Source organism: Rhinolophus sinicus, linkage group LG10 (genome assembly GCF_036562045.2).
Source record: "Rhinolophus sinicus isolate RSC01 linkage group LG10, ASM3656204v1, whole genome shotgun sequence".
Classification (NCBI taxonomy): Eukaryota; Metazoa; Chordata; class Mammalia; order Chiroptera; family Rhinolophidae; genus Rhinolophus; species Rhinolophus sinicus.
The window spans coordinates 17,714,763-17,827,024 of NC_133759.1; the positions used below are offsets into that span (position 1 = coordinate 17,714,763).

A 112,262-nucleotide genomic window follows, 5' to 3' on the forward strand; every position below is an offset into this window, starting at 1 on the left:
GGCTGAGGAACTAGAGACCAGGAGTGAGAAGACCTCCATGTCAGCCCAGGCTATTCTCATGTCTCACTGTGTAACCTTGGGCACAGTTGTCCTCAGTAGATAAATGGGGCTGTGGACACCTGCTTCATCGAAGGCAAAGATGTTTTGAGGATTAACTGACATCATGCGTGAAAGCAATTTGTTAAGAATAAAATTGTAGGTGGAATGATAGGAAATTGCCACCTTTTAGGTCAAAGAATTAAGCATTGGCAATTTCATACAGTTCAGCCCAATACTGTATCATTAAATGGTTGGAGTTGTTAAGGGCCACTGGTCATTGACATGCTCCAGGAACCAATCAGCTAGCTCTGTGTTTTCCCAGGCACCCAGCTCACTAACCACCTAGTAACTGTCATGGATTAAGCACTTTTCTGACAATCTATTTTCAAGCACCATCAATGGATCCACAGATTCAGCTTTTCACCTGCAGGTCCCCCCTCCAGAGCCCTCACTCACCCAGATCTGCCCTCCCACATCTCCTCCGCAGGCTTGCCTTGTGACAGCACTGCTTTCACTGCCAAGCTCAGGCTTGCCCTCTATAGGTTTACCTCAGCTTCTTTGTCTTCTAACTTGCTAATCCTTCAAGGTCTTCTGGGAGTCTCCATGAAGGTCCCGGTGTCTTCCCCATGGCAACACGTGTATTGAACACATACTATGTTCCCCGTGCTGTGCTGAGCTGCAGAGGGAAGACGGAGATGAAAACCTACCATTTCAATTCTCCCTAAGATCACAAACCAGATGGAAGACCGATGGCAATAAATGACCTGACAGCGCAGCAGATGGGGCAAGGGCTGCAGTGATTCTTTAAAAATATCCCACCTGTTTTCTTTTAAAATCAACTTTATCAAGGTGTAACATAAAATAAAATATACCAACTTTAAGTCAACAGTTTGTGAATTGTGACAAATGTATACGCACAGGCAACCCCTACCACAATCAAGATGTAGACGATTTCTAGCCAATCCCTTTTAGCCAATCCCCTCTGCCTCTAACCTCAGGAAACCACTGCTCAGCTTCCTGTCACTATACTCGTAGACTTGTTTTACCTTTTCTTGAATTTCATATAAATAGAATCCATGTATTTTTTTGTCTGGCTTGTTTCATTCAGTATAATATTTTGGTGATGCATCCACATTATTGCATGTATCCATAGTTCACGCCTTTTTATTTTCAGGATTCCATTGTACAGATACACCTCAATTTGTTTATTAACCATTTGATAGTCATTTGGGTTGTTTCCAGTTTTGGTCAATTATGAATACAGCTGCTATGCCTATTCTTGTAGAAGTCTTTTTGTGGACATATTTCTCTTGGGTAAATATCTAGGAATGGAATGACTAGGTCATATTATAAATCTATGTTTAACTTTATGAAATATGAATTTGTTTATGTAAATTGTAACATTTGATAGTCCCACCAGCAATGTATGAGAATTCCAGATGCTCCAAAACCTGGTCAACACTTGGTATTGCAGTCTTTTCAATTTTAGCCATTCTAGAGGTAGAGGGTGTGACATAGCATCTCACTGTAGTTTTAATTTGAAAAAGGAAAATAAAAAACACAAGTCCTACCTTTGATTTATTTCTAAGCCCTTGTTCCTGTTAGGAGTTTAGGCCTAATCCACAGTCTTATAGGATCAGTGTTCTTTGGCACTTACGTAATGGTCACCCTACTTCCAGAGAGGGAAACCACTTCTCAAGAGTGACTATTTGTCTTTGAGACATAACAAGATGGAGTTCTCACTCTAAGTTAAAACGGTGGAGGCCACGTTTTCATGTTTCCTCCTTTACACTCAGCTTTCCTATGACAACGACGAAAGTCAGGTCATGAAAACTGCTCTGAGAACCCATCCTTCCCACTGTTTCTCTTCCTAGGCTCTTCCCATGCTATCACCATCCTTAACCAATAGCCTGGGGAAGGCCTGAGTCACTCTCTCAAGTGGACTCTCAAGTTTTCCCTTTCTACCCTTTTATTGCTAAGGATCCCTGGTGCTAAGGTTGACTGACATCTACCTAGGGCCTCCTGTGGTGACTTACTATGAGAAAGTGAATCAGAACCAAGATTTTATGCCTTTGCTGGAAAGCCATTTGCCAGGAAGTTCTGTGTATTGGTTAGGATGCATACTGTTGCCAGGAACAGAAATTAGTTTAAGCAAAGTGGGTATAATTGCTCCTGTCATTGTAAAGTCCAGAGGTGGCCAGCATTCAGGGCTGAAATGATTCAGGGTCTCAATGATGGAGCCACCACGAAGTTTCTTTTCATCTTGCTGCTTTTCCTTCCAGTCACCTTCATCCCACGACTGGCTCCCTCTTGTGGTCACAATATATTTGCCAACAACTGTCTGCGTATTTCCTCAGAACTCCAGAGCAAGCCTCCGGTCACTTACCCATCCCTGAACCAATCAGTGTGGCGGGGGTGGCACTAACGTAGACAGAACCACTGGCGCCATTCCTAGAGTCACAGTGGAGTTATTAGGTTAGTGCAAAAGTAATTGAGGTTTTCGCAATTTTTTTTTTAAGACCTTTCAAACTTCAATTACTTTTGCACCAACCTAATAGCTTCCTCCAAGTAACTGGGGCGTAAGTGGCTGGTGTGGATACTGACTAAAAAACGAGGGTAGTTGAACAAGAGGAGGGAGCAGAGATGTGGGGGAGGCAGGGACAAGGTCTGCTACATTCTGGATTTGGTTATTCTGAATATTCTAGAAAAGAAATCTGCCATTGACATGGAAGTTTTCTCAAAACATGCCTTCCTAACTCCTAACAATATGTACTCTAATCTTCCCTGTGGTCCTAAATCCTCAACACTGGAGCAGTTATCTCACCTTCCTTCACAGCTGTTCGCTTATGGTTCACATTTGGCAGAACATTTACCAGAACTTGGATGTGACAAGTTAACAAATACTTCTTAGGTGGTCACCTTTCAGTATGTGTGCACACCTAGCCTTATATGCCTGGATTATTTTTTCTGTGAAAAACCGTATTTTCGACCAAAATAATAATTGTCTCGGGGACAGAAACAAGGATTTTAAATGGATTTTCTACCCAGGACGAGCATGTTTAATTGTGCTTTACACAGAGATATTTTATGTATTTAAAATCTTTAGTGTGCTAATACCCTTAAGGGATTTTCCTATGAAGGGAGTAATTTAAAAAAGTACAAAAATAATTGATATTGAACATTCTTGTCTCTGGCTTCCCTTGTACTTTTGAAATATTGGCCAAATATTTATCTTTTGGGGCTATGAGTTGGAAATAATGAGGGAGAGAGATGAATTGCCTGGAGCATTTCATTGATTTGCCACGAGTGGGTAAATACATCAGATTAAAAACCCTACCCAGTTCCCTCACAGAAGAGCTTCAGCATAGCGTGTACTGTCCCTGTAGTAATAGTTTTTAAACCTCAGAAACGTATTCTTCTTGTTAGGTTGGCCGTGTTGCATGGGGCTTTGTTTTTGTTTTTTGCTTCTTTCTTAAGAGAAAAATGAACGAAACCCAGTTTAGAACTTCTAGCTTCATCTGAACAACAGAGACTCACTTTGTTGTCTAAAAACCCACGCTTAAAAATTATATGAACAAAGCCTCCCAGTATTCAAAAGAGGAAATAATAATTTCCTTTCAGTTAAAAATAAATGCTGTTTTGGGGGGAACTCTCAGGGCAACACAAAGGGTCATGTTCCTGAAAAACCACAAAGACAAGAGAGCAAGTGGCTGCTGTGTGGACAGACAAGTCACTGTTCTCTTGAAATAGGTACATTTGGTGCTATCAGGTCAAGAAAGACCTACGGTTGTAGTCTATTTGGAAGATATTTCAAAATGGTTTATGGAACTTCTCACCCCAGAAGTTACTTCTTTTTAATGCAGCCCTGATTATAGAAATCACACATGTGCACACGCGCGCACACACACACACACAGAGAGAGAGAGAGAGAGAGAGAGAGAGAGAGAGAGAGAGAGAGAGACATAAAAGCAGGCTTCTTTCTTTATGACTGTTTCCAGATACAGATCTCTGCAGGTTACATTTTTCTGCCTTTTATGGAGCCTTGATTGCAAATATAAAGTGCTTAACCCCACGGAGTACATGGAGATGAATGTACCTCTGTGAGTATGAGAGGAGTGATGGACAGAGAGACAGAGCACACAGACTGACTAGTTATGTCAGCTTTTCTTGCAGGATGAGCGAGGCAGAGGCCGTCCCGGTGATGAGTGGGAATCCAGCTGCCCCAATCATTTGCAGGTCTGTGTTGTGAAAGCTCAACCTTCACGGCCTGCTAAATGTTGGACATAGAGTGGCCTCCTGTGCCCCCAACACCCACCCACTCCCACACATCTGTACTCTACACCACCTCTCATGCTTGGTACCCCTCCCCCCCACCATTACCTCTTTGGACCCACAACCCAAGAACATTCTTTACTGTTTCTTTCAAAGATCTGGGGTGGGTGTTTAATTAGACACTGAAGAAATACCACCTCTCCTATATAGGGGTAAATAGAGCTTGGATAAGGAATTAGAATCAGATAACTAGGAAGACCCACACAAACAAAAAAACAAAACAAAGAAACAACACTTAACCAGAAGAGCAGAGGCCACAGGTCATGTCCTCTGAGTGCCTGGCTGAAACTCTTCACTCTCATCAACTATACCAACGTTTCTGTGGTTTTTTTTTGTTTTTCAAAGGAAGCTCATGTTGAAAAATCACCCAAGAAACACAACTGCTGCAGCAAGAACCGTCCTGTCTAAAAACACTTCCTCTAAGCGCACATCTGCCTTGCTGAGTGAGGTTCTTCCCACCATCTGATTATATCTAATAACGATGTTACAAAATATTAGGGCTAGAGATTTGAGAATTTGGGAGGGGTATTTTCCACAAAATATGGTACACATGTCACTGGTCAGCAAGATGATTTTAAGGTACATGCAAGCATTTATCCTTTTAATGGTTACGCACTGATTTTAGTCTGTATTAAAAAAAATACCACCAGCACATCAGTCCCTGGATGTAAAAGCACCATTTAGGGCGAGTTCATTTCCAAGCTCCAAGGCCCATGTCTCATTAGATGCTCTCCGGGCCAAGTGGTTAGTATGTGAGAATCATGAACAGAGACTTGGGGAGATGCGTCTCTCCTACCGCCCTGGCCTGGTGGCCGTGGACAGGTTTCTTCTGGGAATATTGGACCTGGGCAGCCCCGTGAGAATGAAGACTTCCCCACAGCATCCAGCCTTGGCCTTCAGCCAAGGGTCTCCTTTCTCAAATCAGATTCTACATTACCCAGGATTTTGAAACATTTAATCAAAAAAAAAAAGTGGCATTTCAAATGTTAGATTTACAAACTTGACATTCTTAATATTAGCAATTTATCTATTTATACATTATCTAAGAAAATAAAGTCTATGAAGACATCAACCAGATCTTTAAGAGCTCATTATAAGCTACAGCACTTTGCAAATAAGTCTCCAGTTAAATTGTAACAAACCAGTGGGTGCAAAATTTAACTAAGTATATAAAAACATTAGTTAAATACAATTCTCTGGAAATATACATTATACCAACAGCTGTTTTTACAGTGAAATTCTTCCTTTTGTTCCCTTCTTAATTCTCAAAATGGCAAATCACTGGACAGTCCTGGATCTCCAAGCTATGAAACTGAAATATGTGTTTCCAGCGTAGCAGATGGTGACCAGGAAGGCAAAGAACTGGAGAAAACAAAGCATAATAGAAAGAGCGTTTAGGGCACATTCTAATTAGCAAAAGTTATCATTTTGCCTCCATTGAATCATGCACTCACAGTGTCCCGTGACTCCAAGCTTTCTCATCTAAAACTGCTTTACTGGTTCAATTACCTTCCTTCTGAAATGATTTCTGGCTATGCTGCTTTTGGAATATATCTGGAAAACCTGTAGTTTTGCTCAAATAACCCCAGGGTGCTCACTTTGGGGTGAATATGATGGTGTGCATCTGAGAAAAGCACATGTATTTCTAATTTAGTACAGTAGTCGCCCCTCCTTAACTGCAGGGGATACCTTCCAAGGTCCCCAGGGGATGTCTGAACCCGTGGATAGTACGAACCCTATATATAACCCGTGGATAGTACGAACCATATATATATATATATATATATATATACACACACACACACACACACACACACACACACACATATATAGATACATACATATGTATATGGTTCGTAATATACATATACTATGTTTTTTCCTACATATACATACCTATGATAAAGTTTAGATACCTGTGATAAAGTTTATACATACCTATGATAAAGTTTAGTCTCTGTCTATAAATTAGACACAGAAAAAGCTTAACAATAATAATAATAAAATAGAACAATTGTAACATTATATGGTAATGAAAGTTCTGTGAATGCAGGCCCCCTCTCTCTGATAAGCTATCTGATAACCAAGAAGGGTACTGAGTGACTAATGGGTAGGAGCCTATACAGCGTGGAGATGCGGGGCAATGGGGTGACAGAGTCCTGGGCAGGACGGAGTGGGACGGTGCAAGATTTCATCACGATACTCAGAGGGGTGTGCCATTTAAAACTTGTGAATTGTTTATTTCTGGAATTTTCCATTTAACATTTTTGGACATGGGTTGACCGCAGGTAGCTGCAACTGCAGAAAGCAAAACCATGGGTAATGGGGGAACTACTGTATAGGCAATTTTAGACCAGGGCTGAACCTCAGATGGCCGCAGGATCGGTTAACAGAGATGAGATGAGTGGGCAGCAGGAAGCGATGAGCCCATCTGGGGTGTGTGAATGGGACGTGGGAGAATGTAGGCCCCTCTTATGGGCCAACCACCACCCAGTTCCAGCTATTCTTGCTATGTGTTAACTTGAGCTCAGTGCTGCCAAAGCTTGTGAGTTTTAATCTCATGTGCACCCATGCACGCTACCTTTACATAGAGATTTTTGAAATACAAGTAAAGAATATAACAAATACCCATGTATCATCAGTCAGCTGTAACATTATCATTTTGATATTCCTGTCTAACTGTTCCCCTCTCCACACACTTCTTTTGCAGATGGAATATTTTAAGGCCAATATCAGAGAAACTTTTACAATGAGTTTCTTTTTAATTAAAAAAGCAATACATGCTTATGGTTTAAAAATGCAAACACTACAGAAGCACATAAATTAAAAAGTAGAATCCTCTCATTCCACACTCATTCTTCAGTTGCAGTCCTGGAAGGAACCTCTGTTGGTGTGTATATTTTCTAAGCATTCTCAATGCATAAACAAACATTTCTACTTAAAAAAGCAAAACCAAAGAGAATCATAGTGTGCTCATTTTCTGCAACTGTCTCCCCACTCAAAGTGTGGGAGGTAATTATTCTTAGAATGCCTCAAATATTTTCCTCTCTCAAATACTGATTTGGTTCCAGCCATCTGGCTTTCACTCAAGCAGAGTCCTTCAGCCTCTGCACTTCAGGTCATCAGGAGGCCTCTCCATTTATGATGCTTTCAAACCAGTAAGCTAATTGCCAACGTGTCACTACTACCGGTGATGCTATTTCCTGCAGAGACTCTGTCCTCCTGCAGAGACTCTGTCCTCCTCCTGATCCCCAGAGGGCCTCAGGGAGGGAGGAGGTCATGGGTGTGTGTGTGTGTGTAAGGCTCACTCACCGATGAGGCAGCCCAGCTGTTGAAGTTGTGGCCATCCCTCTCCGGGGAGACGGAAGATGCATCCACAATAGCGGCCGAGAGGTATAAGACGAAGGCACTGCCATTAAAGCACAGACCCTGGGGGAGACAGAGAGGTGGCATGTTCAGGGAGTGCAGGAAGGTCTGGGCCCCTCCAAACTTCAGAAGTAGCCAGAACTGCACCCCAGGCATGGTAAGGAGCCCATCTGGACACTTGGAAGACAGGGGACGAGGGCTGTGAGAAGGCAGCTCATCAGTGTCTTGGGGAGGGGAGGGTTTTACACCAGCTCATACTCAGACACCCAGACATCTTTCTTTCTCTCCCCAAGTCACCCAGGCTGCACACTGCCCCTTCGTCCCCTTCTCTCCCTCATTTTGCTCTTGATCCTTGTTTCATCCAGATTTCAGCCATGGTGACATATTGGCTAAGGACGGAAGACTGCAGAAGGGGCCACCAGTGAGATCTGCCTGCCTTAGCCCATGCAGCAGACGCAGCCCTTTAGCAGCCAACCCTGACGTAGAGCTGAGAGAGCTTCTCCCAAAGCTGCCCAGCCGATTTTCTAATCCCTCACTCGAGGCAGGGAGGGGCATTTCAGTGACCTCCCCAAACCCCTGCAGGTTCTTAAAAATCAAAGGATCTTGTATGTATTAATAGAGCCCTCTGGGAACTAATCTCACCCGTGGCTTCACCTTATTTTTTCCTATTCTTAGAGAAAGGAGATATGTAAATTCAAGTAGGTATCTGGTTTTCAGTATTATTTAAACTCTAGGAAACCATACTTGATGTGCAAAGCTTAGTCCTAGCTGAACAAGGGTGAGGGGTGGGGTGGGGCAGACTCAATGCTTCATGCAGGTAGGAAGAATGGTGACTCTCACAGAGCAGCCCCTATGGTGTGACATCTATCCCTCAGTAATTCAGAGACACAGGCAGGTAGGGAGAAGGGGAGGAAGCACTATCTTTTTCTTCTCAGGGAAAGAAAGACACATAGAATTTTCCAGGTTCAGGCTCCAGCATTCTGAGATGGCTTGTGTATCCCTGTTACCACCTCTACACTTTGCTCATATTGTTCCTGAGTTATGGCAATTCGCTTTTAAGAGAAGGGTCAGTCCCAGGGTTCAGACCACACATGATGCTCATTTGCCATTAGAAACGTGTCCCCAGAAAGCCTTGGTTTTTCTGGATGACTCAGTATGCTTGTGGGGTTTTTGTTTGTTTTTGTTTTGGGGTCCAGAAACACATTGGTGCATATTTTAAAAATTTATGTTTGTTTGTTTTTAATTGCACATTTTTTTTTTTTTTTTTTTTAAATGCAGGAACAGTTCAATGGAGTTATACCTCTGAGGAGTGGAAGACTTTAGTTTTCATTTTGTACCCTTTAACAGGTGGGGGTTAAATTTATTTTTCTTTAGTGAACTAGCCATGTATTTTACTTTTGAAACATTAAAATGCTTAAAAAAACACACCAAAAACTTATGCGTGTTCATGGCAGCTAAACAAAATCCAGTTCAAACAGAACACTCTGGAGTACAAAGTCAGTATGTCCTTTTCTGTCTCAACCCCGTCCTCTGGGGCACAGGCAAACACTCACTTTTACACAAGTGGAGCCATATAGTTATGAGTGGGGGTTTTTCTCCACTTAGAAAGATACTAAGGGCATCTCATGTCAGTGCAAACAGACCGACCTTGCTTTTGTCGTGGCACTAACCCCTCACAGTCTAACTTTCCCCTAGTGACAGGCATTTTGATGTCCTTAGTGTTTCCAGGATTATAAATACTACTGTAATGAACATCTTTGAACATGTGTTTTGGGGCACCAGGCATGTTCAGTTTCCCTTACAAGGGATCAAGATGAATGAGAGAACGTGCAAAGAGAGCCCAGCCTGGGCAGAATGCCCTGGCACAAGTCCTGGGTCTTGCCCACCTAGCTGTGCAGGTGAAGGGGCCAGAGAGGAAATGGGGAGAAGACTTGCTGAATATATGATTTGTGAACTCCCTGAATAATGGCCCTGTTCCTTATTAAGTGTGGCCCGATCCATGTTTCTAAGGAAACGAGAAACTCCTATTTCCCCTGGAAAGTAGAGGGGCAAAGGGTGGTAGAGAGATAAGTAGGAGGTAGAGGCATCCTCTCTCCATATACCACCCCACTGGGGGCCCTGCGGGCTTATCTCATCCAGTCGGTTGAAGGTCTGAACAGAACAAAACGGTTCCTGGGACCCAGAGGAAACGGCTCCTGTCTGACTGCTTTGAGCTGGGACATCAATCTTTTTTTCTGCCTTTGAACTTGAAAGGAAATATTGGGTCTTCTTGGGTCTTGAGCCTTCCAGCTTTTGGACTAGAATTTACTTATATAATCAGCTCTCCTTTTCAGGCCTTTGGACTCAGACTGGAGCTACACACCATTGGCTCTCCTGGGTCTCCAGCTTGCTGGCTGTGGATCTTGGGACTTGTCAGCTTCCAGAGTCACATGCCCCAATTCCTTATAAGAAATCTCTTTATGTATATCCTATTGCTTTTTCTCCTCTGGCAAACCCTGACTAATACAGAATGTGGTACCAAGAGTGGGGTAGACATACTTTGGAATCAGGAGTGGAGTGCTGCTGTGATCAATACCGAAAACAATGGAATGGCTTTGGGATCAGATACAGAGTAGAGGTATATGAAACAAATATGGACACTAATGGCAATTCTGGGGAGGGGTCAGACGGAAATGAGGCATATATTATTGGAAACTGGAGAAAAGGTGATCCCTGTTATAAACCGACAAAGAGCTTGGTTAAGCTGTGTCCTAGTGTGCTGTGGAAGGTAGAACTTGCAAGCTGTGACGCTGGGTATTTAGCAGAGGAGATTTTAAAGCAAAGTGTTGAAAAGCGGCTTGGTTCCCTCCTCCTGACTGCTTATCGTAAAATGCAAAATTGACCGGAGGAGGACTAAATTCCATCCTACCTCGTGGGCAATGGACAAGAAGAATGCCCCCGGCTTTCTTACCACCGTTGTCCAGGGGACCTGGGGAATCCTGGTGTAGGTCATTGTTATGTAGACGATGAGGAAGAAGACGGTGAGCACCCAGTAAAACACAGCTACAAACATGACCCAGCCAAAGGCAGGGACCCGGAAGTACTCAGTTCCAGCGATAAGCGTCCATACCAGCAGTCCCAGAACCTGTAAAATGAGAGAGGCAGTGGAAAAGGGAGGAGAAAGGAGAAAGGAAAGCAAAAGAAGGAAGTGAGGACAGAAAAAAAAAATCATTAAGAGAGTGTCAATCACAAGTTTCATCCATATATACACATATACATAATTTACAAATATAATAGGGGCTGCAAACTCATAAATGAACATAGTAGGCTGGGCATAAACCAAGGCTAACAAGAAAAGCTACGTCTGGTTTTAAGTGGCAGTCACTGCTCAGCTCCAGTCCACTGGGGGCTGGTTTTGCTTTTTTTCCAGGAGAACACAGAAACTCAAGCTTCTACAATGACAATCTTGATTTTCTAAATATTAGCACTACCCAGAGTTGTAAAATATCACGAGAGGCAAAACAACACACATCTGTGGCTAGAATTTGCTACTGCAGGGCCACTTGAGGTGGTCCCTGGACTGATCTGCTCTCAGGGGATGAACCTCTGAGGACTCCCCACCTGCTACGGCTGCCCTCGTCACCGGTGGCCGATAAACCTGTGGCCTGAGACAGCTTTCAGTAAGGAGGATGAGCAAGGGCTTAGTCCTTACGACACTCAGCATTTTAACACCTCGTAAGCTGCACATTTATCCAGCAACAGTCATCAACTCTGTCACTGCTGACGAGCAAGACCACAGCCAAAGCCAAATCAATGTCACTGCTGACTAAAGGAAGACTTCATCAAGGGAAAAGAAACTGATGTAAACCATAGGCATGATGAGTCCTGAAGAAAGGAAAGCCAGAGCAAAGTGTGCACCTCACATTCCAGACCTTTCTAGGACAAGGTGGACTTTATTCCTAAGCCAGGAAAAAGTTAGCATCTAAACCATATTCCCAGGAGACAGTATCCGGTGTCTGGGACAGGCTCTGGCTGCCAGTTCCAGCTTGCTGTGTGACTCCGAAGGCAAATTATTTCTTTTCTGTTTTAGCTTTCTTCACAGTATATGGAACAAAATACTACAGTAGTTTACATCACAAAGCTAGGAAGGTAGCTCGCACTCATTTGTTTAGCAACTGAGAGTACCTAAAATATGCCAGGCTTCCTGCTACCCAGGCCCTGAGAACAGAGAGGAGCACAAATTGAACAGACTCTGCTTGTACACAACTTAAAATCTGGAGGGGGGGGGCATATTTGAATAAGTTCAATAATGAAAAAAATGCTATAAAGGAAAATAAAGGATGTGATCAGGATCTATAACAGGGAGACATAACCTTGGTGGCAAGCATGGGAAGTGTCAGGGAAAGCCATGCTGAAGCATAACCCGAAGACAGAATAAGAGCTAGCGAGACCGGCGGGAAGACGACATTCAAGACAAAGGCCTGGAGGGAGGAAGAGCTTTTAGAACCCATAAGAAGGTGTAGTAAGTTAGGACATGAATGCAAAATATTAGAGAGGTTGGGGAGGGTCAGAACGTGGGCCCAGGATGCCGCAGGTTTCTGTACTTTATCCTAAGGGCAGTGGGAAGGTTTTGAGCAAGACGATGATAAGGTCGGGTGAGTTTTCGTAAGACCACACTGGCTTCTCGGCAAGAATGGACATGTGGAGAAATGGACACGTGGAGGGGACAGGTTCAGAGACTGTGGGGATCATACAAGAGGGAGAAGATGATACAGAGTTGCCTCTTTGTATCCAGCGTTCTGCCTCTGGGGATTCAACTAACCACAGAGCAAAAACATTTGAAAAGAAAATGTTACATTGTTGCTGATGTGTGTACTATGTAGTTAGGCCCTTGATGGTTGCGTCTGTACTGAACACCTACAGACTGTTTTTCCTTGTCATCATTCCCTAAGCAATACAGTATAACTATTTACATATCATTTACATTGTATTAGATATTATAAGTAATATAGAGATGATTTAAAGTATATAAGAGGATGTGCGTAAGTTATATACAAATACTATGCCATTTTATATAAGGGAATTGAGCACCCACAGATTTGGGTACCTGTGGAGGGTCGTGGTAGCAATCTCCCCCAGATACTAGGGGACAACTGTATTCAAGACCAATACAGTAGCAGTGAATATTGGGGAAGTGAGTGAATTCAAGACAAATTGCAGAAACAGACAGCACTTTAATAGATTAAACTGGATAAAGGAGAATGACTCCCAGATCTCTAGAAATATTTACAAAGTGGATTAGCAGGTCTTTTCCTCAATGGGAACAATGAAACGGGAAAGGGTTTAAGGGACTGATCTGAACAACAGTTCATGAGCTCAGTTTTCAACCTGCCCAGGCTGAGGTAGCCAGAACCTCCAGAGAGGGATTAGAAGTGGACGCCGCGGGGAGAAGCGTTCAAACCCCTCCTTAAGACGACCTTCACCCTTACTGGGAAGATCATTAAGCCCTCAGACAGGTTTCCAAGAGACTTTTTTTTTTTTTAAGATTTTACTGGGGAAGGGGAACAGGACTTTATTGGGGAGCAGTGTGTACTTCCAGGACTTTTCCAAGTCAAGTTGTTGTCCTTTCAATCTTAGTTGTGGAGGGCGCAGCTCAGCTCCAGGTCCAGTTGCCATTGTTAGTTGCAGGGGGCAGCCCACCATCCCTTGTGGGAGTCAAACCAGAAACCTTGTGGTTGAGAGCCCGCGCTGCAATCAACTGAGCCATTTGGCCATCCGGGAGCTGAGTGGCAGCTCATTGACTTCATTCTAGTTGCAGAGGGCACAGCTCGCTGGCCCATGTGGGAATCGAACCAGCAGCTCCATTGCCCAGAGCTCGTGCTCTAACCAACTGAGCCACCCATCTGCCCCTCCAAGGGACATTTTTAAACTGCTCACTGGGAGAAGCCCACCTCTCTGTCACAGTTTGGATGCCTGTGCTGGAGAGCAGGGGGCAGACTCTAAATGTTGCTGTTTCCCTTCTTTAGAATTGAAAGTTGACGTTCTTGTATCTGCTCATGTACGTGAATTCCAAAGAAATGCTTAATGGAGATGTGTTTCTGTGCTTACATCTGCGGCAACAGAGTTTATTGAACGTGAAGATACACAAAATGGACAGAATTCCAGAAAGTGCCAAGCCTCACATGCGTGGGGTTTTGAGGCCCGAATTCACTGTAACTGACAGGCAATCTCTATAGTATGTATATTTAACCTTCCATTGGATCCATAAGACGTAATCTGACATGGTAGGGTCTGAAACAATATCACAGGCTTCTTGATTGAACCTGAAAGGGTCATCATGGCCCTTTGTCAATGATCCACACAGGAAATATAACCACTCATGAAGAGGCACTGCAAATGGGGTTAGGGTGACTCTCCAGGGGTGTGCAATGATTTAAGTGTTTCTAGCACAAGCTCGTGTCCAGCTAAACAGGCTCAGCTAAAAGCTCTTGGCTCCAAATGTGGAAACATTTGTCATTATTAAGGCAAGTGGGGTCCACTGTATAGAGATGCTTTGTCTAAGCATCTGATGTGCCAGCAGTGGCCCCTCTATCACACACCGGGACTATATTGTTCACTGAGCAATCTCTCAAAGAGCAGGAACACACGACCCACAACCTCACCAGCAAACACAGTGTAAAAAAAAAAAATGCCCCTGTCAAGAAAAGAAATGTTCTACCCAAGTGAATTTCCTAGGTAACTGAAATATATCTAGAAACAAACTCTTTGTCTCTCACTGTAACCGATACTGATGAAAATCACTCTACAAAAATGTTATTCATTTCCTGGTGTGTGTGTGTGTGTGTGTGTGTGTGTGTGTGTGTTTAAGACAAACTCTACATCTTTATTTGCTCAGACTACAAAAATACTATTTATTTTTTTTACTGATAAGCATTTTCTTACACTAAAACCTTTTTTGAATGGGAAGGCGAAGACTTACAAAAAATTAGAAAATGACAGATGCAGGTAAAAAGAAACACAGAAGTATATCATGCATATATAAAGTAAGCAAAGAAATGACAGTCCCCATCCTCCAGTTGTAAGTTCTCGAGAGAAACTAGTATAAAAATTTTGTATCTACCCTTCTTAACTTCTTTCCCTGGCATTGCTAACCATCACTTGCACAGCCTTTTCTTTCTCTTTTAAAAATATGGATCCATCTGCCCATCGTTTGCTTCTTTTAGTCAGTGATCATGCAGGACTTCTGTCCACACTATGTACGGATCTATGCCAAGTTTAACAGTTGCCCAGTTTTCCATGATTCATGTTCCTGGTTCCCTATTGAGAGAAATTTCAGTCTCCTTTATGTTGGTACAAAAATGCCCAGGGAACATTCTTATAATATGTATCTCTGCATACCTGAAATTCAGGATACATCCGTGAAATTTCCAGGATATTTTAAACTTTCGAGATTCTGCCCAATTACTCATCCACAACCTTGTACTAATATTTCCTCTCATCAGTGTAATCGTGCTCTTCCCTTCCACCCTCACTAAATTCCCACATTTTAAATGATTAAAAACTTGATTTTAAAAAAGAGATCTCATGTCTTGCCTTTCACTGCTTTATTGAAATACAGCATGGAAAAAAAGGGCACAAATCCTAGCAGCTTGATGAATTTTCCCACATGGAACAAACCTGTGTAACCAGCAGCTGCAGCAAAACAACAACAACAACAAAAAAACAGGACGTGAGCAGCAGCTGGAAGCTCCTTCCCTGCTTCTGGCTACTGTCTCCCTCCTCCAGCGGCAACAGCTCCCCGGAGTTCTCTCACCCTAGATTAGTATTGCGTGATTTTGAACTTCCTATAAATGGGACCTATCGTACGTACTCTTCTGTTTGGTTTCTTTCCCCCCATTCTGTGAGATTCATCCACGACACTGAATGTCGTTCGTTCATCCTCCTAGCGACACAGCAATGCTTCTCACACAGGACTGAGCATCAGAACCCCCTGAAGGGCTTGTGAAAACCACTGATGGGTGGGCCTCAGCCCCTGAGTTTGTGATTCAGAAGGTCTGAGAAGGTGCAGATCTCACACGTTCCCAGGTGATGCCCATCCTGCTGCTCCAGGGGCCACACTTCAAGAACTAGTTACCAGTAAGTCTTCTTCTTGTTTCAGTCTGCACTTGCCTCTCAGTGCTGAGGATGGCAGAGCATCTTTTCAGATGCTTATTAGCCACTCCTAGTTTTTTCCTTATTTACTGATAAGTTTTAAAAAATCACTTTCTTAGTGATTTGTAGAAATCTTTCCATAAGAGGAATGCTAACGAACTACATATATGGCAATATTTTCCCCATCCAACTTTGCTTTTTAACTTCATAGAGTCTTTCATTATATGGAAGTTGAAATTTTTTACATAGTTAGTGGATTGCTCTTAATGGCTTAAGCCTTCTCCTGTTCCAGTCTGCTTACAAAGATCTTCCTCACCACAAGATTAGAAAAATATTCTCCTACTTTTTTAAAAAATAGTCTTGTACATATGTTTAGATCTTCAATCCAACCTGAAAACTGAGTTCTACATGTGAGATGAGAAAAGGCTAATTTTATTTTATTTTTTCTAGAACATGGTCAATTGATCCATTGTCACTTATTGGTGACTTCTCAGATATTGGGTCAGTTCCTGGCATCTTTATTCCACTTGTCTGCGTCGGCTGCTGTGCCAGTGCCCACTGCTACAGCTTCAGCATGTATTTCAGGCTTCTGGGTAAAGATGTCAAATTGAACACATGGATCTAATTTTGTTCCTTCCCAAAAGCCTTCTAAAAGTATCACGAGAATGGGGTGAATAGGAAAGGAGACAAAAGGGATTCATTTTTTTGGAAGTTTGGAATACAAATGGATGAGGGATCACCGACTTAGCCACCGTGAGAAAGCTGAATTCTAACTAAGCTGGTTGACAGGGAAAGGGAAGAAGCAAACCAAGCCGGCTGCAAAGTCTGAAAAGACCCAGGTACTTCTGGGGATTGGAGTGAAGTGGGGTGGCGGGGAGTCTAAAATCAGGAGGATTTGTTGAAAGCTATGTCCTTACCTTCTGCTGACTCCCCCACCTCTGTCATAAGTAAGAAAGTATATTCTCTAGATCAGGATTCTTCAGCCCCAGCCCCGCTGACATTTGGGCCAATAACTCTTTGCTGTCCTGTGCACTGTGCCTCTGCCTACTAGACGCCAGCAGCAAGCCTCCCTGTTTCCCTCTTAATGACAATCAAAAATGTCTCCAGAAATTGCCAAGTGTCTCCTGGGAGGCAAAATCACCTCCAACTCTAAAGAAGGTAAAACAAAATAGAAGGTCTCGGATTGAGGGACACAGACGCAGATTTGAGTATCACACTAAAAACGAGAGGCTTCAATGACTATTCAATATGAAGACTTCCCCCCCTTCCAATCCCTAACCTTTCCCCTCTGCTGGGTGCTTAGAATACTGGCAGCCAGGCTGCCACTAGCACAAGAGAAAGGAAGTACAGATACTCACCTGAGGGATTCAAAGTTGATATTAAAACTCAATAGAACACTTGAAACCTATTTAACTTTACTAACCATTGTCACCACCATAAACTTTAATTAAAAAAAACCCACAACCTCAATGGAAGTGTTACATCATAAAATTGAGAAAACCTTCTAGAAAAGACAGCAAAAAGACAAAAAGATGAAAGAACAGGGGAGCTAAGGTAGGAAAGTTACATGACAGGCTCAGGAGGTCACACACCTGATGAATAAGTTTCAACAGAGACTGGTGTTTCTCTCTCTCCCCACAAACACAACATACACCAAGGAAAAAGGAAGAAGGAAGAAGGCAGCTGTCTGCAATCCTAGGAAAGAAGGCCTCTCCACACACCAACCCTTCCAGTCTCCAGAACTGAGAAATAAATTCCTGTTGTTTAAGCCACCCAGTCTGGAGTATCTTGTTATGGCAGCCCAAGCTAAGACAGATGGTAACAGGAAGTTACTAGTCAGCATGTAAAATTGAACCAGAAGATGGCAGCACACACGTTATTTAGAACTACGAGTACTCATATAAGTAAAGCCAGAGTTGTCTCAAGTGGCTGTCTCTGGGGACAGAGACCTCTGGAATACGGAGGTAGGGGGGTGAGAATCGCTGTTTGCTAGAAGCCTTTTAGTTCTACTTTTGGCCCCACTACTGATCTCAGTTGATATCCTAGAATTTTCTGGCTAAGAGACCTGCAATAATGGTAGTTGTGCTGCTTTCCAATATTTATACCATTTGTTTCTCTTCTTATATAATATTATTGCATGAACTAGAATCTCCACCACCATTTTCCAGAGCACAAGTGACAGGGGACATCCTTATTTTATTCTCCTTTATTGCCCATGTGGATGTTTTACATTTGTATGATGTCTGTTAGGGAGAGTTGATGAATACCCTTTATCGAGCTAAAGGTCCCTATTTGTTAGTGAACTACCAGGTTTCTTTTCCAATTTCTTTCCTGAACAATAGGGTAATGAGCTCAGTCAAGTGCCTTTTCTGTATCTCCCGTTTACAATTAAGTACAGTAACATAACTAAACATAACTACACCTTTTGATGACCCAGGATTATTACAAACATCAAATATTTCAATTACTGCCTGTGCTATAGAACGAGATTGCTTGTCCCTCCTCTGAATGGTAACAGGTATCTGAGTTTTTCTATAAAGAAACTTTTGTAAACCGAACATCATCAATGGTCACGTCTTGAAGCTCTCAGCGCGCTGCTTCCAACAGCCCTCCTCTCTCCTTTGTGTGGACTCACCTACGAACCTCTTCTCTATTCTAGTATCCTACAGACTAAGGAAACAGAGGTCTTAGATTTTTAAAAATCCCACTGAAAGACACAATCAGTTTGTCTGTGAAGACTGTCCTGTGAAGTCAACTCTGTGAAGTCAAGTCTGCAGCCTGTGACAGCTGTTCTGTGACAGCTATTCTGTGACAGCTATTCTGCAGCTCAGAGGAATTACCTGATGGTGGAGAGCAAGGGTCTCATTTATCCAAATATCTACTGAGCATTTAAGAGCCGGGGGTTGAGTGGCACGGTTGGCGGGTCAGGAAAGGCTATATGGCTGTAGCACAGAGGCTGGCTGATGTATTTCTGAGTTGAACCTTGACTGGCATGAGAACCATGGCTGCATCCGTACTGAAGCCTTGAAAACAGACAGGTGACTTCTGACGATGAGCAAGTCTACCCTAGGAGCACTGTACCAGCTGTTGCCAGCTGGCTTTGCCCAGAGCAGCTGCGCTGTTCCAGATGTGAACTCAGCACACCTCTGAAATACCACACTGGGCTTTAAATCATGTACCATATTGATTCCTTGCAAGGAGTGGCACTGGGAATTAGCTATTGTAGATTTACTCTTATGTGCCCTGCAACGAGGGAACCAAACAGTATTAGTAGAAGAGCCTGGCTGCTCTTCTCCTGACGTGTTTAATACAACACACATGGGGTTAACATCCATTCATTTGTTGATTGATTCATTCAAAAACCTCAATGGTGGTGCAATAATGGGGGGGAAACAGATATGGTCTCTACTGCTGGAGAAGGTATATCAGTGGATATTCCATTATAAACTGTGGTAAGTCCTATGGAAGGAAACTACGCTGATACAAGAATGTAGAGCACAAGGACCCAACCAAGTCTGGATTGTCACAGGAAGTTTTAAGATTTAAATAGGTGACTGGGAGGTAGCCAGACAAAATTTGTGTGGTGAAGGGGATACGAAGACTCTGAGACAGACACCCCATCTGGTGACCTGAGTCTTTTATGGTTAAATGGTTAAATGGTATAATGCAAAGCCTACTTGGCCTGCTAGAAAGATTCAGGCTTTGAATTCTTACTAGCTGTGTGACTATAACTTTAATTTATTTAACCAGTATTTATTGAGCACCTATTATGTGCCGAAGCCCCAGATAACAGTAATAACATAATATCTATTACAGAGTAAATAACGTTTCACATGCCTTATCGCATGTAACTCCATAGCTGCCCTCTGAAATGACTTTGATCATGACCATTTTATAGGGAAACTGAGGCCCAGTGTGTTCAATAACAGTCCAAGCTTTTAACTATTGTGCTATACTGTATCATGTCATGCCTCAAAACATTGCACTTTCCTGTTCCTCAGTTTCTTCAGTTCAGGGATTTATATTTCCTAAAATCCACATGATGAGACAAAATGCTCTATAAATGACAATTTCTACTGTAATTAGTAACGGCAGAAATAGAGCGGTTTGGCAGACCACAAACCTGCCCTGAAGGAACAGCCCCGTGCAAAGCTGAACAGGCTGGTGTTAGAGATGGAAAAGCTGGTTCCTGCTGTTTCCTTGCTGTGTGGGGGATGTAGCATTACCTAGAAGGCCACCAACTAGCCCTCCTCCAGGTGCAAGTCTCTGGGCAGAAGCAGGTTCTGGTAAAATTAGTAGAGGCCTTGATGCAAACCCATTCCCAGTTCTGCCAACGAGAGTCCCAGTAGCTGCCCACTGATGTTGGGCCACCATGCAGTGCCCCTGTCAGGGTGGCATGAGGCTGATCATTACAAGGCCTTTTTATCTCTTGGGTTCTCACGTGACACCCTGGTTCATTTTCAATAGAGACAAACAGAAACAGAACAGGGATGGCAGCTAATCCGATTTGCTCTGATGGTTTAAACATCCAAGTCAGAGAGTGTGCTGCTTTTAATACAATGATTTCCAAGAAATCCTGGAACAAAGTTGGTATATCACAGAGGTTGACATAGGAGCCATCTCAGCTCAGCAAACACGCTGTGAGCACCTGCTACATGCCAGACGCAGTGCTGGGTGCTCAGCGTCCCATGGTGAGCAAAGCACGGAAGCCTTGCCCCTGAGGAATTTCCTATCTAGTGTGAGAGACAAACACAATTCAGTTTGTTCTTCTTCACCAGGGGGTTGACACCTATGGCCCAGGGCCATGTGCAGCCCATGCACACAGCCACGCACATTCATTTACAGACGAGGATTACCTAGGGCTGCTTTCATGCTACAACGCCAGAGTACGTGGCCTTTGCCTGCAAAGCCTAAAATATTTACTGTCTGGCCCTTTACAGAAAAAAATTTAGCCAATCCCGTGGACCATCACACATGCTCTCTGCACCAGGAAACACACACGCATCCATATATACACTTATATTTTTGTTTCCTGCACTGTTTCAAATAAACCAGATTACTAATACATCGAGCGAGGGAAGAGGATAGGACAAAAGTGTGTACCCCTTCCCTGCACCATCAAGGGACGACAACATCGTCCAGCTGACTGCTCCCTGTGCCTGCTGAGCATTTTCTTTCTAGAGTCCTGGGGGATCTTCAAGTCAGTCACCTCCACACCTCTTCAGGAGTAGCAGCTCTTCTGTTCGGCAACCACGGTGATCTTCTCCAGTTATCCACTAGAGGGCGGCCAAACACCGCTTATGAAACATTAAGTCTGTTCAATGGAGACAGATCGGACTTTTACCATCTGTCTGAGTGAGTTCCTACACTTAAAAGGACATGCCATAGAGGTGGCAGGACGTGGAAGAATAAACTCGGTTTGGTACCACTCATCCATTAGAACCAGACGTTGCCTGGAAACAGATCTGACAAGAAATGTAGTCGGCTGACTGCGATAAGGATTCATTAACACAGAGACCTGAAAGGGCAAATTCAATCCACAAATTCAGGGCCTTCTCCACGTGCCCATGCCAATTTTTTACTGAAGTGCGTTTAATTCTCTATAAGAGGGACTATGAGGAATACCAACCAGGGCAGCCCAGAGGCTTCAGGCTCTGCTGCTTTCTCAATGAGGAACTCTGCCTCTTCCCAATCTGGGAAATGGGGAGAATGGGCTTAGAAGAGCAGTTCTCAAATGGGGGTGGGGCCAGCATCGGGAGGAGCATATCTAAATCCCCTGGGGGAATTCAATATACTTTGTCTTCTTCCCACTTTCACAGGTGCCGTAAGCTAGGTGTTTCACTCTGGCCCTCCCTGACCGTCCTCAAGTACCACTGTAGGCGCCGTTGGCTGCACTGGAGAGAACAAAGCTTGAGGCTTACGTGATGCTAATACTTTGCGACTTAACCTTGCTCTTGCTTAGGACTTTAGTCTGACATTCTGCCATCAGTTAGACCTGTGCTGAGGCAATACCATAGGACCAATATTCCCAGCAGGCAATGGAATGGAAATGTGCATACTGGGCTGGTTTTAAACTATGTCTACAAATTCTTTGACATGCGTCTTGGATGTAGGCTCCTCTTCAATGTACTGACTTGGTGCTGATGAAGGGAGCGTAGCAGAAATAATGCTATGTGACTTGGGAGGCTAGGTCATAAAAAAGATCCAGGTTCCCCCTTGCTTCTCAATCTCCGATCATGTGCTCTGGGGAAGTTAGAGGTCATGCTGTGAAGACACCCAAGCAGTGTGGTGGGGGAGGCCCACGTGGAGAGGAACTGAGGCCTCCCACCAACTTCCCAGCCAGGGGCGTGACCCCCTTGGGCGTGGATCCTCCAGCCCAAGTCAAGCCTTAAATGGCAGCAGCCCCAGATGACATCTGAGTGTCAGGAAAACTCCTGGGCCAGAACTGCTCGGCCAAGTGGATCTGGAATTCCTGACCCATAGAAACTGTGAGCGATAATAAATATTTACTGCTGTTTCAAGCTAACTTTGGGGGTAATTTGTTTCATAGTAATGGATGATTAATATACCAAGTTCCATCCAATTTGAGCTTGTATACAAAGGGCACTGGGGTAGGTAGAAAGGACAGAAGACCTAGGTTTGTCACGAACTGGCTGTGTGAGTGATGACAGGTAAGCAATGTCCCACCAGGGCCTCCGTTTGTGCCTGCACAAGATGGATACAAAACCATCTAGGTTGCTGCAGGGTCTGAAGGCGTTTTGTGATCTGCAAAGATCTAGGTGAACGGTGGTGACTACTAGTCTCATGTCCTTGCCCCCCCCCCAAGGCATATGATTTAATGCTTAGCGGAGCTGGAATCTTGGCAGTAAGAGTCTTTAGAGTCCTTAGCTAGTGAAAGAAAAGGGGAGTCTGTGCCTGTAATTAGAACCACTGGGCTCAGGGTGCTGCGGAACCATTAGAGCAGCAGTTGGCACACACTGTCTGTACAGAGCCAAATAGAAAATATTTTTGGCTTTGAGGGCCATATGGTCTCTGTCACAACTACTCAATTCTGCCACTGTAGCATGAAAGTGGCCACAGACAGTATGCAAATACACGGGAGTAACTGTGTTCCACTAAAACTGTATTTACAAAAACAGGTGGCAGGCTGGATTTGGCCGGAGGTCTATCATTTGCCAACCTCTGCCCTTGAGCCTTGCTTTTCCAAGTGTGTGGTCCCCAGGGATGCGGGATCGGCACCCCCAGGAGCCTGTTATAAATGCAGACGCTCAGGCCCATTCAGCTCTGCTGAACCAGCCTCCCTGGGGCAAGGGGCCCTCGCACCGTGTTTTCTTTTTTCTTTCTTTCTTTCTTTTTTCACTTTGATTTATTTAAGTGTATTCTTCCAGGACTCATCAGCTCCAAGACAAGTAGTTGTTTCAGTCTAGTTGTGGAGGGCGCAGCTCACAGTGGCCCATGTGGGGATCAAACCAGCAACCCTGTTGTTAAGAGCTCACGCTCTAACCAACTGAGCTAACCGGCAGCCCCCTGCACCGTGCTTTCACAAGGTCCCTGCAGCTCAAGTTTGAGAAGCCCCACCTTCCTTCTCACTGGGAGTCCCGGGAGGCCCCACCCCCACCCCACCCCCTGTACTAGGGACTAAAGAGGTATCTCCGGCGACAATGACCTGATCCAACATCTTCTTAGGCCTCACAAAGAACACACATCATCTCAATATTCTCCATGAGTCAGTAAAAAACATTTGATTCATGGTCCTGGGTCACCAACAAGCAAAGCAGCAGCCAGTTGTAGCCAAATAGCTTAGTCTTCAAGAAAATAGAACAAATGGTGTGGTAGTGACACTCCAAGAATGAAGGGCCTGGATTCAGGGATAGCCCAAGGCTGCCTCTGGATGGAGCCCTTTGTGATCACATACCAACCTGGTTCCCGGCCCTACTTGCTTCTTTCAGCAAATTTATTTGAATACTGGTTTCCTTCCATTTTGGTGAAGGGTGGGGGTGTAAATGGCAAAGAGGGGCAGGAAAAGGCATGTCTTTTAAGGAACAAAAGACAGATGAAAGGCTTCTAGGAAAGAAGCAATAGGAAGGAGGATGAGAAAGGCACGGGAGCAGGCGAGAGTCACTATACAAGTGTCTTCCACTTTCGTGTGGGAGGGAGACACTTGATCCCATAATGACAACACCCGTTTTGCCTCAAAGCACCCCCGTTAGTGTTTGTCTAGGGTATTACTTGTTACGTCACCCTCATCTCACTTAGCCACACACAACAGCCGTATGATGTAGACATCGAACCACAATTTAGATGGGCAAACTGAGGCTCAGAGCAGTGAAAGGCCGTGTCCATAGCCCAATTCTACAAAGCTGGTGCAACCACAGCTCACAGCCACGTTGGAGGACGCCTATCTGCTACAGAACCTCCCAGCACTGCCCACAGGTCCAGCTATGCTTGAGCTCAAAGACCAATCTCACATGCACAAGCCTTGATTTGTGCCGATTCCACTTTATCACAGGTCGCCTGTGGGGACTGCTCACAAGTGGCGTTGCTTCTTTCTACCTGGGACAGCTCCACCTCCATCCTCCTACCTTTAGGTACCAGGAAGGGAGATTCAGACCAAAAGGTTCCGACCGTGGTAAACAGTGTAATATCAAAAGTCACACCGCCGCTCTTTAATGTCAATCTCAAAAGAACTAAAATAAAAATCAAACAAGGAGGATTATGAAATGCTTCCTTTCACCTAAGATGCTAAGTGCTTGCCCCACGGCTGCTGGAAGTGAAAAGCCAAACCCTCATGTGGAGAATCAGTCAACTCGAGGTGGGAGGTTTGCCAGCTCTCTGTCTGGGCTGCTGTTTCTGGAGTCTGTCCTTCCCTGGACATTTAACTGCCTCTGGGTGCAGGAAATAAGACTGCTTCATCTCAGGGTGAGAGTTCTGATCTCACAGCTTGCAGGTTTCCTTGTTTCCATGGCACTGAAAGGGGCCTGGCAGCCACGCTTGCCTCTTAAGAATCTACACTCCTTTGTTGCGTCCGTTCTTAATTCCGTGTTTCCTGGGTTATCAGGTCTTTGTTTCTAACAAAAGGAAATTTGGGAGGAAGGCATAAATCATAACTGTCAACCCAGGAAACACATGGAACAGGCAACCTTCAACACATCTGTTCTAGCCCATTAGCCTTTGTCCCGATGGCATCAGCTGGACCAGGCTCAGTGGGGTCCAGTGGCCACGGTCAGTGAAGTCATGGCTGCAGATATGGAGAAATGCAGCCATCTGTCCCCTAGAAACCAGTTCAGGAATGTCAACCCTTTTATTAAGGTGAGCCTGACGGCTACATTTTCATGCAGACCTCCCCCGAGTAAGCTAGTCTGCTTTTTTCTGTTTTAAGTTAATTTGTTGGGGTGACAATTGTTAGCAGCCAGTCTGCTTCTGATGGGAGATGTACACCTCACTAAAGAGTCCTACCACTTACCAGCTATTGCACCTGACCTCAAAATACCAGAATGGTCCTAGAATTAGTGATGTTGAGCATCTTTTCATATGCTTTCTGGCCATAGGTGTGTCTTCTTTGGAGAAATGCCTACTCAAGTCCTTTGCCCGTTTCTAAACTGGATTTGGGTGGTGGTGTTGAGGTGCGGGAGTTCTTTACAGACAGTCTGGATATTAACCTTTTATCAGATATTTGATTTGCAAATACTTTCTCCCATTCCGTCAGTTAGTCGCCTTTCCATGTTGATCGTTTCCTTTGCTCTGTAAAAGTTTTAAAGTTTCACGTTGTTCCATTTGTCTATTTTGGCTTTTCTTGCCTTTGCTTTGAGTATCATATCCAAGAAATCATCGACAAATCCAATGTCATGAAACTTTTCCTCTATGCTTTCTCCTAGAAGAAAGACCTATAGTGGTCTTACATTGAGTGCTTTAATCCATTTTGAATTAGTTTTTGTATATGGTGTGAGGTAAGGGTTCAACTTCATCCTTTTGCATGTGGATATCCAATTTTCACAACACCATTTATGGAAAAGCCTATCCTTCCCAATCGTGTAGCCTTGGCACCTGTGAAGATCATTTGACCATTTATCTGAGGGTTTATTTCTAGACTCTGTATTCTGTTTCGTTGGTCCTTATAATCAGGTAAGTTGCAGCATTCTGCATTCAGAATGTTACTGGAAACTACCGCTGATAGCCTCCTAACGAAGTCCTTTATCTAAAAATGGCCTATTTTGCCTTTACACTTAACTGATAATCACACTGGTATAGAGCAGGGGTGTCCAAACTTTTTTCAACGTTTTTCACCAAGGGCCATATGCGGTAAAAGACACAAATAGCCGGGCCACTCACTCGAGGTGAAGTACGTATTGCCTCACCTGGTTTATTTAAGTAAACTAAATATATTTTTGGAATTTGCTGCAGGCCAATAAAAAATGGATCGCGGGCCGCAGTTTGGACACCCCTGGTATAGAGTGTGGCTGTATTCCCGTTTTTTTTTTAATAGCTTTGAGCTATAATTCACATACGATAGAATTCACTTAAAGTGTACAATCCAATGGATTTCAGTATATTCCCAGAGTTGCACAACTATCACCACAATCAATTTTAGAACATTTTCATCATCCTAAAAAGAAATCCTGTACCCATACCAGTCACTCCCCATTTCCCCTTAACCATACTCTGTCCCACCCCACCCACCAATCCTAGGCAACCATTAGTTCTCCACAGATTTGCCTATTCTGCATTTTCATGTCAATGGAATCATACAACACATGGTCTTTTGCGACTGGCTCCTTTCACTTAGCGTGTTTTCAAGGTTCATCCATGGAAGCATGTATCAGTATTTCTATTCCTTTTCATTCATGAATAATATTCCATTGTATGGATATTCCATTTATCCATTTATCAGCTCATGGACATGTGGGCTGTTTCCCCTTTTTGGTTATTATGAATAATGCCATGAATATTTGTGTACACGTTGTATGTGGTATTTTCAATTCCCTTGGGTATATGCCGTGGAGTGGAATTACTGGGTCATATGGTAACTCTATTTAACCTTTTGAAGTAATGTAGGACTGTTTTCCAAAGTGGCCGCACCGCTTTACATTCCTACCAGCGATATGTGAGGGTTCTAATTTTTCCACATTGTCTATTTGATTCTAGCCATCTTAGTGGGTGTGAAGTGTATCTCACTGTGGTTTTGATTTGCATTTCTCTAATGGCTACACATACTGAGCCTCTTTTCATGTGCATATTGGCCATTTGTATATCTTTGTTCAGATCCTTTGTCCATTTTTTAAATCGGGTAGTCTTTTTATTATTGAGTTATAAGAGTATGTCTTATTTCCAAACCTAACAATCATCAGTATTTTCCTTCTAATATATTTTAAAAATGCATTGACAGCTACGTTTTTAAATATAGGTAAGATCCCAACATTTTAAGAGTCTTTTTTTCTAAAAGATGCTATCAAGTTGCTATAAGTCAATTATTTTAAAAGCCTTAGACACATGCTATTCACAAGAGGATGCATAAAATCCTGTTTGGGAGAACAACGACCTTCTAATTTAGTTTCCATGTAAACTCAAGTTTTCCTGGATTGCGTTTATTTATAGCACATCTGTGTAAAACTCCGTCTTTTCATTCTTCCAGCAGCTGAATGAGGGTCACTAAGGTTACCGGACACCAGGACAACCAAACACACAAGCCTTGCACAAGGCCACTGCATACAATAAAGATGACACAGCTCTTGCCTTTGAAGAATGCTCAGTATGGCTAGGAAGATCAAACAAACAGAAAATAACACTACAGCACAGCCAACGATAAGGGCCAAGAAAGTGCAATCATTTCGAGAAATGCTGAGTTTCATTCAGGAGGAACAATAAATGACTCTGGATGTGTGTTTGTTGTGGGTTTTTTTTGGCTCAGCAGCTACCAGATGTGCAGTTGGGAGGACTCCCCCACCCAAGTCTTCTGACCAAACCCTCTGAATGTCCTCAATTCCTTGCTGTCAGCATCCCCGGGACACTTGGCAACTGCTGTGCTGGACCTCACTGCCTCCCTCACTGCCTTGGGGACGGCGCCTGTGCCAAGGACCATGAAATTCTCCATGAGGTCTGATCCCACCCAGCACCTAAAACATCTACTTGGAAAAGTAGGACCAACCTCTACCAAGATGCTTTGGGGAAGACAAGAAACCCCTCTGCTGTTTCCATCTCTGGATTTCTCTGTATCCCAGCTACATGGGGAAAAAAAGGCCACCCATGTTGTCACTGTTAGAGTTCTGGCCACTTAAAGCGAGGCGATAGCAACTCAGTCTCAAGTTTAAATTCCTGGGGACATTATGATCGCCCAGCTTGGGTCAGGTACCCACCCCTGGACCACCAAACGATAGCCATGGCTGGGGTAGGGTGGAGAGGAGATATCACATAATTGAAGATGGCCGTTCCCACTGCCACTATATACAGAGAGGACTGACAATCCCTAGAAACACTGTGAGCAAAGAATTCAACAGGTACCTTGTGACCAGGGCAGCATTAAAAGTGGCCTGTCCAGGGAGCTATCTGAGTTATGAATCATGAGGAAGTTAACACTCTCGTGGGGAAAATAAAACTTGGTGTCATCTAGTTTCTTCCTTTAGAAGCAAAATGTAGATAGTTTCATGCCAGCTCTTCACTGACTCCAAATGTTCCTAATAAGTGATAAACACACCACTAAAGAATATTTGAAAAATGACCAAATAATTGCCTTCCTGACTACTCCAAGTAGGGAAAAAACCCAAAACACACCATCTGATTAACAGAGCTAAGGTGCCACGTCAGAATGATCTGCACTGAATTGCGTACTAACGTGGGTTCTTGATCTCTAGCTGCACAGCCCTGGGACCTGTGGTTTTTCCTCTGAAAAACATACCAGGCTCCAGTTCCACAGACCACAAATGAAATCTTTCAGGAATCTCATGGGAAGGGAATTTCATCATGTAGCACTGAAGTTAGCAAACTTTTTCTGTAAAGGGCCAGATAGTAAATATTTCAGGCTTTGCGGGATAGATAGTTGCAATAACTCCTCTCTAAGGTTTAGGCCTGAAAGCAGCCAATAGGTAAACAAATGGGCATGGTTGTGTTGGAACGAGAATTTCTGAAGAAAACAGGCAGCAGGCCAGATGTGGGCTGTAGTTTGCCAACTCCTGATGTAGCAGGTTATAGCCACGATTTCCCTGCATTTCAAGTGGAGTTTGGGATAATATGGTGGGGCCTCACCACCCACGCAGCAGGGCACATTCGTCCACCATAGCCTTTCCCAGGAGAAGTCAGGACCTGCCTCGCCTCCTTCCTCCCCAGGTTCCATGGGGGGACCTGAGGAGTTAGTGCACACACACGTACACTCACGCTGACATGCACTTTCACTAGCTGTGTGCTCTTCCCTCTCCTCCCACTACAATTTTCTATTTTCAGAGTTTTTTAAGTGAACAAGCTGGCATATGACCCCAAGCCTCACGTAGGTCCCCAATGTTGTTTTAATGTGCCAGATGTCCCTGGGAAAAAAATGCTCATATGGCTCATTCATTAGCAGGAAAATACACCTCTGACTTGGGGGTTGTTTTTAAACCCTGTCTTCTTGTTGGGTCATATACATAAAAGGGCCTGTCTTTGGCCGATACCAGTCTGTTTTTTGAAGACCAAAGCAATTTCCGACACAGGAAAACTCCAGAAAAGGAAAGTCACTGACTGTCACCGAAGAAGAAAAAGATGCTTTACGATAAGTTCGGGGTAGGGGTGGAGAAGGAAAGAAGTTATTATCTGCTAAAGACTGACTGTCCTAACCCCAAATGAACCCCTGGAAGTAAAGTAAGCTCACAGGGTTAGAAAAGTTACTATTCTTTTCCAGGTGATTTCTGGGGAGAGAGAAACTAAGTTTGCATAGAGTTTTAAAGGTGAAAAGAAACGCCATCTCCTTCCTCACACATCTTACCCATCACACACCCCCGACCCTGGGGCTGCACTGTACCTGAACTCCAGGAAAAAACAAAAATGCCAATGAAGAGATTCAGGTACATTTTAAGGCACTGTAATTTAATCAAATCACATTTAAAAAAAATAACAGCTTTATTGAGATATAATTTACACACCACAAAATTTACCCACTTAAAGTATACAATTCAATGGATTTATATGTATTCACCGAGTTGTACAACCATCACAATGAATTTTAGATTTTCATCACCCTCAAGTAACATGGTACCCATTAACAGCCGTTCCCCATTGCTCCCAACATCACCACCCTCAGCCCTTAGCAACCACTAATCTCCTCTCTCTACAGAGTTACCTGTTCTGGACGTTTCATATAAATGCACTCATACAATATGCAGCCCTTTGTGTCTGGCTTCCGTTACTTAGCATAATGCTGTCATGTTGTAGCATGTCTTCTTTCTAATGGCTGAATAATATTCCATTGTATGACATACCACATTGTGTTTGTCTGTTCCTCAGCTGATGGACATTTGGGTTATTTCTCCTTTTTGGCTATTAGGCACAAAGCTGCTATGAACCTTCATGTACAAGTTTTTGTGTGGGCCTACATTTCCATTTCTCTTAAATCCAATGCTATTTCAGATGTACAGGGGAAGCTTGCTAAGGATCCGAGGCAGTGGCCCTATTTGGGGTCAGTTTAGATTCATGGGTAACAGAATCATAGGATCGCTAGTTAGAAGGAGCAGAAGTCGTCCCTGGTATTCTCTCTCCCACAAAGCTGTTCGGAGCACCGATTCCCTTATGAGGAAATACACATGGGCCTAACTTTCAAGTTCCATTTTTGCAGGTTACTGATTGTAACCGCCACATGCCTTTTGTACTGAGTATCCTGACATCAGCTGACGAGCCAATATTTTCACCAAGGATGGGTTTTTTTCAAGGGTTGTTTGATAGCCCGCTACGTCCGCCTTCACAGAGGAGCGAGGGTGCACACATATCTGAATATTTTATTACCCTTTATCCTTATTAGCCTCTGACAGTGAGTGGGACATGGAAAAGTAGGAACGTTGATGCTAGTGATAACACTGTTAACTACATGTTCACAGGGTGGAAGTCACTAGACTGTCCAACTCAGAAGGATGAAGTGATCATGTAGGAAGCGCTGAAGTAACTCTCTGAAAAGCATTGGAAAAGCAAAGTGAAGTGATTGCAAGGGTGATAGTATTGTGATTGTGTGTGTGGGTTGGGGGAGGAAAGAAGTGTTTAATTTTTAAAAACTTCTATTTTAAAATACAGAAATTTTATATTCTACATGAAAAAGATAGAACCCTTTAGAGCTACCTACTAAAATTTTTACAGATGAAATGAAATGTCACCTTAGATTTCCTTCAAAATCCTCCTGGAGGAAGAATGGTTAGGAACATAGAAGAAACAATATTGACCATAAAATTAGTAATTACTGAAGCTGGGTGCTGAGCAGATGCAAGTTTATTATGCTGTCTGAAATGTCCCACAATAAAATAAAAATAAAACCACACATTCCTGAGACTTAAACACAGAGAGAAATTCCCAGGGTCTCAGTATTAACAGGGTGACAGATCACGGCAGACACCTTTATCAAAGGAGGACGTCTACGGTTGAAATTCCCTCTGATTATTTTAATTCTTCAAATACGCAGTACCCTGATGTGGTTCAGAAATTGAGAAGTACAAAACGTTAGATGGTGAGAAGTCTCCTATCACCAGGATCCCCGTTTTGGATGTCCCTTGCCACAGCTTTCCTTCTTCACCCCGGTAAACACTACTAGTTTCCTATGTGTTTTTCCAAAATTATATTAATACTTAACTCCCCTGCTCCCCTACTCATTGCTGTCCTGACTTACTGCTTGTGGAGATCTTTTCCAAGAATTTAGCATCCTTATTTCTCATTAAACTACTAATATTCCTGAGTATATATACTGTCTCTGCTAAGTTCCCCAGTGGTGGGACTTTTTGGTTGTTTCTGGTCTCTTGTTATTGTAAACAGTCCTGCAAAGAATCACCTCATACAAATACAATGTTGTATATATTCAGGTTTGCTGTAGGGTAAATTTATACAGAAGTATAACTACTCAGTCAAAAACTACCTGCATTTGTCATTATGATGGCTGTGGTTAAACAGCCCTTCCTAAAGGTTAGACCTTCATTTATTTTTATTTAATTTTCCACCAACAATATGTGAATTTAAAAATAAAACCCAAACAAATTTATGACTATCTCTTATCTCGTTCCCTTCAGCAGTACCATTTTCCCCCCAAAATAAGACCTAGCTGGACAATTAGCTCTAATCTGTCTTTTGGAGCAAAAATGAATATAAGACCCGGTATTATATATTATGTTATTGTATTATATTATATTATGTTATATTATATTATTATATTATATTATAATATTATTATAAAGACACGATCTTCTATTATAGTAAAATAAGACCGGGTCTTATATTCATTTTTGCTCCAAAAGATGCATTAGAGCTGATTGTCTGGCTAGGTCTTATTTTCGGGGAAACATGGTACGTCTTTCATCCAACATTAATGTTTATTTTCCTACTAAATGTAATTTCAAGTAAGATGGATGAAGTCAGACATGAAGAATTTACTTTAGAAAAGTAATCACAATTACTGTTTAATCTGTTTTAAGTATTTACATGAAAAATCATCTAACATTTACTGAGTCACTGCTAAGGGCCAAGCAGCACTCTGAGCCCTTTTTGGGTATCGACACACTTAATCCTGGCATAGCCTTGAGGTCAGTTCTATTACCAGCATCAGTTCAGACGAGGAAAGAAGTCCAGACATGAGTTACTGTCCCAGGTCACACAGCCTGTTAGTGACAGCATTAGTGACAAGCAGATGGCAGTGTACTCCATCCTCTCCCTCTTTTGCTGTTTGTGCACAACCCTCTAGAGGGTTAGAAAATTTACACATTTAGATCCCAAGGCATTTTCCAATATTCAGGGAATACTGTAAGTCTGGCATTCAATTTTCAAACACCGGCATGGCCTGCATTTTTAGAAATCAATGATACACAAAAGCATTTTCCTGTCGTAGGAAAATATCTGCCATACTGGGAAACAAGATTTTCAAATCTAGGCTTACAATTAGTCAACAATTTGATCTGAGTGTCGAGCCCTGAAATATTTATAAATGGAAAATGTTTCACAGTAAAACAAACAAACAAGCAAACAAACAAAAAACACAATAGTTCATCTATTTCATGACTTAGAAAAAAATAATTGAAACTTAGCCCTGAGTAGTTCTCTCATCACGTAATCAAATGGTTCCTAAAAAGTTTACTGAAAAATTTAGCTTTCAAATCAAGTCATTCGCGTCATGTTCCCATTTCACCCGCAAACATCATTGCCCCGGAATACACTTTGAGTCCCAATGGAAATTGCTGCTGTCTTGGAAAAAACAACCCCCAAACTAGCAAGCAGGCACTTTTATATTCAGCTTTCATTTCACAGTCAAGTACAGTAGAGCTCAACAAATGATTCGACGTCTCCGTAAGGACCTACATGGTCAGCCACAAACCTCCTAAGGAAAGTCACATGCTTGTCATGCCTTCTGTCAACCATCTTCTAAGCTGCTCTGAAAAAGCTGTCCATCTGTCAGGGTTCAAGACCCAACGTGTAAACACTGGGCATCTGGAAAAGCCTGAGTTAATCTCAGAGGAATTTTTTGAAAAAGACAATGGCTAAAACTTCATCAAATCTGCGTAACCAATGGATGGACCCGAGCAAGTAAAAAAGTGAAATCAAACCAAATATGGAGTCAAAATTTGGATTTTGGTGAGTTCCTTTTGTAACTTACCAGAGAATGTCTAGTTATCTCAAGGAATGTCAAGAATTTCTCAAAATAGAGTTGATTCATTTAAAAAATAATAATTAAAAAGAAGAGCAAGAGGCATTTGGCTTTCTTAAAAGGAATAAAGTATAGGTTGTCAACTCCAGATAATTTAGGAATTAATTTCTAACACCACGTCACCAAAAAAATATGACACCTGCTCAATAAGTTACATTTAAAAAAAAGTATTTATTTTTCAGTTATAGTTGTCCATAAGTCACATTTTTAAAAGTATGTTCTCAAGACGTACTCCATGAAAACAGGGTTGATGATCATATTAGTCTGGGAAAGGCTAGACTCTAGCCATTTCTTAAAAAGGTAGTATATTAAAGCCTCTGACGTGCTTCACGGTAATGAAATTAACCTTGTCTAACCCAGTCTTTTTCAAACTTACTCAGACATGGAATCCCTTTCACTTTAAACGTAACACCCCAGGGACCCCACTATGGAAGTCCTCTCAGAGCACCTGGCCAGCGATACCTCTGTTCTAGCACTTTCTTCACCTTGCCTTGTGTTTCACGGTCAGTGTCCACAGCTCTTTTCCCCTGAACGATAAAGTTCTGAAAATAGGGATTGTAGTTTAACTACCTTTATTTCCTGAACAGGACTTAGTTTACCTACTGAATGAATGACCCAATGCTCACCGTGGCCCTCAAAAGTCAGGAAGTTTGAACAGAGAAACCAGACAGCTGTGACGGGCATTTTCAGCACTTACTAACTAAAGTGTGAAGCTACATTCACGAGAACACACAATTCAAGATCTGTGTAAAAGGCTGTCAACATCTCTCCATCAGTAAGGCCTCAGGCGGACTCCCCAAGCCCACCCCAGAAAATTCTCCCTCCCTACTGATAATGGACAGAAAACAGATCTGGTAAGAAAACTTCTGTCTAACTCTCCTTACCAGCGCTCTCCTGAGCGGGACCTGACTTCACACCCAGGGGTCCTTGAAGGGTGGGCTCCTGCTGGACTCATTCCAACCTGCCCTCAGCTCTGCAGAGTGACCTGGGTCAGGAGCTTCCACACTCACCCAGCTCACCCCCCTCTCCTCCCCAGACACCCCCACAGCCAGCGTTTGCTCTCACCCCAGTATAACCACAGAACAACAAAGCTCCCCTTTCTCCAGAGGGGTCATTGGCTAACGCAGAACAAAGCACTGATGCTCTACTTTTGTGGGGTGTCCTGCGGCTGCAGCTGTACCAGCCTCCAAAATGGAGAATAAATCCTGTAGAATCTTGCACAGGAACTAGCCTTGGTAGCACCTCTGAGACTGAGTTGTTTTCCGTTTAAAAGGTGATGCTTAGACTATCAGCATCTAAATCTCTTGGTGAGTTTGTGAAAAATGCAGATGGCTGGGCCGCACCCCAGAACTAAGGGTCAGAATCTCTGGGTGGGTGGGTGAGGGGTGCTCAGGAATCTATGTTTAACAGTTTACGTGTGACTGAAGCATAGTACTTTGAGAACCACTGCTGTAAAAGACCAGGTGAAGAGGGAGAAGTGGGCGAGAGAATGACTCATTGTGTTAGAAAGAATAATGGCCCCCAACAAAAGACGCCCACGATCTAATCCCTACAACCAGTGAATGTGACCTTATATGGCAAAAGGGCCTTTGTAGGTGTGATGAGGTTAAGGATCTTGAGATGGGAAGATTATCCTGGATTACTGGATGTGCCCATGGTCCACAAGTATCCTTACAAATGAAAAATTAGAGGCAAAGGAGTCAGAGTCAGGGAGAGATTTAAAAATTTGAAGGTAGCTTTGAAGATGTGGAAAGGAGCTATGAGCCAAGGAATACACCTGGAGAAGGCAAGGAAACAGATTTTCCCCTGGAGCTGCCAGATGGAACACAGTTCTGCCAACGCCTTGACTTTTAGCTCAGTGAGACTGATTTGGGGCTTCTGATCTCTAGAGCTGTAAGAGAATAAATTTGTGTTGTTTTAAGCCACTGAGTTTGTCACAATTCGTTACAGCATCCACTGGAAACTAACACACTCAAAAACAATAAGAAACCTAGGGATAAAAACCCCAGTAGCGCAGTAAGCTTGTAGCCCAGATGTTAAATATATCTCCTTTCTAAGAGGCATTTTAAGTGGAAAAGGCCCGCCAGCAAAAGAATAGAAATGGGGGTGGTCGGTTAGCTCAGTTGGTTAGAGCATGGTGCTCACACCACCAAGGTTACCGGTTCGATCCCCACATGGGTCACTGTGAGCTGCGCCCTCCTTAAAAAAAAAAAAAAAAAAAAAAAAAAGGAATGCCTCTGGCCCCAAAGCCAGAAGGTTGAGGCAGGAACAGCTGTGGAACAGAATGACAGTGGTGGTGATGTGACAGGAATCACTGAGTTCTTACCAGGTGCCAGGCTCTATCCTAAACCCTCCTATGGAGGAAATCATTGCATCTGAACAACTCTATGAGGCAGGTTACCACTTTACAGGTGAGGAAACCACATCCCTGAGAGGGAGAAGAAGGTGTGACGGAGCAGCAACATAGAGGTCACCGTGGGTGAGTTGGGCCGAGGAAGTGTGAGGAGGGGCAGCTTTGGGGTGAGCTTGAATCGAGGGAAGGAAAGCCAGCCAGCTGGAGGGCGGTGGGGGAGGGGAGAATTCTGGGTTAGCTCTGCTGTAGACCGCAAGGGGTGGAGTTCAACATCCACCCCTTGGATGGATGGAGGGGAGACAACTGGACCAGACATGGGGGCAAAGGTAAGCGGACAGCCAAGGTGACAGAGCAGACAGGTCTGCGACTGCTCTGAGGGGCCAAAGGCCCAAACGCCTGGGCTCATCCTAACTGCTCTTTAACCAGGAAGCAAAACTGGGGTGCGGGGGCCTGAGTGTCATGGGGGACAATCTCAGATTTGGATTGAGGAAGCAGATTTCGCAAGCATCATCCTAAGCCAGGTGGCAAACTTCCTTCCACCAGAATTTACCTAGGAATGGACACTGAAGAATGAATATAACTACATTAAAAAAATTAAAACATTTTATGCTTTATCATCCCAATTATGGAAAATGTTTACATATCTGTATAAAGGGGAAGGAACTCAAAATATAGAGTAGCCCAATTACCTTGGGGGAAGGAATTTGGGCTCAACTTTTTTTTCACACCTTCAGGGAAGTATAATTTACATACAACAAATGGCACCCATTTACAGTGTACCGTTTTGTGAGTTTTGCCAAATGTACACATCCGTGTAACTACCACCACAACCAAATACAGAACATTTCCATTACCCCCAAAACTTCCCTTGTGCTCTTTTGCAATCAACACCCCTCCCCTCCTGCCGCCTCCTGGTGACCACTGATCTGTTTGCTGTCCTACAGATTGGTATTTTCTAGAATTTCATATGAATAGAATCATGCAGTTCAGGGGCCAGCATGCCTTTTCTATAAAGGGCCAGCAAATAACTATTTTAGGCTTTGAGGCCACAAGGTCTCTGTCACAACCACTCCCGTGACCCAGGAGCACACAGGCAGCCAGACAGTACACAGACAAACAAGCATGGCTGTGTTCTAGTAAAACTAGTCATGGACCCAAACTTGAATTTCATGTAATTCTCACATACCATGTTTTCCTGAAAATAAGACCTAGCCGGACAATCAGCTCTAATGCGTCTTTTGGAGCAAACATTAATATAAGACCCAGTATTACATTATATTATATTATACTACATTATATTATATTATACTATACTATATTATATCATATTATATTACACCTGGTCTTATATTGTATTAGACCCGGTCTATATTAATTTTTGCTCCAAAAGCCGCAGTAGAGCTGATTGTCCGGCTAGGTCTTATTTTTAGGGAAACACGGTATAGCAAAATAGTATTCTTATTTTGTCCTCAACCATTAAAAAAGTAAAGTCATTCTTAGTTTGTGGGTCATACAGAACAGGCGGTGGGCTGGCTTTGGCCTGTAGAATATGGTTGGCTAACCCCGATACAGTATATCCTGTTTTGCGTCTGGCTTCTCTCATTCAACATCACGTCCGGCATTCATCCGTACTGTTGCGTATTGTCAGTAATTCACAGTACGGTGCGGCATCCCATTGTACGGCCATGCCACCACTGTTCATTCATTCACCTGTGAATAAACAGGCCCAACTGTTTACATTTTCTTTATCATAATCTTATTGTTAAAACATGAAGCATACACGCTAAAAAATGTCCAGTATGAAAAGCAGCAATTATAGTTATACTAGCATACGCGTAGGTATTTACATTTTTTTCAATTGTCTGCATTTGTAAAATCTAAAATGCTTTCCACAATGGCATACTTCTTTATATTTGTAGAACAGAAGACTTGGAAGCCGATCGTAGAAACATAAGCCAGAGTATTTCCTACATAGCATGTTCAGCGGTTCAGAGGCACACCTGGCATCCGGCCCGCCCAAAGCCCGTGCCACAGATGACCCTGGCAGTGACAGGACCGGGTTCCTAGGAGGAAAGGTACTCACAACTGCAGTGCTGCCCCTAACAGTATGACGGATTCCTCGCGCTGCAGGAAAATAACCCTAGAAAAAAGTGGTGAAGTCCAACCATTTTCACGAACTCATTTCTTCCTTTGGCACCCCTTGCAGGCAAGGACAAGGCCTCCTATTATGATGTTATTTACTGGATGGGAGATTTATAAAATGCCTGCAGACAGTGTATGCACAGGTCAGATATATTTTTTTCGTGAAGCAAAACCATGGCTGGACTGTAAATTCAAGCTGCAACCTGACAGTGCCAGGGAAATCCCTTCCCTCTCCCACCACCACGATAGAATTTGGATGGGGTCTTCCCTCCAGCGAAGCCATCTCCCAAACCTCCCCCCACTGATGAGTACAGATGTGGTTTCTTCAAAGCCACATATTAGCCTTGAAATATTTGAGTTATTGAGGGAAAAAATCCCCACAAAATTTAAATAAGTATCCATAATGAAACCATTCCTTTCCATATGTATAACTTACATGGTAAAAATGAAGTGGATGACTATCCTACTCTGTGTTCCCTTCGTCCTATTTTGAAATGTCCTTCACTTGCTTCCTGTTTTGTCTTCTAAAGACTAAGCTAGGAAAATAAAGATTGGCTGTGACAATCTCAAACGATCCTGGAGAAAGCAGGGCCAACCAACAGTCAAGGGTGACTGAACACAGCCATCAGATGCCCAGAAGAGAGAACAAACTCTCTCATCACAAATGCAAAGAGGTCCACCGTAGGTGGGTGCCACCTACAAAGCTCCCATTCCCCGTTGTGACCTGAGAAATTACAAAGCCGAGAGAACACAAACAGGAGTGAACACCTCCTCTGGCCTTCCTGATGGACCAAAGGCTTGCTTAGAACAGCTGCACTACTGAAAACACAGCTGGGCTCTCAGTGGGCTGGACTTTGAGAAAAAACGAGACACCGAGATGCCCGAAGTTTGGAACAACTTTGTGGACCAATGAGTCCAACACAAGGGCAAAAGAAGAAACTGGTTTCTAGCTCAGGCCTGCGGGAGCCCTTCCAGGTTTAAACTCAAATCAGCTGGTCCTGCAGCAAGTACCAGGCGAAGCTGAGGGAGGCCAGGCAATGCTTTGTACTGCTAGACATTTCTGTGAGCCAGTAGTGGGTGAAGGCTGTTTGTCTGGAGATAAGCAACTCGGTACACATGACCAAGACGCAAGTACTCCCCGGGACACCCAATTATCTCTGTTTCTACCTATGAAACATGCAAACCTACTAATCCTCCCAACTCCCCAGTGCCATAACCCCATAGGCGGGGGCTGTCCTGAGATGGTGCCATTCACTTCTAGTCATTGTTGATGAAAGACCTAGGATGACAACTTTCCAGCAGACAGCATATGGAGCAAGGAGAATCTCTCATTGGTGGGGCTGCTGGGACCCCAAAATGTGAAACAGTTTTGATTCCTAAAGGTGATACCACCTTATTTTCATGAAAAGGCTATACTGTGGTATCTAATGGATAATAGAACAAAATTCACTAAACTCCATTGTGTTTATCAACCAATATTAAAATATAATAGCAGGTTACATTTATTTTGAGCACTTGTTGGCAATGTTCTAAGGACTTTAAATGTATTCTCATTTAAGCTTCATCATGATTCTGAGATAGGTACCACGATGAGCCTCATTTTATAGATGGGAAACTGAGGCACAGAGAGGTTAAGTAATACCAAGGCCATGAACAAAGACAGAATCCAGAACGCCTCATGAAGGACACCAGTGCCCTTTCTATGGTTCCACCCAATACACCGAGGCTCTAGAGAAGAACCTGTGGGGTGGAAATGCCTACGTGTGTGCTGCAGAGTCCTCTTGCAAATTTGTTTTCTTTGAAGCATATCTACACATAGATGGGGAGGGAGAGTTTATACATTTGTTTTTCCCTATATAGAAAACTCAATATATGACTCAACAGCTGGATTTTTTTTTTCCTTTACACTATATCACTAACATCCCTAACAACCTGCAGACATGAAGATGCTTCTGTGTTTTCTAATGCGGCTGAGAGCAAGACCATTTACCCTGAAGGTGTCCTGTTATCCGTGTCAGATCAGAGACAAGCAGTGGGGCAGAATCTGAAGGAGCTGTGACTCTTTGTGTTCATTTATATTAAAAGAATACAAAGTCTCTTCCATCCTGAAATAATAATAATAATAATAATAATGCAAGGGAAACATGCTTCTTACCCTATATCCCTCCTTTTTTCCCCTCTTTTCCTTTTGAATCAAGATTCTAAAAAGACGGCGCTAATTCCTTCTTAAAACACTATTGTCCTCTAAGAGCTTTCACCCTCTGAGGCCTCTGCTGTTTTCTTTCCTTTGCCCATTTCCTGACCGCAGTCCTCCAAGCACCTTCTCCGTTCATACTCTGGCCTGTACTGGTGGTCCCCAAAGTGTGGCGCCCAGACAGCAACATCAGCACCACGTGGAAGCTTGTTGGAAATGCAAATTTCCCGGCTCCACTCCAGCCCAACTCAGGGGGCAGGATCAGAAACTCAGGGGGCAGGATTCTGTGATCTGTGATCTAACGATCTTTTTGGTGATTCTGGTGATTGCTTGAGAGCCATTGTCCTACACAAACCCGTGCGTAGCAGTCACCTCCTCTATCTGGAAACTCCCTTCTTCTCACCTTTAACGTCAGCTTCGTTTCAAGCTGTCCACCCACTCATGCAGGTGTGCTCTCTAGACAGCTCTGCCTTGTCACTCCACAGGCTTCTAAACTTGGCGCTGCCCCCAAAGGACTTCTTTTCTCCTCCAGGGTCTGTTCCTCCTCCCATATTCCTCAGCAACTCAAGCCACACCATCTCCCCACCCACCCAAGACAAAAACACTCAGTCATCCTAGAGTCCTGCTTTTCCCTCACCTCCCCACCCAATCGGCTTCCAAGTCAGGACGCTTCTATCTCTTCTCTCCATTTCTATGGCCTTACTATTTCTCAGCTTCCAATAAGGCACCCAAGCACCTAATAATATGTATCTTTCCCTTTGGATCCTTCACACTGCTGTCAAGAGAATGCCTCTAAAACATGAACCTAAACGCAAAATCCCCTCCTGAAACCCAAGGTTGCCCACTGCCCTCAGCACCAAGTCCCAATGTCCCAAAAGCCTCATCACCTGCTGTTCCCTCAGCCATTCCAGGCTGATGTAACCATCTGCCCCATGCTTCTTCCCTCTTCAGTGTCTTTGCCCAGGAAGCTAATATGCATAAGAAGAGATGTCCAAACTCAGTAAGCAATGCAAAACAAATCATGACAGTAAGATATCACTAAACACATCTCAAACCAGTCAACATTTAAAAAGTTGGACAAGGTTAAGAGTTGGCTGTGGGAATTTAGGAAGCCTGAACCCTGCGGTGGGAGCGAGGCAGGCATCTCGGAGATGTCTACACGTAGTCAAACTAAGCATAGGTATATGCTATGCCTCAGCAATCTGATTCCTGGGATTACATCCCCCCAAATTCTCATATAAGTCCCAAAGATGATACACAAGGATGTTTATTTTAGCACAGCATCCAAGGTTGGCAGCAACACGGACAGGTGTCACTAGGAGACTGAGTAGTAAAAGATGACGATGGATGGCTGTACACTCTCATTAACTAATTGCATCAATGGCCCATTAACCTCCTTATAACCACACTCTTTGCCATGTGACTTTTCAGCTCCTCCTTTCAAGAGATAGAGTCTGTTTCCCCACATTCTGAATCTGGATTGGACTTGTGACTTATTTTAGCCAATAGAATATGGTGGGAATGAGTGTGCAAGTTTGAAATCGAGGCCTTGCACATTCTTTTCCCTCTTGGACTCCTGCCCAGCCACCATGTGACCCAGCTCAGGCTAGCCTGTTGGAGGATGACAACAATGTGTCAAGGCCCTCTTAAACTATCCAGCCCCCAAGAGACTACAGATGAATGAATGATACCAGCTGACATGAACAGAGTTAGACACAGATCAGCCAAACCACTCAACCAGTCCCATAGACTCGTGAAAAATGAGTGACTGGTGTTTTAAGTAATTATATTTGAAGCAGTTTATCACAAAGCATAACCAACTGATACATACCCAAAGAATACTTCACAGCAAATAGAAGCAACAGAATAGATGGGCCCATAGCAACATGAACTGATTTTTAACGGCATAGAGTTACCCTGTTTCCCTGAAAATAAGACCTAGCCGGACAATCAACTCTAATGCTTCTTTTGGAGCAAAAATTAATATAAGACTAGGTCTTATTTTACTACAATATAAGACCCAGTCATATAATATAGTATAATATAATATAATATAATATAATATAATATAATATAATATAAATACTGAGTCTTATATTACTTTTTGCTCCAAAAGACGCATTAGAGCTGATTGTCCAGCTAGGTCTGATTTTCAGGGAAACACTGTAACTGGAAAGACACTGAATGAGATAATTTATGCAAATGCAAAATGTTAAGATATCCACAGAAGTCTGTAATACACATTGTATTTTTCAAAATGCAAAATCAAGGATTCACATTTAACTCACAAGTATGGTTGCCAATGGTGTAGAAGGAAAGGCAGGATATACTGGGAAACCATAAGAGACCTTGAACGGGCCAAAGATAAAGCTGTGTGAGCTGGGGAGTGTGTTTTCTCAATCTTCCATGCTTGGTAATGCCTACTCCTATCGTAAGCTCCAGCCCAAATGAGCTTCTCTGTATAGCATGCTGCGCCATCTTCTCTCAAACAGTTAAGGGGGCTTGTAAAATAAGAAAGTCCATTTACCATAGTTTTGGGGGGGTCTATAGGTCTGTTTTCCTAATGAGACGGTGAGCTTTGAGTGCCGGGTCTTATTTTTTTGAAACACCCAGTGCCTCTTACTCTGCAAACAGGTGTCTATGAAAGAACTCTACCATTCCATAAAAACGGGCCTTTCCACCTGGGCAGTACTGACGCGTGGGACCTGGTATTTCTGTGCCGATGGTAATGGTATGTGGGGAGTGAGGAAGGGCTGTCCCGTGCACTGTAAGAGGTTTAGCAGCATCCCTGGCCTGTACTTACTAGATGCCAAGAGCACACTCCCAGTTGTGACGATCAAAAATGTCTCCAGATGTTGCCACACATTCCCCGCAGGTCAGAATCACTCCCTGGTTGACAACTATTGCCATAAAGAACCGGGCTACACAATGCTACAATTCTAAAATGGCACTGTAGAAATATTTACCATGTTTGAAAAAAAACAATGTTTGAGATTACTAAATTCCATTACGCTCTATATAATACTTCTCAAGGAGGATTAGATTGCCAACATTTTTCCTGCTTAGATGGTTCTCACCCACTGGCCCAAAACTAATGTTTTAGTTCACTACCCCATGGGGAAAGATGAAATACAAAATTCACTTGAGTTTTCACATCCATGCAGAAGTATTTCTCCTCATAAGTTGTACTCAAACCTTTCATTTACAAAATCTAAATCCGTCTCTTTAAGTCAACAGTATGTGTTGCTGATTTTTCTCTATTACACCACAGAAGCTGTTTATCTAGCTGGGGCTGCTGAAGCAGACGTTCCTGCTCTGTACTACTAACTGAAACACGAAAAAGCACCGTGTCACCAAGCTAAAAGAATTCTGCTTCATTTGTCCTGTGTGTGCCACCCGGGCAAACATCAGGCATTTTAATAACCTCATCCAGACTTTCAGTAATCATTGTAGGCTACTGGCTCCAGACAAATATTTGCCTTGAAGGCCTCTCTATGGAGAGACAGAGGGGAACTAAGCTTCTTTTGTTCATATAGATTGAGTGTAACAACTGGGAAAATACAGAGCACTCACATCACTCATTCCTTGCATTATACAAATATAGGAATAATAGGGATGGTTCTACACAAATCGACTGGGCACCTTTCCTTTATACGTTTCCTTCCCTCCTATGCCACCTCCAGAAACAAATCAAAATAAAGCTAAGAAGAACATCAGTAGATGCTAAAAATCAGTGTGCGAAAGTCTTTTGGGGAAAAATATATTCACGTGGTCTCAAAGTAGTCCCCCCACCTTTCCTACCCTCCGCATACTTATTACAAGGGAAAGGGCCCCTTTTCAGAAGATCTGGCAGATAGGCTTTTAACCAAATGACCAAACTCAGCAACACCAATATGGGAACCACCCATTATCAGGTCCCCCCCGATGTGATAGGATCAGACTCGTACAGCACCACTTAGGTTGTTTTCTTGCCAGTGTTGTTTAACCCGAACTTCATTGTGAGGAAACAGACACACCGGGTTGTGGAGCATGCCAGGAAACAACTGGCAAAGATTAAAGGTGACTAAAGAGACCTGGCAAACCAAATGCCATTTGTTGATCCTCACTGGATCCTTGAACAAAAGGTGGACGTAAAGGACAGTGAGACATTTGAGGAAATCTGGGTATGGGCTGCATGATTTAGTATTGAATTGAGGCTAAATTCCTTCAGTGTGGTGAAGATATTGCAATTATATAAGAGTATCTTTGTTCTTGGGAGACACATACTGACTTCTTAGGGAGTAACTGTCATGCCTGCAGCTTACTTCATAGTGATCAACAATAAAAAAAAGAAATAAAATTAATACACACATGCCCACACAGGGAGAGAAAACCAACATGGTGAAATGTTAATTGGCAAATTTCAATGAAGCAGTCTATAAAATTTAAGTAAAGGCGTCTGACTAGTTCTTTCAGTTTTCCTATAGGTTGGAAATATTTCGAAATTAACGTGGGGGAAAAAGAATGCTAGGTATAAATACATAACCAAGCCATCATGCTTCAGAAATGCATCAAACAAGAAAAAAGTAGTAAGAACCAAATATTATTTTCTGCCTCAAATCTGAAGATAAGTAACCTGAATTTAAGTGTTTGGAAGCATAAGATTAATTTTTAAAAAAAAAAATCCCTGAATCCATTTCAACATCTTTTGAGTCTGTCACCACATTAAGAATGAGCTGAAATCAGAAGTTTTTATGCACTAGAGCTCTCAAAATTCTAGAAATTTCTCATGGATATGATAATCAGCTTGAAGATTTATGCACACACTAAATGAATTCCAAGCAAAGATTAAAGTAATCTTTGTAACTTCTTAACACAAGTGCTTTCAAGAGCATTTAGAGAAATCTTGCCAGGAAAAGCCTCCACTTCCAGCAAGCAGTGACTCTCAGCAACGTAGAATAAGTAAAGATTTTCTTTAGAAAATCTTGCTTATTTACAACCTAAATTTATTTATTGTTTTGGATTCTGGACTTGAGCAATTTGGACAGTCAGTTTAGAGTTCATGTAATAGTGATCAAGAACCATTTGCTGGAAAAAGGAGAAAGTCGCACAATTGGGCATGTGGTTGTTTGTAAGGGTTGGGGGTTAGAGAGACAAAATTAGTTTAGTAGTTTAATAGGGTCATTTGGGTGTTAAAACCTGAGACCAGGTCCTTCTTTAAAGACAAGTTTCCACACCAAATGCCCGGGTCCCTTTGTTCAACTTGATGAGTCAATCTTTTGGTGTCTGGGGTCTCAAAAGATCCTGAAATTACAGGCAAAACTTGGGTGGGGTGGTGGTGGTGGTGGTGGTGGTGGTGGTGGTGTGTGTGTGTGTGTGTGTGTGTGTGTGTGTGCTTAAGAGAAGAGGGAAGTTAGCTTTCCTGGGTTCTCAACAACCCAGGATCCCCCCCAAAAAGGTTACGGGCCAATGCCTTTTAAGATTTGCCATAATCTTTTCTTTGGGCTTCAAATACCCAGGGAATTTCAAGCACCCTCAAGTGCTCTTTTAAATTCAAAAGAGCCTCTGCTTCCTTATCCTCTATTTCCAGCTCTCTCCCCAATGTTCTGGTCTGTCAGGGTGCCAACTGCCTTTTTGGAGCTCTGTTTCATCTTATCCTCCCTTAGTCAAGGAAGTCTTTCCTCTCCGACTTCCAACTACCTTTGGACAGGGAAGTGACCCTCAGGTAGAGGGAACAGAAAGATCCCGTTGGGAGGCACTTGGCACCAGAAAGCGAACAGCAAACAATGGCAGACAATTCCATTTTGTATTTTCCACCACTATTTGTTCCAGGAAGAGAATTCACTTGAAAGTGTTACCTTTATCTTTTATATATATTATTATACATGATTATTTTATCTTTTACATAAGAAGTTAAACCTGGAAATCGAGACTCTGAACACAGACTATGCTCTTACCACTTATTTAGGAAAAAGAACATTTAGGAGTCAGTGACCACTCCATTCCACCAAAAGGAATTGGAGTCGATTTGTGTTATAAAATTTTTAGTAGCATAAGGAATATTAATGACCGTAGAGTGTAAGCCTTTCCTTTTACATATGCAAAAGCAGAAGCACTGTGATACCCATGTCACATAGTTAGTTGCTCACAGACTCAAAACTAGAGACCTCTTGACACTCAGTCCATTATTCTCTGGGACACTACTTGCCTTCCCCAGATGAATGCCTTCTGAAACAAAATTCTTTTCTTTTCTTCTTCTATTTTGGAAATGTTATCAATTATTAAGAACCACTGAGTGGAAACCACAATCATTTTGGAGAATTGTATGAGATGTCTAGAATCCTGTGCGTTGCCACCACTATGGCTGGCATAGCAATGCCACACCTCCACTGAGTCCAAGGGGACACAAGAGAGGACCCCAACCCAGCTGTGTGTCTCCCTCTCCCCCTCTTCATCCTGTCACTCTCCCTTGACCAGGACAGAAGATAAGATGTAAACCTTTTATTTTTTTATTGCATGATTTATTGAATGGCCCTATCCTTAGTTTTAAAAACAAATGAACAGAAATTCATGTATTGTTTAAAATGTCCCATGTTGCTTTTTGTATAGGTGGCTGTCAAAGTATGATTTTTGAAAAGTTAAACACTTGGCTCTCATATAAATATATAGAAGTACATGCCAAAGATTGGTTTAACTCACTGATGAGGGAATGAGCAGGATGACAAAACTGGCTCAAAGGAAGGTACCAGAACTTCAGTATGTGTGAGGGGGAATCTATGGAGAAATGAATGCTGGAATAGATTGGAAATTTAGATACAAAATGCCAAAAAGCAATACTTCGATGGTCCTTTTCTACCTGGGAGGAACCATTTGTGTCTTAACTGGACAAAAATCATTGGCAACTTATCAATACCAGCCATCTGTTTTCACAGGGCCTGTGAGTGAAGAATGATTTTTGTATTTTTAAATAATTGGAAAAAAAATCAAAAGAATAATATTTCATGACACATGAAAATCATATGAAATTCAAATGTCAGGGCCCATAAATAAAGTTTCATTGGAACTCAGTGACCTGCATTTGTTTACATATTACCTCTGGTTACTTTCACAACACAATGGAGGAGCTGAGTAGTTACCATAGAGACCGTGTGGTCTGCAAAGCCTAAAATATTTACTATCTGGCACTTTAGAGAAAACAAAACAAAACCTGCTGACTTCTGCCCTAGACCATCAGGTGATCTTTGGCGGGCGTGTTAAACAGTGTTCTAGGAGGATACTGCAAGGGCACTCAGTCATCTTCTATTTTTGCCTTATTTCTAAGTTTTGGATAAATTTTTCTTACAAATGCCTTTCCACCAGTGTATTATGCTTTTCCCCTTGAGCCAGTGACTCTTATAGAAAGGAAACCTACCTCCAGTGTCGAGATAGCTGAGCTAGATAGAATCCTGGCATTCCCTTGGCTGAACCAAAGTTCTCCAACATGTTTACAAAACACAGGGAACCTAAGCCAATATTTTCATTGATTCAAACCAATGTTCCCTTTTGACTTCTCCTCTTAAAAAGGAGTGGTAGCAGTAAGAAAAGTTTACAATTGGTGCCTTGACAGTCTCTCACTTCTTGCTGTATGTTTAGGTTCATGGGCTGTTTTCGATGGAAATATGTCAGGACTATTTGAGGTGTGAACCCAAAACGGATTTAAACTAGCAATTTGTTGAGGAGCTGGATGCGAGGAGAGCAAATAAAATATGAAATTAGGATTGTTTTAATTTAATAAGCAGAAGCTGATTTTAAGGAAAAGTCCTAGCTAGTGTATCCCTGGAAACAGACCAAGAGCTCTTGTTCTGAAAAATATTTCTAAGGGAATAAAAGATTTTATTAAAATGCAAAATCCCACATGTCTACAGTATGTCTCATACGTTAGATATTCCAATATTCACAGAAAGTTTTTAGTTAGGAGACTAAAGATTTTGTTGGGATTTGATGAGCAACAAACATTGCTAGTGACCGTGAGGCCTGCTGGGAAACACAAACCAGACCTCTTTACCTGTGTCCTTGACTTTCTCATCATCGGTGACTTTTGAAATGTTGTTCTTATCCAGGACTCCCTCATAAACAAAGAGTCCAAATCCTTAATTAGAACGCAAACTATTTCCCCAAATCCTTCCCACATACAGATCTTATTTTCCTACATGCAGGCCTTTATTTAAACTGCCAAATCCCCCCAAGTCTAAGAATTCTATTTTTCCTTAACTACCACAAGCTGATAATTAAATGTTCCCCCAGATAAGGCTGGTGAACAATAGAAGAAATTGTATCTTTCAACACCACTGTTTTGCACAAGATGCTGTGATGACACGACTCGAATTTCAGACGAAGTGGCTGGAGGGTCCACCCCAGCAGCAAATAGAGAGCTGATACCAGCTATGGCATTCTCTGTGTGCGGCCATCATTCATTCCACACGGTGAGCTTTAGTCACAAATGTTGGTTCAGAGAAGACAACGGCCTAGTTAAAATTTAGGTACAGGTTGTGTCCACTCATGGTGGGGAAATGGTATGATCCCTCTTTGAAAGTAGAGGGCAATTTTCCTAAAAACCATCTTTTTACACTATACATAATAAGGGGATTTATTCTCTCTGTGCAGTGGCTACACCACAAATCTTCCAGGAAGACAACCATCTTTTGGAAGCAAAAACATGGGGAGTAAGTTGGAAAGGTATCCTCTTGATGGTTTATTAAAATAATTAAAACGTGGACATTGTGGTGGGCGCTCCGAGGCCCTCCACTGGCAAGGTCAGCGACACACAAAGGCGCACACACGCCCCTCCTGCCTGTCTCCCTGTGGTTGAATTAGGTACTGCTCTTACCAAGAAAAACCTGGGTAAGAAAGCCAAGGGGACCGACCTTTCGAACCTCCAACCCAATAGAAACATGTGAAGCAACACCGTGCATTATGCAACCCTAAGGATTGTATTCCCCTGGGATACAACGTCTATGGAGACCTCAGAGTTCAGCGATTCTGTAGCCACACACAGTAGGTCATTTAATAAATGCTCCAGAAGAATAAATGATCTCTCCGGGGACATCCAGCCAGTAATGGGGCCAGACACAGAACATGTTGCCTGCCTCAAGGGAAACCAGATTCCTACAAAGGAAAAAGGTTCCAACTGAGCTGGCCGGGATACAGGCAAGTCAGAACATGCATCCACAACCCATTCTATGCTTTGATTATCCATTTGTCCATCCATTTCTGTGTCAGGCAGTCACTGCAGATACACTACGAGATGGGAGATACATCCCCACTCCCGGGGGTCGGGGGGCTAAACAATTAGGGAAATTCAGACAAGTGACTGCAATATAAGGCTGTGGACGTCTGAAGAGAAGGAAGTCCTGATTTTTACTAAAGCACAGAGGAGGGACATATGACCCAGACTGGGGGCTGGGGACATCAAGGATGGCTTCCTTAGGGAAGTGACATCCACCAGAGACCAAAAGGATACTGGCCAGGTAGGGCAGGCAAGGAAACTATTCCAGGCCAATGGAACAGCATGTGCAAAAAAAGCAGAGATGAGAGAGCATGGGGCATTCTAGAACTTGGAGGAACAGTGGAGCTGGGGTGTGCATAGGGTTCAGGGGTAGGCACACTGCTAGGCAGGCCCCAGATGACACAGTGCCCTGCAGGCCACTGAGAGAGTCCGGACCGCGCCCTGAAGGCCATGAGGACCTGTGGAGGGGTTTACGCAGAGGGGAGGTACTAAGATTTGGGTTTGGGTTTCCTCCATCATACTAGACTCCAAGGAATTTCCTTAAAGAGCAGTCATCATTCCTGCCCCCAAGGAACTTACAGTGTAATAAGGAAAAAAATAATTCTTGAAGCAACTAATAAAAATGGTAATACTATAGGATTTCAGAAATGATATGCAATAGATGTATCTATACTTACACTACCATGTCATTCTGTTATGTCATTCACTTCTGTTAACTGTGTCGCTGCAAGTGAATGCAAGCTACAAAAGAAGGGATTTTTATCTCTTTTCACTGCTAAACCCTCGGTTCTCAGATCAATGCCTGGAACAGAACAGGCACTCAAATACTTGTTGAATACATTACCATTCACTTTGCAGACACAGTTTTGGTTTTTAGAGAATATATGCGATACCTTCATTTACATTGTTGAAAATTATTGAAGACATTGTTGGAAATAAACAGATAGATCTGCTCTCAAGGAGCTGATACGTAATAAATGCCAATCTGCTGCTGCGTACTTCATGTAGGGCTTCTTGCTACTCTTGTCTATTGTTTTCTGAAAAAAGCATTGTTCCCCTTTTACAGGTGAGAACACTGAGCTTCAGAGAAATTAAGAAATTTGGCCAAAGACCTGCAGATGGTAAGTGGCAGAGCTGGAACTCAAAACCAGACTTGTCCGACTCTGGACACCCCCATGATCCCTGGGCAACATGACAACAACGTGACAGGTGACAGCGTAGCAGCTGTAGTAAGGCAGGCAGAGGGAATGTGGAGGAGAAGGAAATGACTGGCAAGTGGGGGTATAAAGCAGAATCAGGAGAAGTTTCTCAGAGGAGATGGCATTGGGAGGCCTCAAAGAACGGTGAATATTTAGAAAGTGAGAAAGAAGAGCATTCCTGGGGGAGAGCCTGGAAGAGCAGAGGCCCAGAAACAGACAGCACAGGACACCTGCCACTGAGGGGAAAGCAGGCAAAGCCGCGTTTTATGGAGCTCCTTGCTCAAGATGAATAAGACCATTAAAACACATGTGATGCTGGTCTATTAGGAAACACGAGGCTTTTATCAGCTACAGAGCTGGCAAGGATCCGAAGGTTTCATAACACAGTTGGTGAGGCTGTGGGGAAACAGGCCTCTCAGTCACTGCTGACCGAGTGCCAAAGGGCACGGCCCTCGTGAAGGGGAAATCTGGCAACAGCCACCCAAATGAGACGCATTTACCCTCGATCCAGCCACCCCACTTCTGGGGACCTATCCCACAGATACACCCACACAAGGGAGAAGGACACAGGAATAAGTTTACTCGCCGAGCACAGTTTATTAGCACATGGGAACCAAGCACCGACATGAGGGAACTGGTTGAATCTATTATGGCGTCTCCACAGCATGGAATGCTGTGCAGCTGCCAAAGGGAAGGCAATGTCCGTGTACTGATCCAGACCTCGAGGATATCTATCCGTGATAAAAGTAAAACCCCATTACGCACGCACACACACACACACACACAGTCAGGAAGAGGAACTGTGTTTATAGATTGCTACTTTTAAGTAAAAAAAAGGTGGGAAATAAAGATATACGTTCACATTTGCTTCTATGTGCCTAAAGCAGTGGTTCTTAACCACGGACAATGTTTGTCCCCCCGGGGGTTTTGTCATTGTCTGGAGACATTTTTGATGGTCATGACCGGGTGGAGGGTGCTGCTGGTACCTGGTGTGCAGAGGCCATGGATGCTGGTAAGAGTCCCACAATGCAGGGGGCAGCCCTCACAATCGAAGGATACACAAGAAACCTAACGAAGTTCTGTGTATGAGCTAGCACTAATGGCAGGGGTGGAAGGGTGGGGTAGCAGGCTTTCTGTGCACGGCATTTCATAACTTTGCCTTTTGAACCCTGCAGAAAAAGTTTACATCCTATGTTTAATCACCACGTAATAAAAAATAACAGTAATACAGGTCATAAAACTAACTCCCACTAGCCATACACAGAGTGGTGGCAAAGGTTGCTTCCTCCTCTTAAAAAATAAATTCACACGAGAGAAACTAGGTTTAAAGAGGCAGGGTTTGGGCCCCAGGCCTTACAGGTGACTGGCTTCACTCACCATACCTCAGGCAGGTGCTGTGTACCTCAGCCCTTTAAGTGGCAAAAGTGAAACTCAGGAAATAAGCTTTCCAGATTCATTCCTTTCTCTGGATCCAGCTGTGACCATTCCAGTGAGGCCACCATTTATCCCTGAATTATAGCTTGGTGGAAAGGGATGTGGTCTGAACTGACATCTTACCTGTTTCACTTCCAGCTACCAGTATGTGGCTTTGCATGTCACTTAACTTTTTTGGGTTTTGTTATTTGTAAAACTCTTTTGGAAAATGAGGAAATCAACTCATGGATTGTTTCACGGGGATTAAATGAAATGTTTAAAGTCAACAGTAAACCTTGAACAAATATTCTTCTCTACCCAGGCTCAACTTTGCCACTCATCTCCCATCTAACCTGCAAATCGCCAGTGCAGAAATAAAAATAAAATCTACATAATATCTCGTCCCTACTTGGGCTATTTCAGTATTTCTCAATCTTGAATAGTGAAAATAATTCTTAAAAAATCCTCACTCATGGCTAAGTCATGTAATATCAGTAAAAACAAGAATCAAATATACATCATTTACTTATAGCTCCTCCACATTGAAAAAAATCAAATTTGCAAATTAAATAGAACACAAAACCACAAATCCAATGAAATCAAATCAGTAACATTATTATTAGTTAGCAAGATTTTATGAAACTGAACCACTATTTGCAACTTAAATATGGTACTGACAGCAGTCATGTCAGTTCTTTTGGATTTACTATGCCCATGTCATGTAACATATCTACGTGACAACACAATTCTCCAATCACTGTACGCTAGCTGCAAGCCCCTTACTGGACTGTGACATTACTTGGCTTACACTTGATCTAACCAGATACTTCTATAATCAGTCAATTTGTTCTTTTGTCATTAGTCCATGACACATTACTACAACTCAGCACCTAGATGACTACAAACACAAATACAAGTGTCTGCCCTGAAGTTACCTAGCAGCCTTTGGGAAAATTCAGAATGTCCAGAGTTTGCTTCTAACAGTAAAGTAATATACAAAATAGTTTAATTCCCTGAAAGTACAAACCCTGGCCCCAGTCTAAGGAACACTGCCATATTAGATCAGCTCTAAATTCCATATTCTAGCACCAAAGTCCTAGACTGTTTCACACACAACACATTTTAGAAGCAGCTTAAGTTACACATACGTTACACTTACCCACACAAAGACTTTGTGATTTGGATTGTAATTATTTTGAATGCATTTCTTTGGGAAAGAAATGACATCTTTATAATATTGATACTTCCCATTCATGAACATGGTATAGCTTTCCATTTATTTAGATCTTTATCTTTCAAAGAAGTTTCAAAGTTTGGTTCCATAAAGTTCGTATATATTGTGAGTTTCAGAAATTATACTTGCAAACTATTTATTGCTTGTGTACAGAAAACGAATTGACTTTTGTATTACGATCTTATATCGAACACTCTGTTGAACACTATAATTCTAATCATTTGTCAATTTTCTTTGTGGACAATACCATTGACTTTGATTTCTTTCTTTCCAATCCTTACATTCTTTTTTTTTTCTCTTGTTTTACTATTATGATTAGGGCCTACAATACTATGATGAATATAAATGGTGATAGTGAAGATCCTTATGTTCCTGATTTTAGAAGAGAATGCTTCTAAACTTTCATCATTAAGTATACTTTCATCATTTTTGGTGGTTGGTCCCACATTCTCTATGCAGCCATTTCAGTCAGACTGGCCTTCTTATTAATACACTATTAAAAGCATATTGGTATCATACTGGTATTATTACTTTAGCTAGCATTTTGAGTGTTGTTGTATTGAGCACTGACTATATATTCTCTTTCCTCTCATATAACCAACCCCCCCCCCCAGCCCAAAAGGACCACTCTGTCTTCTCTACTATCCATCCTTAAAGGCCCCTTTTAGATTCCACCTCCTCCAGAAAGACTTCTCTGACACATGGCTCTCTGACGCTCCCTGACTTCCTACTCGTTTGGGGAAATGCCATTAGAGTTTGTCCTAAAAGCCCCAGAATAGACAGCAGATTTCATTCTCAAACTTGAGGACCAATGGCCAATTCTGTTTAGCATACAAAATGTTGGTCATTATAGTGTTGTTTCTTTCCCAACTAATTGTGGTAGGCTATACACAACATGAAATTTACCATCTTAACCATTTTTAAGTATACAGTTCAGTGGCATTAGGTACACTAACATCGTTGCAAAATCACCACCATCCACCTCTGTAACTTTTTGCATTGTGTGAAACTGAAACTCTATGCTCATTAAACAGCAACTCCCATTCCTCTCTCCCCACAGCCCCTGGCAACGACCATTCTATTTTCTGTCTCTATTATTTTGATTACCCTAACTACCTCTTCTAAATGGAATCATACAGTATTTGTTTTTGTGTGACTAGTTTACTTTACTTAGCATAATGTCTTTAAGGTTCATCCATGTTGTAGGCATGTCATAATTTCCTTCCTTTTAAAGCCTCTGTATTATTTCATTGTATGCACATAGCATGTTTCGCTCATCCATTCATCCATCAATGGGCCCTTGGGTTGGTTCCATGTTTTAGCTATTGTGATTGATGCTGCTATGAACACAGGCATATAAACAGGAAATACAAATTTGAGAACTTGCTTTCAATTCTTTTGGATATATGCCTGGAGGTGGAATTGCTAGATTATATGGTAATTCTATTTTTAATTTTTTGAGGAAGTGCCATACTGTTTTCCAAAATGGCCATACTATTTTACTTTCTCACCAACAAATACAGTGGTTTGAGAATTTTTTGAGAAGGTTAATAAGGACATGTTATATTAAAATTCAGATTTATGGCTTCTCTGACAAATTAGAAGATCTGCTATCATTGAACCTTTCTTCCCTCCATGGCAACAATCAGCTGTAGCCAAGTAGCAGTGCCCTCTTTAAATGGAAGTTGCAATCTCTGGTTCACCACAAGCCCAATGCTCTGTGTTGTCTTATAACCAGCCTATTTCGCTCATTTATACTGCCTACCTGGTCCCCGTATGCAGTTGATTTTCTGACTTCTAGCATGAGAGAAATTGCAAGGGACCAAAGATCAGGACTGTGGCTCTGTCACTTGCTGGTATGACCTTAGGTAAGTCACTAATTCTTCGAGCTTTGGTTTCCTCACCAGGAAAATCAGCTAATGGCATGTGCCTCGGCTAATTTACAGTTGCAGAAAATTCAAATGAGATAGTTCATTTGGAAAAAAAGTGCTTTAGAAATGATGGTTATATTATCATCTAGTTACCCTCATGGATGAAAGTCAATTCCTCAACTAAATTTTAAGCTCCTTGAGGGCAAGGATCCATTATTTATAATTCTGTGTTTGCAGAGTCCTGGACACAGAGAAAGTGATGTTGTAAAAAGACCATGGGTTATAGAGTTGGGCTACATGGGTTCAGACACCCGTGCTAGCTATGTGATATCTGGCAAATGACTTCATCTTCTGGAACCATAGCTTTATCATCTGCAATGAAGCATGTCAAGTAAATAGTACGTATCATGTGAGTTAAGATTTCGTAAATAAACTTCTTTTAAAAAGCCATAAACAGATTGCTCCCTTTAGTGCCAAACTTTAAGCACGGAATACTGCTGCTTTGTCAGGGTTGACTGGCATATGAATGTATTTCCAGATTCCAGACTCTCTGCTGATTTCCCTATAATCCTACCAACAGCCTCCACATAATTTTCTTATCTCCTTCACTCACAAAGTCTGAATCAAACTCTCTTCTGCCATCCTTTTTGATTTGGCCATCTCCATAAGGTTGGGGGGAATATGTGAAATAATTTGGATTTTCATTGAAAGGACAATTTTCGGAAATATTTATTCTATCAATCTAATCGACTTTTAAATCTTATCAGCATTTATATATTATATTAAACTTTTATTTCCCAAAATCTAATGTTCTAATTCAACTTTATTCTGAATGGGCAAAATAATTATAATTCCTGTCATACATAAAATAATTCACCTAGCATCATATATAGTGAACAGCTAAAGTTTTTAATGATTTTAAGAGTAAAAGCATCCCAGGCAAGAAAAAGCTAATAAAGGAGTATATCACCACCAAACCAGTATTACAAGAAATATTAAAGGGATTTCAAGAAAAAAAAAAGATAAAAAATATAAATAATAAAATGGCAATAACTACATATATATCGACAATTACTTTAAATGTAAGTGGATAAAATGCTCCAATCAAAAGACATAGGAGGGCTGAATGGATAAGAAAACAAAACCCTTACATATGCTGTCTATAAGAGACTAATTTCAGATTGAAAGACACAGAGACTAAAAGAGATGTAAAAAGATATTTCATGAAAATGGAAATGAAAAAAAAAAGCTGGGGTAGCAATACTCATACCAGACAAAACAGACTTTAAAACAAAGGCTACAAGAGACAAAGAAGGACCCAGTAATTCCACTTCCCGGTATTTAGCCAAAGAAACCCAAAATACTAATTTGAAAAGACATATACATCCTTACGTTCATTGCAGCATTATTTGCAATAGTCAAGATATGAAAGCAAACTAAGTGTCCATCAATAGAGGAACAGATAAAGAAGTGGTATATATATACAATGGAATGTTACTCAGCCATGAAAAAGAATGAAATCTTGCCATCTGCAACAACGTGGATGAACCTAGAGGGTATTATGCTAAGTGAAACAAGTCAGAACAAGACAAATACTATATAATTTCACTTACATGTGTAATCTAAAAAACAAAATAAATGAACAAACAAAACAGAAACAATGAAAGCATGATAAATGCAAGGAGCAGCAGCTGTGGGGGGCAGAACCCCCCTAGCCTGTTTCCCTGGGCACTTGGCTGGCAGTAGGTGCCAGACTGCACAGGATCCCCCCTCACAGGCCTGTCTTAGCCCTCAGGGCTCACTCACCTGCTCCCTCCTGTTTTCTCAGGCTAGCCTTTCCCCCCCACTTCTGTTTAAATCTAAGTGTATATTTGCGTGGGGGTTTACATATACTAACAAAGTTACTTCAAAACCCTCTTTAGAAAGAAATGGGCTATAAATAAAATACCCAGTGACTATTTAAGAATGAGTTTCAGAAAAGATACCAAAGGCACCTCAACAATCTAGAGCACCGTTTTCTGGCCCTAAACGAACAACGTATTCGGGTCTCTGTGTAAATTGCCTTCATTTCTTTATTCCTCCTCAGGGTCTCTCTGATACTTTGGTTCTCAAAGTGGGGTGTGTGTGTACATGTGCGAAATATATGGAAGACGTTTTTGGTGTCATGATAAATCCTGGGAGCCAGACATGGTAAATATCCTGCTGTGGAGGGACAGTCCCACATAATGGTCACCTGCCAGGCCTGAAAAAAGTGCCCTGAGGATAACAGCGCCACAGTGGACTCCCCCAGTACTGCTCCGCATGCTCCAGTGGGAGCACCAGGAAGGAAGCTAACTCCCCTACTGTGTGCAGGTCACTTACATACACCCACTATGTGTGGGAGCCTTGTGTCCACAAGTCTGCAGCTCCTCCAGAGAGGACAGCCTGGCTCCACCGGCAGCAGTTCCCCACCGCGACCAGGAGACTGTCAGCCACACAGGAAGAGCTCAAGAGACTGTGGCTCAGTCGAAAAGAAGAAATTCAAATGGTCTTCCCAATTAGCAAAGCTTTGCTGTGTGACAGGTAGATGTCACAGATAAAACAAAACAGACTGTCCCACGAGGGGAAAAGCGGAAAGAAAACTACCATAACAAGAGAAAGAGCAGGCCCTGCAGGACCAAGTGCTGTCCCAAGGCGTGGGACAAGGCTTTGTTTCTCAGCCTTTTTCCATATTGCTCCCCACCCCCGAGAAACCTTTGCAAACATTGTTTTCCTAATGCTGCCATCCATCCCACTCCTCCCTACATGAAATTCTGTTTTCTTTTAACAAACATTTATTTAGTGCCTATTACGTACAAAGTGCCATTTTAAGTCCTGGGGATATAACAATGAACAAAACAGTCTACTCTCAGAACACAGCTCACATTCTAGTGGGAGTGTCAGACCAAAAAGCAAGCAAAAAAAATGAATACATATGCCATCAGGTGGTCAGATGGCGATAAATGTTATGAAGAAAAATAAGGCAAGCGTAAAGAGGCCAGAGTGGCTGGAGTGTCTGACCCAGGAGAAGAATAGGACGTAGCGTCTTGGATATGGTGCAGAATTTGACTCTTACTCGGAACGAGATGGGAAGTGGCAGATACTGTGTTTTCCTGAAAATAAGACCTACCCCGAAAATAAGCCCCAGTTAAGATCTCAGCCAGACGGACGCATTTAGTACATTATGACGATGTTCCAAAAGAAGATGACATGACTGTATTTGAATAAATGTAGATTGTTGTACATGAAAATAAGACATCCCCTGAAAATATGCCTTAAGGCATCTTTTGGAGCAAATATGAATATAAGACCCGGTCTTCTTTTCGGGGAAACACGGTATGACACATCTTAGCAGGATCTCTCTGGCTGATCTGTTGAGAACAGACCGAGGGATGCGGGAGTGGGACTAGAGGCAGGGAGATCAGTCAAGAGGCAATTGCAAAAATAAGACAAGAGAGGATGTTAGTTTGGCTGAGGATGGCAATACTGGAGGCGGTGTGCATTGATAACATTCTGGGTAAAATTTTGAATTTTTTTCTAATATAACAGAATCACCATTATCACAGCTCAACAAAATTGACAATACTTAGTCAATATTCAAATATTCCTGATTGTCTCGTCATTTTTTTTCACCATTTGCTTATTTGAATCGGTATCCAAATAGGATCCATATATTGTAACTAATTGACATTTATCTCTTAAGTCTCTCTTAATGTACAAGTTTCTCCTCCATTACTTTTTATTCTTTAAAATTTGTTCGTTTTTTTGAGAATTGGGTCATTTGTCTTATAGACACAGCCTGGATTTTGCTGACTGCACTGTCCTGGGTTCTTTTAACATTTCTCTGTCCTGCTTTTCCTGAAACTTGGTACGTAGTGTTGAGTTGCCTGTGAGATGTACAAGAAGGCGTATCAGCATAGACAAATCTGGGATTTGGGGGAGAAGTCCAGGCTGGAGATAGACATTGGGAGTCATAGACATAGAGAGTTTAAATCCATGACTCTGGAGATCCGCGAGAATGAGGGTAGACAGACAAGACAAATGTTCGAAAGCCTGAGCGCTGACACACCCACGTTTAGATGGGAGATGAGGAGGTACTGGGAAAGGAGATGAGGAACACATCCAGCAAGATAAGAGAGAACACGTGTAGGACAGTAGCCCCCAAAGTCAAGCAAAGAAAGTATTCAAAGAAGGAGAGAGCAGTCAGCTGTAGCAGTGCAGCCCACAGGCTCAGTAAGATGAGACTGAAAGTTTACCACTGGGTTGGGCAAAGCGAATACCACTGGGGACCTTGATCAGAGGTGGTTGGGTAGGTTAGTGAGAGTGGGTTCAAGAGTAAACTGGGGGAGAGGAATTAGTCAGGGAATATTATAATAACAAGTCTTTTAACAAGTTTTGTTGCTGCAAAGGGGAACAGAGAAAAAGAGGTGACAACGAAAGGTATATGTGACTTCGTGGGGAAATTACACAGCATATTCTCCTCATGCAATTTTAATACCCCAGATACACTGTACATCTATTTATGGACTTTATACATTTAAAAAAGTCCATACTTTATACATAAAAAAAAGAGGAAGATTTTTTTGCCTCCTCCCCCCGCCCCACCAGTTTCTGCTCCCTTGCAGGTAGCACTGCCTCCATTGAGCATCCATGTGCTAAAGTAACCAAAATATTATGAGAGAAGAATCTAGCTACCTGTTTCTTCCTACTTTCATTAATGTGCAATGAGTTCTTTTTCTGGCCACGGGAAACGTTTTCAGGTATAGCCCCAGGAGGTGTTCCAGGGAAACCAGAGATTATTGCTATATTTCTACACAAAATCCTGCCATGGTGGGGCCACAGGATCCTTCCATGTTCTGACCGCCATCATAAACATCAGGCCTCAGAATCTTTCCCCATTCAGAGACAGGGGATCCAGAATTATTTACTCCAGAAACAGCTGAGTGCAATGAATTAAGAGCCTATTCTTGGGAGTCAGAAAGACCTGGTTTGAACCTACCTCTGCCACTTCCTAGTTGTGAACATACGAGGCCCCCACAACCTCTTTTAGCCTCAATTACTTTATCTGTAAAATTGGATGAGGTAGTTCTGAATGTAGAAGGCACATGGCTTTTGTTTATTTGTTTTTCTACCTGTTTTACCTCTCCTTAGAGACCTACTCTTTCTGCAATGGAGCTGTCATATCTGCCCTGCGCAACTAGTACTTTGACTGTCAAATGAGAGAAAAATAAATTTACCTTGTTTAAAGCCACTAATTTTGGTCTTTGTCACAAGAGTCGAACATGTATCTTGACCAACACTCTTAAATGGAGATGGCAGCTCTTTCTCAGTTCCAAAGGATTATCGTCATGAGGGTTTGTGGGCTCAATGATATGCATTTGTGCAATTTTCCAAGAGAACATGGAAATCTAGATTGTTTTATATATAATATCTGACTTTTACATATTGGCAACTAATTCTGATTTTCAACACTATATAGGCCAACAAAACTGGTCTGGGGGCCAGTCTCATCTGTTCCACAAGCTGCTGTGAAAGAAAAACTTTTCACTAGGACAACTAACATAACTCTAGGTGATAACAGTGACTACATATTTAGAGTCCGGCAAGTTTGAGCAACACAGCGCAATCCCACAAACTCTCATCACCCTTAAATATAACAGCTCTATTCCCCTGGAGACCTGACTGACCAAACCATGTCAGCAGCTGTGACAACCATGGGGTCTCACCTGCTTGCTACCTACTGCACGGGCCTCCCTGGATACCAGTGGTTTTTACCAGGGTGAACACTGTCCCTTTCTTTCTTCCCTTCCTTCTCCTTCATAAGATTAAACAATTTCTCACGAGACAAGGATGGACAAAAGTATCACCCATTTGTGTAAGAAAATCTAAGGTGAAAAAGGCATCCCTCGGTTTCATATGGAGGATCTGGTAGCCTCACCAAACAAGTTCATCCAGACAAACCACTCCTTGGAGAAGGAGTGGGAGGTGGCATAAGATGCACCAGATGCAACATCCAATGCTCATTTCATGGAACCCATGCTCGAGACAGGTTACCAGGAAACAGCCTAAGCGGCATTGGCACTGCAGGGCCCCAGCTTATACTCACTTCTAAAAAGCAAGATCCTGTGTGATGCAACTTCAGCTCAGCCCATCTTTCTCCCCTGGCATGCAGGTGGAAGGTCTCTAGAAAAGTCCACGGTTAGCCACGGGCGATACTCTAATTACCAGCAGAGCAGTAACTCCATCAAGGTGTTGCTCATACAGGTTTAAACCACAAGCTATCCTCACAAGGCGATACAAAGATAAGAGAAATACCATGGCACTCTGTTGCACAAGTAGCACAGTGAACAGAATAGAAGCAATCATGTTATAGGAAAGGAAGCTCCTATTTATCACACCGTCTGCCCTCTAGGAGCTGGTTCTTGGTTCAGCATGGAACCCTCACTGGGGTGAGATCACTCAAGTTTGGAAACAGGAGCCAGAGAGAGTTTCTCTGCACAACAGAGGGTGAAAAATTTGGAGGTGAGGAGGTTGAGTAATCCAAGAGGGGAGGTGACAAGACAAAACAAAACAAGAGGGGGAGGAGAATGGTGTGGGAGGTCTGTTTGCATTCTCCAGGAGCCTCTGCCCCCATCTCTGGTCAATAACTAAAACCAACCCAGCACTCGGGCAAGTAAGCAGGCTTCTTAATGGACATTGAAGATGGAACGACTGTCGCTCAAGCTTTTCAAGTATCTCAAGAGACAGCAAACACGAACACCCATCCCATCTGAGCTACCTTTCCACAGGCAAGTAGCTAAGCCAGCTTGGTATTAACCAGTGACCTAGTTAACTGAGCTTTGGTCTTTCACCTTCAATAAATCAACCTTATCACATAAAGGGAAGTTTAAAAAAATCCAGCATTAGCGTCCCAGGGCAATGCGAACACAAGCTCGTGATGTGAAATGTGAATGAATAGGAAAACAGCTCAAGATTCAGGTCACAGTTAAAGGAATCTTAGACATGATTTCCAAAGTATAAGCTAGTAGAATATTAAATACAGCTATTACAGATCTCCTTAAACATCTCCAATTCTAAGGGAATTCATGGGCCTGTGAATCCAGAAGAAAGCGAAAACCTCAAAGCACAGACTTTTTTTTCACTAAAGTAAACCTAAAGCTAAAGGGAGATTAGCTGAAAAGTCCTCAATATTTCCTCCTCTTGACGGCCCTGTGCAGGATCAGGTAACAGAACTGCTTTCTATCTTTAAAGGATGTTATCTGAGAATGCCCCTTCAATTCTGCTCAAGGTCTAGTGCTTCAAATCAAGTTTTTCTTTTTCTAAAGTGATCTCTGATAACTGCCAATCCTTGATTAGTGTAGATTTCTTGTTGCATCCTTTAAAACCTCAATTTAAAGATTTCTGGGGGCAGCTGGATGGCTCAGTTGGTTAGAGCTTGAGCTCTTAACAAGGTTGCCGGTTCAATTCCCACATGGGATGGTGGGCTGCGCCCTCTGAAACTAAAGATTGAAAACGTTGACTGGACTTGGAGCTGAGCTGCGCCCTGACAATGACTTGGAGCTGATGGGCCCTGGAGAAACACACTGTTCCCCAATATTCCCCAAGAAAATTAAGAAAAACAAAAAAAAGATAATTAACTTACAAATGCAGTTTAAAATGTTGGAGGAAATCAGATTTAAAAAAAAAAATAGATTTCTGTCCTGCCTCAAGTCGTTGCTGGAAACAAGGCAGGTTATCAATCAACAATAAAGACATCTTTCTCCTCTGAATTATTTCCCCCCAGAAAGTGGCACCTCTTATAATTAGATTTTAGAAAGGGTAAGGCAAGATAAGAAGCAAGGTCAGAGCTTTGCATGTTTTCCAAAACAGGCCATTAAACTCAGACCTCTGGAAAACTGACCCACCCCATGGCTTTTTAGACCTTCTTTGAATAAAATCTACACAGGAACATAAATCGATGAAATCTTTCCACTACATACTGGGTGATACGATTCTGGGAGGTTTGCTGGAAACTCAGCCTACAGCCAGTTCCTCCAACCCTACCAAAATTTTTGGAAGCCATATAAGCCTCTTGCTGATTCAACTAGCTAGAGTAGATGTTGTCATCTGGAACTGAACTTTGACCAAGGCAACGGATATCCTGCTTTCCCATAAAAGGGAGGTTCTACTGGGATGGTTACCATGAATCTCATGGGTGGGTATGGAAGAGGGAGAAGCACTCAAATGGGATTTATTTCACCTTGCATTCCACAAGGGTGTGGTTGACCCTTTCTCATACGATTTAGGAACAGTCTACTCTAATCTTGGCATAACTAGAAATGGAAATGAAAGAAGGGATTTCCCAAAACCTGTGAGATAATAAATGTGAAAATTAATTTAGTTTTAAATGAAAATTAATGGTAACATACTCATCTAAGGAAAACTACTGCCATCTTCCTGGGAATAGCTCTAGTCATTAATCTTGGGGGGGGGGGGGGAGAAAGAGAAAAAAACTGTATTTGGACCTGTTAAATTTTAGATTTAAGTCTGTGAGATGAATAAAGGACCAAAGGCCTACAAGAAATAAAAGCCTCTTGAATTTCAGCTCAAATCTGAAAATCTGAGTTTTTTTAAAACTAACCTTCAGTATCTTCCTAAGTATATATTTTTTTGTCTTACATCCTATCATTGATCATTTGTTTAAATAAAAATAGAAAGGTGCAATACCACTATATTCTATTAAGAGATGACAGACACCAGTTCCGGTGCACAATAACTATTCAATACATATGAACCGTTGAGGAGTTTTCTTCTTAGGAACTAAAGTAGTGTAAACCCCTATTCCAAAAATTAATCTATGTGTTATATATTAATCCAATCAAAAGTCAATATAATTTGACAGAGGAGAGGGGACACAAAAGTATATGACTTTAACAAAGTTCTAAAATTCATGGCGGGGTGGTTTACCCTATCAGATATTAAAATGTATCCTAGAACTACAGATGTTAAAACATGGGAGCAAAGACTGGAATAGACTAGAAAGTACAGAGTTGAACCCAAGTAGATACAAGAATTAAGTAAAAAAAGGAAGCAATCCAGATTGGTGAATGAAGAATAAATTTATCAATATATTATGTTGGGACAACTGAGTAGGTATTCGGACACAAAGTTAGACCCCAATTTTATACCCTATACTACAACAAATTTCAATATTAAGGTTAAATATTAAAAAGTATTTAAAAATACAGGTTAAATATTAATGTATAATTAATTATATTTAGTTTTGCTAATGAGGTAGTACTTTCTAAGCATGACACCAAATGTAGGGAAAAATATGACTGATAGATTTGAACATAAAGTTTAGATGTTTAAGTGAAAGTAAGGCATAATAGGCTGGAAGAATATTTGCAACACAGAAAGTCAATATCCCTTATATACATTAAAAATACTGGTAAGTGAATAATGAAACAGCTAAACATCTCTTTCAAGGTAGCTGACTAGACTGTATGTTCACCTCCTCACAAAATCTCACTGAAATGACAAAAGGAAAAACAGAAAAACTAAAAAACAAAACAAAACAAAAAACAAAACTAAAACACTACCCAAAACCCAAAATAAATTAAAAATGCACAGTAGTGCTGAGAATCTAAAAGAGCACCCTGGAGTAGTGAGGGATTCCTGGGCGGCATGTAGGAAGAAACTAATGGGATTTCCAGTCTTCAGGAAAATAGAAGACCTATCAAAAAAGTGAGATTCCAAGCAGACCCTAAGAAAACGCCACAGATTAGAGGTAACAACAGAAGTTAGAGAAGCAATGAGCCAAAGGTAATCTGCTAAGGAATAAATTTAAATCCTTAGAAGCTGTCAAATCATTTTCTCCCCATCCCCTCCAGCAGTTACTTTTGGAAATAGCCCCCAAATAAAGCTTTAAGGCTGCTAGATGGTTCAACGAGGTATGGGAAAGTCCATGCAGCTACAGTACTCGCAAAGTCTCCCCTCTCCAAAACACACACACACACACACACACACACACACACACACACGTATTTCCTTTCCTCTGAAAAAAAACACTAGATGCAGGTCATGTGATTAAAAACTTGCATTCATTGCCAGGGGCTCAGGGATTCTCAGGTAGGTTGAGCAAACACTCTCCAGTCATCTCATCTAGAATTACAAATGAACAATCACGAATCACCAAATGGTTGAGAAAAACAGCCATGAGAAGAAACAGGTTCAACAAACAGAAACAGTCTCCCTGTAAAAAAGGAAAAGCTTAAATATACTTAAAATGATTCAATTAAAAAAGCAATCAGACTACAAAGTAAAAATAATGACAACTTTTAGGGGTTAAAATTATCAAAAATATTCAACAGTACGGCTGAAGAGCAGAACATACTCAACCAAAAACCTGAATTTGGGCTGGAAGTGTTATTTCCCTAGAATTCTGCAAAAGAACAAATAGTAGGAAAGTATGAAAGAAAAGTTAGGAGATATTGAAGACAATTTAATCTCGCCTGGAACTTCTGGGTTGAATAAAGATTTTTTTTTTTTTAAGGAGAAAACAGAAAACAGATATAGGAAATATTAGAAAATTCCCTGCACTGAAGATAGATTTGAATATAGTCATATAAGGCCCAACAAGTGTTCATGAGGATGAATAAAGAATGCCTTTCTAGACACATAGTGATAAAGTATATGATCTCTATAGATCTTTAAAGATACGGAGAAAATTCCAAAAGCTTGTAGAGAGATAAAAAACAAAAACACCACCAAAACCTTTGATTACTTAACAGGAAAGGAGAACCTAATTCCCATAGAGGAGTGGGTTTGAAGCCTAGTGAAAACAAGCCTTTAATATTACAAAGGACTTAAATATTACAAATAAATAAGGACTTAAATATTACAAAGGTTACAGTTTACTACAATCAATGCAAAGGACATATTCTCATCAGGGAACACCAGGGGACATCAGGCTACAGCAATCCTGAGACAGGAGCTTTAGGTCTTCTAGATTACTCCCATGCAGAGATGAGGACATTCTGCCTACTCAGGAAGAGATCCCATCAGGAATCAGAAACTCCAAGTGAGGGCTCAATAATCTTCTTTTACTCTTAATCACATCAACCGGAAACTCCAGTAGAATTACCTGATGTGGTTGCAAAATTGCCTTTCACAACCCTTTTCACTCCAATATAACAACAACATTCCACCTACAATTTTTTTGTCACATTCTCATGGATAATATAACACACAAGGCATCACTCATGCAAGGTCACAGTGAACGTAATGCACAATCCCAAATGTACCAGGCCTGCCTAGGGTCTACCTACCAACTAGTCTCTTATTAAACAACACTGGATGCTAGAAGACAATGAAGCAATATCTTCAAAGAATTAATGAAAATAAATTTTAAAATTCACAATTTTTTTTTATTACTCAAGTATGGTTAAAAGAAAGATGTTTCTAGATGTGCAAGGATTCAAAAAGTTTACTACCTTCAAAACCTTTCTAAAATAATTACTCCAGGAGGTACCTTGAAACTGAAAAATAAAAAAATTAAATGACACACAAAAAATAATAGAATGAAAAAATTTAAATGTGTAATGAAGTCTAAATAGTTGTTTGGTAATATGGGTGGGAAGCTTAGGACAATTGTCAAGAAATGATTCCTAAAAAACTGTCGACGAAATAACATCCAGCCTAAGAGAAAGCTTGTAAGAATTTATTTGAGCCAAGCGGATGACAACTACCGGGAAGCAGTCTCAAGGGATTGAGAAAATGCTCCGGAAAATGGCCGTTTTGCATCTTATTTATACATTAGAATGAAAGGAGGAGGGTTACATGAAATCCATTGGTTGTAGATTATGGGGGTGGAAGGAAGCAAAGCAGGGAAATCTCTGGGATTGGATAAAAAGCAAAATAGAGAGACACACACTTCTTTCCCATTGGTGGATACAAGATAATCAATAGCATTTTACAGCACATAGAGATGGTATTTGGGGAACAAGATAACAATGAGGGATTTTGTAGTTTCCTGCTCTGGTGTGGTGCGTTCTGCCCCCTGGGGGGTCTGGAAAAAGGGATTACTCTGACATTCCAAGGGTATATTATCTTACATGTAAAAAGACAACAGATAGGCTCACTTAAGGTAAAGATTGACCTTTGTCAAGGAAGCTACAGGCCAAAGATGTGACTTCCAGCCATGGCCCACCTTAGTTATAATTTTTTATGTTCACGCCATCCTAGGTGATTATTTTCAGTCTCCTGAGCTTGCCAGGTTTAACATGTGGCTCCTTTTCCGTCCACAAAACCATTTTTCAAAAAAGTAGTCCAGGGATTGTAAAAAGGTACATGCACTCTGGAAAACAGTGCGGCAATTTCTCCAGTGGTTAAACCCACAGTTATTACATGATCCAGCAATTCCACTCCTATGAATGCATCCAAGATAAATGAAAATTTATGTCCACACAAAAAACCTGTACATGAATGTTCTTAGTGACATTACTAACAATAGGTAAAAGGTGGAATCAACCCAAATGTCCATAAACTCATGAGTGGATAGATAAAATGTGGTATAGCCACATTTATTATTATTTTATTGCCAAGTAATTATTTGACAATTAAAAAGTACTGATAAATGCTACAACATGGATGAACCTTGAAAACATTATGCTAAGTAAAAGCAGCTAGTCACAAAAGGCCACATATTGTAGGATCCATTTATATGAAATGTCCCAAATAGGCAAATTTTTGAGAGAATGTAGGTTAGTGGTTGCCAAGGGCTAGAGGGGAGAGGTTGTTAAGAAATTAAGAATGATTGCTAATGGGTATGGAGTTTCTTTTTGGGATGATGAAAATATTCTAAAATTGATATTTTACATAAGAATCATCTGGAAAAACTTAAGACTTCAAGAGCATAAAATTACCTAAATACAGAGATTCAATATTCCTAGGTGATAAAATTCAGTATCATAAGGACATCTCCTCAAATTGCATAAACTTAATGCAATGTCAAAGATGTAAAGGGGTTTAAGGAGCATTGATTCCGAAAGTCACCTATGTTAGTGTAGTATACAAGAATAGCAAATAAAGAAAAATTTGTATGACTTACCCTATTGGATTTTTAAATGCATGATAAAGCTATAATAATTAAAAGGATCTGGAATTAACTCAGGAATAGAACAGAAGAGGGTCAAGAAATAGTTATACATATAAGTGAATATGACATGATTAATGGTGAGATAACTAGATATCCATTTGGGGAAAAAAGTGAAATTATATTCTTAAACACAAAAAAATAATTTATGATGGTAAATATTCTTAACACTAAAAAATTTCTCCTATATTTTCAAATATTTGTATAATCCTGAGGTTTGAAGCCATGCTTTAGCAAAGTAAACCCCAGAAGGCTAACAGTTTAGATTTTATGCAAATTAGAAACTTATTTTGATGAAAAATGTCATGAATGATGCTAATAACAAGTGACAGATGAGAAAATTAATACCTATCATATATGGTAAACATAGGAATCAACAAAAAAATCAAGATATTATTGAATGAAAAAAGTTGCAGAATATATATATAATGCTCCTTCATGTATGTGTATGTCTTATGCTATGTGTGTATTTGCACATGTACAGAAGAAAAGGCTGGGAGAAATGTGAAAGGTTAAGTACATCAGGGAAGGTGGGATGGAGTGAAGGAGGTAGGTTAACAGAGACAGTTTTCACTCTATTTGAAATTTATTTTTAGAATGAACACATTGATTTGCTGTAAGCTTCTTTAATTACATGAATGCATAAATGATTCTCATTAGAAAAACACTTAAACCATATAAAAATAGAAAGAGTTAAAATACAAACATCCCTATTCAAACACATTCCCCAAACCAATATTATTTCCCTCCCGGGAGGTAAACTTCATTAAAGTTTTCTCTCCGTTTATACCTCTAAAATATTTTTTAAAGAAAGAAAGAGCCCCATTTTTTCAAATGGGTAGAGGAAAAAACAGGTAGTTACCAAAATAAGAAATAAATGGCCAATAAGCATACTTAAAATATTCAACTTTAATAATCGCAGAATGACAAATAAAAACAATTTGCTCTTTTTCACATGTCCAGGGCTCCCCTGAATATTAGCTGATGTTCTTTCTTACTAGTGTGTACCTATGCCAAACAGGTTTTTTATGACTTTGAATGTCTCCCACGATAAAATTGGCAAATATTAAAAGAAAGCTTGTGTATTTGTAGAAACAAACCTTGTTACACACTGAAACACCAGTAAAGGGAAGGCAAATTTGTATAAACCTTTCTGTACACGTTGGCACGAGAAGTCTTCAAAACACATATGCCAAAGTGCACGGGCGCACGTACACACACCCATAAGAACTAATAAATGAGGTCAGCAAAGTTTTAGGATACAAGGTCAAAGATACAGAACTCATTAGATTTCTATGATCTAACAATGAACAATCCAAAAGTGAAATTAAGGAAATAATTCCACTTACAATGGCATCAAAAAGAATAAAATACTTAGGAATAAAATTTACAAAAGAAATGTAAGACATGTATGCTGAAAACTATGAAACACTGTTGAATGAAATTAGAGAGAACCTACATAGATCGAAAGCCATCCCATGTTTATAAATTAAAAAACTTAATTTTGTTAAGATGGCAGTGCTTCCCAAATTGATCTACAGATTCAATACAATCCCAGCTGCCATTCTTTTCCAAAAGTTGACAAACTGATACTAAAATTCATATGGACTCAAACTCATAGGGACTTAGAATAGCCAAAATAATTCTGAAAAAAGAGGAACAAATTTGGTGGACTCACACTTCTGATTTCAAAACTTTCTACAAAGTTACAGTAATCAATACAGTTTGGTATTGGCGTAAGGACAGATATACAGGCCAATGGAATAGAACTGGGAACCCAGAAATAAATCCTTATATTTCTGGTTATTTGATTTTCGAAAAGGGTGCCAATACAATTCGATGGAAGAAAAATAGTCTTTTCAACAAATGGTGCTGGGACAATTAGATATCTATATGGAAAAGAATGAATTTAGACCCCTACCTTACACTACATACAAAAATTAACTCAAAATGAATCATAGACCTAAATGTAAGACATAAAACTATACAACTTTTAGAGAAAATATATGAGTAAATATTGTGACCTTGGATTAGGCAAAGTCTTCTTAGATATCAAAAGCACAAGCAAAAAAAGAAAAAAATACATTAAATTGGACTTTATCAAATTAAGAACCTTTGCACTTCAAAGGATACCATTATATAAAATGAAAAGACAACGCACAGAATGGAAGAAAAATATTTACAAATCATCTGTCTGATAAAGGACTTGTATTCAGAATATATAGAGAACGCTTACAACTCAACAATAAAAGAAATTAATGTAACTTTACAATGGCAAAAGATTTGAATAGACATTTCTCCAAAGAAGATACACAAATGACCAACAAGCACATGAAGAATTGCTAATCGTGACAGAAATACAAACCAAACCAAAATGAGATACCCCTTCACACCCTGTAGGATAACCAGGATCAGAAAGACAGACAATAACAAATCTTAGTGAGGATATAGAAAAACTGGAACCCTCATATGGCTGATGAGATTGCAAAGTAGGATAAGCACTTCGGAAACAGGCTAGTAGTGTCTCAAAATATTAAACAAGGAGTTACCATATGACCCAGCCATTCCATTCCTAGGTAAATGTCCAAGAGAATTAAAAACATATGTCCACATCAATTTGTATGTGAAGGTTCACAGCAGCATTACTCATAATAGTCAAAATGTGGAAACAACCCAAATGTCCATCAAATATATCTATATCTATATTGATCGATCGATATAGATATAGACAGATATAGATATATATAGATATATATTGCAATGGAGTATTATTTGCCAGTAAAAGGAAAAGAGTACTGATACACGGTATAGCAAGGATGACCCTTGAAAACATCATGCTAAGTGAAAGAAGACAGAAAGGGTCACATGTGGTAGGATTCTATTTACGTGAAATGTCCAGAATTGATAAGTCGATAGAGACAGAAAGCCAAGTAGTGGTTACCAACTGCCGAGGGAAGGGAAGAATGGGGAGGGGCTGCTAAGGGGTATAGGGTTTCTCTTTGAGGGGACAAAAATGTTCTGAACTTAGATAGCGGGGATAGTTGTATAGCGCTGTGAATATCCTAAAAATCACTGCATTGTACACTTCAAAAAGATCAATTTTATAATATGAATATCTCAATAAAGCTGCTTTAAAAAATGCATATGCCCAAACTCTATCCTAAATGGGGTGAATTTTACTGTATACCTCAATACACCTCAAACTTGACTTTTAAGAATATTCATATACCTTCTATTCAATTCTAAGTACTCATCCTTAGAAAACATTAAAGAACATCCAGAAAGATTTAGTTTCAAGGATGTTTGTTACAACATAGTTAAAGGAAAGAAAGAAACATGAACAGTAGGAGGCTGGATGTTTATGGAATACTATGTGGCTATTAAGAATGTTATAAGAAATTAATCATTGACGAAGAAAGGTAATTTATCAGGTCTCAGCAGGAAACAAGGCACATTCAGACTCGGTGACCTGAGTGGAGTTTAATAAAGGTGTTATTTATAAAACAGGGTGTTGGAAGACCCAAGTGATAGCGCAGTACCTGGCAATAGTAAGCACGTGGGAGTGTACAGTTATCAGAGCCAGAGGAAATAGCTGTGTGGAGAGGGCTGCCAGATAGCCCACCTTCCATGGATGACACATGCACTCTGCTGATGCCCACCAGGGAGGAATCCTGGGGAATGAATACCCAGACCCTGCTCTCCTCTCACCCTATAGCCTCCTGTGGGTGTCACTTTTGAATGAATCCAGTGGGACATCAGAGGGAAGCCCCTGAGACAGTGTATGCATGGGTGACAGAGGGTGGACAGCAGATCTCAGGAACAAAAGGAAGATATCCAGCAGAAATGGCCATAGCAGTGGAAAAAAAAAAAAGGTGTAAGCAAAAAGTAGTTTGCAAGTGACTGCATTTTAAAAAATTACAGACAAAGAACATATAACCACTTGGGACATTCTGGAATGGTTTATTCCAACGGGTAAATGGTGCTTCAGAGTTTCTTAACAACAGTGCTGCTGGCAACTGATGACGCCATTCTTCATTGTTGGGGACTGTCCCATGCACTTCAAGACATTTAGCATCCCTGGCCCCTCCGGCACGAAACACCAGGAGAAACTCCAGGCATTACAACAACGAATTGAAAAAAAAAAAAAATCCTACCCACTCCCAGACATGGAGTTGTAACACGCCTGTTAGCAACCGCTGTGGGGGCTAGAATTACATTCTTTTTCTTACCCGCATTTTTCTAATTTTTCTACAAAGGCTAGATATTGTTTTTGTGAAATGGAAACTATGTTCACCCTTTCTAAAAAAGAACTCAACAAATAGAATATTTAGATTCCAGTTCTCGGTAAACCCTGTTCGTCCTTCCCCAGCTAAGTTTGCTCATGACAGTAAGTAGATGAAAGGTGATCTAGCATTATCACAGGGATGCTGTAATTCATTTCCAAATCACCAATAACAGTTAACAGGAAGGGTGCAGTTAACGCAGCTTTGGATATATCGTTTTTTTATTCTTCAAGTACTCATGCTGGTTATGAGATCATAGCACCCTACAAGTCACAGGTCAAGTACTGGAGTGCTTCTAGCTTGTTATAAAACTTTAAAAGGAAGGAAACGACTACAATTTGGTTTCAACACGATATTACATTGGCAAGGCCGAGAGTGTTTTTAGTAGGTGACCTACTACCGCTCGCCCCGGTGAGAAAGCCAGCACAAAGGATTTTGACAACAAATTTGGGGAAACAATTGTGTTCTGTTCTCTATTATTTCATTTCCCCTAGGTTCAAGCAGGAAGTCAGGTTCTTAGTAAATCTGTCTCAGTATTTTCTTTTTTTCAAGGCAGAAAAGTAACATTCTTCTGGGGGTGGGTCTAACTTAATCTCAGGGCTGGGACAGCAATAGTTTGAAACTTGCCTTTCCCTCCACCCCCAGATAAGAATCAGTGGTACCATATTCCATTACATCCAAGAAAACAACCGTTGTAAGCTGCATCCTGATTCAGATATTAAAATATGAACAAAAAAGTATCTTAGAATCAATAAAACATAGTACATCATTTAAGGTGAACCTTAACATTTTTAATTTTAAGAGTTCTTCTAATTTAAAAGATTTTTTTTTTTTGTTTTTTTTTTGTTTTTTTTAGTTTAATAGGCTCACACTACTGATGACAGTTTAAACCAGTACAACTGTGGGAAAAGATAATTTCTGAATATGTAACAAAACACTTAAATTTGTGCACCCTTTGCCACAATTCTACTTTAAGGCACTTTGCCTTATAAAAATCACTGGACAAATGGGGAAAGAGGGACAAACAAGTAAGATTGCTACAGCACAGGCTAGTAAAACCTAGGAACATGCTAGTTTTAAAATAGAAAACTGAGGAAATCAAAACAGTACTTCTTTGTGACAGAAAACTATAACAAAGCGAGAGATCCCAGACCCTGAAAAAATGCTCATGGTATGGTAAGTGAACACAACAGGTTACAAATCCAAGAAAAAAATTATAAGAAAATACATGCATAGAAAAAGAAAAAGTATAAAAGGAGTTTCAGAAAAAAATTGAGAAAAATGCAAAGACAAAAATAAAAAATTTTAAAATCACCTTGAAAACAGGTAAGTTTCCTGATCGAGAGAACATACCAAGTCCCCAGTATAATGGAAGCAAATGGACTCATATGAAGGCACATCACTGTGATATTACAGAAAAAAGATGATTTGATAGGCTTCCAGAAGAAAAAGGTTCAAGAAATGGAATAAATATGGCATTTGGTATGTTGCTTCCTGATAACTGTCATCAGTTTTGGCTCAAATAAACTCCTAAAAAGAAGTTAAAAATTTAAAAATTAAAAAGAAGAATTGCAACATATATTTTTTAAAAACAGTCAGAATAACTCTAAGACAATAGAGGAATACTTTAAAAATTCGGAAGAAAAACAATTTCTAATCTAACATTCTTTACCCAAACTGTTAATTATGTGTAGTAGTTGAATCAAGACATTTTGAAAGATGCAAATCTCAATTTACACACGCATCCTTTCTTCCTAGACTATTAGAGGCTGTGTGTTCTCCCAGAGGAAGGCAAGACAGGGAGGACACTGGTAAGCAGGGGATCCCACCGAGGAGAGGGAGGCAGAGAATCTCCAGAGTGATGGTGCAGGACCCTGGGCCATCAGAGGTGCCCAAGTGAAAGCAGGCCAGGTAGAAGCAGGTAAGAGGATCCCACAGACGGTGGGTCATGAGGATGACCTTAATAGAATACCTGATGTCTCTCAGTTTTCCTGACAGATTTAGACAATTAAGGTAAAACTAGTGACTAAATATCTGGAGAACTAAAATATGGAAAAAGAGAGAATTCCTAACTCCAGGGAAAACATGAAATTAGGCAGGAAAGGAAAAGAGCTCATAGACTACTCAGTGGCTCAATGTCCTAAGGTCAACACTTGATACTGATCTACTCAAAAATATAGTGGGAGGCAGGAAGGCTATAATGGGGGTGGGGAAGAGGTGGTCCAAGACAGCCCAAGCCTCATCTTTCAGAGTAGGAAGGAAGCTAATGGATAGCACCTACAATTGGGAAAAAAAAAATTATCAAGAAACAGCATTAGCAGCACATTATTTAGAGCTCTAAGAGACTTGAATGTAGGTACTTCTAGGTATGGAGGTGGTGAGGGACTTATATTTCTGCCTATAGGACTCTATAAACATGTGCATACATAGCTCTGTCAAAAATAAAAACTCAGTTATAGGAGTAATAAGGGTAATTTTTCTGACATTTTCCCCCATGTTTTTCAAAAAATTTAAATCTAAAAGGATACATGCCAATATATCAACAGTGGTTATTTCTAGTGATGGGATTGTGGGCCGTTTACATTTTTCCTTCACTTTTCTATTTTCTGAAAAAGCGTGGAACACGGAACATATGGATCATAAATCAGAAAACTAGAGGCCTTTTCCTTTATCCCTGGTTGAAATCTACCGCAGGGTAGAAGCTCCATCTGTGTCATTTCAGCTTCTGTTTGCTGATGGGGCAGGGGAGCCTGGCAACTCCTTCATTCACACTGCAAATATTTGTTGAATTCCTATAAGCCAGGCCCTGCAAGGTGATTCTTATCTCTCAGCTTTTTATGGGGTCTTCTGAAGTCCTCAATACCAGCAGAGGGAACCGGCTGGGGGAGGTGCGAAGCCAACATTTGTCAAACTTCACCTGCACTGGAACTACCTGGGATGAATCCGTAGGTCTGGGGTGGGGTCTGAGACTCCGGAGGAGCAAGTAAGCTACTTCATGTGCACAGGTTTCACTCAAGATTTCTCAGAGTCTTCAGTCACCTTTGCACCATCTCCATTCTCTACCCGGCTATGTGCCTGATTTCCTTTTCACAAATGTTTAAAGGAAAAGCATATGAGATATGGTGGAAGAGGCACCAGTTAAGTCAGTTAGAAGTGATGCCATTAGCAGTTAAGAGCAGGCCTGCAGAGACAGTCAGGCCTGGGTTTGAATCCCAGCTCCACCACCTCCAGCTGTGACTTACTTCTTCTCTCTATCCCTCAGTTTCTTCACATGTAAAGTGGGATAATAATTAAACTCACCTTCACACGGTAGGGTTGTTGTGTGGATTACATGAGGGCACAAAGGCATTGAAAGGGCTTGATGAGCCCCTGGTACATGATGAAGACTCAGTAAAACAGTGGCCACCACTTTCTCAGACATGAAGGACTGGCTGGGGATTCTCTGGAAATCACTTGACCTCTCAGCTTCCCTGTCCTCCTGTGAAGAGGAGAAAGCACCTGCCTGGCTTCCTCCCCAGGCATATTCTGAGCCTAAACCAGGACGTGCCACACCACCAGGCAGGAGTCCATTTGAACCTCAGAGGTGGAGACCCTTAGATTTTATTCGGTACATGTTTCCTGATTCACCAGGAAGATAATTACGAAAAGGAACAAATCCTCTCTTGTCTTTTGATCTTTGGAAAGCTTTGCTTTAGGGAGCAGGCCATTCACGTGGAGATTAGGTAAGGGTGGCACCAGGTGTTCATGACACTCATTAACACAAACGCCATGCCCACCAAGCATCCTGCTCCTAGGATACGCGGCGACCACGGACAGGGCCCCCAGCAAGTTGGGTTTCTCCCCTAACAGACATCCCCAGGTTTCAAGACCTCTTACCCCAGAGATCCCAACGTGTTTGGACCTCATTCAGAGAGGTGCTCTGAGTTTGGCACTTTGGGAAGAAGGGAGAGGCTGAGCAAATAGGGTTCCTTTGAAGCACGTCAGCGGATGTGAGTTGGCTCCGAGCCCAAGAGCACGCGCGGGGGTCCCTCCGCGCCCCCGCCTCCCCGCGCCCTGCCGGGTAGGCACTCACGATCTCCGCCACGATGAGCAGTCCGGGCACGGTGCGGAGGAACTCCCGGTCGTAGGCGAAGCTGCTGCTACTGGTGGAGAAGTTCTCTGCGAAGGAGCTGGTGGTGGTGGTGACGGTCCGCGGGTGGGCGCGCTGCGGCTCCTCCATCGTCGCGCCTCGGCCAGGCTGGCACCTCCTCGGGGACCTCCAGCGCGTCCCGGGGTGGACGCGCGGCCCTGAGCCCCGGGGACCCTGGTGAGGGGGAGGGGAGCGAGGCTGGAGCAGGGAGGGAGGCGCGCACGGGGCGCCTCCCTGGGCCGGACCTGTCGCGGCGCGTGTCCTGTGGTGCACGGCAGCCCCCGCTTTTCCGAGCGCGGGCTCTAGGGCGGCCCTAGGGCCGAAGAGGAGGAGGAGACCGGGAGAGGGGAGGCCGCCGGACGGCCGAGGCAGGCGGGGGAGGCCGGGAGGAGGGGAGGGGGCGTGGAGAGGGGCGGGCGCGAGGCGCGCGGGGGTGGGACGGTCCCGCAGAGGAGCCGCGGACGGGCAGCCTCCTCACCTGTTGCCCGGGACAGATGAGACCGAGGCAGTGCCGATTAGCGCCCAGGGTCGCCGGGCGGGCTGCGCGGAGGAGGGGGTGCGGGGTCCCGGCCGCCTGCTGCCCCCCTGCGGAGCCCCGGCCTCCGTCAGGCTCCGCCTCCCTTGGGCGGGCAGCCGCTGCTGACCTGTCTCCTTCCACCTGACGGCCGCCGCGGCGTGAGGGGCCCTTAGGGATACCAAGGCCTCCAGGAATGAGGTCTCTGAGCTGCGACCGAGGCAGAGGGTGGGGTGGTGAGTCGCTAGCGAGAAAGCGCGGCGGGAACTCCGACCCGACCGGACCTTAGACCCGAGATCGATGCAAGGCCGTCAGGACTTTCCAGGAGACCGCCCGAGCTTCTCCCCCGCCCGCTGTGGCCGCCACCCCAGCCCGGCGTTATTTCCTGCCCCTCCTGTCGGGAACAATGTGAGGAACCAACTTAATCGCTGGGCTTTGAGAGCGAGACGCCTCCAGGAGCACGCAGGGGCTGCATCCCGGGGATCCGTGGAGCCGAGGTGGCGGCTCCTGGCCGGAGATAGGAGTGGGGAGATATTTAGGGTTCCTGGTCGAGATGGATGAGGGTGACCATCCCGTCACCCTCTGAAGGAAATGTTTGGAAAAAAGCTCGAAAGGTACGGGTTGTGCAAAGTGAAGTTTATGACACTCGGGCTGTGTTTTTCTGGGCTGGGGAAGGGGATGAGGGAGCCCATTTTGTGAGACCCCGGTTCCAACACGGAGGCGCTAGCATTTCTCAGCTGTATGACAATCAGCAAGTGGCTCCACCTTTCTGGACCTCAGTTGTACCATCTGTAAAATGCAGGCTTAGAAAGATGGACCTCTCCCCAAAAAGAGCATGTTCTGGGTGGTCCCTCCTGTTTTGTGAGAGGATGGCAAGAAACAAATTTTACTCTGAAACCACCAAAGGGAAAGGAAATAATCCTTGGTCACAAATAGAAGTTTGCTTTGGGGTCATAGGGAAGGCATTCCCTCTGATCCGTTCCAAGACAGGTTAAAAAAAAAGAGGTCAGAACTGACATTTTATCCACACTATTCTATCAGTTGAACTGAGAAGAAAGCAAAATCTACAGTCTGATAAAACAAGGAATTAGTTTTTTTTAAGTCTAGGGCCTAGCAGGGAGTACCTCTGGAGTAGAAGTTAAGGCTTCAAAAGCATTACAAAGATAAAGGTTTGGTGGAAATTGTTCCCCATGAGCATTGGCTAAGCACTTTGGGCGAGTGGGCCAATATAACAAAAATTAAAATACAGCACTTTCCCCTCCAGCAGCGGTTCTCAAAGTGTGGTTCCTGGATCCGTGCCACCAGCCTCACCTGGAAAATTGTCAGAAATGCAACCTCTCAAGCCCCACCTCATACCCACTGCGTCAAAACTCTGAGGACAGAGCCCAGGAAGCTGTGTTTGAACAAGCCTGCCAAGAGATGCTAATACCTACACTTATACTCTGAGAGCTACTGGTTTAGAGAAACCAATAATATAGCTGGGGAAATAAGAGATACACACATGAAATGGTGCCTATGGCATCAGTCATGACATTTAGGGAATACAGAAAGACAGGAAGTCTAGACGACACTATTTCTGTAATACAAAGGACAATTCCTTCTCAAAACACCCTTGCAGCCAGATGGATTTCAATATGTGTGTGTGTGTGTGTGTGTGTGTGTGTGTGTGTGTGTGTGTATATGTATATATTAGGAAGGTAAAATGTACATACATCATATACTAGATAACACCCTTAGTGCGGTCTGGAATGGCACTTTAATCAAATACACTGATTTTCTGCAATGAAAATATAAGAACAATACGTGTGTTTGAGTTATCTGTTGCAAAGTAATAAACACTCCTCAAACATTAGTGGTTTAAAATGACAACTGTCTTACCTGCTCGTGAATCTCTGGGTCAGGAATTTGTGCAGGACTTGGCTGGCAGTCTGCACTGTGTGGTGTTAGTTAGAGTCATTTACTCAGCTGCTTTCAGCTCGTGGCTGGGCAGGCCTAGAAAATTCGACAAGGCTTCACTCACATTCTGGCCCTTCAGTGTACCTCCACCTCTTTCTTTCCATGAAGCTTAGGCTTCCTCATAGCATGGCGGGGCTCAGTGTAGTTGGACTTCTACATGGTACCTGGTTTCCAAGAGGGAACATTCCAAAAGGGGCAAAAGTAGAAGCTGCAGCTCTTGTAAGGCCCAAATTTGAAACCTACACAGCGTCATTCTTGCCACATTCTATGGGTCAAAGCCAGGGACGAGGGCAACCTAGATTCAAACAGGGGAAGGGAAATAGAGACCACCTCTGGATGAGAGGAGCAGAGAAGAATTGTGGCCGTCTTTTTATTCATGAAGTGGGATAAATAAAGACAATAGATAGCTTCACATCAGTTTACATGAGGTTGTTCTACCAAATAAATTGTCTTGCGAACTTGAGAGGAAACTCTTGGTTTTCAGCTTTTTAGATTCCAGAAGTGCAAAGAAGCAGTGGTACACTGGTTGTTGACAAATTGGCTGCACCTTTTCAACTCCTGCCTAAATTCAGGTGCTCATCTTCTGCCTGAAATACTCCTGATTGGTGTTCATTCCTCCAATGACATATTTATCCAATTCACCCTCCATCTTCCTGCAAGAATTATTGTCCTGAAACCCCAGTCTCAAGTCTGGGCTAACATCCCACTGTACATAGTGTAAAAGCCTCTATAAAGTGTTTGAATCTCTTCTCAGCCCTTTTCCCAACCTCTCTAGAATGTTTTCCATTCCAACCCCAAATATATTGTTACATGCTTTTGTAGGTGTGACAACTGTATGTCCATAACCAACTTTTCTCAGTCTAGAAATTCTGCATCCTTCAAGGCCCATTTCAAAAACCACTTTTTTGTGTGTGTGTGATTTCCTTTGGATTTCCATAAACCTTGTTCTTTTCTTTAGAATTAATTAATTTTATGCACCTCTCTTCACTACTTCCTGAGGGACTCTGAATCACCTTTCTTTGTCCCCCCTCTGCCACAGGGGAGTGCTGAGAACCAAATTTTATTAAGTGAAGAAAAATATCAAAGGAAGGAAAGGTGACCCTGCCCTCCTGTAAAAGGCTCCATGCAGAACAGAGCTTTGAGCTGAGACTTGTGGGAAGTATATAATTTGTAAAAATGGAGGAGAAAGTGGACAGGTGAGACGTCATCACAGCTTATAGGAACAGTCCAAGTGACACCAAAAGTGCTGGGATGAGCAGGCCATGTGCAAATAGGTACAGAGGGATCTAAGGAGATCTGTTTGCATGGAATGTGGGTGATACGTGGAGTGTAGACTTAAGGGTTTGTATGGAGTCTGAAATATTACCGCAAGGCCATCTTACCCCATAAGCAAAATTTATGACAAATAGCACTCTCAAGGGTCGGTGGAACTCAGGTTATTCAGTGGGGACCCAGGGCTCATAAATAACAGTGAAATAAGTGGACAACTGGGACTTCCACCTGCTATTTGAGAAAGAGAGCACCAAAGGACATTATCATTTATGAAGCACTTTTCATAGATTTGCCGATCACGTGTTTGCCTTCATTATTATTCTGTTTTAAAATTATGGTTGTTTCAGGTGAGAATCATCAATGGATGTTAGAATTAGTGGGTGAAAGTATGATGAGAAAGGGGATATTTATCTCATCTCAAAGTATTTCCCCAGAAGATACTATGTTATTTTTAAGTCATAAGTAACTTTGCAGTGGAGAAACTTGTGAGCCACCACCAGACATCAAAGTTGGGGTCACTAGATAGCATGTACCTCCTGATATGGTGCATTGAGAAAGATACATCACTTCTATGGTATTCTTACTAAAATGAATAACCTGAATTTAATCATGAGGAAAGAACAGAGAGACCAAAATTAAAGGACATTTTATTAAGTGTTGTTAAAAAGAAACAACAGATCCAACATGGAGTCACTCTTGCTAAGCCTCAGCAAGACTTAATTCCTAGCCTAATTGTTGTTAGAGGCTCTCCCAGGAGTGGAATTTTAAACCAACCAGTCTGGAATTTCCTGGTTCTAGTGAGATAGTCTGCCTGATAAGGCCCCCTGCCTTCCCCTAAGGGAAGGTGACTTTGCCTGAAATAATATGTTTTAACTTTCTTGTCCCACTCTTTTCTGCCTGTAAAAACTTTCCATTTTGTACACCTCCTCTGAGTTCCCTCCTCATTGCTAGATGGGATGTTGCCCAATTCATTAATCGCCTAATGAAGCCAATTAGATCTTCAAATTTACTCAGTTGAATTTTGTTCTTTAACAGAGTCAAGGTCATAAAAGACAAAGACACACTGGGGAACTGTCCCACACTTAAAAGACACTAAGGAGACCTGACAGTTAAATGCAATGTGAAATCCTAGATTGGATCCTGAGTCAGAAAAGGAACGTTAGTGAAATCTGAATGAATTTTGTAGATTAGATAACAACTGCATTGTGCCAATGTTAATACCATGATTTCAATCTCGGTATTGTTATGAAAAATGTTAACATTGGGGGAATCTGGGTGAAAGTTTACAGGAAATCTTTATTTGTAACTTTTTTTTTTTTAAAGATTTTATTGGGGAAGGGGAACAGGACTTTATTGGGGAACAGTGTGTACTTCCAGGACTTTTTTCCAAGTCGAGTTGTTGTCCTTTCAGTCTTAGTGGAGGGTGCAGCTCAGCTCCAGGTCCAGTTGCCATTGCTAGTTGCAGGACTCGAGGAATCGAACTGGCAACCTTGTGGTTGAGAGCTGCTGGCCCATGTGGGAATCGAACTGGCAGCCTTCAGAGTTAGGAGCACGGAGCCCCAACTGCCTGAGCCACCGGGCCGGCCCTATTTGTGACTTTTTTATTACTCTGAAATTATTTCAAAAAGAAAAGTTAAGAAAATAAACGTAATCATGTGTGGTTGATTAAAAATACAGTTCTCTAATTCCAATTGTAGTTCACATTCTCCAAGCACATTTGATTTTATGGTTTATCATCCCAGACTGTCCTGTCTCCCTACTCTTATTATTAATGTGTCTTATTGGGAAAGCGGGAGCTTGGCTGAAAACTACAAATGTTCTTTCCACTCTAGTCTTGAGAGCTACTTGTCAACTTGGTCTGTCTTCATTTTGAAAATCGATGGAGATGGGCCCAAATCCATTCGCCAATGTACCTCTGGGTTTGGGGTTGTTGAGATTCCAGACTCTATCAATTTGACCAGAGGTCTTAAATCCTCTGGGGTTAGGCAGCTTCTTTGTTAAGACAAGTAAGTGAATCAGTCTCGATGTGTTTCAAGAATGGCTTCTTGAGTTGTATTCTTCTGAACCAGACACACTTGGACTTAAATATTAACTTTGTAGAAAGGTCTTCACTCACACAAAAAGGTAGATTCACTCCCGTGTTTTTTTTTGTTGTTGTTTGTTTGTTTTTGAAACATTTGACCTCCTGGGCTGTACTTTTGTTTATCTCCTTTAGTTTGAGACACAGGGACCAGAAACATTTTACAACGTTTGGGAATGCAATTAAATCAGCTCCCAGCATTCCAAGTCAGTTGTGGGGAGTCCATAGGGAGTGTTGGGGTCTTTGATAAACAAGAGCTCTAATGCTCTAAAGGGGCCACCTGGGTTTCTGCTGAACCTGAGTGTTGCCATGTAAGAATTTGCGCCTTGTATTGCTAGAAACCCTGATTTTTAAATATTGGCAACGAATGTCCGTTATTTTAAAACCCTGGATGTGCCACCTTCGTGGGCTGAACAAAACATATCTGAGAACCATCAGTTTGCACTCAGTGATTCAGGCAAAGGGAAAGGCCCTCTTCTCCCTCCCAGCCCCCTCAGTCCCCCAACTTCCACCTTGAAAGCCCTCCTAGTGGCCTGGGAGGACACAGTGTAGGTAGAGAAGGTGTCTAAGAACAGAGTAGCTGGAGGAAATACTGGGGACACTGGCAAGTAAAATGTGAAATAAATGCAATGGTACTGAGGGCAGAAGATGGTTTTCCAAAGCTAAAGCAGGTTAAGGCTGGGAAAATATAGAGGGACATTAAGGATTAGCTTATTTTGAAGTAGGGGTTCTTGGAAGATATAATAATAATAACTAAATACTAATTTATTATTGGCCTACTTTGTATCTAGCACTGTCTTAACTCTAAATAATTTTAAGTGACTATTTGTTTTAAATCTTAGGGGGTCTTGATCTCAATGAGAAAGATGGAACTGCCTCCTCCCCAGAAAGTTCTAAGCTGTGTTCATTGGCTCAGGAAACATTTATTTAATACCTACGATGTGCCATGTGCTACTGCAGTTAGTACACAGCTCAGTAAGATACTGTCCCTTCCCTTAATGAATACTCATATGTCATCAAGAGGGTGGGGGAGAGACCAGTAAATCAGTGATGGGTGGAATCCCTACCAGGCCAGGGATGGGCTCAGGGTCTGCCCACACAGGGGGCGGGCAGCAAGGGTCCCAGGGACAGTTTCCTCTAGGAGAAGACATTCAAACTGTTTTCAAGGGCCATTCAAAGTTAACTAAGCAAAGAAGAAGGGGATAGAGGATGAAATTTCAGGAGGAGGGACACACCCCTCTTAACAGGAACCACTGGACTAGTGTTTGCTGAGATGTGGCTGCAGAGAATTTCAGGCCTCCTCACCTTCCAGCACAGAAAATAAACCCTTGCTGCGCCTTCTCCCTTTGGTTCATAAACATGTGTTAAACCGTGTTTGGCAAAGGAGAAGATGGAGAAATTCCATCTTGAGCATTTAAGAAGCTTGAGGTTATGCCATACCTATTCCTGTCTGAGATACAGAGGTGCCAGGGGTGTGTGTGTGTGTGTGTGTGTGTGTGTGTGTGTGTGTGTGTGTGTGTGTGTATTAGAGGGATAAATAAAGTTAGGGTCAAATACTTGAGGCTTTATTGGTTTTTACTTTTTTCAGCAATTCCTTTTACAAGCCAGTAAAAATTAAATTGATGATACACAATATTTCACAAAACCAAAGGTCAATAGAAGACTGGGAACTGGGGGGAGGTACTCGTTAACTTTCTCCCGTAAGGCCGCTTCGTGGACCCCCATGCCAGGTTGCATAGTGGAAAATAACAGGTTTGTTGAAGGAAGGGCAAGTTTTCCTGCAGCATGGCTTTTAGGGACCCATTTATCACATTCACACAAGGAAACAGACGGCATAACTCATAAGCCAACAGAAAACCCCAGATGGGCTATGTCTGAGGATGAGGCGCCAGCGACATGGCCACTGGTTTCATAGAGGGGATCCACCGAGTTTGGGGAGCCTCCCTGGCAGTTCCACAGAGCGGGGGGAAATGGGAAGGCAGAGCTGTGAAACAATACCTCGTTTGCTAATAGTACCTTGTTGAGGTTCCATGGGCCAAAACCTACAGGCTTTATTCGTAGGACTAAAAAAATTCTGGGCTCTCATAACAACTTTAAACAGAGGTGAATTTGAAGGGCCTGATGCCAAAGCCTTTTATTTGTTAGTGTTAATTAGGCACTCACGTGCGAATTCCTCTGCCCAAGGTACCGGATGAGCAAAGACCTGTCCTTCCAAGGCTGACTACACCCAAAGAAATGCCAAGAATCTTCCAAAATGACTTCAGAAGCACCCACAAAAAATTGGACAGCCGAGATGAAAAGCAGAGTAATTATACCCATAAGGTGTCTCGCCAGAAGACTCTCCGAGAGGAACACAGTAAGCAAGAAATTTAGGGAGTGCTATTTGCTTACCAAGTATTTTGCTTTAGAAAGAATTGCAGGGTTTGTTTATAGATGAATTTGATTGAGGAGAGATGATAGAGCTGAGAAATTTAAAGACGACTAGGATCTTTATCCAAAGAGTTATCACCCAAAAAACCACCAATACAACACCAAATTTGTACAAAAGGATACATCTATGTATGCATTCTTGAAGAATTTCTGGCAGGAAAAAAGAAATTGGTAAGATGTATTACGGGGTTGCTGGAGGAATTCTATCGCGTTTGTAATGCTAAGAATCACCCCCTCGTTTATTTGTTCTTTAATTCCTGTGTTCTGCTCCGCTTTGCTCAAAGATAAGTAACTATTCCTTCAGCCACCTCATGTGTTTGCTTTGGATGTTAGGCCACAGGCTCTGAGCCGGACTGACACAGCCTCTTTTGCACAAACTGAAGTCATATTAGCATCAGGTTTATGATTGGATGACAAACTGCACCCCAGATCCTCGCCTCCCTTGATGTGGTGACTCTGTAACCAGAAAATCCAGTTGGATCTCCTAGCACACTCAGGTGGGGGCTGATGGAGAAGGAGCAGGTGGACTGCCTTAAAGGGATCTGTGCTTTTCAGAGCAGGGGATCCAGGTGTCTTGCCTGTGACAGCCTCGTATGTATCATAAACTCAAGAGAAATATGGCACGGCTGGCAAGGATGGAATTCACCATGGACACCTAGCCTGGCACATGCTGAGCACTCAACAACATCTGGGAAGAGAATGGGGTAAAAAGAAGGGTACTTTCATAAATCCAGAGCATCGGGGGACCTCTACATGGGTCATGTGGACAATTGAGACAGAGCCTGGCACACAGCCTCACACATGATTATTATTTTTATTGTTTTCGTTTCTAGGAATGGATCACATTCACCCCATCACACAAGGAGGACTTTACATAGGATTTTTAAGATCCAAATTCCAGATTGCAATCCTCTTCAGCAGTCTTTTTACTTATTTTAGCAAGTATTACAGGATAGAGACTTGTCTTTGAATGTCCCCTGTCCCCTCCTTCCCTTAGCTGGACACCTAGCCACCTGGTTAAGGATATTTTCCAGCCTCCCTTGCAGTTAGGTGTGGCCATGTGGCTAAACAAATAAAACTAATAATAGCTTTCACTCGTATGTGTCAGGTAACTAAGCTAAGTGCTTTGGATATATTAACACAAATTAATAATATTCACAATCATTTCATGAAGTATTAGGAAACAGAGGTGCAAAGACATTAAGTGACTTGGTAGAAAGTAAATGGTGGAGCTGGGATTTCAAGCCCAAAAGTGGTGCACCAGAATGTGCATTCCAGCTCACATTCAGACAAATGGAATGTGAGTAGGACTTCCAGGTCACAGCCCCCTGCTTTCTCTGTTCCTGCTCCACTTGGGCGGAAATGCTGGTCAGTGGTTCCCCACTACATATGTCCTGAGTTAACAGGGGCGGCCAAACCAAGATGGAATCCTCATCTCCCACCCAAATTCCCAGGCAAAGGGCCCAATGGTGTAGCATAAGCCCCCTGCCTGCCCCCTCATTAAAGCAACAATGACAGGTGCGCTGCAACCATATGGATTTGGGGAGAGGGCCATTCCCATAGATATAGTAGGGGCCAGAGGACTTAGTACAGAGGTCCTCCACTCTTACCGCACATTTTTAGTATCATCTAGGGAACTTAAAAAACTACCAAAGTCCAAGCCCCACCCTCAGAGACCATGATTTAATAGTTTTGGATGGGATGGAGTCCTGGCATCAGTGTTTTGGGGGAAATTCCCCAGGTGATTCTTTGTAGGCCACAGTAATGTGTTTGCAAAGTATCTTAGCAAAGAACCCTTTCAGAAAGGTTTTAAGCAGGAAGTTGGGTGTCTGTCATTCTCTACCCCTTCCCTGTCCAGGGCTGTACCCCTAGGTGTCAGCCTGGAGCTCTCCATGCTGCTTTTTGATGGCAGCAGAGAATGAAATAAATACTGGGCCTCCCGATGCTCACCTCAGTGTCCACAGAGCAGATTGCCACTTTTTCTTGATTTGCTGTCTCAACCTGGGGAGACTTGCCATTTTGCCTAAGATCTCAGGCTTCTGGGCTGCTCAGTTTATGCTTTGCCCCTGCTCTGGGCAGCTAAACTGAAAAGCACTCCAGAGCCTATCAAGTGGGTTCATGTTTTCTTTCGGCCAGATAGCATCAGAGGGAAATAATTGAAAGCTACTGCAGAACAATTGTCCTTTTATACCAGGTGACCTTCACTGGGGGAGGGGAACCCTTTGCTTTATTATCCTCCAAATTAGCCTCACAGGACAGGGGCTGCACTCTCTCTCCCCCCACCCCCACCAATGCCCATCATCATCCCAATCCTGGGCTTTCCATGGTCACCTTTCAATCTCCCCAGCTCCCTCCTTTTTCTTTCCTTTGGGAAAGAGTCAGGTTACCTAAAATGGGTTGAGGCAGATGTTGAAACTCAAAACCAGAAAACTTAAATCTGTGGGAGGTAGGTGGCCTCCAGCAATCAGTGACTGGTAAGATGTGACAGAGACAGGAGACTGAGTGGTCATCTCTCCAAATCTGGCTCAGATGAGCAGCCAATGGGAACCATAAAATATGCCGTGGTTTCTTAGAGTTTCCTGAACCAGTGTTTGAAGTTAAAGGATGAGTTTGTGTGACAGAATGGGTTTGGTGGACATTGAGGTTGCTTCCCCCACATCTGTCATTCCCCTCCGTCATTGTGAGGTGGCCATGGTGGGGGAATAAGTTTGACCCGACCCCTCATCCCCCTGGCTGGGCCCTGATTGGTTCAAGGCAATGGGGATAATCCTACTTCCCTTTGCCATTGTCATGCAGGGTGTCATGCGGGGGTCTCTGGTCCCGCTCCCCACATGAGAACACAGGACATGGTGAGGCCAAACAGGAACACCCATGGAGCCATACATAGGGGAGTCATACCACTGCAGTCTCGCTGGTGGCTGGGCTGGAGACACAGGAAGCAGGAGCCACATGATCCGCAACCCGCTGTCCACTTCTCTGCCAACCAACATCACTTGCTAACTGCAATCCGCAATCCACAATCCGCGCTTGCTAGCTCAGCCTCCATTTGCTGCTAGTGTAGCCACGGCAGTTATATTAGTGGCCAATGGCTTACTGGTTACACCTGACAGCCAACTAGCCACAGCTGATGGCCATCCAATCACAGTTGATGGCCATTTACTACCCAAGCCAGCACCTTTCCACGTGAGGGCGAGAGCCTGGAAACTGCACTCCTGGCTCTGTCCCCACAGCCATCGTGATGGTTTGAAGGGAAGCTGGACTGAGGAGCAGACCTACATGTGGGAGGAAGATTGAGCTGAAAAACAGAGATGGCCCTGAGGATTCAGTGTATACATATCCCAGCTTCCCCATCCCTGCGGTGGGGAAATTCTGAGGCGTGTGTCCCACACCATTTCTCAGAGCTTCCCTGAGGGACTAAGCTTCAGGTACTCAGAGTCCATAACTAACTTAACAATGCTCCCTTGAATGACCTTAGTAGAGTTAGGCATTCACCTGGTGGTCTTCTGTACTGAACGTCCTAAGGACAGGCACCTTTATCCCCGAAGGGATGAGCACAGAACTTCACACACAGCTGGCACTCAATAAGTATTGTTTGAGTCAATACATGAATAAGTGACAACGTCTAGCTAGCGTCTAACTAGAGGTAGGCATTCAGCTCTCTAGGAGTTGAAGGTTAGAGTTCCGGGTTTAAATAACTGTTACTCGAAAGCAGAGGTTCTTAACCTGCGTGGATTCTGGGTAGCTGGGAACCCCCAGAAATTGTCTGCAAAGCTATGCACGCTGGGCATTTAGCTGAAGAGAAGATCTTTGCTGTCATCAGATTTTCAAGAGTCTCACTCAGCTCATTCAACAACATGTGGTATCTATTTTGTGGAAATTACACACCAAATACGGAGCTAGGTGCTGAGAATAAAGCAGTGAACAAAACAGACAAAATGTCTGCCCTTATAGAACTTCCATACCAGAGGAGGAGACAGAAAATAAATCGCAAATGGGGATAAGTGCCACGTAGAAAGATAAAGGAGGAAAGAGGGCAGACGGTGTATGCTGTTTATCTAGGGTAGCCAGGGAAGGCCTCTTAGTAATAGCAGCATCTATCCCAAAGCCTGGAGAGGAGCAAAGGAGCTTGTTCCCGTGGGAAGATCTGGGAGAGAGCCTTCGGCCCCAAGGAGAGGCATCACAGGGCCAGAAAGGATACCTTTGTGGCTGCAGGGAAAGGAGCAGGAAGGAGAGCAGAGTGGGGTGAAGTCAGAGAGGTGTTATAGACAGATCCTGTAGCGTCTTCTAGATTGTGGAGAGGACCTTGGAATTTCTTCTGAGTGAGGGAAGGAAGCCATTGGAAGATTTCAAGCAGAGGAGGGGCACATTCAGAGGTGGGCTTTATAAGGGTCACTTATGATTATAGAGAGCAGACAGCAGAGAGACCAGTGAAGGGATGATGGGAAAAATCCAGATAAGTGATAATGGTGGTTTGATCTTGGATTGTGGATGTATTTTCAAAATAAAGTCAACAGGGTTTGCTGATGGATTGGATGCGGGTGTGAGAGAAAGAAGAATTGACAATGACCCCAAGGTTTTTGGCCTGAGCATCAGGAAGGATGAAACTGCCATTAACTGAGATGGGAAGTCAGTCTGTGGGAAGGCAGTAGAAGGCACGTCAATTACTGCCCCAGAGTGACATCGCAACTAGTGACAATGAACCTCTTACTCCCTCCAGCTGCTTCCTGACCTTCCTGGTACCCAGAAACGTATGAAAAACAAATAAACAAACAAGCAAACAGTTTTCTCCAAGACCTTTCTGAGACTGGAGCCATGGTGGTGACTACTGGAGAGCCTTGGGAAGAGGTATTTATTTTCAAAATTAGTAATTTTGGAACGAGCCTGGCCCAGACAAAAGCATCAGGAAGGCATCCCAGGGCATCTGGAGTATGGTGTGACAGTAGAAGGAGCAAAGATTTCTTGCTCAGAAAGATCTGGTTGTAGCCTCAGTAATTAGCTGGGCAGTGCCAGGTTTCCTAATCTCCTCTGGTTTCCTAATCTGGAAACAATAGTGGTTGCCATAGGATTACATGAAATAAAGACATGTGATCTAGTTACGATTGCTGTGCAAAAAACTACCCCAATATTTAGTGACTTAAAACAACAACCATTTTATTATATCTCACACATTCTGTGGGTCAGGAATTTGGGCAGGACTTGGCTGTTTTTTTGACCCCTGTGGTGTCAGTTGAGGTTGCTCAGCTGGTGGATGGACCAATCTGGAGCATCCAAGATGGTGTCACTCATGTCTGGTGTCTGGGCTGGGGGTGAATTTGTGGTCCACTATGGTGGTGGTTTTAAACCACAGCTGCAAATTCTTTGATACTCCTTTCATCAAGATGTTGGGTCCATGTCCCTTCATCTATGTTCACTCTTGAATGTGGGTAGAAGTGATACTATGTGACTTCTTAAGCTAGGTCATAAAAGGTTATACAGCTTCCGTCTTACTGGTTGGAATACTCTTTTGAAGCCCTGAGCTGACATGTAGAAAGTTTAACTACCTTGAGCCTCCACATTGAGGAAGCCAAAACTACATGAAAAGGCCATGTGTAGGCGCTCTGAGCTACCATCCTAGGTAATCCCAGTCTAGGAGTCACCTCAGCCCAGATGCCAGACAGGCAAGCGAGAACGCTTTCAGATTATTGCAGCCGCCAGCTATCAAGTCTTCCCAGAGAAAAACAAGTCAGCCCTGTGGTGCCCTGTCTGAATTCCTGATTCTTGGAATTCCTGACATGATAATCTGGTGGTGGTTTTATACCACAAAGTTTTGGGATGGTTTGCTACAGAGCAACAGATAACCAGAAAAGCCACTGTTAACTTTTTTACCTTGAGCACATTACGTAAACTGTCAGGTCCCTCGTCTGACAAATGAGGATGATAGTAAATGTACCTACTCTCTAACTGGGTTTCTATGTGTATAGAATAAATTAGGAGACTGTGTCTGGCATGTAGTAAATGCCCAAGAAAGAGTTTCACTATAGTTCTTACTGGCATTCAGGGCTATAACCTTGCAGAGTTTTGTTTTATTTTGTCTTGGAGGAACCTCCACACTGCCTTCCATAGCGGCTGCACCAATCTACTTGCCCACCAGCAATGCATGAGGGCTCCCTTTTCTCTACAGCCTCTCCAACATTTGTTATTTCTTGCCTTTTTGGTAATAACCATTCTAATAGGTGGGATGTGGTAGCTCATTTTGGTTTTGATTTGCATTTTCCTTATGATTAGTAATATTGAGCACCTTTTCATGTAACTGTGAGCGATTTGTTTGTCTTCTTTGAAAAAATGTCTGTTCAGGTCTTTTGGCCATTTTATAATCAGGTTATTTTTAAATTTTGTTTTGTTTCGTCTTTTTACTGTTGAGCTGTATGAGTTCCTTACATATTTTAGAAATTAACCTCTTATCAGATAGATGGTTTGCAAATATTGATGGAGAAGCTTTTTGTGAGGGGTCAGCTGGGGAAGGATCTGCAGGGCTCTTTTCTAAAAGCTGATTTATTACAAAGTACCACTTCACAATGTTAACATTTTTCTTTGATAATATGATGCTAATTTAATAAAGAAGATAAATTATTCCATTAATGATGAAAATTAAGTGGCCACTCAACTTATGTCTACAGGTGTTACCTGCAGAGTTGTTTCATAACCAATACTGTTGTCTTTCAACTGGAGTCTTTTTAAGCAGTTTCAGTTCTAAGACTAATTCCTCTCTCAAAGGCCCAGTTTGTCACCTGCCACAGATGGTACTTATTTGGGCTGCAGGAGACAAGATCTTGTGGTAAATTTGTACCCACCCCACCCCTCTCCCCACCTAGGGCCCAGCTGGCTCACTTTAGCTGCCAGTAGGAAGAACAGTCTACCAACTTCCCTTACTCCCAATTCTCATAACATCCTAGTTAGTAAGATATCTCCATTAGTCAAAGACCCTGCTGGACTGATGGCACACTCAGATTGGGTAATTTGAAAGAGTTTAGGAAGTTGTGAGAAGGGTGGGAAAACACACACGAGGAAGCAGTACCTCTGGGTTCCTACTAGGTGGGGGCTGGAGGAAGGAGGACAGGAGAGGCTGAGATGACAAGGAAAGGCTGTGGTGGTGGTGGTGGTAGTGGTGGCGGTGGTTGTGATGGTGGTGGTGGTGGTGGTGGTGGTGGTGGTGGTGGTGGTAAGTGCTGTCTTACAAAAGCTGATGCAGCTAGCTCTGTCACCTTGCAAGGAGGAAGTTGAAAGGTAAATACCCTGACCTCATCTCCCCAGCACACCCTGTTGTCTCCTGCTGAGGCTCCTAATTGGCTAAAGAGGGCAGCCTGGACCAGAGCAGAATGGGAAAGGGTAGGGAGGAGATCTAGAGGGGCGAATGGCCTTGGGCATTATCCTGATTTAATGGGAACACCGTAAAGGCTCAAAAAAATTAAATAACTTTCCCAAGGACACAAGGAAATGCATGACACTCCCTGAAGCCATGGCCCAGTCATTCTACTTATAAATATGTCTTTGAATCCAAGTTCATTGATATTATCAGAGAAAGAGTTTGTGTTTTCACTCTTTTGGTGGTGGTGGAGGGAGTCGGACATACCCTAAATATATTTGAATCTCTGATTAAATTACATTTATGCCAGGTAGCCTCATTGGGAAAAAGTTTCACTAGGCTGGGCCTGCAATCTGGGTGAAGAGTGGGGGAGGGCGAGGGGAGCCAATGACTAAGGTAACGCTCCCGAGCACTGGAAATCCCCGCCCTTTGAATGGAAAGATGCCCGACATTTTTTTTCTCCTTTTTCCAAGTAGGTTTCAGTGTGACTTCAACTCAGTTCTTCCTTTTCTCTTTTGTTTCAGCTACATCTGGGTTCTGATAAAGACCAAGCTGAGATGCATTTGTCTTCCTTGCTAATAAGCAATAATATTTGTGGTATTGAAGCACTGTATGTAGTAGGCAAAGCAAGAGGTGTGGGCTGATTTGGGTGATAATAATCTTCTTATTTGTTGGGAAACAAGGCAGTGTTGTAAGCGACTTAGGCCTTATATTATTACCCTGAATCTTTATGTTTTTAAGTATCCCCAAGAAGCCCAGCTCTGGGGGACCCACAGGCTAGGGGAAGGGCCTTGTGTATCAAATAGGGGTTACCGTGCCTTTGTCACCTTCACCTATCCTCTGTGGCACGTTGCACTTGTTAAGCCTGAAAACTCTTCTGAAAAGAGAATTCCTTGCATCAGCTGCTGCCCATGATGCATTGTCTCAAAGCTGTGGACGAGGCTATGATTCTTTTGGCAGGAAGGAGGCTTAGAAACCATAGAAACCCAAACCGTCGATTCACAGATACAAGGACAACCCAGATGGGTGGGTGCTCAAAGCTAGGACCTGAACTCAGCATTCTTCCTTACAGCAGCCTGGGTCCAGCATCCAGACAGAGGCAACCCAAATTTGTCAAAATATCATGGAACGTGTGTCCTGGTATCTTTTCACAGGGCACCTATTGCTCAGGTACCTATCACACATGTGCAGATATAATTTCCAATCTGCCTGATGGAGTGGCTGTTTGCACAGCAAATAAGACTTTGCTCCCTCTGAGTACCTCTGTACACTCTGTATGCAGAGTGTGTATAGTCCACCTTGCCCCATGCAGCTGACTTGGGAAAACAAACATATTTGTTGATAGGCACAGCCATTAAAGACATATGCAGAAAATTTATTTTACAGGGTTCTAAGTCCCTCAGGGAAAACTTTTGCTTTTTGGATTGGAAATACCTAAGGAAGTAGGTTTTAAATCGTCCGACATTTTAACCATAACAAAGTATGGTTTCATATTAGTTATCTTGTGCTACTTTTTTTTGCCATTCTGAAAAACAGTATAAAACAATTCCCTATCCTATAGATCTTTGGGGAGAATTACACGCAAAATTAATTTACTCCTTAAGCCAGACAAGCATATATAATTATCTGCTGTAGCTAGGATTGCAGTTTCAAAGAGTGCTGGGAATAGCAATGGGTAAAAAAAGGAAGATTTGGATGGGAGCTTTCAAATAATTACTCCATTAGAGTTGGTTTATTAACTTTTGATATTACATGAATATATTTATGGCATACTTGTTCCAGGAACAAATTATGTTTAACCTCCATGTATCCAAATGCTCATACAACTTTCAAAAATTACACTTGGTAAACTTGCTTTTAAAAAAATGTCTTTCATACAATGGTGGTTTGAATAAAGGTTCTTTACAAGTTAAATAACTTAATTGCACGTAATTTTTCAAAGCATAGCTTTAAAGCACTAGGGGATCTGAAATGGATGGTAGTTTTAATTTCAGTTGTTTTGTTTCACCAGCCAATTCCTCCCTCTTTGTTCCCATAACATGTTGTATAAATTTTCATTAGAATCAGGGACATGTCATGTCTAGATTCATATTAATAGTGTCTCCTCTGATTCTCAAAACTGTCCCACATTGAGGATCAATTACGTGGTCACTCTAATCACAGTGCAGGTCACACTGGGTTCTGGTGTGTGGGGGCGGAGCCCCAGAGAGTAGTTTCCAGGCTCTCGGCCTCACATAGACAGGTGCTGGCTCAGGTAGTAAATGGCCAACTGTGATTGCATGGCCATCAGCTGTGGCTAGTTGGCCGTCAGCTGTAACCAGTGAGCCATTGGCCACTAATATAACTGCTGTGGCTACGAGGAGGAGAGAGGAGAAGAGAAGGAAGAATGGGGCTAGCAAGAAGATGGCGGCTGGGCTGGCAAGTGTGGATGGCGGTTTGCGGACAGTGTGGATCCAGCCTCCAGTGAGAGTATAGTGCCGCCAGAGAGAATAAAGTGGTATGACTCCCCTACCTATGGCTCCATGGGTGTTCCTTTTTGGCCTCACCATATCCTGCGTTCCTGTATGGGGAGCGGGAGCAGAGACCCCGCAGGCCTTCCTGCATGACAAATGGCGCAGCGAGCAGGGTCCCCCGCATGACAGGTGTCTCCTGATGGAGACTGTGTTCCTTGTGGGGAGGAACCCTTTTTTCTTTTTATCCTTATGTCCTCCATGTCTAGACCAGAATCTGACATGTGGTAGGTACTCTGGAAGTGTTTGCTGAAGGCTTAACTGCCAGTCACCAGAGAACTGATATTTCCTATCGAGATATGTCAATTAAGTGCAGCCTTAATGATTTCATTTTATTTACTGAATTGGGCTCGAGCCTATTAACTAATGAACAATTTGGGCATTAGTATGGTAGGAAAAGAAAAAATTGAATGATGGAGTTACAATCCATCTGCATCTGAGTTACAATCTACCCTGCAGTCAAAAATTATTAATATCATTCAATATTTATAGTCTATTACGTGCTGGAAAGATAAAACTATTTATAGTGTTATGACTTGCCTGTAGCTGTAGAATGATATATTTTGATCTTGAAAACATAAAAGTGCTACTTTATAGAATTATAATAACTGATCCGTTATGAAAAGATCTAGAACTTGTGGGGAAAGAGGCATGCGAAGATTCAGATTTAATATCATGTAGTTTACTTTTATTTAGCAGAATAGTAGAAATAGTAGTTTTGATGAATACATTTATTCTTGTGCTGAAATTATTCCCAAAACATAAATCTCAAAACCACCAAGAATGGAATAAGATTTTCTTCTGATAATGAAGAACATGTGGGAACATTTTCATCCGGTGATTTGAGTCTTGTAGCTATTTAAGGAAATGTTTACTGTGAGCACTCCCCACCCCCACCTAATTATAAAAAGAATAAAACTTATTGTATAACATTCCATCAATAAAGAAATGCGAGAAATGAAAGTTACTCTTCTCTATCCCACTCTCCAGTAGTAGCCATCATTTTAGTTTTTAATTTAAGCAAGATATTAAAAAAGAAATCTTTAAGATTTTAAATTAATATGTTTTGTGCACAAAAAAAGAGTGGGAAAAAATAACATCAATGCAAAGGAACGTTTTCCAGTGGGCAACTTCCCTTTACTTATTAATGGTGTATAAGTCACTTTCCAGTCATAATCCTAAGATCTAATGGTTCAAGAGATCATTTCTTTTTTTTCAACTTTTTATTTTGAAATGATTACAGTCTGGTTATGAACTGAATATTTGTGCCCACTCCCAATTCATATGTTGAAGTGCTAATTCCTAATATGGGCATTTGGAGATGGGTTAGGTCATGAGGGTGGGACCCTCATGAATAGGGTTAGCAGCCTTGAAAGAAGAGGCCATAGAGCTAGTTTACTGTCTTTCTGTGAGGATACAACCCACAGGATGGCTGTCACCAGAACCTGACCATGTTGGTAAACTGATCTCAGATTTCAAGCCTCCCGAACTGTGAGAAATAAACTTTTATTGTTTATGAGCCACCCAGCTGATGGTACTGAGTTATAGCAGCCTGAACTGACTAAAACGAGTCTCAGAAGAAATCGCAAAAATAGTACAGAGAGGTCCCAGGTACCCCAATCAAGAACTACCCCTAAAACCCCCTTCCAGTCACCCCTGCCCCTGGGTCCCCACTATTCTGACCTCTATCAACATAGATTAGTTTTATCTGTTTTTGTAGTTTATAAAAATTAAATTGCCCATCTAGTATAATTTTGGAAATAATTTCAATAGAAAACATTTGACCCCCGTTTGCAATAAAACAATGCATTTTACTATCCTACCATACATTTTGCAGAGTATTCTGCCCTAAACTTAGCATAATTGCATTTCCAGGGGCGCGGGAGATGATTTAACGCCATTCAGTTTTCCTGTAATACTCCTGGGAATAACTTAGTTAAATAGACAATTGTGCATGAGAAGGAACATTTTGGTCCATGGAGGTATCCCTCATCTTGGAATTTTACCTCTGAGTGCTGGTACCGAGGGGCAGGAACCTTTAGAGTGCACAGGCTACACAGGGGCTTTGGTTTCCATGTCAAGAGGGCCACGGAAAGGTTATGTCTGCAGGCCAAAGCTGCAATGTCACATAGGGACTGTGTCTGGGCCGGGGGCTGGGGCGGGCCCTATCCTAGGTTCTCACACCCGTACAGCCTACAGGGTTGACTCCAGAAAAGGCAGGAGAGCCTCTTCCTCCTCAGTATCCCTCCAGCACCCTCTACAGGGAAGGCTTGCTTAACATCATACTCAACATACAGGAGAAAGGCTTTAAACATATTCTGTTGTGGATCACAGAGCATATTCAAAGGTGAATTGGGAGCTGAGAGGCAATAAATTGATAATCAGCACAGCTCTGACTGAATCATCAGGTACTATTTGGTGGGTAGAAAGACAGAAGTGGACGGATCTCACTTGTATAAACTCCCATTGAGAGTCTGGATCTATTTTCTGTCCCCTTGAATTTGGGTGAGCTAGACTATCCTGGAAGTGACCCTACATGACTTCCAAGCCTCGGTTATAAAAGACAGTACAGCTTCTAGCTAGTTCTCTTGGGAGGATTGCTCCTAGAATCCAGCCACCATGCTGCCAGGAAGCTCAAGCAGCCATATAGAAAGATCTCATGCACATTTTCTGCCAAAAAAGTCCAGTTGTAGTCACTCCAACCCAGCTTTCAAGTCTTCCCAGTTGAGGCCCCTGACATTGTAGAGCAAGATAATCCATCCACACTGAGTCCTTACCAATCTCCAGATCCATAGAGTCCACGAGCAGAATAAAATGGTTATCGTTTGAAGCTACTAAGTTTGCCGTGGTTTGTTATCCCATAATAGCAACTGGAACACACCGTGTGGGAAACCCTTTCCTGTAACTCCCAGCTGTCCTACAATCTGCGCGCATCCTCCCATCCTTCTTTCCTCTGATCTTGGGCTTTCCATTCTGCGGTTTGCTCTACTAAACTGACTGCTAGTGTCCTGTGCTTCTGTGAGCATGTTCTCCTCTGCATGACCCACACTGACCAAAAAAAAAAAAAAAAAAAAAAAAGCCAAAGATGGACACACCTGAAATTCGTTCTTGGCGGTACTAGGAATGTCCTCTTTAAGACAGGAGAGGAGAGGAGGCCTAGTTAGGCTCAACTTTGTGTTTTGGTCGTGAAGAGTAAAGAAATGAGTCAGGCTGGTGGGCTCTGCTTCTTCCCTGTATGAGTGACAGCCACACAGGGAGTTAGCTCTCCTAAGGAGGCCTCCTGTTCTCCCTCCTCCACTTCTTCCTCTTCTCGTTCTTTTCTCTCTCCTCCTCTTTCTCCTGTTTCTTCTTCTTTTTAAATTAAGTAGTGACCAAGCACCAGGCCCAATAACTAAATGAGGTGGTAATTACTGGTAGTATCCCCTAGTTGGTGCTGTCAGTGTTCTACATCCCCTTCCCTACCCACAAGTTCTCTAGCTGGCACTGGCGTCTCTTTGGTTTCTTTATCTCAGGATGGCCCTCAGACTGCAGGGGCATTGTTGCAAATGCCTAACAGTTTACAAACCTGTGGAAGTGAGCCACAATGACCCTCGGGGGTTTGGCTAGATATCGGTCTATAGTATAATGCTCTTCCCTTCCCTGTCCCACCATCTGCTCCCCCAACAGGTTTGTCCCGGGAACACTTCCTGATCTACATGACTCCTGGCCTCAGAGTCTATTTCTGGGAAATTCAACCTCAGTCATTTCTATTTAACAGTCAAGGAAACTGAGGAGTAAATTGTTGAAGCTCAATTAAAAAAAAGTAATACTGAGATTTAAACCTGACTCCCTTCTGATTCTCAAATCTGCAGACTTACCCATTGTATCCATTACTGCGTCGGGAGACAAGGCCATCAGGTAACATCCAGGTCTCTCCAAGAGAAGGACGGCTCTGGACAAAACACTGCTAGGAAGGGCCAACCACTCTCAGCTGCCAGTCTCTTTATCCACCACCCCAGGGTCTTTTTTTTTTTTACTACATACAAAATATTTTATGATAAAAAGCTCAGTTGCATGGCATTTTAGAAGGAACAGAACATCCCATACAATTTTCCTTTCTTGTTGTTACACAGGAGAGACTAGTAAAGTGTGCCAGTTACGACTAGGATCCCAGGCAATGTCGAATGATAGCTAGACTACAAGGGCAAGCATTGGAGAGAGCGGCAGGAGGAAGCTGTTTTGCCTCTTATGAGCTGGCCTCAGACATCGCATAGTATCACTCTGCTCTTCTTTATCAGTGGAAGCAGTCACAGAGGCCCACCCAGTTTCAAGGAACGGGGACAGTCATAAACCCCACCTCTTGATGGGGAGTGGCCAGGTTCTGGAAAAGCATGTGGGATGAGAAATATGGCCATTTTTTGGAAACACAATCGGCCACACCATGTAATGTCCTCATTCCCTCAGTGGGTTTCTGCCAGGCATGGATGGTGTGTCCAACTGTGACGCTCAGGCTGCCATCTTCAGCTCCATCATCGTAGAGGGATGCCCCTCCACTGCTTTGGCCCAGTTTGGGGACGATCCTTATACCATTTACAGTGGGAAGAGATTGAATAATGTGAATGGCTTGTCTGGTGTCAGGGGCCTACGACTCTACCAGTCACAGTGGCCTAGGGGGTGATATCTGAAATAAGATGTCTGTAAGCGTGGGGTTGGGACAGGGTAGGGGCAAGGCGTAGAGCCAGAAGCGGGGAGGCCTGCTGTCCCCATCTGACAAATCAATAGCTGTCCATCCCAGGCTTGAAGTCCCGAGTTTAAGGCATGCTCTCTTGGAGGAGTTGCTCATAAAAACTGCTCTTCTCTCCCCACCCCCCGCCCCCCATACACACTGGGTGACAAGGAATGTAGCCAAGGCTTGACAAATGGGCTCCCTGGTTGCAGCCCCAAGAGAGGACTTGTAGTACTTTATAGACCCAATTCTGACACTATAACTGCGGGTTTGGGTGGCTGTTATAGAGATTTATGTTTAAAGAAACAAACAAACTCAGCAGGATTAGCAGTAAACGGGATTCATTTCTTTCTGGAAGTTTCTGCTCGGAGAAGGTTTGAAGTTTCAAGTTATATGATCCTTGATGACTGCAAGCAACCCACACATGCTTCTCAGGAAAACTTTGGTTGAATACTTCAGATTTGGAATGCCAACTTTGGCCCTAAAAAACAAGAAGCCACTTACGAGCCTCTAAATAAAATCTAGATTCTTGGGACCCGATATTCAAGACCTTCCATAATCTGGCTCCAGCTAAAAATTACAGCCTCCATTTCCACTAGCAATTTAACCTTGAATGGGTAGAATTTAAAATAATGTTCTAAATACTTTTCAGTGCTTTTATTTTCCACCTTGGCTAAATTTTCTAGGTGGTAGATTATGGACCATTTTTGTTTCCTTCTTCATATTTTTCTGTATTTGAGAAAACCTCATAAAACATTATTTTGGAGGAAACAAAATTATCCCCTCAGTAGAGGGGTCTTCTCAAACCTGTCAAGCACTGCTGGAGTCTTCCGTGGGAGAGGACATACTGCCGTGCAAGGCTGTGCCATCTTCCATCACCAGTTATCACGGTGAGAAGGTTATTACATTAAACCTGAACCTGCCTCTCTCTTACCCAGAAGTGCGGTTCTGGACTCTGGACCAACATGCACAATTCTACTCCTTCCCATGACTTCCCTCTGGATATTTTAAGATCACTATCAAGTTCATCCGACACATTCAGCCCACACTTTCTGCCACCCAGTGAATCATATCCAGGAGCCATTCTGGTTGTCCTCCTCGGGACAGATGTTAATTTTAGATGTTCTCCCGGACAGTGAGGTGTCTGTATTCATTGCAGTATTTCTTCATTCTTTCATCAACTGTGCATTGAGCATATATTGTGGGACAGGCACTGGAACTTAGTAGAGAGGCAGGGGACCCAATCCCTGCCTCATGGAGCTTACAGTGTCTCCAAGGAGATAGGGACATCCACAGAACCAGGGGCTGCTCTGATTTCTCAGGATCACGACTCCTTTCTTTCCTACTTGTACAGCCTAAACTGTATTACATTACTTGGTTTCTGCAACAACTCTTTTTCACACGAACTGGGAAAATGCCAGGCACCTGTTGTCCTGTGCCTGTGCAAGTTTATTTATTTTGTACTTCAATACAGCAGCAGTGTTCATTTGATCTTGTTGGTGACAGCTCAGCATGCTGATCTGTTGAAATCGTTTAAATCTTGATCATGACATCTTTTTGATTTGCCATTGTCCCAGTTTAGAGTCATTTGCTAAGTTGCAAAGAATGACTTTTTAGATTTTTGTTTTTAAATTAATGGTTGATTTTTACAAAATGTGGACAAGCAATAAACAGTACCCCATGACATAGCACATCATTTCAACGATCCTCAATAAAACACTTGAATGAATGAATGAATGAATGTGTACTTTTCTCTGACATTTTTTAAAAAAAGCCTCCTTTTCAAAAGTCTCTTCATTTGCTATTTTCCAAGTCATTTGATCAATTTTTCCAAAGAGTCCTGACACTGCAATGTAGCCAGACTGGTGGTAGCTTCTCAAACATAATTAATGACATAAAATGTGTTGCAAAGAACTATAATAATGTATGTGCATCAACCCAAATATCTGTTGTTTGTAGGATTGCCCAAACTACCACACCTCCACTAATCCCCGCCTCACTACTTTAGAAAGGAAAATTGGGTTATTTGAATGCAATGTCCAATTTTCATTTGTAAGTGTCAAAAAGAATAACATTTAAAAAAATGTCTAAGGTCAACACCGGCATCTGCTAAACCATTTTATTGGTAATTTTAAAGCCCTGGATTACTCAGGAAGATTCTATTTTTATGTTCATTGTTGAGAGCATCAGGTATCAACAGGAAAGCAAATCCTACTGAGAGAGATCAGATAATACCAGACAATGGGTTGTCCAGCCATTGTCACAAAGCTTCTGCTTGAGCTCGCAGAGAGCTAGGGGTCTCCTCCCAGCACTGAAGCCACTTCCGGAGCTTCCAGGTGCTTCACAGAGCAGAGCAAGGAGCCTGGGTAACTATCAGCCTCTGATTTATGTGGGGAGCTAACATGCAGTGAAGTAAGACAGGGAACTGAAAGGGGTTTCTGCTTGTGCAGGCCCTGCCTTGGGGCTGGGCTGTGTGTCCCTGGAATCTCACTGGGTTCTGGAGAGGCAGCTCGCATTATCTATCATCCATTCGAAACCCAAGAACATTCTACCATGACTACAGTACTATTATCTAATCCATATACTTTATTTGGATATCACTACATGACTCACCAATATTCCTTTTTTTCCACTAGGGTCTAATCCCATACTATGCATTGCATTTCGATGTCATATTTTAGAAAGTCTTCTTTAATCTAGAATAGTCTCTGTCTTTCTCGTCTTTTATCACTTAGACGTTTCTCAAGAGTATAGACCACTATTGTGTAGAACGTCCCTCAACTTGGGTTTGTCTGATGTTTCTTGGTTATTGGATTCAGTTTATGTATTTTGGGCAAGAACACCACAGCTGTTGTGTCCTTTTCAGCACATTATATCAGGAGGCACGTAATGTCTGTGATGATGGTTCGTGATGATGTTAACCTTGGTCACTAGGTGAAGTGTCGGCCAGATTTCTCTACCACAAAGTTACAATTTTCCCCTTTGCAATTATAATAATCTTTTAGGGAAATACTTCGAAACTATGTAAATGTCAAATACCATATTTCCCTGAAAATAAGACCGGGTCTTATATTAATTTTTACTCCAAAAGACGCATTAGGGCGTGTTTTCAGGGGATGTCTTAGTTTTTCATGTATAATAATGTACATTTATTCAAATACAGTCATGTCATCTTCTTCTGGAACATCGTCATAACGTTCTACATGCATCGTCTGCCTGATGATCTTAACTGGGGCTTACTTTCAGGGTAGGTCTTATTTTCAGGGAAACATGGTAGGTGTTTTGAGAATGAAAGGGGGTGCTGATACTTAAACTGGGATAACAGAAGTAAGCCAGGACTATTCTGGAAAAACTAGGACTTATGGTCACACTAGTTTTGAAGGACTTTTGTGACTTCCTGCTATAATGGTCACGTTGTTCCCAGCCACAGCTCATGGTCACATTTGTGGTGAGGCCTTTCCTCACTCTCCCCCTATTCTGCCCCCATCTCACCTTGTAGAGATGTCCATCAAAGACTTGTAACACTTACGCGCATCTGTGACTCCTTGTCTCTCTGTCTGAGACTGAGAGCTCCTTGAAGGCAAGGAGCTCATTATTTCATCTTTATCTCCTAGTACCTTACTTACATCTGGTACAGGAGAGGCACTACCTAAAGTCTGCATTCCTACTGGTCTTCCCTGATTCTGGGCTTCCTCAGCTTTTGGAAAGAAGTATAATAACTTTGCTAAGTGGTCTGTAAGGGTCTATTGCAATGAGATTTTATAAGTTAAAGTGCTCGGTGAGTGGTAACTGGGAAAGTGCCAAAGCATTGCCGTTTGGAGCTAAGAAAGGCCCAGATACGCACACCGAGTCTCCTCTCAGACCCGGGAGGAACCACCCAAACTCAGAGCTGAAATCAGCTTGTCTACTCCGTGTTCCTAAGGGTTGTTGCTGTGGCTGCCCTTTCTGTGTTGGTAGCCTGAGGATCTAGCATGGAATCAACAAGAGGTGCTCAAAAAGTCTTTTGAAAGAACACCTGCATAAGTGTGAATCCAGCCCCTTCCCTCTTCTTAGTGCTTAATTCTCCCAAAAGAAATCTAAGAACTGGCACTCCATCTGATACAGTATTGTGTAACCACTCCAAAAACAAAACAAAACAAAACAAAAACCTCATGAAGATACCTATAACAAGTAAAAAGATTGAATTAGTAACAAAGAAAACCACCCACAAAGAAAGTCCACATGCAGATGGCTTCACTGGTAAATTCTACCAAACATTTGAAGAAGAATGAATACCAATTCTTCACAAACTTTTCCAAAAAAGAGACAAGGAGGGAATACTTACCAAGTCATTCTGTGATGCTAGTATTACCCTTATATCAAAACCACACAGAGACAGAAAAAAACTATAGACCAATATTTTTTATGAATATAGATTTTTAAATCTTCAACAAAATCCTAGTGTGCATAATCCAGAAATATATAAAAAGAATTATACACCATGACCATGTGGGGTTTATCCCAGGAATGCAAGATTGGCAACACATGAAAATCAATCAATGTGATACACACCACATTAATAGGATAAAGAGAAGAAGGCCACATGATCATCTCAACAGACACAGAAGAGGCATCTGACAAAATTCGACATCCTTTCATGGTAGAAACACTCAACAAACTAGGACTAGAAGGGAACCTCCTAAACCTGATCAAAATAAATCAACAGCTAACATCATACTTATTGGTGGATGACAGAAGTTTTCCTTTCTAAGATCAGGAACAAGATAAGAGTGAGTGTCTATTCTCACCACTTCTATTTAACATTCAACTAACTGACAAGCCAATTAGGCAAGAAAATGAAATCAAAGGCATCCAGATAGGTAAGAAAGATGTAAACAATAGGTCATCTATTTGCAGATGACATGATCGTAAGGACCCAAAATAGCCAAAACAATCTTGAAAAGAAAGAACTAAGCTGGAAGACTCATACTTCCCAATTTAAAAACGTACTCTAAAACTACAGTAATCAGGAAAGTGTGGTACTGCTCTAAGGGTAGAATATAGATTAATGGAATAGAACTGAGAGTCCAGAAAGAAACGCATACATCTATGGGGAATTTGTTTTTGACAAGGGCGCCAAGACCATTCAATGGGGAAAGAAGCCTATGTAATAAATGGTCCTGGGACAACTGGATAGACACATGCAAATGAATGAAGTTGGCTCCTACCTCATGCCAGATATAAAACTTAACTCAAAATGAATCAAAGACCTAAATATAACAGCTAAAACTGTAAAACTCTTAGAAGAATACAGAGACTTAAATCTTCACGACCTTGGATTAGGCAATGGTTTCTTAGATACAACAGCAAAAATATAAGGAACAAAAGAAAAAGTGGATAAATAGAACTTTATCAAAATTTAAAATTTTGTGCTTCAAGGACACTGTCAAGAAAATGAAAAAAAAAATCCTGTGACTGGCAGAAAATACTTGCAAATCACGTATTTGACAAGGGATTTGTAGAATATATAAGGAAATCTTACCACTCAATAATAAAAAGACGTATAATTCAGTTTAAAAATGAACAAAGATCTGAATATACATTTCTCTCAGAATACATACAAATGGCCAATAAGCACATGAAAAGATGCTTAAATCATTAGTCAGCAGGAAAATGTAAATCAAAACCACACTGAGATATAAACTTCACACCCACTAGGACAGCTATAATCAAAAAGACAGATAGCAGGTGTTGGCAAGGATGCAGAGAACTGGAACCTTTGTGCACCGTTGATGGAAAATGTAAAATGGTATACCTGCTGTGGAAAACAGTATGGGAATTCCTCAAAATATTAAACATAAAGTTACCATATGACCCCGCAGTTCCACTCCTAGGGGCATATCCAAGAGAATTAAAAACACATGTCCACACAGAAACCTGCTCGTGAATATGCATTGCAGCATTATTCATAAGAGCCAAAAAGTGAAAGCAACCCAAATGTATATCATCTGATGAGTGTTAGCCAGACAATGGAATATTATTCAGCCATAAAAAGAAATGAGGTATTGATGCATGCTGCAACATGAATGAACATGCTTAAAAACATGCTAAGTGAAATAAGCCAGATACAAAAGGCCACATATTGTAGGATTACATTTATATGAAATGTCTGGAATAGGCAAATCCATAGAGACAGAAAATAGATATAAGTGGTTGCCAGCAGCTGGGGGCTGGGGAGTGAGGCTGATGGGTGCATAGCGTTTCCACACAGGGTGACCAAACTTCTTGGTTTGCTTGGGACAAAGGGATTTTCCTGGGACATGGTGGCATTTCTGTTCTAAAGCTGGGAGAGCACCAGGCAAACCAGGATGAATTGGTCACCTCATCCCATATCTGTAAATTAATGTGTTGTATTTGGCTGTCTCTAAGGTCTCTTCTAGCTCACAAATTCTTTGATACTTGATTTGTGTAAAAAACAAACAACAACACATGCTCAAAGATAAAAATTTTTTGTTTGTTTGTTTTCTGTCTGGTAATTGATACTTGTCCAACTTCTCAGTTATCCTCAGTGTACCACAGCCAGCAGCAGGGTTCCATGATTGTGGGAGCTGCATGGGTACTATGTAGCTAGAAAAGACCCCTGCTCAGTTTCTAACCCCAAACCAATTATATCAGAACATCTGGGGATGGGACCCAGGTAATGAGCATTTTTTAAAACCTGCCCAGGTGATTCAAATGTGCATCCAGGTGTGAGCACCAGTGGCAGTGAGATCTGACAGCTGCCCAGCTCCTTTACGTCCAGGCTGTACCAGCCTCTCCAGTGATTGGACCAATGGCTGCTGAGAAATATTAGCTGAGCCAATCAGAGTTTCTTTCAGGATTTTGAACTAACATATTTGGGGGGAAGCTTGAGAAAGGAGAGGCCATGGTAGCTCACAGGTGGGTGGTGTGTGTGTGTATGTCAGGGGGAACAGAGGCCTTAGGAAATCGAGGAAGATCAAGGAAAACAGTGAGCAGAAAGGGACCTAAGCAGATCTGCAGTTGGTCACAGACCAGCTACTGCTGGCCCTGCCCTGCTTTCATCCTAGGGTTTTCCTAGCTGGCCTGTTGTGTTTTTATAATACCTCTTTTTCTTAGCAGTAGGGTATATTGTGTTTTCTAAAGATGGCTACAGCAGTAGCTCCATCCCACATGCTCTTCTCAATGTGACCTTGCCACTTCCCCATCAGGAGATGGCATATAATCCCTCTCCTCTTGAATCTGGGCTGACCTTATGCCATAGCCAACAGAATGCAGTGGAAATAACACTATGTGACTTTCAAGGCTCGGTAAGAAAAGCCACACCGCATTCATCTGGTTCTCTTGGGACCTTCACTCAGGGAGACCTGAGCTGCCATGTAAGAAATCTAACTACCATGAGACAACCCTCCGAGTAGGTCATATGTAGGCTCTCCAAATGAAGTCTCACAGCTGACCCAATCATTCCCACCAAGGTGCCATATTGGATACTCCAGACCACTCCATCCACCAGCTGAATACCACTGAATGACCTCAGTCAACACCATGAAAAGCAGAATTGTTCAGCCTGAGCCCTGCCCACAGTCCTGATCTGCTGAATCCATGAGATATAATAGAATGGCTGCTGCTTAGTCAACAAAGTTTGGGGCATTGCCTGTAAGTTGCTGACTACTTAATGCAAACAACTTTGTCCCTGAGTTTTGCAGCTGTCTGAAGACTGGCCATAGCTTTTGCAAAAATGATAATAACCCTGTAAGAAGATTGCTGGTTTTCGGTAATGAACATATAAATTTTAAGTTCAACCACATTGGTAATTTGTTACACAGCAGTAATAACTGGAACAGGTAGTCTAAGAAAATCTCTGTTCCTGTCATCAAAAGAGCCCGAGGAGCACGCCCAATACTGTCTGTCAGGGTTTGTCCACATTCTTAACTCATCCTTGGTTTAGTTTTCACCAAGCCGCCAACCACCAACCTCTCACTGTGTTGTTCTTCTCCATGGCAGTTGCACCATTTTACATTCTCACCAGCAATGCACAAGGGAACCACCACTAGATCCCAGGACACTAGTTTCCTATGGAACATGGTTTGAGAAATGCCAATCTAAATTTTCTAAAGTAGTGGTACTAGAATTGTAGTGAGGATCAGAAACAAATGGAAGGTGTGTTAAAGCACAGATACCAGACCCCACTTCAGAGGTCTGCATGGGAGCCGGGAACCTGCATTGCTAAGAGACTCCGAGTGAAGCTGATGGAGTGAGGACCACACATTGAGTGGTATCCATCTAGACAATGCCCCACACAAATCTCAGCTGCAGGAACCTCTCCTATGGCCTCAGGAAAGGTCGCATATGGCATGTGCCACAACGAATTAGCTGGAGGACAAATCAGCCCAGTGACATCTGCGAAGGTCCCGGGGCCCCTTGGTGGGGTGGAGGAGCATGAGACTTGACTCCTGACTCTGCCCTTCCTCACCAGGTGAGCAGGCAGTGACTGCATCTTAATAGAGGAATAGTAGCAGCCCCTTCTCAGGGAACCTGTGATGCTTAAAGGAAATGTTTGCACAAAAGTACTGCCTAACAAAAAGCATCATACAAGTGTCATTAATGAAAAGATGTCAGTCACAGCAGGAAAATTCCAGATGAGTTTTCTGTCTTCTGCCACTGCTTCGCCTTTATGAAAGCACATTCTGGCAGCTAGTGAAGAGCAAAGAGGCTAAAAATGCAGAAAACTGCAGTGAGAGGAAATTCAAGTTATTTACCTAATTAAAAATAACTAATTGTTAAAAAAAAAGAGATCAACTCTCGATTGAAGTAGTTAATTATGCTGGCTTTGAGATAGTCTTTAAAAGTTACAGTATGTTGATCTTTGGACACACTCGTTCTTCCATTCTACCATGTTATTAATGCTGGTTAAATTGTAATGTCATGAAAAAAAAGAAATTCCTTCACTCAAATACATATGAATTAGAGCTAAAAAATTTAGCTGAGATTGTTCCAATCTTATAAGCTACCACAGTGGGAAAATTTCAAAAGTAATCTTTAAAAAGGACGTTTAATTTTGGTTCATAGAAACATCCACAGAATGAGAAATGAACACACATTCACACGTCCACATGTGGGTGCCTAGTTGTTGCCAGTACATCTTAGCCAATGAACTGCTCTCGCAGTTCAAAAACAAACCTGTAAAAATTCATATACATCCATGATGGGATGACAGTCAAGCAAACATCTTGTTGCCAAGTCCCAGTTTCCATTTGAACCCCAAAGAGTGATTGGAAAGGCAGAACTTTGCTGGACTTGTTGCATGATCCACTTTATATATGCTCAGGATGGCTCTGGAGACAAGACAGCATCTCTTGAACGGGTCTGCCTTCATAGCAGATCTGATATACGGCAGTAAACAATGGAAACCTAATTGGGGGGAAATGTGAAAAGACAGGTTAAGCCATCCGGTTTACCTCAGAGAACAAATTCGTCTTCTCTGCTAACAGATCGCAGATTAGCGTGCACCTTGCGGCCACCTCCTACATTCCTCTATCACTGGGTCTGCAGGGAGCCTCTGCACTGTGGGCCATGAGATCTGGTTACAACCTAAACCATCCTCTGCCTAACTGGAGTGCACTGTCTACAAACAAGTCACTGGCCGTCGTCACACTCCGATTCCTTAGAAAAGGGCCACACAGAGCCTTCCCGGAAAGCTGTTCAGTCAGTCAGTTTTCATAGAAAAAAATGACCAACTCAGCTTAAAACATGTAGAATAAATATTCCTAAATTCAAGTGGTTTAGATAAAAAAGCTATTTGGCCGCTCGATGGAATCACCCAGGGAATCTGGGACCCACTCTGGACGAGTGAAATCTGACTCTCTGAAAAGTGGGCACATAGTTGGCATTGTCTCAAAGGCCTTTCACATGGTTTCAGTCCGGGTGCAGGGTAAGAAATTGTGGTCCAGAGCAGTGCTTTTCAAACTTGAATGGGCATACGAATCAACGCAGAGTTTAATTCAGGCAGGGCTGGGGAGGGCTGCAGAGCCTGCATTTCTAACGAGCTTCGGGGATGCTGATGCTGTTGACCCACGGGCTACACTTAGGATAAAAATGGTCTCTAGGGTCAGCTCTTTCATCATGGGCATTGGAACCAAGGCATCTCATCAGTAAAGTACAGGTCAAAGCCAGTTACAAACTGTTTCATCATTTTGGCCAAAAACATCTTGCTTATCATGTGTGAGTGGAGGGGTAAGCAATCACATCAGATGAGCAGAAATCAGAAAAACCATTTTCAATTTTAGTTACATTTTTAGTAAGCAATTCTTCACCGGATGAATCAGTAAACAAAATGTGCTATATCCCTACAATGAAATATTATTCAGCCATAAAAAGGAATAAAGTTCTGGTGCATACTACAACATGGATAAACCTCGAAAATATGATGCTAAGTAAAAGAAGTCGGTCACACAAGACCACATTGTATATGATTCCATTTACGTGAAATACAGAATAGGCATATTTATAGAGACAGAAAGTAGATTAGTGGTTGCTTAGGAGGGATGGTGGACAGTAATGGATACAGGGATTCTTTTTGAGGTTGTGAAAATGTTCTAAAATTGACTGTGCTAAGGACCATTGAATTGTGCACTTTAAATGGGTATGTTGTACGCTATGTGAACTATATCTCAAGAAAGCTGGAAAAATTAATAGAGGGTCTTTGCAGTGCATAGAAGCAACCAAGCATATTAACAATATATAATATTCTTTATATATTGTATATATAATATACTATCTTTATATATTATATGGATATGTATTATGTATAAAATCTACAATGTATAATACAGAGATTATATAAGGACTTGTAAGAGCAAGTCTATTAAAAAAAAAAAGCAAACAACCCAACATGACAATAGACAGAGGATATGCAAAGACAGTTCATAACAGAGGAAACCGGAAGGGCCAGTATACACATGGAAAGAGGCTAAACATCTTTGGAAATCAGAGAAATAAACATTAAAATATCAAGCAGATACCATGATAGACCCATCAGATTTGCAAAAAACTATAAAAATTAGTATGATGACACTAAGTGATGGCAACTATGGAGAAATGAAAATTCTCATATATTGCTGGTGGGACAGTATTATAGATGGGTTCAAAATCTTTGGAAAGCAATTTAGCAATATTTCAGTAAATGTGAAGTTTGTATGTATATCCTATGACTTGCCAGTATATACATGTGAGGAAGTTCCATCCATGTATGCAGGAGGCATGGATAGGAATATTTTTCCATTATTTTCTATATTAGTAAGAAACTTCAACCATCAATAGGGAAATGGATAACTATTTGGGGTTTATCCATATAATGGAAAATTAAACAGCAGTTAAAAATGAACAAATTTCAGCTACTATAGGTAATAAAAATATTTGAAATATGATTCATATTATCTCCTAGAAATGAGACTAAAGGGAGTCAAGGTTTAGGAGAAAGTCAAGCTGACAAATATATATATATATATATATATATATATATTGCTTGGACTTGCTACACCATCACTTCTGCCATATTGCATTGGCAAAACAAGTTGGAAAGCCAAGCCCGGATCCAAGCGGATGGAAAGTACACTGTATGTAAAGTCTCATGGCGAAGGACATGCATTTGAGGAGGGGTGAAGAATTGGGCCGTGTTGGAAATCTCCACATTGCCATGTTTTTGTGCCATCTCATTAACATTATTGCTTCAAGAACCATCTGGAACAGAGCACCCCCTAGAGGTCAGCTCTGGGCTGGACACTAGGAATACACCAGGTATCAGCAAAACCATTGGGCTTAGGGAGATAGTCTAGTCAGGAAGACAGGACATATTCCCAAAAAGATCAGTAACACTCAACTTGAAGAGAGAATTGACCTTTGTGTTGAAGGAAAGCTAGGGCTTAGTGGCCAGTGGAGAAAATGCCACTGGTAAAGAGAGGTAGCTTAACGAAAAGTTGGTGGTAACTAACTACGCCTCTCTGCCTTTGTAAAATGGGACTAATGCCACCTGCCTTGAAATGAAATGTTGTGGGGAAGTGCCTGACACGTAGCAGCTTCTGAATAAATGTTAACAGAATCTAGAAATTTAGCTCTAACCCTGACCTCCCTCAATATCCCACTCACTCTCCCAGCTCATGTGCCACTGTCCTTTTGTCCCTTACTCACTAAGCCCTCTGCCATCGCAGGGCCTTAGCACATGCTGTTCCCTTACTTGGAACACTTCTTACCACCGATTTCATTCTACTGCCTCCTGATATGTGTGTCAAGGGTCGCTTCCTCAGGAAATGCCTCCCTGGCTTCCCAGGCTAGGTCAGCGCCATAGTTACAAACTCGCTTTGTACCTAATATGCCCTTAGTAAGTATATGTTGAATCAATGGTATTGGGTCCATTACCCTCGTGCAGGGCTGCCCTCGAGTGATTCCTCTGGGCATTACAACAATGGATCTCAAACTGATGCTTAATGGCTTTCACGCTTTTGTGAGTGCAGACCCAAATGAGAATGCG

The 112,262-nt window shown here is 42.3% G+C and overlaps 1 protein-coding gene across 1 annotated transcript; it reads right to left on the minus strand.

Moving 5' to 3' along the window:
- Positions 1-5,309: 5,309 nt before the first annotated feature.
- CMTM8 (CKLF like MARVEL transmembrane domain containing 8) lies at positions 5,310-77,541 on the minus strand. The gene is made up of 5 exons (XM_019727742.2): positions 77,409-77,541; positions 76,874-77,104; positions 10,688-10,861; positions 7,684-7,800; positions 5,310-5,733 (listed from the first exon to the last, which is right to left on the minus strand). The coding sequence occupies exons 2-5, from the start codon at positions 77,018-77,020 to the stop codon at positions 5,650-5,652; spliced, it is 522 nt and encodes a 173-aa protein (XP_019583301.1). The 5' UTR covers positions 77,021-77,104; positions 77,409-77,541; the 3' UTR covers positions 5,310-5,649.
- Positions 77,542-112,262: the final 34,721 nt, after the last annotated feature.

What these genes read in the sequence shown, in the direction of transcription:
- CMTM8 (XM_019727742.2), bottom strand. Translation starts at nt 77,020, where the DNA reads ATGGAGGAGCCGCAGCGCGCCCACCCGCGGACCGTCACCACCACCACC. An exon ending in AGGTCCCCTGGACAACGGTG is followed by an intron (nt 7,801 to 10,687) that starts GTAAGAAAGCCG and finishes TGTCTCCCCCAG; the next exon opens with GGTCTGTGCTTTAATGGCAG. An exon ending in ACAGCTGGGCTGCCTCATCG is followed by an intron (nt 5,734 to 7,683) that starts GTGAGTGAGCCT and finishes TGTTTTCTCCAG; the next exon opens with TTCTTTGCCTTCCTGGTCAC.